The sequence below is a fragment of the Ovis canadensis genome, chromosome 1, assembly GCF_042477335.2.
Source record: "Ovis canadensis isolate MfBH-ARS-UI-01 breed Bighorn chromosome 1, ARS-UI_OviCan_v2, whole genome shotgun sequence".
Classification (NCBI taxonomy): domain Eukaryota; kingdom Metazoa; phylum Chordata; class Mammalia; order Artiodactyla; family Bovidae; genus Ovis; species Ovis canadensis.
Genome location: NC_091245.1, coordinates 140,190,926 through 140,335,104, shown reverse-complemented (window position 1 = coordinate 140,335,104; position 144,179 = coordinate 140,190,926).

Below are 144,179 nucleotides of genomic sequence, written 5' to 3'. Positions count from 1 at the left end.
TTGACAGATAAAAGGTGAGTGGTAAAAGGAGTTGCTTGTTTGGATAAAGAAGCATGTAGCATGAATAGGTCAAAGTTTTGATGTAATTATCATGAGTAAAAATGATGACTTAAAATCAATGATAGAAAATGGATACTTAGCACGAATGAAGGGTAAATGAAGTTATGCACCAGATGTGTGTGGGTGCTAATCTGACAAATTTGTCTGTGTGACAATCTACTTGCACACTAAACTTTACAGCTCTTTAAATAAAGTGTACAGGTCAGTTGTGCCCAGAGCCTCCTTAGTGGTGGTGCCTGTATCCTGGTGGCAACTACAGGCATTGAGTACAGGTGAGGTACCATTTCATCATTCACATGGGGCAGAGGCAGTACATATTGCTGGCAATAGTCTCAACACTTTCACTTGATGTTGGATAACCAGTATGAGGCTGGGAGAATCTGTGGTTCTTTAACTACAGGAGACCTGGTATTTACTCCACTCAGAGTGTCTTGGTTCCCTGGTGGCTCAGAGGTTAAAGCATCTGCCTGGAATTCAGGAGGCCCGGGTTTGATCCCTGGGTCAGGAAGATCCCCTGGAGAAGGAAATGGCAACCCACTCCAGTACTCTTGCCTGGAGAATCCCATGGAGGGAGGAGCCTGGTAGGCTACAGTCCATGGGGTCACAAAGAGTCGGACATGACTGGGTGACTTCACTTTCACTTTCAGAGTGTCTTAAAGAATGGCTGCGGCAAGCTAGACTGATATCAATAGGATCTGGGCAGTGATAACTGTAGCACAAGGAGAATTCATCATCCCATCCCTGGCTTAAAAATGGAGGCAGCCACATAAAATGGAATGTAGGTAGCCTCTAGATATTGTGGAGCTAGTCAGCTTGGCTACTTACATTTGCAACAGTCATATTAGTGATTATTTTAAAAGTTCCTCAGATCCTATCATGGGCCTCCCAGGTGGCTAAGTGGTAAAGATTCAGTCTGCCAATGCAAGAGAGGTAGGTTCAATTATTGCGTCAGGAAGATCCCCAGGAGAAGGAAATGACAACCCATTCCAGGGTTCCTTTCCTGGAAAAGACCCTGGACAGAGGATCCTGGCAGGCTACAGTCCCCTGTAAGTGCTATTTTTATTCATACTTTCTAAATGAAAGACTAAATTTTCATGGGAAAATTGAATAATTCTTAATTTGCCTTGGATCTTCAATTACTTCATTCATGTTTCAAAGGAAGAGAGAAAAGATGTCTCACAAGTTAACTGATTTAGGTTTGGTGATTTTTGAAGCATATATTGCTATTGTGTTCTTTATATTAAACTCTGTGTTAGTATCCTGCTCTGGACAGACATCTGTATAACAATGTGTTCTTTAATTGGAGCGTTTTCAGTGTCCTGTTTAAAAAGGTTTTCATTATTAAAAGACTTTGTGTGTGTGTGTGTGTGTGTGTGTGTGTGTGTGGTAAAGTTTGTAATGGACATCCCCTGGCTTGAATTCTTCTGCTAAACTTTATAGTCCAAGTAAGCACACAGATTAATTATCTAAATAGGGCCCTCGATATATTCAATGCTTCTATAATGATTGTATCATATTAGGGATTTTTTACATTAATTTTAACTAGCTCAGCTTTTATTTTTAAGGAGTGACAAGATATGCCCACTAATAGTACTTTGAGTGTCTACAATATTAAGGGAAAAATTTGTAATACTTTTGTGCCTCTAAAGGTGTCAGTTTTTACCTACCAAGTCAGCCTATGTTTTCTCAAAAAGGTGAAAAAGTACTGAATGACAATCTCTTTAATATATATGCAATTCTTAATAATCATGAAGAAAACTTAACCAGTGTCATTGAACAGCAAACTGGAGAAAATCCCCTGGAGAAAAGTAAATCTGATTTTCCTCATACAAGGAAAAATATTTGAAAGCCTAATCTGTAATTCTGCTACTAATTTGAATATCAAATGTATCTGAAAAAGATTTTCCTCATGTTGAGCAGAATTTTAAGACATTCCCCGTGACCTTTATCTCCAGGTGTTAGTCCCATGATTATGTTTTATTATATGGAAAAAAAAGGTGTTGCAGGTGTATGGAAAATTACAGTGCAGTTGATCATAAAAAAAGAGAAATTATTCAGGTGGTGCTAATCCAATTACATAGCTCTTTAAAAGAAGAGAGATTTCTCACTTGGCAGATGAGGTCAGAGACATTCAAAGCAGAAGATAGACTGCCCATGCCACTGTGGCCTTGAAAATGGAGGGGACACATGTCAAGGAATTCAGGTGACATATAGAATCAGAAAGCAGTTCCTGGCTAACAGTCAGAAAGGGAACAGGGACTTCAGTCCTATAGTGATAAAAAACTGAATTCTGCCAATAACTTGAGTAAGACTGGAATAAAATTCTTTCCCAGAGCCCCAGGTAAGATCTTGTCTTTGACCCTATGAGAAACTTTTGTCTTCACCTCTTGTCTTTGACCCTATGAGAACTAAGCAGAGACCCAGTTGAGTCCTTCTGTATTTCTCAACTACAGAAACTGTGAGTTAATAAAAAATGATGTTTCAAGCTACTAAGTTTATGGTAATTTGTTACCCATCAATAGAAAACTAAACAGTCCTCAAAACCACCACAAAAGGCAATCATCTTCAGTTTTCCCAATTTAAAACAAAAGCAATTACCTCTCACAACTATGCCATGAAGTGAATGAAATCACTCAGTCGTGTTCGACTCTTTGCGGCCCCATGGACTATAGCCTACTAATTTCCTCTGTCCATGGGATTTTCCAGGTGAGAATACTCGAGTGGGTTGCCATTTCCTTCTCCAGGGGATCTTCCTGACCCAGGGATAGAACCCGGGTCTCCTGCATTGCAGGCAGATGCTTTACCCTCTAAGCCACCAGGGAAGTCATAGTGGATCACAAACACGACCTTAGTGCATAGCTGGTTTCTATTTCTATTAGCATTTTATTACTCTAGTGATATATTAATGTTGTCTCCTTCACCAAGAACTCAGTGCACCAATGGCAATTTTAAGAATAAACAAATATTTTATCTCCTCATTGGGTAAACAAAACTTGTAAAAGGTTGAAATGCACTAGTAGACTAAACCCCTTCACTGAAGAACTTGCATTTTATTTGTTGTATGTGATAGACTATATTATTTGCCCCAGCTTATTTCTATTCTATCTAACTTCACCATGGCTTCATTGTAGTTCATCATACTTTCACACACCTCATTGACTAAGCATGAAACTTTGCCATATGGAAAGAAGAAAGAAGTAAAAGTGGGTCAGCTTGTGAAATAAAGCTGTAAGAGACACAGCCAGTTTCACTTAGTCCTTTTGGAGCTTCTACTACCTGCTATGAAAAAGCAGTCCCTGAGTTAATGTGACATTTTCCACTGATTCCACTTTCTGCCAAGGTCCCACAATGAAGATAACATGGAGGTGACTTGGTCTTGATACAAAGTTGGGTGCCCTGCCCAGCACAGATGTATCCAGCTGACCCTAGGTGAAATCAGCTTAATCTCAACCAACATGCATAACTCTGAGTATGAAGTAAGTGATTGTTTTCTAGTTACTGATATTTTGAGGAGTTTTTATAGTGCAACATTTGTTATTGCTGTTTAGTCTTAGTTGCTAAGTCGTGTCTGACTCTTTTGGACTGTAAACCCCCTTGACTGTAGCCCACCAGTCTCCTCTGACCATGGGATTTCCCAGGCAAGAATACTGGAGTTGGTTGCCATTTCCTTCTCCAGAGGATCTTCCTGACCCAGGGATCCAATTTATGTCTCCTACATTGGCAGACAGATTCTTTACCACTGTACCCACTGGGGAACCTAATGCATTATCTCAACAAAAATTTAATCAGTCCAGTCTTAGGCCAGATACAATTCATGAAGAGTACATGATATACTATATTGGGGATTTAAGAGGGCATTATTATTATTGCAACATTATAAATAATACTGTTTTTACTAACAAGTTTGAACCTGACATAATAAATGAGCTGTAATAGCCCAACATCTGAAATTTCCTTTTTATTTTCCATTTTGGTATTAATCCCCTTCAATTTAGCTTCCTCTCATTGATGTAAAACACAAGTGGAATCTTTAACATAATTACTAGCTATTACAGAATTTTCATAATATTTTTACTACATCATTCATATTTAAAACATACACTTTTTTTTCTCTTAATTGAAGTTGATGGACTAGTCATAATTGCTTCATGGGAAAAAACAAATATCTGTATTGGCTTCAAGACAATCACAGTAAACAATTATATCATTAGCAAACTATCCATAAATTTTACATGACTGAAAAATATACAACAGTGAATAAATCAATGACAGTAAATAAATCATGTTCTTGGTTATTAAATATCATCTTTGAAGATGGAACAGAAGCCTTTTACAGTTTGCTAGAGTAAAAGGGAACGTTTAAAATCCTTGTATATTCCTGGGAAGGAAAAGTTTACCCTGCTGGACTATAAAACTTTTAATCCTATTATAGAGGGAAGGGCATTCCAAAGACAGAAACAAGCCTCATCTGTTAAGAATATTAAAGACAAACATATGGGCCTTGGCAGAAACACATGACTTGTCTTCAGAATGCTTTTAGTAGAATACATCTGATTGGCTAGGCTTACTTAAAGCTGACAAATCTAAAATTTCTAAATTTACCTGCATGTTTCCATGGAAACTGTCATGTAAGCTATACAACAATCTGATTATAAGATAGAAATATCTTATAAACTAAACTGCTGCACATGCATACATGATGTACAAAGCTCATCTATTATCCTGGGCTGGGGCAGTCTGAGAAGAAAATATCTGAGAGATGAACCAAGACAGCCCAAACACCATGCTTCACCTATGCAGCCTGGTCTCTCCTAATATCTGACAACAGTATACTTTTTTTTTTTTAATTTAATTTAATTTTATTTAATTTTATTTTTTTTTAAATTTAAAAAAAATCTTTAATTCTTACATGCGTTCCCAAACATGACCCCCCCTCCCACCTCCCTCCCCACAACATCTCTCTGGGTCATCCCCATGCACCAGCCCCAAGCATGCTGCACCCTACGTCAGACATAGACTGGCGATTCAATTCTTACATGATAGTCTACATGTTAGAATTCCCATTCTCCCAAATCATCCCACCCTCTCCCTCTCCCTCTGAGTGCAAAAGTCCATTATACACATCTGTGTCTTTTTTCACATAGGCAAAACACTCTCAGACATAAATCACAGCAGGATCCTCTATGATCCACCTCCCAGAACTCTGGAAATAAAAGCAAAAATAAACAAATGGGATCTAATTAAAATTAAAAGCTTCTGCACAACAAAGGAAAATATAAGCAAGGTGAAAAGACAGCCTTCTGAATGGGAGAAAATAATAGCAAATGAAGCAACTGACAAACAACTAATCTCAAAAATATACAAGCAACTTCTGCAGCTCAATTCCAGAAAAATAAACGACCCAATCAAAAAATGGGCCAAAGAACTAAATAGACATTTCTCCAAAGAAGACATACGGATGGCTAACAAACACATGAAAAGATGCTCAACATCACTCATTATTAGAGAAATGCAAATCAAAACCACAATGAGGTACCACTTCACACCAGTCAGAATGGCTGCGATCCAAAAATCTGCAAGCAATAAATGCTGGAGGGGGTGTGGAGAAAAGGGAACCCTCCTACACTGTTGGTGGGAATGCAAACTAGTACAGCCACTATGGAGAACAGTGTGGAGATTCCTTAAAAAATTGCAAATAGAACTACCTTATGACCCAGCAATCCCACTGCTGGGCATACACACCGAGGAAACCAGAATTGAAAGAGACACATGTACCCCAATGTTCATCGCAGCACTGTTTATAATAGCCAGGACATGGAAACAAACTAGATGTCCATCAGCAGATGAATGGATAAGCAAGCTGTGGTACATATAAACAATATACTTTAAATTCAAGTGGATATATCTTTCCTTTTCTCCTTTGCTTTTTGCTTCTCTTCTTTTCACAGCTATTTGTAAGGCCTCCTCAGACAGCCACTCTGCTTTTTTGCATTTCTTTTTTTGGGGGATGGTCTTGATTCCTGTTTCCTGTACAATGTCATGTACCTCCATCCATAGTTCATCAGGCACTCTGTCTATCAGATCTAATTCCTTAAATCTATTTCTCACTTGCACTGTATAATCATAAAGGATTTGATTTAGGTCATACCCATTTCCAATCGCAAAGAAAGGCAATCCCAAAGAATGCTCAAACTACCACACAATTGCACTCATCTCATATGCTAGTAAAGTAATGCTCAAAATTCTCTAAGCCAGGCTTCAGCAATACATGAACCATGAACTTCCTGATGTTCAAGCTGGTTTTATAAAAGGCAGAGGAACCAGAGATCAAATTGCCAACATCCGCTGGATCATGGAAAAAGCAAGAGAGTTCCAGAAAAACATGTATTTCTGCTTTATTGACTATGCCAAAGCCTTTGACTGTGTGGATCACAATAAACTGTGGAAAGTTCTGAAAGAGATTAGGACTCTTTTGTTGACTGTGATGGCTACTCCATTTCTTCTTGCCCACAGTAGTAGATATAATGTCGTCTGAGTTAAATTCACCCATTCCAGTCCATCTTAGTTCACTGATTCCTAGAATGTTGATGTTCACTATGTCATCTCCTGTTTGATCACTTCCAATTTGCCTTGATTCATGGACCTGACATTGCAGGTTCCTATGAAATATTGCTCTTTACAGCATCCAATCTTGCTTCCAAACCAGTCCCATTCACAACTGGGTGTTGTTTTTGTTTTGGCTCCATCCCTTCATTCTTTCTGGAGTTATTTCTCCACTGATCTCCAGTAGCATATTGGGCACCTACAAATCTGAGGAGTTCATCTTTAAGTGTCCTATCATTTTGCCTTTTCCTACTGTTCATTGGGTTCTCAAGGCAAGAATACTGAAGTGGTTTGCCATTCCCTTCTCCAGTGGACCACATTCTCTCAGACCTCTCCAACATGACCTGACCATCTTGGGTGGCCCCACATGGTATGCCTTAGCTTCACTGAGTTAGACAAGGCTGTGGTCCATGTGATAAGATTAGCTAGTTGTCCGTGATTGTAGTTTCAGTTTGTATGCCTTCTGATCCCCTCTCTCAGTGCCTACCATCTTACTTGGGTTTCTCTTATCTTCAAAGGAGAAAAGGAAAGACATACGCATTTGAATGCAGAGTTCCAAAGAATAGCAAGGAGAGATAAGAAAGCCTTCTTCAGCGAACAGTACAAAGAAATAGAGGAAAACAATAGAATGGGAAAGAATAGAAATCTCTTCAAGAAAATTAGAGATACCAAGGGAAAATTTATGCAAAGATGAGCTTAATAAAGGAAAGAAATTGTATGGACCTAACAGAAGCAGAGGACGTTACAAAGAGGTGGCAAGAATACATAGAAGAACTGTACAAAAAAGCTCTTCATGACTGAGAAAATCACGATGGTGTGATCACTCACCTAGAGCCAAACATTCTGGAATGTGAAGTCAAGTGGGCCTTAGGAAGCATCACTATGAACAAAGCTAGTGGAGGGGATGGAATTCCAGTTGAGCTATTTCAAATCCTGAAAGGTGATGCTGTGAAAGTGCTGCACTCAATAAGCCAGCAAATTTGGAAAACTCAGCAGTGGCCACAGGACTAGAAAAGGTCAATTTTCATTCCAATCCCAAAGAAAAGCAATGCCAAAGAATACTCAAACTACTGTACAATTGCACTCATCTCCCATGCTAGTAAAGTAATGCTTAAAATTCTCCAAGCCAGGCTTCAGCAATATGTGAACTGTGAACTTCCAGATGTCCAACCTGGTTTTAGAAAAGGCAGAGGAACTAGAGAACAAATTGGGAACTTCTGCTGGATCATCAAAAAAGCAAGAGAGTTCCAGAAAAACATCCATTTTTGCTTACTGACTCTGCCAAAGCTTTTGACTGTGTAGGTCACAATAAATTGTGGAACATTCTGAAAGAGATATGAATACCAGACCATGTGACCTGCCTCTTGAGAAACCTATATGCAGGTCAAGAACAACAGTTAGAACTGGACATGGAACAACAGATGGTTCCAAACAGGGAAAGGAGTATGTCAAGGCTGTATATTGTCACCCTGCTTATTTAATTTATATGCAGAGTAAATCATGAGAAATGCTAGGCTGGATGAAGCACAAGCTGGAATCAAGATTTCAGGGAGAAATATCAATAACCTCAGATATGCAGATGACACCACCCTTATGGCAGAAATTGAAGAAGAACTAAAGAGCCTCTTGATGAAAGGGAAAGAGAATAGTGAAAACGTTGGCTTAAAGCTCAACATTCAGAAAACTAAGATCATGGCATCCATCACTTCATGGGAAATAGATGGGGAAACAGTGGAAACTTTATTTTGGGGGGCTCCAAAATCACTTCAGATGGTGATTGCAGCCATGAAATTAAAAGATACTTACTCCTTAGAAGGAAAGTTATGATCAACCTAGATAGCATATTAAAAGGCAGAGACATTACTTCGCCAACAAAGGTCCGTATAGTCAAGGCTATCATTTTTCCAGTGGTCATGTATGGATGTGAGAGTTGACAATAAAGAAATTTAAGTGTGTAAAAATTGATGCTTTTGAACTGTCGTGTTGGGGAAGACTCTTTAGAGTCCCTTGGACTGCAAAGAGATCCAACCAGTCCATCCTAAAGGAGATCAGTTCTGGGTGTTCATTGGAAGGACTGATGCTGAGGCTGAAACTCCAATACTTTGGCCATTGATGTGAAGAGCTGTGAAAGATTGGGGGCAGGAGGAGACGGGGACGACAGTGGATGAGATGGTTGGATGGCATCACCAACTCGATGGACATGGGTTTGAGTAAACCCCGGGAGTTAGTGATTGACAGGGAGGCCTGGTGTGCTGTGGTTAATGGGGTCGCAAAGAGTTGGACACAACTGAGCGATTGAACTGTACTGAACTGAACTGATACTTGAAATGATTAGTAAACCTTGACACTGAGTAACGTCTCTGATTTAAGGAAAACTGATTTGAAATTCCATACTTACCCAAAATAACTGGATTTAATTATAGCATTATGAACTGAACGGAACTGATATATTTATAAAGGGCTTCCCTGGTGATTCAGCAGGAAAGAATCTGCCTGCCGGTTCAGGAGACTCAGGTTTGATTCCTGGGTCAGGAAAGTCCCCTGGAGAAGGAAAATGGCAGCCCACTCCAGTATTCTTGCCTAGGTAATCCCATGGACAGAGGAGCCTGGTGGGCTGTAGTCAATGGGGTCACAAAGAGTTGAACATGGCTTAAAGAATAAGCAACAACAAATGTGTATAGAAAAATCTAAGACATGAGCAATGCATTGACCTTTAGCTTTCATTTTTAAATAGGCATATAAATTATGGCTAATAAGTTTTTAAAATTCCATCTTTTCACAGATGGATATGCATCTATAGACATAGAAGAGTTTGCCTGATTTTTAAACATTTTCATTATGTCAGTCAATATACTACAGATCTTTTATGTACAAAAATATATTTTTGAAAGTCCTTTAAAATTAATAAAATAGATGCCTTCTTCTAACCACCCTAATACATAATGATGATATTTTACTAATGATGCATATATTTGGATTCAAACTACAAATTATTTTCCCTATTTTGAGCATCCAGGATATAGAAAATAGAAAGTACCTTCATATAAGAGAGCTTCTTTGTGCCAGGATGAGAATTATCTTTGAATATCAAAGATTAGGTTCTGCTTCATTGCCCAGGTAATCAATTTCACAGTGCAACTATTTCATCAGCTTTACAGATTAATGTGGTACAGAGAAAGCTTTGGAAATATATTATTATATCTACTTAAGACAAATGTATTTTAGAGTACAGTACTTAAGTTAAAAACTTTTATATGCCTAATGGGAAACAAAGTACACTAAAGGCTAAGTTGAAGGAATGGCTGCTCAGTTCTGGCTCTAAGAAAAAAAATATGTAAATATATTTAAAGAAAAGTAAAAACCCAGCAAAATATGTCCTAACTATTTGATATCTAGTCCTCCACTGAAACTTTTCTAAGATTGGGAATAGATCATACTATGCTGCTGTTAAACACACAAAAAAACTAAAAACATTTTAGCATAATTATTAAGACTGTGGCACTAATTGGAAATATTTTATGTTTGAGTACAAATTGTTATTGTTATTGAGTTGCTAAGTTATGTCTTACTCTTTGCAACACCATGGACTGTAGCCTGGCAGGCTCTTCTGTCCAAGGGATTTCCCAGGGAAGAATACTGGAATGGGTTGTCATTTCTACTCCAGGGGATCTTCCTGACCCAGGGATCAAATTCATGTCTCCTGCATTGGTGGGCGAATTCTTTACTGCTGAACCAAGGGGAAACCCATTTGAGTACATACACATAGGAAAATATTAGCCTTTTCTAGATCACGAAAGACAAAACATCATGTGAAATAATGGGCTGGATGAAGCACAAGTTGAAATCAAGATTGCTGGGAGAAATATCAATAACCTCAGATATGAAGATGACACCACCCATATGGCAGAAAGTGAAAAAGAACTAAAGAGCTTCTTGATGAAAGTGAAAGAGGAGAGTGGAAAGTTGGCTTAAAACTCAACATTCAGAAAACTAAAGTCATGGCATCTGGTCCCATTATTTCATGGCAAATAGATGGGGAAACAATGGAAACCATGAGAGAATTTACTTTGGGGGGTTCCAAAATCACTGCAGATGGTGACTTCAGCCATGAAATTAAAAGACGTTTCCTCCTTGGAAGAAAAGCTATGACCAACCTAGACAGCATATTAAAAAGCAGAGGCATTACTTTGCCGATAAAGTTCCATCTAGTCAAAGCTATGGTTTTTCCAATAGTCATGTATGGATGTGAGAGTTGTACTAGAAGGAAAGCTGAGCATTGAAGAATTGATGCTTTTGAACTGTGATGTTGGAGAAGACTCTTGAGAGTCCCTTGGACTGCAAGGAGATGCACCCAGTCCATCCTAAAGGAAATCAGTCCTGAATGATCATTGGACTGATGCTGAGGCTGAAACTCCAATACTTTGGCCACCTGATGCGAAGAGCTGACTCACTGGAAAAGACCCTGATGCTGGGAAAGATTGAAGGTGCGGGGGGTGGGGGGCGGCGGGGAGAAGGAAATGACAGAGGAGGAGATGGTTGGATGGCACCACTGACTCAGTGGACTTGAATTTGAACAAGCTCCAAGAGTTGGTGATGGAAAGGGAGGCCTGGCTTGCTGCAGTCCATGGAGTTGCAGAGTTGGATACGACCAAGTAAATGAACTGAACTGAAAGACAAAACATATAAGAATGAATGAGAAGAGCTTGTAATTTTTTATAGTATATTAAGCCATAATATATGATAATGAAGCAACAAAATTTTTCTAGAGATGTGAAAGGAAATTTTAAAGTGTTATGTGGTTGATGTTAATTTTTTATTAAAATTAGATTAAGAAGAAATATTTTCTTGTGGAAAATGTGTATAAACATATTTTGAAACATTAGTTCCTACATATATGCATAAGGATGAGAAGGGATATAGATTCATTTAAATTGTACAGAAAAAATCTCCAAAGGAGGTATACCTGTCAAAATACTTATATATATATATATATATATATATATATATATATATATATATACAGATATTATCCAGTAAGTAAGTCTTTAAGCATTTTGATCAAACATTTTTCATCAATGTTGTATTTTTTCTCACATGGTTATACATTACAAAACATAGACATTTTCTTTCATATTTTTGATTTAAAAGTCTACATGGTCTTTTTTTATTGAAAAGAATGTGGGGAACTTAGGGAGACAAATAATTTGATAAGCAAACTATGATTTTTACTTATAACCTCTGCAAAAATTCTGGTCTCTTTCAGAGGTATTTTCTTGACACTTGAAATATCATTCCTTTAGAACTTCTTTTATGAGTACAGAGCAACTTTTAACCTATGCCTTCATATTTTTATTTATGCCTTTATGCATTTATTTATGCTTGCTCAGGTAATGTAGTTTAAGCTTAGCTTTCATTCTATTTACCAAGTATTTAAAGTTAAGCTATCTATAGGAAATATGAATATGAGTTAACTTGAAAATGCAATATTTGCTTCTATCCCTTTCAGGCAGATTGTACAAAACAGAAGCTAACTGAATAACCAGCATATCCTTCCATCTAATAAAATAAGCTTCAAATATCAGAAAATATGAGAGTGGTATCCCTCAGATATTTCATCATTCATGATACATCAGGAAACCTTGGATATGAACTAGGATTAGCAAACCTCTTCTGTACTTTTCCTACCAGATATAGGCAATTCTATCTGACAGGATATTTAGAGAGTATCAAAAATTATTTTCTTTCTTTGAAGAAATAGTATGATTAAATTTTTTGATCCATGTATAAAGAAACCTTATTTTTAAGGCAGGTCTAACTTTTTAAGAAGAGCAAAAATTTTGTTAAATATATCTTTAACATTTAATTGGCCCCTTCCATATAAATCATACTTGGTATTCCCTGGACATTTGTGCTCTAAATCAACAAATGTGCTAAATTTATTCTACATAAATTTTACATTCCACTGTGATAAAATGAGAATCTATTAGAAGATGCGCTCAGATGCTTGTTGTGATGAGACAAATAGACACAAGCAGCTCTAAGTGTTGTAGCAGAATAAGTTAATTTTATTCTGCATAATTAAAAGTAAATAACCTAGGGTCTTTGAACAGTCATATTTAATACTCTGTCTTAGGGCAAGACATAGCTTGGCATGTATCTGCATATATCTATACTTGAGAAGGATTCTATTTAGAAAGTCATTTGTAACTAAATTTGTTTTGAGAACTGAAAGAAAATCAATACTTCATAATATGCAAATTTGTAGTATGCACATTCCAGGAGATACAATATCGTTGTTTAAGGCTTTATTGGCATTAAGGCATTAAGTCAATGTAATATGGTAGAATAAGTAAAGAAACATTCAGTACCACAAAGTGTCAAGGGAATTAGAGGCCGTTTTAACCTAGAAAGAGTAGGAAATGTTTCACATAGGATATATAAACTGAACTACTCTTTCATAAAATGGTAGGTTTGGGGAAAATAAAGAAGATACATGGCATTGTAGATAAGAGCATGCTGCTGCTGCTGCTAAGTTGCTTCAGTCATGTCCGACTTTGTGTGACTTCATAGATGGCAGCCCACCAGGCTCCCCCATCCCTGGGATTCTCCAGGCAAGAACACTGGAGTGGGTTGCCATTTCCTTCTCCAATGCATGAAAGTGAAAAGTGAAAGTGAAATCGCTCAGTCGTGGAGAAGGGAAAAAAGCTGTATATGTGAATGAAATAACTTGAATGAAAATTTGCAAACCCCAATACCATCAAACCAAAGTAGATACACTATATTGGCTCTTAAGTTCTAGTAAAAATTAGTAGATTTGTAACCATATGTGGTTTCCATTTTTCCCTTTAATAGTAATCAAATCTCTTCCTTAATGAGGGTTAATGTATAATCTTCATCTGAGATAAGAAAGAGTAAGCAAGCTACATTGAGTCAGGGGTACTAGTGTTCCCTGGACAAAATACCTTAATCAGAGAGAGAGAAATGAATGCAAGTATGTCAGTTTGACTATCAGTATGATTTCTGATGCTGAGAAAGAGAGAACTGCTTGGTTTTCTGGAGAGAGATATGGTCTTAGAAAGATCAGTTTACCATGTGATCTGACCTTCCTTTGGCGTCTTAACTTTAATGTTTGCATCTAAATGTGTTTAAACCCAGACCGCTGCATGGAAAAGGAACTAAGATCAAGGGAAAAGAAATCCAGAGCTAAAGAAAAGAAGCAGAGAACAGACCACATCATTTTAGCATACAAATTTATCCTTGCCTGATTTTTCAAATATATGACACACACAAAAAATCACCTTCCTGCTGTGTTTTAGTTTCTTTAACATGCAACTAAATAGACTTTAAAGTTGGACAGGTTATAAATGTAGGCAAAATTTTGGGCACAGATGTGAGGTGTTTAGCATATTTAATGTCAGTAATAATAATAAATCACCTTTTTGAACATGTCCCTGTATAATAATGTAAATAGGAAATGTCTTATACTTAAATTCTGGGAGTTGCCAGGCGAGGTGTCTACTAGAATATAGAAAGTGGTCAATCAACATTTGTGGAATAAACGAGAAACTATATGGTCATGCTATGAAAAACAAATGCAACATGTCTCAATATTCTTGTTCAGTGAAGTTGTATATGTTTTCTTTTTCTTTCTTTAATCTACTTTTCATTGGTTATTTCCATCTTAGTATAGTAGGTTTAGTTAATTGAGTCATAAAATTTCAATGAAGAAATAATACACAAAAAGTTATTTTTTATGACAAGAGGCATATTACCTTAGTATGTGTGGTGGACAAAGAAACAACAGACCTAATACAATAGAAAGGTCATCCACTTTCTAGATTATTGGCAGGCAAAGAAAGAAACAACTTAATTGAGAGTTTGATATAAATGTGACTGCTTAATTATCAAACCAAAGAATAAACCTTCATTTTGTATAAAACAATGTAACTTCAGGGTAGTTAATGACAATCAAATATACAGAATAATGACATAATCAAAGAAAGATTTTAAGATAATCAATCTCACAGCCTTGCTGGAGAGTGGAGAATGGTGCATGCATGCAAGTGTTGAGAAAGGTAATATGTAGGCTTAAGGGAGAATAGCTTAGATATACTGTGTTGTTATAATTTCCCTGATAGTTCAGTCTAAGTTAAAGTTGTATTTTTCATTTTTTTCTTCTAATTTCTCTAGTACAATAACAAAGTAAGCATGTAGTCAACAAAGCTTATGCTGCTGCTGCTGCTAAATCACTTCAGTTGTGTCTGACTCTGTGCGACACCATAGATGGCAGCCCACCAGGCTCCCCCGTCTCTGGGATTCTCCAGGCAAGAACACTGGAATGGGTTGTCATTTCCTTCTCCAATGCATGAAAGTGAAAAGTGAAAGTGAAGTCGCTCAGTCGTGTCTGACTCTTCGAGACCCCATGGACTGCAGCCCACTAGGCTCCTCCATCCATGGGATTTTCCAGGCAAGAGTACTGGAGTGAGGTGCCATTGCCTTCTCCAAACAAAGCTTATAGATCTGCCTATAAGTCTTTGAAAAGTCTGTAGATGAGACTAGTCAAATTCAGCTGGACTCTCAAGCTAAGGGCCTTATAAAGTCTAAATAAGAGGTTTATTGATAGAGCTTGTATCTGAAGGCATCTACATCCAAGCTCATTCAGATTGTTGGCAGAATTCAAATCTTTGTGGCTGTAAGATTGACGTCGTGGTTTCCTTTCAGGTTGTCAGCTAAAGATGGCCCTCAGACTTTATAGGCCAACTATATTCCTGATCACATGGCCACTTTCATCTAACAGCCAGTAATGATGGACTGAATCCTTTCCATCCTTCAAATCTGACTTCTGTCACCAGTTGAGAAAACTCTCTGCCATTTAAGCATAAGATCAGATTACGCCCACTCACTCAATGTCTCTTTCTAACTATCTGAAGATTAGTAATCTTAGTTCAGTTCAGTTCACTTCAGTCGCTCAGTCGTGTCCGACTCTTTGCGACCCCAGGAACCGCAGCACGACCGGTCTCCCTGCCATCACCAACTCTCGAAGTCCACTCCCAAACCCATGTCCATTGAGTCGGTGATAACATCCAACCATCTCATCCCCTTCTCCTTCTGTCCTCAATCTATCCCAGCATCAGGATCTTTTCAAATGAGTCAACTCTTTGCATGAGGTGGCCAAAGTATTGGAGTTTCAGCTTCAACATCAGTCCTTCCAATGAAAACCCAGGATCTCCTTTAGGATGTACTGGTTGAATCTCTATGCAGTCCAAGGGACTCTCAAGAGTTTTCTCCAACACCACAGCCCCAAAGCATCAATTCTTTGTTGCTCAGCTTTCTTTATAGTCCAACTCTCATATCCATACTGGAGAAGGCAGCAAATCAGTATAGTACTCAGTACTCTTGCATGGAAAATCCCATGGATGGAGGAGCCTGGTAGGCTGCAATCCATGGGGTGGACTAAGTTGTGTCGAAGAGTCAGACACAACTGAGTGACTTCACTTTCACTTTTCACTTTAATGCATTGGAGAAGGAAATGGCAACCCACTCCGGTGTTGTTGCCTGGAGAATCCCAGGGATGGGGGAGCCTGGTGGGCGGCCATCTATCGGGTCGCACAGACTCAGACACGACCAAAACGACTTAGCAGCCACAGCAGACTACTGGAAAACCATAGCCTTGACTAGACAGACCTCTGTTGACAAAATAATGTCTCTGCTTTTTAATATGCTGTCTGCCATGGTCATAACTTTCCTTCCAAGCAGTAAACGTCTTTTTATTTCATGGCTGCAATCACCATCTGCAGTGATTTTGGAGCCCCCCAAAATAAAGTCAGCCACTGTTTCCACTAGTTTCCCACCTATTTGCCATGAAGTGATGGGACTGGATGCATGATCTTTGTTTTCTGAATGTTGAGCTTTAAGCCAACGTTTTCACTCTCCTCTTTCACTTTCATCAAGAGGCTCTTTAGTTCCTCTTCAATTTCTGCCATAAGCGTGGTGTCATCTGCATATCTAAGGTTATTGATATTTCTCCTGGCAATCTTGATTCCAGCTTGTGCTTCTTCCAGCCCAGCATTTCTCATGATGTACTCTGCATATAAGTTAAATAATCAGAGTGACAATATACAGCCTTGATGAACTCCTTTTCCTATTTGGAACGAGTCTGTTGTTCCATGTTCAGTTCTAACTGTTGCTTCCTGACCTGCATACAGGTTTCTCAAGAGGCAGGTCAGGTGGTCTGGTATTCCCATCTCTTTCAGAATTTTCCAGAGTTTATTGTGATCCACACAGTCAAAGGCTTTGGCATAGTCAATAAAGTAAAAATAGATGTTTTCCTGGAACTCTCTAGCTTTTCCATGATCCAGCAGATGTTGGCAATTTGATCTCTGGTTCTTCTGCTTTTTCTAAAACCAGGTTGAACATCTGGAAGTTCAAGGTTCATGTATTGCTGAAGCCTGGTTTGGAGAATTTTGAGCATTACTTTACTAGTGTGTGATGTGAGTGAAATTGTGCGGTAGTTTCATCATTCCTTGGCATTGCCTTTCTTTGAGATTAGAATGAAAATTGACCTTTTCCAGTCCTGTAGCCACTGCTGAGTTTTCCAAGTTTGCTGGCATATTGAGTGTAGCATTTTGACAGCATCATCATTCAGGATTTGAAATAGCTCAACTGGAATTCCACCACCTTCCCCAGCTTTGTTTGTAGTGATGCTTCCTAAGGCCACTTGACTTCATATTCCAGGATGTCTGACTGTAGGTGAGTGATCACACCATCGTGATTATCTGGGTCATGAGGATCTTTTTTGTACAGTTCTATGTATTCTTGCCACCTCTTCTTAATGTCTTCTGCTTCTGTTAGGTCCCTACCATTTCTGTCCTATATTGAGCTCATCTTTGCATAAGATATTCCCTTTGTATCTATATTTTTCTTGAAGAGATCTCTAGTCTTTCTCATCCTATTTTTTTCCTCTATTTCTTTGCATTGTTTGCTGAGGAAGGCTTTCTTATCTCTCCTTACTCTTCTTTGGAATTCTGCATTCAAATGGGTATATCTTTCCTTTTCTCCTTTGCTTTTGGCTTGTCTTATTTTCACAGCTACTAGCAAGGTCTTCTCAGACGGCCATTTTGCTATTATGGATTTCTTTTTCTTGGGAATGGTCTTGATTCCTGTCTCCTGTACAATGCCATGAATCTGTGTCCATAGTTCATCAGGCACTCTGTCTATTTATTTCTCACTTCCACTGTATAGTCATAAGGGATTTGATTTAGATCATACCAAAATGGTCTTGTAGTTTTCTCCACTGTCTTCAATTTCAGTCTGAATTTGGCAATAAGGAGGTCATGATCTGAGCCACAGTCAGCTCCTTGTTTTATTTTTGCTGAGTGTATAGAGCTTCTCCATCTTTGGCTGCAAAGAATATAATCAACCTGATTTTGGTGTTGACCATCTGGTGATGTCCATGTGTAGAGGCTTCTCTTGTGTTGTTGGAAAAGGGTGTTTGCTATGACCAGTGTGTTCTCTTGGCAGAACTCTATTAGCTTCTGCCCTGCTTCATTCTGTACTCCAAGGCCAAATTTGCCTGTCACTCTAGTTGTTTCTTGACTTCCCACTTTTGCATTCCAGTCTCTTATAATGAAAAGGACATCTTTTTTGGATGTTAGTTCTAGAAGGTCTTGTAGGTCTTCATAGAACCGTTCAACCTCAGCTTCTTCAGGATTACTGGTCTGGACATAGACTCGGATTACCATGATATTGAATGGTTTGCCTTGGAAACGAACAGAGATCATTCTCTAGCTTTGAGATTGCACCAAAGTACTGCATTTCAGACTCCTCTGTTAACTATGATGGATACCCCATTTCTTTTAAGGGATTTTTTTTTTCCACAGTAGTAGATATAATGGTCATCTGATTAAATTCACCCATTCCAGTAATCTTAACTCCATATGTAAAAACCCCCTTCACCCATCTAATATAAAATAAACACAGCAGTCACATGGGAGGCAAAGGTTACAAAGGTCATTTTATCAAATTATAGTAAGTAAACTTAACACGAAAGCTCCTATTTTAACAATTTATTTAAGGGCACAATACAGTATTATTAACTACTGGTGCAATCTAGAACATATTCATCTTGTATAACTGAAACTGTATCTTTGAATAACTTCCCAATTTCCCTGGTAGCCAACATTCTACTCTCTGCTTCTATGTGTTTGACTTTTCAAGATACTCCATATAAATGGATTGACATAGGATTTGTCCCTTTGTGACTGGATTTTTTCACTTAACATAATGTTGTCCAGGTTCATCCATGCTGTTGCATATCGCAGGATTTCCTTCTTTTTTAAAGCTAAATAATATTCCATTGTGTGCATGTACCATATTTTCTTAGCTTAGCTGGTGAGGAATCTGCCTGCAATGCAGGAGACCCCAGTTTGATTCCTGGTTAGGAAGATACCCTGGAGAAGGGAACGGCTACCCACTCCAGTAGCCTGGCCAGGAGAATACCATGGAATGTATAATCCATGAGGTTGCAGAGTCAAAAAAGGCTGAGCAACTCTCACTTTCACCACATTTTCTTAATCCATTCATCAATAGATGGATACTTAGGTTGTTTCCATACCTTGCCTATTGTGAATAATTCTGCAATGAACATAGGGATGCAGACATTTCTTTGAAATCTTAATTTCAAATGTATTATAATATCCCCAGGTATGAGATTGTTGGATTATATGATAGTTTAATTTTTAACTTTTTGAAGAAACTCCATCGGTTCGGTTCAGTTCAGTCACTCAGTCGTGTCCAACTTTTTGTGACCCTATAAATCGCAGCACGCCAGGCCTCCCTTGTCCATCACCAACTCCCGGAGTTCACTCAAACTCTCAGCCATAGAGTCAGTGATGCCATCCAGCCATCTCATCCTCTGTCTCCCCTTCTCCTCCTGTCCCCAATCCCTCCCAGCATCACAGTCTTTTCCAATGAGTCAACTCTTCATATGAGGTGGCCAAAGTACTGGAGTTTCAGCTTTAGCATCATTCCGTCCAAAGAACACCCAGGGCTGATCTCCTTCAGAATGGACTGGTTGGATCTCTTTGCAGTCCAAGGGGCTCTCAAGAGTCTTCTCCAACACCACAGTTCAAAAGCATCAATTCTTTAATGCTCAGCTTTCTTCACAGTCCAACTCTCACATCCATACATGACCACTGGAAAAACAATAGCCTTGACTAGATGGACCTTTTGATTTTCCAGAGTGGATGTACTATTTTACATTCCCATCAACAGCATACAAGGATCCCAGTTCTTCAGATCCCTGTAAATATTTATAAATTTTGATAAAATAGCACTCTTAACAGGTGTGAAATAATGTCTCATTGTGGTTTTGATTTGCATTTCCCTCATGATTAGTCGGAGAAGGCAATGGCACCCCACTCCAGTACTCTTGCCTGGAAAATACCATGGACGAAGGAGCCTGGTAGGCTGCAGTCCGTGGGGTCGCTGAGTCGGACATAACTGAGTGACTTCACTTTCACTTTTCACTTTCATGCATTGGAGAAGGAAATGGCAACCCACTCCAGTGTTCTTGCCTGGAGAATCCCAGGGACAGGGGAGCCTAGTGGGCTGCCGTCTCTGGGGTCGCACAGAGTTGGACATGACTGAAGCGACTTAGCAGCAGCAGCAGCAGCATGATTAGTAATGTTGAGTTTATTTTCATGTACTTCTCAGCCATATGTGTATTTTCTTTGGAAAAAATGTCTATTCAAATTATTTGCCCACTTTTTAAAATCAGGTTATTTTTTTTGTTGCTTTTATGCTAATGAAGTTCCTTATATATTTTGGATTTTAAACCCTTATCAGATATATAGTTTGATTTTCTCTCATTCCATAGGTTACCTTTTGATTCTGTTATTTCTTTTGCTACACAGAAACTTTTTGTTTGATTTAGTCCTACTTGTCTTTATTTTGCTACTCTTGCCTTTAATTTCTTCAAATGTATGACTTGTCTCAGTGTTCTTTGTTTTTTAATTCAGTGAAATGACCTTTGGGTCCACAGTTTATGCTACAACTGTTTCTCCATCCTTCTACCAAAAGATGACATTAAAATGATGCAACAAATTGATTTTTATACTGGTTCAAATAATTGTACATGTGCTCCCCATTTAGCCTTGAATGAAATACTGGAAGTCATTTTTATTGCTAATAAATGGAACAGAGCAAAACACACAAAAGTACTTATGGAATACCTATTTTACTATTTCTTGAAAGAGTGTGATGAATATATGATTTAGGGACTTTGATTTTTTCTTGATAAATTTCAAGTATGTCAGTATGATAGAATACATATTATGAAAATGTATTTCCACTTATGAAATAATAATACTTGGAAATGGTAAAAAAAAAAAAAACAGTGAAAAACCCTTTGGGTCATTGAAAGAATGGTGCCTCCGTTACATTGCACTTCCTCTTGAAATTAAGCATTAGGATGTACACAAAATGTCCTTTACTTAATCTCATTGCCTGTCAGCTTTGCTTTTTTCCACTTCAGTAATATAACTCAGAATATTTGTTACCCAAAGGTTTTATGTCATATCTGGGAAGCTCTCTGATTTATATAATTACAGAAATTTTCTATTTAAGGTCAGTTGTTACATGTCACATCACTTAAAAATTAAATATAGCTGTCTTTATCTTTGTGCCTCACCTGAGGAGCCAACGTGTCATTCTTATTACCCAGCACATAAATTTCTCTTTAAAATGAATTGGATTTATTTGACTTAAAAAACAACAACAACAACAACAACAACTAATATTTAAATTAAACACAACCTTAATTGAATTTGTATGTTTAGAGGAAAGACAATGATGCTTCACTACTATTAGATGGAAGGAGCTCAGTTCCCACTATTACAGAGATGATCCAATTTTATTTTCACATATTAGTAAGAAATATGTAAATATTTTAGCAACTGCCTCACAAGTTTATCTGTATATCTTTGTCAAATCTCTGTGTTATTTTTTAAATAAATACTAACTTCTATTTTTTATAATTATGAAACATCTTTATTTGGTAAAGATATTTGTGTTTGTTCCTAAATAAATTTTTAATACATTTAAGATTTTAAAACACATTTCGTTACCTAACAAAGTGAAAGTAAAAGTCGCTCAGTCATATCTGACTCTTTGGGAACACATGGACTATACAGTCCATGGAATTTTCCAGGCCAGAATACTGGAGTGGGTAGCTGGTCCCTTCTCCAGGGTATCTTCTCAACCCAGAGATCGAACTCAGGTCTCCCACATTGGAGGAGGATTATTTACTAGCTGAGCAACCAGGGAAAACTAACTTTTAAAATAAATTAAATCAAAATAAAAACTTAAACATTATATATATATATATTTCAATACCATCATGATTGCAACTTTTGGTAATGGATATTTAAATCTTATCTCCATCCCTTAGTAAATGTGTATCCAAAGGCTTGCCACTTAATATCATTTTTGATCTGAAAATAATAAAGTGCATATATAAGTTAGCAGAGCCTGGAATAGTATAATCAATCGAAACAGCATTTTGTAATTAACCTGACTTTAAATTACAAAACAGTTTACATAAAATATTCTTAAGGTGTATTTGAAAGTTCAATTCTATTGTTTTGATTGTATTTGATGTATTTTGTTTTAATTTGGCCCTAATCTCTATTTGGTATATATCTCCAATGATGATTTCTATCCCAATATTTATAATCTAGAATTTTTAGCTGTTATCTAGAATTTTTAGCTTAAAGACCATCACATCCAGCACCTTCATCAGTGAGGCAAGAAATTCACCATATAAAGCCCCAGCTAGTTATGAGAAGGCTAGTGACATTACAACAATAAATCGAGAATGACAAATTGCCCCGCAGTATATAGTAGTTTCAATCTTTCACAGATTTCCTTATAAATATCAGCATGTATGCTAGTGCTCTCAGTCATGTCCAACTCTTTGTGACCTCTTGGACTGTAGCCTTCCAGGCCCCCCTGTCCTTGGAAATTTCCAGAAGGGAGTTGCCATTTTCTTCTCCAAAATATCAGCACAGTACACATATAATTCTGATGAATGTGCATATGTGCATGCTAAGTTGTTTCAGTCATTTCTGACTGTTTACAACCCTATGCACTATAGCTTGACAGGCTCCTCTGTCCATGGGATTCTCCAGGCAAGAATACTGGAATGGGTTGCCATGCCCTCCTGCAGGGGATTGTCTATAAATTATTAAAAGATTTCATATTCTGCTAAATTGGTAGGGAATGCATATCTACCTCACCTTTTTCTTAATTCCTTATTGATTACAAAGTATGAAAAAAGTGAAAGTGAAAGTTGCATCCAACTCTTTGTGACCCCATGGACTATACAGTATATGGAATTCTCCAGGCCAGAATACTTGAGTGGGTTGTCTTTCCCTTCTCTGGGGGATCTTCCCAACTCAGTGATTGAGCCCAGGTCTCCCTAATTGCTGGTGGATTCTTTACCAGCTGAGCCACAAGGGAAGCCCACAAGGTATAAGCAAATACACACATACATGCTGCTAAGTCGCTTCAGTCATGTCCGACTCTGTGCGACCCCATAGATGGCAGCCCACAAGGCTCTCCTGTTCCTGGGATTCTCCAGGCAAGAACACTGGAGTGGGTTGCCATTTCCTTCTCCAACATACATACGTACATACATACATACATACATACATACATACATACATATATATATATATATATAATATATATATATTTGCCTAAATTTCATTATATGTGTAGTTGCTGGGAGCTCATAACTGTTGAATCTATTAGTACAGAGTTCAGAACAATGTATAAAAGTGTGTTAATTGTCAACCACTGTATAAAAAATTATACCCAAACATTGTGGCTCACAATAACAATATTTATTATCTCAGTTTTGGTGGGTCAGGAATCTAAGTCATTGCTAAGCTGGGTCTTTTGAGTCTGGTCACTCACTAAGCTGCCTTCCAGGTGCCAGTTAACAAGCAGTTTTTTGAATACTCCTAGTAAAAGAGTACTCCCAAGCTCACTCATGTCTGGAGGATTCAGTTCTTTGCACAATATTGGCCAGAATTCTCCCTTTACTCCTCACTATGTGGGCATCCTCCTAGAAGACTCCCACAGGGCCAGTAGATTCATGAGACTGAGCAAATGAGAAGACAAAAGAGAGCAAGATGGAAATGACAATCTTCTGCAACTTGATATTGGAAATAACATCTCATAACTTTTCCCACTATATATTTATTAGAAGCCAGTCACTAGTCCCTGCTTATATTCAAATGGAGGGTATTATAGAATGGTATAAATATCAGTGGGTGGGGACCATTGGGACCCATTTCAGAAGTTGCCTACCACAGAAATTACAAATGAGAAAGTGGCTTTCTCAATGTCTACATTCTTCATACAATTTTCCAAACTTCATGTAGAAGTGACTTGATTTTAAAAACTGATGTTTTAAGTACTTCATATTTTTCTTGATACATTTTCTTAATGTCTTGCTTTCTGTCACTCCCTGAAACACTTTTTTTAAAAAATTATTTTTAGACAAAATGCTTACAGAAATCAAATGATATTTAAGCAGTAATGAGCATGTAGGATTTACCTTCCAATCCAAATTATGGAGTTAGAAAATATTTATATTTTCCATCTTTCTTTGCTCCTTAATTATTTATAGCTATTCACTTCCAATTCTATAACTCACTTTATCACATTTTTTAAATGTCTGTGACAAAATATTAACTCAGCTTAGCACCATGATGTTGAAGATAATTTCTTCTGATGTCAGAAGCACAAATTAACTCTCTAATACAAAAAATCTATAAAATATTCCACAGTATAGCTTTCAACTAAAACTAAGGCCTCACTAAGCTAGAAAGATTCTTTATTATAATGCACACTAAATGGGTTGTTTTCTAGTTTCAAAGAGAAGACCCATTGATAGAATTTTGAAAATGCAGTTCACTCAGATGAGAATCTAATTGAAGAAGGAAAATAGGTTTATTAACACAGAAGCTAATAATCATAATAAGTATATGATGTGACCAAAAAAAATCAGGAAAATTGCATAATTCAAAAATATTCATAAAATCAGCAAATATGTTACAATGAGAAATCACAGTAAAATATAATCTAGGTATCTGAGTAACATACTTTGATTTAAACCAGAAACAAGTACTTCCCTCAACAAATTGCTGGGAAAGTCTCATGAATTTAAATTTTTGTTGGAAGGATAAAAATGATAATGATAATGATAATGAATAGTGCAGGTACTTTAAATCACTTGACTTTCACTTTACAATTGCTTTGGATTTTATATTTATTTTATATCACAGGGCATGTAATATGTTGACTGCATTACTGAAATAATAATTATGCAAATACTGTTAGGATTATATGAAGTGGTATAATTAAAAGACTGATAGAGAACTCTCCTCAGCAACCTCTCAACAAGATAGGATACAATATTTGAGGAATTAAAATTTCCATTTATAGATAGTTATGTTCTATTATTTTTGCTAACAATCAGATAACTCATTGATTGTCAGAAAAATTATAACATACAAAGAGAAACAAAAAAAAATTCAACTTTAAATTTATGAACAAAAGATAACCACAATTAACATTTTCTGCATATTCTCCCAAGTGACATTCAATACAAATGTGTCCTATCTACATAGATTTTGAACTAAACTTACTCTTAAATTTGCTGCTTTATGATCTCCCACTTTTAACATAGAGGGGGAAATATATATATAGTATATATATATTTATATATATATATAATGTATGTATGTATATATATATATATATATATATAAATTCCTAACCTACATATATGCCAAAGCTTAAGCTTCATATTTTCCTCTTCCTCAATGTTTTTGTAGCTAATTCTCTCTCTCTCTCTCTTTTGTTTTTTTTTTGGTTGGATCTAGCTACTTTCATTCTATTTAAAGATTATTTCCTTTTTGTTTGCCCTTAACAAAATTTGTCACATCAGCAGAGAATGTACTTGAAAACAATATTTGGTTTTCCTACCTAAATGATTTTCATTTTTAAAATTATTTTATTTTATTTATTATTATTATTTTTACTTTACAATATTGTATTGGTTTCAACATACACTGACATGAATCAGCCATGGATGTACCTGTGCTCCCCATCCTGCACCCCCCCACAACCTCCCTCCCCATCCCATCCCTCTGGGTCATCCCAATGCACCAGCCCCGAGTACCCTGTATCATGCATTGAACCTGGACTGGTGATTCGCTTCACATAAGATGTTATACATGTTTCAAAATCATTCTCCCAAATCATCACATTCTCACCCTCTCCCACAGAGTCCAAAAGACTGTTCTATACATCTGTGTCTCTTTTGCTGTCTCACATACAGGGTTATCATTACCATCTTTTTAAATTCCATATATATGTTTTAGTATACTATATTGGTGTTTTTCTTTCTGGCTTACTTCACTGTATAATTGGCTCCAGTTTCATCCACCTCATTAGAACTGATTCAAATATATTCTTTTTAATGCCTTAGTAATAATCCATTGTGTACATGTACCACAGCTTTCTTATCCATTTGTCTGCTGATGGACATCTATGTTGCTTTCATGTCCTGGCTATTATAAACAGTGTCGCAATGAACATTGGGGTACACGTGTCTCTTTCAATTCTGGTTTCCTCAGTGTGTATGCCCAGCAGTGGGATTGCTGGGTCATATGGCAGTACTATTTCCAGTGTTTTAAGGAATCTCTACACTGTTCACCCTAATGGCTGTACTAGTTTGCACTCCCACCAACAGTGTAAGAGGGTTCCCTTTTCTCCACACCCTCTCCAGCATTTATTGCTTATAGACTTTAGGATAGCAGCCATTCTGACTGGCATGAAATGGTACCTCACTGTGGTTTTTATTTGCATTTCTCTGATAATGAGTGATGTTGAGCATCTTTTCATGTGTTTGTTAGCCATCCATATGTCTTCTTTGGAGACATGTCTGTTTAGTTCTTTGGCTGGCTTTTCGATTGGGTCATTTATTTTCCTGGAATTGAGCTACAGGAGTTACTTGCATATTTTAGAGATTAATTCTTTGTCCGTTGCTTCGTTTGTTATTTTCTCCTATTCTGAAGGCTGTCTTTTCACCTTGCTTATAGTTTCCTTTGTTGTGCAGAAGCTTTTAATTTTAATTAGGTCCCATTTGTTTATTTTTGCTTTTATTTCCAATATTCTGAGAGGTGGGTCATAGAGGGTCCTGCTGTGGTTTATGTCAGAGAGTCTTTTGCCTATCTTTTCCTGTAAGAGTTTTATAGTCTCTAGTATTACATTTAGATCTTTAATCCATTTTGAGTTTATTTTTGTGTATTTTGTTAAAAAGTGTTCTAGATTTGCATTTCTCTAATAATGAGTGATGTTGAGCATCACATGGAAACAACCTAGATGTCCATCAGCAGATGAATGGATAAGAAAGCTGTGGTACATATACACAATGGAGTATTACTCAGCCGTTAAAAAGAATTCATTTGAATCAGTTCTGATGAGATGGATGAAACTGGAGCCGATTATACAGAGTGAAGTAAGCCAGAAAGAAAAACACCAATACAGTATACTAACACATATATATGGAATTTAGGAAGATGGCAATGACGACCCTGTATGCAAGACAGGGAAAGAGACACAGATGTGTATAACGGACTTTTGGACTCAGAGGGAGAGGGAGAGGGTGGGATGATTTGGGAGAATGACATTCTAACATGTATACTATCATGTGAATTGAATCGCCAGTCTATGTCTGACGCAGGATGCAGCATGCTTGGGGCTGGTGCATGGGGATGACCCAGAAAGTTGTTATGGGGAGGGAGGTGGGAGGGCGGTTCATGTTTGGGAATGCATGTAAGAATTAAAGATTTTAAAATTTAAAAAATAAAAAACTAAAATTAAAAAAAAAAAAGTGTTCTAGAGTCATTCTTTTACAAGTGGTTGACCAGTTTTCCCAGCACCACTTGTTAAAGAGATTGTGTTTTCTCCATTGTATATTCTTGCCTCCTTTGTCAAAGATAAGGTGTCTGTAAGTGCCTGGATTTATCTCTGGGCTTTCAATTTTGTTCCATTGATCTATGTTTCTGTCTCTGAGCCAGTACCATACTGTCTTGATGACTCTGGCTTTGTAGTAGAGACTTAAGTCAGGCAGGTTGATTGCTCCAGTTCCATTCTTCTTTCTCAAGATTGCTTTGTATATTCAAGTTTTTTTTCTTTTTTCCATACAAACTGAGAAATTATTTGTTCTAGTTCTCTGAAAAATACCATTGGTAGCTTGATAGGGATTACATTGAATCTACAGATTGCTTTGGGTAGTATACTCATTTTCACTATATTGATTCTTCTGATTCATGAACATGGTATATTTCTCCATCTATTTGTGTCCTCTTGATTTGCTTTACCAGTGTTTTATAATTTTCTATATATACATCTTTTGTTTCCTTAGGTAGATATATTCCTATGTATAGGATCACCCGGCTTATTTAACTTATATGCAGAGTACATCATGAGAAACGCTGGGCTGGAAGAAGCACAAGCTGGAATCAAGATTGCTGGGAGAAATATTAGTAACCTCAGATATGCAGATGACACCACCCTATGGCAGAAAGCGAAGAGGAACTCAAAAGCCTCTTGAAGAAAGTGAAAGAGGAGAGTGAAAAAGTTGTCTTCAAGCACAACATTCAGAAAACGAAGATCATGGCATCTGGTCCCATCATTCATGGCAAATAGATGGAGAAACAGTGGAAAGAGTGTCAGGCTTTATTTTGGGGGGCTCCAAAATCACTGCAGATGGTGATTGCAGCCATGAAAGTAAAAAATGCTTGCTTCTTGGAAGGAAAGTTATGACCAACCTAGATAGCATATTTAAAAGCAGAGATATTACTTTGCCAACAAAGGTCCATCTAACCAAGGCTATGGTTTTCCCAGTGGTCATGTATGGATGTGAGAGTTGGACTGTGAAGAAAGCTGAGTGCCAAATAATTGATGCTTTTGAACTGTGTTGCTGGGAAAGACTCTTGTGATGCCCTTGGACTGCAAGGAGATCCAACCAGTCCATTCTAAAGGAGATCAGTCCTGGGTGTTCTTTGGAAAGAATGATGCTAAAGCTGAAATCATTACTTTGGCCACCTCATGAGAAGAGTTGACTCACTGGAAAAGACTCTCATGCTGTGAGGGATTGGGGGCAGGAGAAGAAGGGGACGGTAGAGGATGAGATGACTGTATGGCATCACTGACTCAATGGACATGAGTCTGAGTGAACTCCGGGAGGTGTTGATGGACAGAGAGGCCTGATGTGCTTTAATTCACGGAGTTACAAAGAGTTGGACACAACTGAGCGACTGAACTGAACTGAACTGGTTCCTAAGTTTTTTATTCTTTTCGTTGCAATGGTGAATGGAATTGTTTCCTTAATTTCTGTTTCTTTTTTCCCACTGTTAGTGTATAGAAATGCAAGGGATTTCTGTGTGTTGATTTTATGTCCCACAAATTTATTATATTCATTGATTAGCTCTAGTAATTTTCTGGTGGAGTCTTTAAGGTTTTCTATGCAGAGGATCATGTCATCTGAAACAGTGAGAGTTTTACTTCTTCTTTTCCAATTTGGATTCCTTTTATTTCTTTTTTCTGCTCTGATTGGTGTGGCCAAAACTTCCAAAACTATGTTGAATCGTAGTGGTAAGAGTGGGTACCCTAGTTTTGTTCCTGACTTTAGGGGAAATGGTTTCAGTTTTTCACCATTGAGGATAATGTTTGCTATGGGTTTGTCATATATAGCTTTTATTATGTTGAGGTATGTTCCCTCTATTTCTGCTTTTTGGAGGGCTTTTTCGTAATTGGATATTGAATTTTGTCAAAGGTTTTCTCTGCATCTATTGAGATAATCATATGGTTTTTATTTTTCAATTTGTTAATGTGGTGTATTATGTTGATTGATTTGCAGATATTGAAGAATCCTTGCATCCCTGGGATAAAGCCCAATTGGTCATGATGTATGATTTTTAAATATGTTGTTGGACTCTGTTTGCTAGAATTTTGTTAAGGATTTTTGCATCTATGTGCATCAGCGATATTGGCCTGCAGTTTTCATTTTTTTGTGTGGCATCTTTGTCACTTCATGGGAAATATATGGGGAAACAGTGGAAACAGTGTCAGACTTTATTTTTTGGGGCTCCAAAATCACTGCAGATGGTGATTGCAGCCATGAAATTAAAAGACACTCACGCCTTGGAAGAAAAGTTATGACAAACCTAGATAGCATATTGAAAAGCAGAGACATTACTTTGCCAACAAAGGTCCATCTATTCAAGGCTATGGTTTTTCCAGTGGTCATGTATGGATGCTAGAGTTGGACTGTGAAGAAAACTGAGCACCAAAGTATTGATGCGTTTGAACTGTGGTGTTGGAGAAGACTCTTGAGAGGCCCTTGGACTGCAAGGAGATCCAACCAGTCCATTCTGAAGGAGATCAGCCCTGGGTGTTTTTTGGAAGAACTGACGCTAAAGCTGAAACTCCAGTACTTTGGTCACCTCATGCGAAGAGTTGACTCACTGGAAAAATCTCTGGTGCTGGGAGGGATTAGGCGCAGGGGGAAAAGGGGATGATAGAGGATGAGATGGCTGGATGGCATCACTGACTCAATGGACCTGAGTATGAGTGAACTCCGAGAGATGGTGATGGACAGGGAGGCCTGGCATGCTGCGATTCATGGAGTCGCAAATAGTTGGACACGACTGAGCGACTGAACTGAACTGAACTGTCAGGTTTTGGTATTAGGGTGATGGTGGTCTCATGGAATGGATGTTTACCTTCCTCTGTAATTTTCTGGAAGAGTTTGAGTAGGATAGGTGTTAGCTCTTCTCTAAATTTTTGGTAGAATTCAGCTGTGAAGTTCTCTGGTCCAGGGATTTTGTTTGTTGGATGATTTCTGATTACAGTTTCAATTTCTGTGCTTGTGATGGGTCTGTTAGGATTTCCTATTTGTTCCTGGTTCAGTTTGGAAAGTTGTACTTTTCTAAGTATTTGTCCATTTCTTCCAAGTTGTCCATTTTATTTGCATATAGTTGCTGACAATAGTCTCTTATGATCCTTTGGATTTCTGTGTTGTCTGTTCTGATGTCTCCATATTCACTTCTAATTTTGTTGATTTTATTTTTTTCCCTTTGTTTCTTGATAAGTCTGGCTAACGGTTTGTCAATTTTATTTATCTTCTCAAAGAACCAGCTTTTGGCTTTGTTGATTTTTGCTATGCTCTCTTTTGTTCATTTTGCATTTATTTCTGCCCTAATTTTTAAAATTTCTTTCCTTCTACTAACCCTGAGGTTCTTCATTTCTTCCTTTTCTAGTTGCTTTAGGTGTAGAGGTAGGTTATTTATTTGACTTTTTTCTTGTTTCTTGAGGTAAGCCTCTATTGCTATGAACCTTTCCCTTAGCACCACTCTTACAGTGTCCCATAGGTTTGAGGTTGTTTTGTTTTCCTCTTCATTCACTTCTATGCATATTTTTATTTATTTTTTTATTTCTTCTGTGATTTATTGGATATTCAGCAGCATGTTGTTCAGCCTTCATATGTTGGAATTTTTAATAGTTTTCTCCTGTAATTTACATCTAATCTTACCACATTGTGGTCAGAAAAAATGCTTGGAATGATTTCAACTTTTTTGAATTTACCAAGGCTAGATTTATGGCCCAGGATGTGATCTATCCTGCAGAAGGTTCTGTGTGCACATGAGAAAAATGTGAAGTTCATTGTTTTGGGGTGAAATGTCTTATAGATATCAATTAAGTCTTACTGGTCTATTGTATCATTTAAAGTTTGTGTTTCCTTATTAATTTTCTGTTTAGTTCATCTATGCATAGGTGTGAGTGGGGTATTAAAGTCTCCCACTATTATTGTGTTATTGTTAATTTCCCCTTTCATACTTGTTAACATTTGTCTTACATTTTGTGGTGCTCCTGTGTTGGGTGCATATATATTTATGACTGTTATATCTTCTTCTTGGATTGATCCTTTGATCATTATGTAGTGTCCATCTTTGTCTCTTTTCACAGCCTTTTTTTAAAGTCTATTTTATCTGAGTATTGCTACTCCTGCTTTCTTTTGGTCTCTATTTGCGTGGAATATCTTTTTCCAGCCCTTCACTTTCAGTCTGTGTATGTCCCTTGTTTCAAGATAGGTCTCTTTTAAACAACATATATATATATAAGGGTCTTGAATGGAGAAGGCAATGGCAATCCACTCCAGTACTCTTGCCTAGAAAACCCATGGATAGAGGAGCCTGGTAGGCTGCAGTCCATGGGGTCGCTAAGAGTTAGGCACGACTGAGCGACTTCACTTTCACTTTTCACTTTCATGCATTGGAGAAGGAAATGGCAACCCACTCCAGTGTTCTTGCCTGGAGAATCCCGGGGACAGGGGAGCCTGGTGGGCTGCCATCTATGGGATCACACAGAGTCGGATATGACTGAAGCGATTTAGCAGCAGCAGCGGCAGCAGCACAAGGGTCTTGTCTTGTATCCTTTCAGCCAGTCTCTGTCTTTTGGTTGGGCCATTCAACCCATTTACACTTAAGGTAATTATTGATAAATATGATCCTGTTGCCATTTAATTTATTCTTTTGAGTTAGAGTTTATACTCCCTTTCTGTGTTTCCTGTCTAGAGAATATCCTTTAGCATCTGTTGGAGTGCTGGTTTGGTGGTGCTGAATTCTCTCAGCTTTTGCTTGTCTGTAAAGCTTTTGATTTCTCTTTCATATTTGAATGAGATCCTTGCTGGGTACAGTAATCTGGGCTGTAGGTTGTTTTCTTCCAACAAGTATGTCTTACCATTCCCTTCTGGCCTGAAAAGTTTCTATTGAAAGATCAGCTGTTATCCTTATGGGAATCCCCTTGTGTGTTATTTGTTGTTTTTCCCTTGCTGCTTTTAGTATTTGTTCTTTCTGTTTCATCTTTGTTAATTTGATTAATATGTGTCTTGGGGTGTTTTGCCTTGGGTTTATCCTGTTTGGGACTCTCTGGGTTTCTTGGACTTGGGTGATTATTTCCTTCCCCATTTTAGGGAAGTTTTCAACTATTATCTCCTCAAGTATTTTCTCATGGCCTTTTCTTTTTTTGTCTTCTTCTTCTGGGACTCCTATGATTCAAATGTTGGGGCATTTAACATGGACCCAGAGGTCTCTGAAGTTGTCCTTAGTTCTTTTAATTCTTTTTTCCTCTCTGATTCATTTATTTCTACCATTCTATCTTCTACCTCACTTATCCTATCTTCTGCCTCCGTTATGCTACTGTTGGTTCCCTCCAGAGTGTTTTTGATCTCATTTATTGCATTAGTCATTATATACTGACTTTTTAAAATTTCTTCTAGGTCCTTGTTAAACCTTTCTTCATCTTCTTGATTCTTGTCTCCAGGCTATTTATCTGTAACTCCATTTTGTTTTCAAGATTTTGGATCATTTTCATTATCATTATTCAGAATTCTTTATCAGGTAGATTCCTTATCTCTTCCTCTTTTGTTTGGTTAGGGGGGCATTTATCCTGTTCCTTTACCTGCTGGGTATTTCTCTGTCTTTTCATCTTATTTATATTGCTGTGTTTGGGGTGGCCTTTCTGTATTCTAGCAGCTTGTGGTTCCTCTTTATTGTGGAGGTTCTTTGCTGTGGGTGGGGTTGGACGGGTGGCTTGTCAAGGTTTCCTGGTAGGGAAGCTTGTGTCAGTGTAATGGTGGGTAGAGTTGGATTTCTTCTCTCTGGAGTGCAGTGAAGTGTCCAGTAATGCGTTTTGAGTTGTCAGTGAGTTTGGTGTGACTTTGGGCAGCCTGTATATTGAAGCTCAGGGCTACGTTCCTGTGTTGCTGGAGAATTTGCATCGTATGTCTTGCTCAGGAGCTTGTTGGCCCTTGGGTGGTGCTTGGTTTCAGTGTAGGTATGGTGGCATTTGATGAGCTCCTATCAATTAATGTTCCCTGGATTCAGGAGTTCTCTAGTGTTCTCAGGATTTGGGCTTAAGCCTCCTGCCTCTGGTTTTCTATCCTATTCTTACAGTATCCTCAAGACTTCTCCATGTATACAGCACCAATGATAAAACATCTAGGTTAATGATGAAAAGTTTCTCCGCAGTAAGGGACACCTGGAGAGGTACACAGAGTTACATGGAGAAGAGAATAGGAAGGAGGGAGATAGAGGTGACCAGGAGGAGAAGAGGGGGAATCAAAAGGGGAGAGAGCAAGCTAGCCAGTAATCACTCCCCTATGTGTACTCCACAGTCTGGATCCTTACCCTTAGTAATGCAGCCCGTGCCTCCCTGTCCAGCCTCCACTTGCTAGTGGGGGATGCGCATGTCTGGGCTGCTGCTCCACTGGGAGTTGTTGTTAGGTAAATAACCTGTGGGTTTTATGTCTTTATTTATTTTTCCTCCTGGTTATTTTGCACTCTGAGATTCCAAGGCTCACCACAGACCCACCGGAGAGACTGTTTCCTGGTGTGTGGAAACTTCTCTCTTTTTTAAGACTCCCTTCCCGGGATGGATCTCTGTCCCTACCTCTTTTGTCTCTCTTTTTGACTTTTATATTTTGTCCTACCTCCTCTCTAAAACAGTGGGCTGCCTTTCTGGGTGCCTGATGTCCTCTGCCAGCATTCAAAAGTTGTTTTGTGGAATTTGCTCAGTGTTCAAATGTTCTTTTGATGAATTTGTGGGGGAGAAAGTGGTCTCCCTGTCCTATTCCCCCACCATCGTAGGACCTCCTCTGCTAATTCTCTCTTACTCTAATCATGATATAGATGAAAAATAGTGACATTATGAGGAAAGAAATGAGAAAATTTTGAATGCACACTAAAATCTAAAGTTAAATTTATGTAATATTAATATGTACATCTCATAGAAGGCAATAGAAACCCACTCCAGTACTCTTGCCTGGAAAATCCCATGGGCAGAGGAGCCAGGTAGGCTGCAGTCTGCAGGCTGGGTCACGAAGAGTCAGACATGACTGAGCGACTTGACTTTCTGACTTTTCAATATGTGTATATACCTAAATCAATAATTATTTATTAAATAATAAAAGTTAATGACTGCTTTTGAAAACATTTATTATAACAGATGTAACTTTCAGGGAGATATATTTTAATATACATTTATATATTAATTTTCTATATCTTTGAAGAAAAATTACTGCAAATTTAGCAACATTAAACAAAAAATAATATTACTTTAGAATTTATCTTAGTCAAGGAAACTTGGGATGATCTTAAAATTCTGTCTAGGAAAATAAAGGGCCTTTAAAGTATTAATTTAAGTCCTTAAATATTTAATATAATACTACATTATTATTATTTTGTTTACCTTAACAAAGACATACCATTTAAATAAGACATTTACTTATTTTACTGTTTACTTGAGTAAATATATTTTAATTATAGAGAAAATATCTGGAATTCTATATTTATAATATATGTGTGTGCAAATTATACATATATTTATATAGTTTATATGGAGAGTTAAATAGACACAAGACAAATTATTTTACAAATCATTTCTGCAATCTTATTTTATCCTAGTTACTTCATACTAATGGCATATGTGTCACAAAAATATAAAATTGTTATAAGCTAATTACATAGCATATCTTATTGAATATTCCCTATATTTATAAAATAAACAGATGTTTAATAAGGGATATCCAGTGTATCTTTACTTTGGTATAAATAATTTAATTCATTAATACAGTCAAAATTTTTATGAAATTAAAAAAAATACCAAGTTAAATTATAATATGGTGCTATACCTAAAGATATGAAAAAAAATTATATATATATATATATATATAAAATTCCACTATACCACTAGGGAAATTAAGCTGTGAAATATAACCTCAATTACAAAAAGGTGAAGAAACTGCTCATATCAACGTCACTCAGAACTATAATAGGTCATAAAGGAATTTTCATACTTAAATAACTATTTCAAACCTATTCTACACGTCTGAGAACTTTTATCATAGATACTTAACTTTATAGTTCATCTAATGCAATTTCCTAATTATGAAAGGTGGAAACCAGGCCATGACTTAGAAAAATTAAGTGACTTGCAAATTGTTATTTTACTAATGTAGAAATTAGAAGTATGTTAAGGCAGGGTCTCTTGACTCGAGACCCATTGCTCTTCTTCTACATTAAATTGCTTCCTCCACTTCCATTCTAATACAAAGATATTCATCCTTCTTTTGAAAAATTGCTTTAATTTTAAACACTAATAACACAGACTGTAATACTATACTAGTGCTCTATTTGAATCCATGCCATCATCATACATGTATAGTTTGGTATGAATTCTGTGATAATTTAAGCATACTCTGAGCCTGATGCCTTAAAAATGTCAAAGATCAAGTTTTGTTTTTGTTTTTTGCCAAAATTAACCTCTAGAATATAGTAAAATAATTCATCAGATATGCACAGAGTACTATTAAAACTATTGTTTAAAGAAGTACAACATGGAAATAACAGCAATGTCCTTTAAATAGATATTTGAATAATGAGAGATTTGTTGAGTAAAATATTAATTCAAATATTCCACAAGAACTTACTGAGTACCAATACACCTGGCCATCTAATAAGCTTTGAGGTAAATTCATATGCACTCTCTCTTCAGTTGATTGACAATCTAATCCCCTAACCTAAATTGACTGACTCAAAAGAGAATTCCCAGTAAAATTATTTGAGATTGAAAAGGAAAGTTTCAGTTTGATAAGAGAACAAGTGAGAAGTTTCCCAGCTAAAGAACAGGCAACTGGGAAATTTTAGTGTTTCTGTATGACACAAAGGACCTTAGGTCAACAGGTAACAAAGAGTCATAGAGCTATGGCATGAATGTTTGTGTTTCACCAAAATTTCTATGTTGAAATTTGATCTCCAATGATGATAGTAGGAGATGGACCTTTAGAAGGTACTTAGGTCATAAGGAGAGAGCCCTCATAAATGAGATTAAGGTCTTAAAAAGAGGCCTGAGACAGTTTCTTTGCCACAGTCACTGTGTGTGTGTGTGTGTGTGTGTGTGTGTGTGTGTGTTCAGTTACTAAGTCATGTCTGACTCTTTGCAATCCCATGGATTGTAGCATGCCAGACTTCCCTGTCCTTCACTGTTTCCTGGAGTTTGCTCAAATTCATGTCCATTGAGTTGGTGATGCCAAACAACCATCCCATCCTGTGTCATTCCCTTCTCCTTCTGCCTTCAGTAATTCCCAGCATCAGGGTCTTTTCCAGGGACTTGGCTCTTCACAACAAAGCTTTGCAATGGAGCTTCAGCTTGAGTATCAGTCCTTTCAATGAATATTCAGTCTTAATTTCTTTTAGAATTGACTGGTTTGATCTCCTTGCTGCCCGAAGGATTTTCAATAGTATTCTCCAGCACTACAGTTTGAAAACAAATTCTTCAGCATTTAGCCTTCTTCATGGTCCAGCTCTCACACCCAAACATAACTACTGGAAAAACAGAGCTTTGAATACAGACCTTTGTCTGCAAAGTGATGTCTTTGCTTTTTAACACACTGTCTAGGTTTGTCATAGCTTTTCTTACAATTCACCATGTGAGGATAAAAAAAAAATAGTCTGAGACCCAGAAGGGGGCCCTCACCTGATTATATTGATCTCAGATTTCCTCTAAAATTGGAAGCATAAAATTCTACTGTTTATAATTTACCTAATCCATGGTATTTTGTTAAAGTAGCCCAAATGGACTTCGACATTAATTAATAGAATCCACATTTGAGGAGTTTGAAGTTTATCTAAAATCAAAGAGGATGTTAAACAGGAAAGAGCCACAATCAGTTTTTAAATACTTTCTTATATGTGCAGGGAAGCATAAATTGGAGAGTAGTAGAAGGAACAGCAATTAAGTGGTAGTAGTAATTTCTGAGGGAACTCAGTTTTGAAAACTCTAATGCCATTGAGGGTCAAGAAAAGTAATTAAATCTATGTCTTCTCTTCATTAAAGGAGGGGGAAAGGTCAAGTTCACATTTCAGGTTTCACCACAAGCTACTACTTGGTTTATGGTAGTATTCATTAATACAATTTGCAAATCACAATGAACAGTTGAGCTACAAAGGTAAGATGAATTTTCATAGGCAACTTATACCAATTTTCCCGAATAGAAGCAATTCATGTAGATTTTATAGAAGAATGTTGAGTGAATTTCTGAGTAGTATCATTATTTAAAGAAAAATTACACACAAAATGTATAGATTTAATATAGTTAAAGATACAGTGACATAAAAATACTGCAAATCTGTATCTATGGTGTAATACATAGAAGAAAAGTGCCAGAAAAAGATACAACATATTAGCAATGTTTATGATAAGGTTATAAATTCTATTCACTTTCATTATGTTTATTCTCAGAATTTGACCCCTATATACTTTGTTAGTAAAAAATAAAGTTTAAACATTTAACATCAGACACTCTGATATGTATCAGATACCCTGTTCTTGTGTACTAAACACAATAACCAAAACACCTGCACCTTGCCATTTTGTCTTACTGTACTGTTTTTCACTAATTTTCATTTTAAAGGCATATTATTTATATTTTAGAGATCATATGATAATTTCCCAGCACATGCTGTGATGAACTGAAATGGGATAAGACTGCTTCACTCAAAAAACTGACTCAGATGCTGCATCTATGGTAGACTTAGGAAACCTCTCTATCGGGACTCAACTGACAAACACCATGGACAGAACTGACCCTTATTTGATCCACTGAGTTTTCCTACTAAACACCCAGAATTGCCAATTATCCATGCCTTGAGGCGGAGAGAGGAAGTTCGGAGTTGAGAGGGGATGCTCTGTCAAGGAGTAATGCTAACAAGAATGGACTTCCCTGATTGCTCAGCAGAAATGGCAACCCACTCCAGTATTCTTGCCTGGAGAATCCCATGGACGGAGGAGCTTGGTGGGCTAACGTCCACGGGTCGCAAAGAGTCGGACACGACTGAGCGACTTCACTTTCACTTTCAAGAGTCAGCCAGCAATGCAGGAAATGCAGGAGGTGAGAGTTCTACCCCTGGACTGCAAAGATTCCCTGGAAGAGGAAATGGCAACCCACTCCAGTATTCTTGCCTGAAAATTCCCATGGACAGAGAGCCTGGAGGGTTACAGTCCGGAGTGGCAGAGTCAGACAGGACGGAGTGTCTGAGCATGAACACAACACTACTTACTCCTCTAATAAATATTTTTAACTTCACTTCTATCTTGTGTTTTATATATTTTCATATCAGCATTTGCTTTCTTGACAGATAACATCAGGCCTACACAAGTCCTATAGGTTTTAAATATATATAACTTTCTTCTCTTTTAAATTTTTTAAATTATGAAAGTATAATAACACATTTACAGGAGACTGAAAAATACAGAACAAGGTTACATATAGCTGCACTATTACAGTTGTTTTTAAGTATATAAATTAAGATTTTTAATTGGAGTTTTAGTATCAAACTCTCAAAAATTAGTAGAATGAATATACAGAGAAATAGAAGGATACAGTAGATGTGAAATGTACAGTGAACCAATTCAACATAAGATTTATACAATTTTCACACAACAGTAGGATACAAATGCAAGTTCCCAAAGACTGTAAACTGGGAAACACTGGAACTTATCCAGAGACATAAAACAAGGTGCGAAAATTTCTTGATCTAAAGGTAAATATTAATTAAGGAGCCTTGGACTCCAAGGAAATCCCACCAGTCCATCCTAAAGGAAATCAATCCTGAATATTCATTGGAAGGACTGAAGCTGAAGCTGAAATTCCAATACTTTGACCACCTGATTCGAAGCACTGACTCCTTGGGAAAGACCCTGATGCTGGGGAAGATTGAAAGCAGGAAGAGAAGGGAACTACAGAAGATAGATGGCTGGATGGCATCACTGAGTCAATGGACATGAGTTTGAGTAAACCCCAGGAGATGGCGGTGGACAGGGAGGACTGGCATGGTGCAGGCCATGGTGTTACAGTTAGACACAACTGAGAGACTGAACTGAACTGAAAGGTAAACATATACATCTTTCTTTAGCAATGTTTAAGGTACAGACTCATTGGCAATAATTCTCAAGGATACTTATAAAATTAGATGATATTCAAAGAGAACCTACATATATTAATATTTGTGAGACAAGCTGCTCAAGGATTCTGTCATGTTCAGAAGAAAAAAAAAACTCAATTCTAACAGCTATATGTATATGTAATACATAAAAACTTGATCATTATGGTGACAAAAGCACTCACTGAAGAGCCAGAACTAATTATGAATTTTAAAGCAGGTAACAAAAAGAGATAAAGACAGACAGAGAGAGAACCCAGACATATTAAAGTAAATCTAGTTCAAGTACACAACTAACAGAAGTATTAGTTTTCTGTAGCTCATGATTATGCTTCCTATGAAGCTCATTTAGTGAAAAGTTTCAATAAGTAAGGTCCTTTGTATATGAATGCAATCATTTATGTTTCACAAGTAAAAACCTGAGGCAAGCTTTAGAGGCTAAAGCTAAAACACTATGCAGCTACTTAGTGTTATGTAAAACCAGAAAATGTAATGCCTTATAAATGGCTGCATGATAATACTGTAGAATGAAGAATGTATATCTTAAAAAACTAGAAACAGCAATACAAATAATTTCAGACATCCATCATGTGTTCATTTAAACAAAGTATTCACTAGAAACATGTAAAGCATACACTTTTATATCCCCCTCCTACAGAGTTGTATTTAATTATTTTCTTTATTTTGGCACTCTAGGGAATGCAAAGGTGAATTTAAAGTTTTACTAGTGCTACAATCATTGGAGAGATTTGTCTCAAAATAAGTCTCTTCCGATTATAAATACTGAATGAATTTTGAGGAGAGGGATGTTAATGAGAATTCAGGGGTTGAAGAAGACTTCATGGGACTGGCCAGCCAGTTTTAAAGGAAGAATGAATAAAGGTAGGTGAGGTCTTCCATGAGAAGAGATTTTGGAAAAAGTGCTGCAATTAAGCTTTACTGCAGCTATTTAATGGGAACTAAGGAGAATGCTTAAGTTAATTCAAAGTTCAAGTGGTCAGGATAACTTGAAAAAAACTTTAAATTTGACTCAGTAGCAGATAAAAATGTGATACAATAGAAATATTAGTTGGAATGTTCATTTTAATTTGTGTATTCTAATTATTATATAATATTTTAATTCATAAATAGACAATGATTTGCACATAGCTTTTGATGAATATTTCAATTGCTTCCAGTTAGGTGTATTGTGAACAAATCTGCTATAAACATAGGTTTTTGCTACACATTTGTATTAATATGACCTCCAGAGTAAGCTAGGGTATGGGTGAGTTAACAACAGAAATTGTTGCATGCCTAATAAAGTCCTTTGTGTATTTTTTAAAACATATATGCTTTTTTTTTTCTGAATAACTGGAGAGTAGATTACTTACATGATACTTCTTAGTTCTTAGCATTTATTTTCTACAACCACTGCAATTTCTGATATTGACAAAATAGTACCCAGAAATTTTCCAAATGAATATTGTATATATCTTCCAACCATGAGGATTCCCATTTATTCATATCCTCATAGTATGTGAGTGTGAGTCTGTTTATGCTTATTCTTGTTCAGTCAATCAGTTGTGTCTGATTCTTTGCAATGCCATGGGCTGCAGCACACCAGGCTTCCCTGTTTTTCACCATCTCCTGGAACTTGCTCAAATTCATGTCCACTGAGTTGGTGATCCCATTGAATCATCTTGTTTTCTGTTTATGGGTACTGCAATATATTCTGATCAGTATATTGTAGTCTCTTACAGATTTAGTTTATATCACTTTATTTTAAATAATAATAGTAAGCATATTTTAATAAGTTAATTGGATATTATGGTTTTCCATTTTGTTATGTACTTTATCAAATTTTGATTTCCAAAAAAAAAGCAGAACCTGAAATAAAGATCTGAGTTCATGTTTATTTGCAAAGTGACTCAAGGAAGGCTTGTGAAGATGGGAGAGTAAGAAGACAGGAGCAAGAAAAGATACTAAGACTGTGTCAATTAATGGGTTAATGTTATAGAAAAATAGAAATCAACACACTAGGCACTGAGAATAAAGTCCAAAAAATACACATTTAGGCTGAACTAATTTGGGGTCTAGAGTAGGTAGAATAATGTTCTCCAAAAGTTTTTGTGCTCTAATTCCAAGGATCTGTGACTATTTTTGGTTATGTGACAAGGGAGAATTAAATTTCAGATGGAATTACATTTACTAACCAACTAACCTTAATATAAGGAGATTGCTCTTAAGTATTCAGATGAACACACTGAAATGGGGATGAGTGAGGCTGAAGTGTCAGAATCAAAGATGTCATCATGACAATATGTCAAACAGCTATTGCTGCCCATGAAGATGGAAGGAGCCACACACCAAGAAACATAGGCAGTATCCAGAATCTGGAAGAGGCAAGGAAATGGATTGTCCCTCAGAATCCCAGATGGAGCATATCATGTACAACATTTTTAATCTAGTAAGATGTGTTGTATACTTCTGCTTGCAGAATTTTAAGATAATAAACTTTTATTATTTTAAGGCACTATGTTTGTGGGAGAGGATTGGATTAGTCAAAAAGTTCGTCTGGGTTTTTCTGAAAGATTTAATTGCTGCTACTGCTAAGTCGCTTCAGTCGTGTCTGACTCTGTGCGACCCCATAGACAGCAGCCCACCAGGCTCCGCCATCCCTGAGATTCTCCAGGCAAGAACACCGGAGTGGGTTGCCATTGCCTTCTCCAGTGCATGAAAGGGAAAAGTCAAAGTGAAGTCGTTCAGTCATGTCTGACTCTTACTACAGCAGCAATACAAACTAACACAAGAGCTTGTGTTAAAACCAATCTACATTAAAATTATCATATTTGATACTTTTAAGTTAAAATTTATCATTTAAACTTACAAAATAGAGTCATTATCAATGAAACATGCTGTTTAATTTAGCTTGAATTACAAATACTTCTTCAGTGAGTTCAGTTCAGTCGCTCAGTCTTGTCTGAGTCTTTGTGAGCCCATGGACCACAGGATGCCAGGCTTCCCTGTCCGTCAACAACTACCGGAGTTTGGTCAAATTCATGTCCATTGAGTCGGCGATGTCATCCAACCATCTCACCCTCTGTTGTCCCCTTCTCCTCCTGACTTTGATCTCCTTGCAGTCTAAGGGACTCTGAAGAGTCTTCTCCAACACCACAGTTCAAATGCATCAATTCTTCAGTGCTCAGCTTTCTTTATGGTCCAAATCTCACATCCATATATGACTACCAAAAACCATAGCTTTGACTAGATGGACTTATGTCAGCAAAGTAATGGCTCTGCTTTTCAATATGCTGTCTAGGTTGATCATAGCTTTTTTTCCAAGGAGCAAGCCTCTTTTAATTTCATGGCTGTAGTCACCATTTGTAGTGATTTTGTAGCCTCCAAAATTGAAATCTCACTGTTGCCATTATTTCCCCATCTACTTGCCATTAAGTGATGGGACCGGATGCCATGATCTTAATTTTCTGAATGTTGAGTTTTAAGGCAGCTTTTTCACTCTCCACTTTCAATTTCATCAGATCAGTTAAGTCGCTCAGTCGTGTCCGACTCTTTGCGACCCCACAAAGAGCAGCATGCCAGGCCTCCCTGTCCATCACCATCTCCCGGAGGTCACTCAGACTCATGGCCATTGAGTCAGTGATGCCATCCAGACATCTCATCCTCATTGTCCCCTTCTCTTCCTGCCCCCAATCCCTCCCAGCATCAGAGTCTTTTCCAATGAGTCAACTCTTCACATGAGATGGCCAAAGTACTGGAGTTTCAGCCTCAGCATCAGTCCTTCAAAAGAAATCCCAGGGCTGATCTCATTCAGAATGGACTGGTTGGATCTCCTTGCAGTTCAAGGGATTCTCAAGAGTCTTCTCCAACACCACAGTTCAAAAGCATCAATTCTTTGGTGCTCAGTCTTCTTCACAGTCCAACTCTCACATCCATACATGACCATAGGAAAAACCATAGCCTTGACTAGAAGGACCTTATTCGGCAAAGTAATGTCTCTGCTTTTGAATATATTATCTAGATTTTTCATAACTTTTCTTCCAAGGAGTAAGCCTCTTTTAATTTCATGGCTGCAATCACCATCTGCAGTGATCCTGGAGCCCAAAAAAATAAAGTCTGACACTGTTTCTTTAACAGTCTTTAACTGTTTCTTCTGAAACAGTTCTGTTTCCCCATCTATTTCCCATGAAGTGATGGGACCAGATGCCATGATCTTCGTTTTCTGAATGTTGAGCTTTAAGCCAACTTTTTCGCTCTCCTCTTTCACTTTCATCAAGAGGGTTTTTTGCTACTCTTCACTTTCTGCCATAAGGGTGGTGTCATCGGCATAGCTGAGGTTATTGATATTTCTCCCAGCAATCTTGATTCCAGCTTGTGTTTCTTCCAACCCAACGTTTCTCATGAGGTACTCTGCATAGAAGTTAAATAAGCAGGGTGACAATATACAGCCTTGACGTACTCCTTTTCCTATTTGGAACCAGTCTGTAGTTCCATGTCCAGTTCTAACTGTTGCTTCCTGACCTGCATACAGATTTCTCAAGAGGCAGGTCAGGTGGTCTGGTATTCCCATCTCTTTCAGAATGTTCCACAGTTTCTTGTGATCCACACAGTCAAAGGCTTTGGCATAGTCAATAAAGGAGAAATTGATGTTTTTCTGGAACTCTCTTGCTTTTTCCATGATCCAGCAGATGTTGGCAATTTGATCTCTGGTTCCTCTGCCTTTTCTAAAACCAGCTTGAATATCAGGAAGTTCACAGTTCACGTATTGCTGAAGCCTTCCTTGGAGAATTTTGAGCATTACTTTACTAGCATGTGAGATGAGTGCAATTGTGTGGTAGTTTGAGCATTCTTTGGCATTTCTTTTCTTTGGATTTGGAATGAAAACTGATATTTTCCAGTCCTGTGGCCACTGCTGAGTTTTCCAAATTTTCTGGCTTATTGAGTGCAGCACTTTCACAGCATCATCTTTCAGGATTTGAAATAGCTCAACTGGAATTCCATCACCTCCACTAGCTTTGTTCATAGCGATGCTTGCTAAGGCCCACTTGACTTCACATTCCAAGATGTCTGGCTCTAGATTAGTGATCACATCATCATTATTATCTTGGTCGTGAAGATACTTTTTGTATAGTTCTTCCATATATTCTTGCCACTTCTTCTTAATATCTTCTGCTTCTGTTAGGTCCAGACCATTTCTGTCCTTTATCGAGCCCATCTTTGCATGAAGAGGTGCTTTAGTTTTCTTGGGCATGGTCTTTATCACTGCCTCCTATACAATGTCATGAACCTCTGTCCATAGTTTTTCAGGCACTCTATTGGATATAATGCCTTGAAACTAATTGTCACTCCCACTGTATAATCATAAGGAATTTGATTTAAGTCATACCTGAATGGTTTGGTGGTTTTCCCTACTTTCTTGAAATTAAGTCTGAATTTGGCAATAAGGAGTTCATGATGTGCACCACAGTCAGATCCCAGTCTTGCTTTTAATTCTGTATAGAGCTTCTCCATCTTTGGCTGCAAAGGATACAATCAATCTGATTTCAGTATTGATTATCTAGTGATATCCATGTGTAGAATCATCTCTTGTGTTGTTGAAAGAGGGTGTTTGTTATGACCAGTGCATTTTCTTGGCAAAACTCTGTAAGCCTTTGCTCTGCTTCATTTTGTACTCCAAGGCCAGATTTGCCTGTTACTCCAGGTATCTCTTGACATCCTAGTTTTGCATTCCAGCCCCCTATAATGAAAAGGACATCTTTTTGGTGTGTTAGTTCTAGAAGGTCCTCTAGGTCTTCACAGAACCATTCAACTTCAGCTTATTCAGCCTTACTGGTTGGGGCATAGACTTGGATTACTGTGATATTGAATGGTTTGCCTTGGAAACAAACAGGAATCATTCTGTCATTTTTGACGATACACACAAGTACTGCACTTTGAACATTTTTATTGACTATGATGGCTACTCCATTTCTTCTAAGGGATTCTTGCCCACAGTAGTAGATATAATTGTCATCTGAATTAAGTTCACCCATTCCAGTCCATTTTCATTCATTGATTCTTAAAATGTCAATGTTCACTCTTACCGTATCCTGTTTGACCACTTCTACTTTACCTTGGTTCATGGACCTAACATTCCAGGATCCTATACAATATTGTTCTTTGCAGCATGGACTTTACTTCCATTACCAGTCACATCCACAACTGGTCATTGTTTTTGCTTTGGCTCCATCTCTTCATTCTTTCTAGAGTTATTTCTCCATTCTTCTCCAGTAGCATTTTGGGCACCTACTGATCTGGGAGTTCATATTTAGGTGTTATATCTTTTTGAGTTTTCTTACTGTTCATGGGGTTCTCAAGACAAGAAAGCTGAAGTAGTCTGCCATTTCCTTTCCAGTAGACCACATTTTATCAGAATTCTCTACTCTCCATCTGTCTTGTGTGGCCTTACATGGCATGGCTCATAGTTTCATTGAATTAGGCAAGGCTGTTGTCCATCTGATCAATTTGTTTTTCTGTGACTGGTTTTTCATTCTGTCTGCTCTCTGAGGGATAATGATAAGAGGTTTTATGAAGCTTCCTCATGGCAACGGTGGGGAAAACTGGGTCTTGTTCTGATGGGCATGGCCATGATCAGTAAATCTTTAATCAAATTATTCAATTTTCTGTTGATGGATGGGGCTGTGTTCCCTCCCTATTGTTTGACCTGAGACCAAACTATGGTAGAGATAATGAAGATAATGGCAAACTCTTTCAAAAGATCCTGTGCATGCCCTGCCACATTCAGTGCCCTTGACATTGCAGCAGGTCATTGCCAATCTACGTCTCTGCTGGAGACTCCTGGACACTCATAGGCAAGTCTGGGTCAGTCTCTTTTGGGGTCACTGTTCTTTTCTCCTGGGTGTTGGTGTGCACAAGGTTTTGTTTGTGCTCCCCAAGAGTCCATTTCCCCAGTCCTGTGTAAGTTCTGGTGGCTCTATTGTGGGGTTAATGGCAACCTTCTCCAAGAGTGCTCCAGGTCTGCAGCACCCAGAACCCCTGCCCTTGGGGCAGGCCACTTTTGACCTGCACCTCCACAGGAGACACTCAAGCACTCAAAGTCATGTCTGGCTCAGTCTATGTGGGGTCTCCTGCTGCACACAAGTTTTCATTTGAACCCTCCAAGTAGCTCTGGCAGGTATGGGATTTGATTCTAAATATGATTTTGCCCCTCCTACCATCTTTTGAGGGCTTCTCCTTTGCCTTTGGATTGGGGTATCTTTTTTTGGTGGGATCAAACATTCTCCTGGATGGTTGTTCAGCAGCAAGTTGTAATTTTGAAGTTCTTACTTGATGTCAAATGAAATACTTCTTACTTGATGTCAAATGAAAAATAATACTTTCTTAAAATATGACCATGAGTATTATCATTATTTCATGTATTTATTGATTAGTCATCTTCAGTAATCTAAGAGAACTTGTAAGTTTGAGAGTTAAAGAATGAATATTTTATTCTAGTTAACACTAACTTAAAATGTAGACCCACAGTACAGATTTAGGGCTTCTCTGGTGGCTCGGCTTGTAAAGACTATACAAAAACTGTTCCAATAGAGTAAATTCAACAGTCTTCAGTATCAAATACTTGAAAATATTAGCGGGGAAACCAACTTTTCTTTAACAAGGTCTTTGAAAATCTCAGGAAGACTTATAGAAAACTCAAGGTAGTGACACTGGGCCACAGAGTGTCCTTATAAATATTTGGAAGATTTTATTACTGAAGATTCTATATTTAAGTATAGCAATAAAAATGAAAATTATTTCATTTCTTGACAGAAACTATAAATTTTAAATAAAGACACTTTCACTTGGAGTAATCAAGTAGCATTGCAATTTGGTTATTCCTACCTAGGAATGTCTTTCCATTCTGAGCTTCCTTGAGGAATTGCATGAGGCAATTTGTTGGGTGCTCAACTTAGTTAAAAACTGATCTTTTCAATTTGAAATTTACATAAATAATTACAATATAGGCTTCTATGCTGTCAATATCATAAAGAACTTCTCTTATATTAAGCATAGAGTCTTAAGACAGCTCTATTTACTTACTCTGGAAATAATAACGTGCTTTTTCAGAAGTAAATACTATTTTTAATCCTCCTTTTTTTTGTAATTTAGCTTTAATTTAAAGAGTTTTTTTTTTAATAAATTTAAGGTAGTAATCTAACATTCTAGCATGTTACAAGTGATCAAATTTGTTGCTAATTTTTATAAGATAATTTGGTGATTAGCTAGCTATGATGTATCCTTCATTTTCTTCACCTCTCCTTTATCCTTCCCCTCTTCCTAGCTAATATATACACATTTTCCCCTTAATCTTATTTCTATTTTAAAATATAATTGTCATCATATATCCTGAGATAAGAAATATATTATCCCAAAATTCCATAAGATAGGATGATTGTTTATACAAGATAGAAGATCAAGGGATACAAATTGTAAAGGACATTGTAATGATTCAGAAATATGAATCTATTTGGATGACATGATCATAGGTAAGAGGCAAGGGATATATTTCATTCAAACAAGAATCAGAGATGTCTAGAACTTAGACACAAAGTCAAAAATACAGCTGAATGATTGTTTCATCCACAGGGTTTTTAGCATTAAGTATGAAAGAGACAGATAGGTCAAAAACCTTTTCACCATGTTGGCAACAATAACCCAAAAAGCTTACTTTTAATTTAGTACCACTGACTTAGTATGACAGGGAGTTTTATCATTAAAAGACATTTAAAATGAGACACTGCTTTTTCAAGGAGGTTGTAATTTTAAAAGAACCTGAAAGTGGAATAAAAATCAGAAAGAGAAAAATTATTGCCTTTTTTGAGAGTCCAAAGTAAAAAGTATATTAGTTTTAAGGAGAACTGCTAACGGAAGTCAAATATGAGGCAAAGTGCTACCTCTGACATACATAGTTTTGCTAATTTACTGCAAACTTCTTAGAGGAAGTGTGACACATAATATACATCATTTCTTATAATTCTGACATAAAACAATTATTATCACCATGTTTTAATAAAATATATATTTAGAGTTTGAGCACTTTACAAAAAGTCACACAGTTCACAAGTTGCAAAATAGCTAAAAACTGCATATTGAAAGTGATTAGTAATTTTCTGGTGGAGTCTTTAGGGTTTTCCATGTAGAGGATCATGTCATCTGCAAACAGTGAGAGTTTTACTTCTTCTTTTCCAATTTGGATTCCTTTTATTTCTTTTTCTGCTCTGATTGCTGTGGCCAAAACTTCCAGAACTATGTTGAATAGTAGCGGTGAAAGTGGGCACCCTTGTCTTGTTCCTGACTTTAGGGGAAATGCTTTCAATTTTTCACCATTGAGGATAATGTTTGCTGTGGGTTTGTCATATATAGCTTTTAATATGTTGAGGTATGTTCCTTCTATTCCTGCTTTCTGGAGAGTTTTTATCATAAATGGATGTTGAATTTTGTCAAAGGCTTTCTCTGCATCTATTGAGATAATCATATGGTTTTTATTTTTCAATTTGTTAATGTGGTGAATTACATTGATTGATTTGCGGATATTGAAGAATCCTTGCATCCCTGGGATAAAGCCCACTTGGTCATGGTGTATGATCTTTTTAATGTGTTGTTGGATTCTGATTGCTAGAATTTTGTTGAGGATTTTTGCATCTATGTTCATCAGTGATATTGGCCTGTAGTTTTCTTTTTTTGTGACATCTTATTAGAGAAATGCAAATCAAATCCACAATGAGGTACCACTTCACAGCAGTCAGAATGGCTGCGATCCAAAAATCTGCAAGCAATAAATGCTGGAGAGTGTGTGGAGAAAAGGGAACCCTCCTACACTGTTGGTGGGAATGCAAACTAGTACAGCCACTATGGAGAACGGTGTGGAGATTCCTTAAAAAATTGCAAATAGAACTACCTTATGACCCAGCAATCCCACCTCTGGGCATACACACCGAGGAAACCAGAATTGAAAGAGACACATGTACCCCAATGTTCATCGCAGCACTGTTTATAATAGCCAGGACATGGAAACAACCTAGATGTCCATCAGCAGATGAATGGATAAGAAAGCTGTGGTACATATACACAATGGAGTATTACTCAGCCATTAAAAAGAATTCATTTGAATCAGTTCTGATGAGATGGATGAAACTGGAGCCAATTATACAGAGTGAAGTAAGCCAGAAAGTAAAACACCAATACAGTATACTAACACATATATATGGAATTTAGGAAAACGGCAATGACGACCCTGTATGCAAGACAGGAAAAAAGACACAGATGTGTATAACGGACTTTTGGACTCAGAGGGAGAGGGAGAGGGTGGGATGATTTGGGAGAATGGCATTCTAACATGCATACTATCATGTAAGAACTGAATCGCTAGTCTATGTCTGATGCAGGGTGCAGCATGCTTGGGGCTGGTGCATGGAGATAACCCAGAGAGATGTTGTGGGGAGGGAGGTGGGAGGGGGGTTCATGTTTGGGAATGCATGTAAGAATTAAAGATTTTAAAATTTAAAAAAAAAAAAAAAAGAAAGTGATTAGTAGTAGTAGTTCAGTCTCTCAGTCGTGTCCGACTCTTTGTGACCCCATGAATCACAACACGCCAGGCCTCCCTGTCCACCATCAACTCCCGGAGTTCACTCAAACTCACGTCCATTGAGTCGGTGATGCCATCCAGCCATCTCATCCTCTGTCGTCCCCTTCTCCTCCTGCCTCCAATTCCTCCCAGCATCAGAGTCTTTTCCAATGAGTCAACTCTTTGCATGAGGTGGCCAAAGTATTGGAGTTTCAGCTTTAGCATCATTTCTTCCAAAGGACACCCAGGGCTGATCTTCAAAATGGACTGGTTGGATCTCCTTGCAGTCCAAGGAACTCTCAAGAGTCTTTTCCAAAACCACAGTTCAAAAGCATCAATTCTTTGGTGCTCAGCTTTCTTCACAGTCCAACTCTCACATCCATACATGACTATTGGAAAAACCATAGCCTTGACTAGACGGACCTTTGTTTTCAAAGTAATGTCTCTGTTTTTCAATATGCTATCTAGGTTGGTCATAACTTTCCTTCCAAGGAGTAAGCGTCTATTGAAAGTGAGTAAGTGGTTCTTATTACCTATTATAGTAATCATAAAACCCCAAATATTAAAATCATAAATTTTAACAAAACTATGATCAAAGTTTTTTTTCTAATTAAATATGCAGCAAGTGCTTTTGTAAGATTATCAAAACAATTTAAATTAATCATTTTCTTTATTTGAAAGAACTTGGGGAGTTTTTCCTTGACTATTTATCCTCTTTTAAATATACAGGTTTTATATTTATGCTGATGTAAGCAACATAACTTGGGAAGTTATAATTCATTCTTCTAAGTACAGAACTTCAACACTTGTATGGTCGTATAAAACTTAAATGTATGTAGCTTCCAACCTTTAGTGTTAGAAAGGTATCATATCTTTAAGGAAAGTCTCTTTTCAAAATAGGGATTGTCATAATGTAAAAACCACATAAAAATTCAAAATAAACCACCAAGAGCACTGTACATAATCTGTCAAACCTTCCTTTATGAGATATCATCAGAGTGACACACAAAACAAGCATGTTTCACACAAGAGAAACATTCCTGCTTGTCAGGAATGAATCATAGCATGACAGTTATCACTGAAAAGGTAAATACTTGTGAAAAGAAAATATTTATTTCCAGATATGGCCCAGAGAGATCTGTCAATTGCAAGGTTAAATTCAAGTATGTTTAAATATAAAAGCACAATGCTGACTCTACTACTCTAATAACAATTGATAGTTACAAATAAAAAATTTGCAATGACTATGTAATATTAAATATAAATATATGAGCTAAAGGGCAAGTTAACCAGCCTTTTAGAATTCTAAGATTGCTTAAATACATAGCAGATGTTCAATAGATATTTTAAATTAATTATCAATGAACTAAGGACTGTATTTTTCAATTTCTAATTCTTATGCATAAGGATTTTATATTCATATCTTCATCTATATTTAAATTTACTTTTAAATCTCTACATTTATGGATATGACTTGGTGAGGGTATTATTTTGCTTCTTTTGCTAAAAAATATTTTGCCATTGTCTTAAAGAAGCATTTTTTAAAGTAATAACAATTATTTTATTAATACACTGCCCTGTAACTGTGGCACTATCTCATTAGGTTGTCATCTCATGGATGTGAGAATTCTGTGGTTTGTAGGTGATAATTTTTGGAGGGTTCTAGTTCATTTCACTTCTGTTTTTCACTTCTGCCTTCTGACATCACATTCACAAATACAGTACTCACAGAGAAGTCTTTGCCTTGATCCCTGCTTTGAGCAAAACCCACAGTAAGCCAATCTACTCTAGGAGCATTTATTTAAAATTCACAATCTATGATTAAAATTTATGAGTTATGGAGTATGGCATAATGTAAGACTCTACCACAGAGGAAACTTTTTGCCATCACCTGAGTGTAAGGTTTTAGTAGAGATGATTTGTATTAAAAGCGTGTTTGCAATACACAAATATCCTGATGTGATGTCTTATACACATGATAAATTCTAAGTTTTATACAACCAATAAATGTGTGCTGAAATAAGTATACCAAGTGATTTATATGTTCATATTATCAGAGATTTATTATAGTAATGTTTTCTAACAAACTAAATCAAAGAGAACTTACAACAATCCAGGAAAACCCTGAAGGGGAAAAGTGTAAATGACATAATTGTTATGAAGTAAAATTTCATGTTTATTAGCTTAATTGTAAAAGGTATGTGACTGCAGCCATGAAAAAAGAGGCCTGCTCCTTGGAAGAAAAGCTATGACCAACCTAGACAGCATATTAAAAAGCAGAGACGTTACATTACCAACAAAGGCTTGTCTAGTCAAAACTTTATTTTTTCCAGTAGTCATGTATGAATGTGAGAGTTAGACTATAAAGAAAGCTGAGGACCAAAGAATTGGTGCTTTTGAACTGTGGTGTTGGAGAAGACTCTTGAGAGTGCCTTGGACTGCAAGGAGATCCAACCAGTGCATCCCAAAAAAAATCAGTCCTGAATGTTCATGGAAAGACTGATGCTGAAGTGGAAGCTCCAATATTTTGGCCACTTGATGCGAAGAACTGACTCATTTTAAAAGATCCTGATGCTGGAAAAAATTGAAGGCAGGAGGAGAATGGGACAACAGAGAATGAGATGGTTGGATGGCATCACGCTTAAAATGGACATGAGTTTGACTAGGCTCTGGGAGTTGGTGATGGACACGGAGGCCTGGAAATGCTGCAGTCCATAGGGTCACAATGACACCAATAAGCGACTGAACTGAACTGACATATTCAAAATTATGAATTTATTTAAAAAATATATTTCCATGGGAGTAGAAGAAGGCATTTTCTATTTGGTAATCACAAAAAAAAGTTGTAATAAAATTTGTAAAAAGATGAGAGTCATTTATTTTGATCAACTAACACCTTTAAATTAAGTTGTTGTTCTTTAGTCACTAAACCGTGTATAACTTTTTGCAACCCTATGGACTGCAGTATGCCAGGTTCCTCTGTTGTCTACTACCTTCTGGAGTTTGCTCAAACTCATGTCCATTAAACTGGTGATGCCATCCAGCCATTTCATCCTCCATTGACCTCTTCTCCCCATGCCCTAAACCTTTGTAGCATTAAGGGTTTTTTCCCAATGAGTTGGCTCTTCACATCAGGTGGCCAAAGTATTGGAGCTTCAGCTTCAGCATCAGTCCTTCCAAACAATATACAGGGTTGATTTCCTTTAGGATTGACTGGTTTGATCTCCTTCCAGTTCAAGAGACTCTCAAGAGTCTTCTCCAACACCACAGTTCAAAAGCAACAATTCTTCAGACAGCCTTTATTGCTGTCTAATCCTCACATCCATATATGACTACTGGAAAAATCATAGTTTTGAAAATACAGACCTTTAAGGACAAAGTAGTGTCTCTTCTTTTTAACACACTGTCTAGGTTTGTCATTGTAGCTCAGTTGGTAAATAACTTGCTTGCAATACAGGAGACCTGGGTTTGATTCCGGGTTGAGGAAGATCCCTTGGAGAAGGAAATGACAACCCACCCCATTATTCTTGCCTTGAGAATCCCATGGACAGAGGAGCCTGGCAGGCTACAGTCCATGGAGTTGCAAGAGTCAGACATGACTTAGGGGCTAAACTAACACCACCACCTAGGTTTGTTATAGTTTTCCTTCTAAGGAGCAAGCATCTTTAATTTCATGGTTGCAGTCACTACCTACAGTGATTTTGGAGCCCAAGAAAATAAAATGAGTCACTGTTTCCACTTTTTCCCCTTCCTTCTATTTGCCATGAGTTGATGGGATCAAATGCCATGGTCTTAGCTTTTTAAATGTTGAATTTCAAACTAGCATTTCCACACTACTCTTTTACCCTCATCAAGAAGCTCTATAGTAGAGCTGATGAAATGCCTATAATTTTCCTATAAAGTACTTTCATATCCTTAAAAATGTTTACCTCAAATGCTTTAAACATTGTGGATAATATTTTTTCACTTAAACAACATGATATATCTCTATTGTTATGATAATAATAACAGTGCAGTGTTGCATATCACCATAGAAAAAATAATATTCTCTATATGAAGAAGACCTAGAAAGCTATGTTTTTTTTTTCATTTACTCACTGATTATTTCTATTACTATGTGAAAATTTGTAATCTTAATTATAAAACATTACATTCAAGATATGATTTGTAGCTGATTAAAAGATTTCAATACAACCAAAAGACATTTTGTATGATTAATATGTGAAATTTCCAGGTCATCAAAATGTTAAAATGCATAATTTATTTTCTGCTACATCATGGAGCTTTCACAATTTTCAGTTTTCAACTTCTTAGTCCTCTGTAAACTAAGGTTAAAAAATACAATCTATTTAGAACTGATACCACTTTCCAATCACTATCGTTGCAGAAAGAATTCTCAGCCATCTGGAGTACTTAAAGTTTATCCCACATACTTGGTCTAGGGAAAACAAATAGCTTAAATACCAGTTTCTAGAGGTAGAGGAAGGTAAGGGCTAGTATATAAAATACAAGGTATTTGCTGGAGGTGGTAGTGAGGCAGAAAAGCTGGTAAAGAAGAATTAATTACCCATTCTCTTAATTTTCCACCTCTTATCTTAGGACAGAAACTTATACTCTAGATATTCTCAGTCATGAAGAATGTGTTTGACTGCAAGTATTACATAATGATATATGTTTGACAAATACTTGCCTGTTTCTGGACTTTTTTTTTCTTAGTTTTTAATTCTTTGCTGAGTCAATAAAAACAAAGAATAAAATTAGTTCTCAAATTTATTGCTTGAACTTGCAATTGTCTTTAGCAAGATTTTTTTTTTTTAATTTGGCAGATGTTTTCTTTCTTTTTTAAATCCCTTTTTCTTGAATGAAATATTCCTTCAATTCTATAGTTCTTTATAATTTTCAAAAGTTTAATACACACACTTTCAGATAACCATAATAACTTTTTCCCCTCCTCACCCATATAGTCCCCTCTCTTCACTCTCCCCACTAGTAAGCACTACTTCATTCGGTATATCTGTGAGTCTGTTCTTTTCCTGTTTTATTCACTAGTTTGGCATATTTTTTACATTCCATATATAAGTGGCATCACACATTATTTGTCTTTCTCTGACTTTTACATTTAGACTTTCAAGCCCATCCATGTTGCACAAATGGCAAAATGACAAAATGGCACTCTTTTTAATCAAAACCACGGTGAGATACCACATCACACCTGCAAGACTGGCAATAATCAAAGAGAACACAAATGACAAATGCTGGTGAGGATGTGAAGTAAAGGGAACCCTCCTACCCTGTAGGAATGTAGATTGGTGCAGCCAGTATGGAAAACAGTATGGAAGTTTCTCAAAAAGCTAAAAATAGAACTATTACATGTCCTAGCAATTCCATTCCTGGGTATATATCTGAGAGAAACAAAACATTAATTCAAAAAGATATACATACTCTGATGTTCATGGCAGCGTGTTTTACAATTACAAAGGTATTAAAGTTATCTAAATGTCTATTTGCAGATGAATGGGTAAGAAGAAATGGTACTTACTGTATACAGCAACAGTTTTAATTGCTGATTTGAATTGAGCTATCCCAGTCTCCCTCCACTATCTTGTGTTCTTAGGAACAAAGTTAGTTTCTCACAGGTCCCTCTTTTTGAAGACAAGTACATCATAAGCATGGGATATTAGGTGGGAGGGTAGGGCCAAGGTTTTAAGACACGTTACCTTATTTGGGAAAAGAACATTTAGGACTATTACAATTTAAAATACTTCAGTACAGTGGTACCAGTCAATAAAACTTTATTTTTACATTCACTCAATAAATATTTGCCAGTTTTCAGATATCTTGCTGAAAGCACACGTGGTACTTGCCTACCCATACAATGCTTAGAGTTGAGTGAGAACATCAGGAAATAAGCCAACTATAAATAAGGAAATAATTACAATGGAATATTAGGTTGTAAAATAAGATAGAGCATACAGTTTTGAAAATAATATGGACTATAACTTAATGGAGACATCATCTATAAAAAGTTATGTTTTTTGTTTTTTAGAAGGAAGAAAAGAATCAGAAATGTGAAGAAAATTTTAGGGAGAAGAACTGTGATGAACTCAAACTTTAAGAAAGATTGAGTAACTCGGCAGATTTGAGGAATGAAAGAAGGCTGGTATCCCTGCACTTTACCCATTGAAGGGGAAGGAGACTAGAGAGATAAACAATGATAGATTTCTTAGGGACATTGCACATTGTAGATATCATTGCAAGGATAATGGTAAGGAATTGAAAAAAAAATTAAGCTAAGAAGGGATAAATATATATTTTATTTTTAAAGAAAGCTTTGGCAGAATGCTGCTGCTGCTACTTGCTTCAGTTGTGTTCGACTCTGTGTGACCCCATAGATGGCAGCCCATGAGGTTCCCCCATCCCTGGGATTCTCCAGGCAAGAACACTGCGGTGGGTTGCCATTTCCTTCTCCAATGCATGAAAGTGAAAAGGGAAAGTGAAGTCAATCAGTCGTGTCCAACTCTTAGCGACCCCATGAACTCTAGCCCACAAGGCTCCTCCTGCCATGGGATTCTCCAGGCAACAGTACTGGAGTGAGTTGCCAGTGCCTTCTCTGTTGGCAGAATGGGTAGAGGTAAAAAGATCTGGAAGATCATGTGGAAGTTGACTGCAAGTGTAAAAAGACGGATGATATTTGCTTAGATTAGAAGAGGAATCAAAAATGATGGAGTAGGTAGATCTATTTGCAGAATGTTCTGGAGATGTGACTTGGCAAAGTATGTGAATTGGTTTGTCCTGCACATCTTTGTTAAAGCATAAAAGTGATAAATATTTAGAGCCTTGATATTTTATTTTACTAAAGTTAACCTCCTGTGCTATAAGAATATTATTAAGGAGGGCAGGGAAGACTAGATAAAAAAGAAAGAGAGCAGATGATATTAAAAGAAATAAAAAAAATCAAAAGGAGGAACTCTTCAAGAATAGGTATGAAATAATTCAAAACATTATATAAACTAAGAAGAATTTCATAAATCTACTGAAAGTAAAACAAATTTGAAAATGCAGAAAATTACTTTTGATAAATCTATTACTCACTTTCTGTGTTTCATTTAAACTTACGTAGTCATGAAAGAGTTTTGTGAGTAAATTATGCAGTACACTTATATTAAAGAGCAACATATTCCCTAACTAATCTCTAAACATAAGCATAAATCCATAACTCGCAAATATCTCTATAAATTTGTCTTATGATGATGAGTAAAGAACAACAAAATCAATGAAAAGAAATGTGGCTGACATGTAAATACTGTGTTCAATAATTCTATATTTCCCATCAGACTTCCCTGCTTACTTGGATCACAAAGAATCTGCCTGCAATGCAAGAGACCTGGGTTCAATCTCAGGGTCTAGAAGATCCCCTAGAGAAGGGAATGACTACCCACTCCAGTAATCTTGCCTGGAGAATCCTATGAACAGGGGGGCCTGGTGGCCTACACTCCATGGGACAGCAAAGAGTATGATACAACTGAGAGATTAACATTTTTTCTTATATGACTGAATGTGTTCCTCATGCTATGAACTAAAAAGAAGAGAGTAAGCAGTGACAGAGGAAACTTTGAAAAGATAATGTATGCAAAGTGAGGGGTAGAATTTTTGAGAACTGACAGTCCAAGACCAGTGGTGCTTGAGAGAAATTAAAAAACATAATGACAGACTAAGATTGGCCTGGAATGTATGGAAAGGAAACAGAGCAGTTGGAGAATATATGAGTAGTAGCACAAGAATAAATGGTGACACTGGTGGGGATGGGCAGAGGTAATATATGAAGAGAAACTCTTTTGAATGGAAAGCAGGCACAGTTAGAAACCTACCTGTCACGATTCCAGATTCTCAGAACTCCTATGTTCACAGTGTATCATTCAAGCATTTTGAATTATATTGAAAGTCCATTCATTTCTGTTTAAATATGAATACTCATGAGGTAAGTATTTTATTTAGGTCACTGCTAACTCATATACATTTCATATTTTTTTCATGACAGGTAACAAAAAGGCTTAGATAAAAAAAAAGCAAAAAAAGATGCAAATTTCTCTTAGAAAAAGCATTTGATGAAATGCCTAATGTAATTTATTTGCTATGTAAATGTCAGGTAATGTGCTTTCTGGCTCCCTCAGAAATTTCTTTGAATAGTTTTTATTATTTATTTTTCTTAACACCATATAGTCATTTCCTAATTATTGGAATTTGACAAATCAGAAACTTAATTTATTTCACTTCATAGGAAAAGATAGTCTTCAAATTTGACTTTGTAATTATAATTGTTTATAATTGTTTTCTGATTATTACACACACATGAAATCTGGCATAAAACTGTGATAAATTAATGTCATCTAATTAACAGTATTAGAAAAACACCATGACCTTATTTTTCATAACAATAGAAATATTACTATCAGGCTGTCTCTATGTTAACAAGCATTCACTTATGTAATCAGCAGTCATTACCTTCATACACACTGGAATATTGCAAAATATTTTGACCTTTTCCCAGGATGTATCAGTTTTATTATCTAATACCTGACTATTGTATGCAAAATTCTAAGATAGGCCCCAAATTTCCACACTATGGTACACATGAATTGTATAAATCCTTACTCCTTTCTGTGCATTTGACAGATTTCACAACTTTGATTAGGTTACATTATATCACAAACATAAAAGGATTTCGCTGATGTAATTAAGGTACCAAATCAGTTGACTGTGAGTTAATAGAAAGGGAATCTTCTGGGAGGGCCTGAATTGATCATGTAAGGACCTCAAAAAGCACATAGAGTATAAGAGAAATTCAACTTCATTGCTAGTAAAGAAGATGGAGAAGGACTACATGCTAAGGAGCTTAAGGTAGCCTTAGGATATTCAACAGCTAGGAACAGAACAAGCACCTAAGTGCTAGAAGCACTAAGGCAGAACTCGGTCAAAATCCATATTAGCTCTAAAAAAGACACCAAGTTCCATAAAGAAAGCATCCCAACCAAAACCTTGATTTCAAACTTGATTAGCCCTTGAGCCAGAGTCAAATTAACACAAATGCTTAGACTCCTGACTGTAAGTATTCTAAGACAATAAGTGGATGTTATTTTAAGCTTATTTGTTTGTGATAATTAGTTTCATAGCAATAAAAATTTTGTATAATGATCTCATTTATTTCCTTCTAAATTCTGAACGTTAAAACTAGACTAGAAACCCAGATCACTTAAGACCCAAATCTATCAGACATAGTTGAAACTTGTCCCACATTACTGTGTGGCTTAAAGTATTTTGAAGTGATGGCTACGTTTGTTAAAGAAAGGTATGGACATCGGGAGGAGTATATTAACAGAGTTCAGGGAGAAATGAGTTCAATTTTGTGTGGTAAAAGTTGAAGTGAATTTACTGGGATCTAGATCATAACTAGGTTATTCACTCTGATAACTGCTACATAGTTACCAAGATGGCAGGGTAGAAAAACGTGCCTCATTGATTCCTGGGAGAACACTAAAATCACAGCCATTGCCAAAAAAAAGATACTCCATCCAAGGACAAAGGAGAAACCACAAGGCAGTAGGAGGGGTGCAATCATGTTAAAATCAAATCCCATACCTGCCAGATGGGCAACCCACAAGTGGGAGAACAATAGTACCAAATGTTCCTGCATTAATATGAAGGTTCTAGGCATCACATCAGATTTCCCTACCTGGGGATCCAGCAAAGGGACTGGGAATCCCCAGGGAATGACTCTGAAGATCTTTCAAAGGACTGGGGGAAACAGAGACTTTTGGAGGGCACACACAAAACCTTGTGCATATCAGGACTCAGGGGAAATGGAGCAGTGACCTCAAAGGAGACTGAACCAGACCTGCCTGTGAGTGTTTGACAGTCTCCTGCAGAGGTTTGGGTTGGCAGTGGCCTGCTGTGGGGATGGAGGCATGATGGCGCCAGTGCTGGGAGGCACATGTTGGCTTTAGTCTTCTTGGAGGTTGCCATTAACCCTACCATTGAGCCTGTAGATTCCAGGACTGGGTCACCTTGGGGGAAAAAAAAAAAAAAAAAAAAACCTAACAGTGAGGGAGCACAGGCTCACCCATCAGCAGACAATTGGATTAAAGACTTACAGAGAGTGGCTCTGCCCACCAGAGAAAGACCTATTTTCCCCACAGCAAGTCCACCTCCTACCAGGAAGCTTGCACAAGCCTCTTACCCTCATCATCAGAGGGAAAAAGAAGAAGCAAGAATTACAATCTTAGAGCCTCCAGGATGGAAACCACAATCACAGAAAGCTAACCAAAATAAGCACATGGATCAAAGCTTTGTGTAACTCAATAAAGGTATGATCCATGCTATGCAGGGCCATGCAGAACAGATGGGTCATGGTGGAGAGTGCTGATAAAATGTGATCTGCTGGAGATGAGAATGACACACAACTTAAGTGTTCTTGCCTAGAGAACACCAAGAACAGTATGAAAAAGCAAGAAGATAGGACACCAGAAGATGAGTCCCCACTTCAGTAGGTATCCAATATGCTACTGGAGAAAAGCAGAGAAATAGCTGCAAAAAGAATTAAAAAGTTGAATCAAAGCAGAAATGATGCTCAATTTTAGATGTATCTGGTGGTGAAAGTCAAGTCCAATCCTGTTAAGAATAATATTGCATTGGAACCTGAAATGTTAGGTCCATGAATCAAAGTAAATTAGATATGGTCAAACAGGAGATCACAAGAGAGAACATCAACATGTTAGGAATCAGTGAATGGGAATGGGAAAATTTAATTCAAAGGACCATTTTATCTTTATCCCATGGGCAGGATCCCTTAGAATAAATGGAGTAACCCTCACAATCAACAGAAGAGTACAAAATGTGGTACTTCTGTGCAGTCTTAAAGATGACAGAATGATCTCAGTTCATTTCCAAGGCAAACTTTTCACCATCACAGTAAACCCAAGTCTATGCTCCAACCACTAATGCTGAAGAACCTGAAGTTGAATGGTCCTATGAAGACCTCCAAGACCTTCTAGAACTAAAACCAAAGTCAGAGTTCTTTTTCATCATAGGGGGTATTGGAATAAAATCTAGGAAGTCAAGAGATACTAGAGTAACAGGCAACTTTGTCCTTGGAGTACAATATAAAGCAGGGGCAAGGCTAACAGTGTTTTTTCAAGAAAACACATTGTTCATAGCAAAAATCCTCTTCCAAGAACACAAGAGATGACTCTACAGATGGGTGTCACCAGATGGTCTATAACAAAACCAGATTGATTATATTATTTGCAGCTGAAGATGGGGAAGCTCAGTGCAATCAGCAAAAACAAGAGTGGGGGCTGACTATAGCTTAGATAGTGAGCTCCTTATTGCAAAATTCAGGTTTAAATTGAAGAAAGTAGAGAAAACCACTAGACCATTCAGGTAATGACCTAAATCAAATGCCTTATGATTATGCAGTTGAGGTGAAAAACAGATTCAAGGGATTAGATCTGGTAGTTTTTACAATGCCTGGAGAATAATGGACAGAAGTTCCTAACATTGAACAGGAGTCAGTGATGAAAGTCAATTCCAAGAAAAAGAAATGTGAGAAGGCAAGTGATTATCTGAGGAGGCCTTACTAATAGCAGAGAAAAGAAGATAAATGAAAGGCAAAAGAGAAAGGGAAAGATAGCTATATCCAACTGAATGCAGAGTTCCAGAGAATAGCAAGGAGAGATAAAGTAAGCCTTCTTAAGTGAACAATGCAAAGAAATAGAGTAAAAGTAGAAGGAGAAAGACTATAGATCTCTTTAGGAAAATAGGAAAAACCAAGGGAATATTTTATGCAAAGATGGGCACAATAAAGGACAGAAGTGGCAAGGACATACTAGTAGCAGAAAAGATTAAGAGGTGGCAAGATTGCACAGAGGAACTATATTAAAAAAAAGATCTTAATGACCCAGATAACCTCGATGTTATGGTCACTTACCAAGAGTCAGACATCCTGAAGTGTAAAGTCAGGTGGGCCTTAGGAAGCATTACTGCAAACAAAGGTAGTGGAGATGATGGAATTCCAGCTGAGCTATTTGAAATTCTAAAACTTGAGGCTGGTCAAGAGTTGCACTCAACGTCAAAAATTTGGAAAACGCAACAATGGTCAAAGGACTTGAAAAGGTCAGTTTTGATTTTAATCTCAAAGAAGGGAAATGCCAAAGAATGTTCACATTACCATAAAATTGCACTCATTTTACATACTAGCAAGGTAACGCTCAAAATCCTCCAAGCTAGTCTTTAGCAGTGTATGAACCAAGAACTGCTATATATACAAGCTGAATTGCAAAAGGCAGAGGAACCAGAGATTAAATTGCCAACACCTGCAGGATCATCGAAAAGGCAAGAGAGTTCCAGAAAAAACGTATATTTCTGCTTTATTGACTATGCCAAAGCCTTTGACTGTGTGAATCACAATAAACTGTGGAGAATTCTGAAAGAGAATGGAATACCAGACCACCTGACTTGCCTCTTGAGAAACCTATATGCAGGTCAGGAAGCAACAGTTAGAACTGGACATGGAACAACAGATTGGTTCCAAATAGAAAAAGGAGTATGTCAAGGCTGTATATTGTCACCCTGCTTATTTAACTTCTATGCAGAGTACATCATGAGAAATGCTGGGCTGGAAGAAGCAAAAGCTGGAATCAAGACTGCCAGCAGAAATATCAATAACTTCAGCTATGCAGCTGACACAGAAAGTGAAGACAGAAAGTGAAGAGGAACTAAAAAACCTCTTGATGAAAGTGAAAGAGGAGAGTGAAAATGTTGGCTTCAAGTTCAACATTCAGGAAACCAAGATCATGGCATCTGGTCCCATCACTTCATGGCAAATAGATGAGGAAACAGTTGAGACTCTGTCAGACTTTATTTTTTGGGGGCTCCAAATTCACTGCAAATGGTGATTGCAGCCATGAAATTAAAAGACGTTTACTCCTTGGAAGGAAAGTTATGACCAACCTACACAGCATATTAAAAAGCAGAGACATTACTTTGCCAACAAAGGTCCCTCTAGTCAAGGCTGCGGTTTTTCCAGTGGTCATGTATGGATGTGAGAGTTGGACTGTGAAGAAAGCTGAGTGCCAAAGAATTGATGCTTTTGAACTGTGGTGTTGAAGAAGACTCCTGAGAGTCCCTTGGACTGCAAGGAGATCCAACCAGTCCGTCCTAAAGGAGGTCAGTCCTGGGTGTTCATTGGAAGGAATGATGCTAAAGCTGAAACTCCAGTACTTTGGCCACCTCATGTGAAGAGTTGACTCGTTGGAAAAGACCCTGATGCTGGGAGGGATTGGGGTCAGGAGGAGAAGGGGATGACAGAGGATGAGATGGCTGGATGGCATCACCAACTCAATGGCCATGAGTTTGAGTAAACTGTGGGAGTTGGTGATGGACAGGGAGGCCTGGTGTGCTGTGATTCATGGGGTCGCAAAGAGTCAGACACGACTGAGCAACTGAACTTATCTGAACTGAATTTGGAAATCTATATTACAAAAGTATTAGTAAAGAATGTGAGTGGAATTTAATCTTAAGAAACAATTTTATATGTTCAGTTAAAGTATGGTTATGGTATTTAAGGTATATAATTCTAAGTGAGCTTTTTATGGATTATTACGATAGCTCATTTTTAACACAAGATTAAAGCATAGACTAAATAGAATATATTAATAAAAGGCAGGAGGCAGAAGACTTGTACACTGAAAACTAGAAAATGTTGCTGAAGGAAATTAAAGAAGATTCACACAATAAGAAATGTTAGGGGGAGCACACTGATTGAAACCACCCACCTTGGCCAGGCACCATAGTAACCATTTGCATGAGTTGTTTTGTGACAGGAGGTCCTGGTAAGGAACAGGGAACTAATGAACCTCCACCAACCAGAAGAGTTCGGGAAACGTCAAAAGGAGACACCACCTGTCCGACCACCTCCCAGAATCCTTCTCTCTGGCATCCATCTTGGCTGAACAAGGCCAGCACCACCAGGAAGGACTCTGAGTCAGAATGATTGACTAAGGATAACCAAGAAGCTAATCCCATCACCATAAAACCTGAGACTGCAAGCTATGTGATAGAGCTGTTCTCCCGGGTTCCCTTACCCTACTTCTCTCCAGCCAGGTGCCCTTTCCCAATAAAAATCTCTTGCTCTTTTAGCACCTGTGTCTCTTGGGACAATTCATTTTTGAGTGTTAGGCAAGAGCCCAGTTTCGGGCCCTGGAAGGGGTTCCCCTTCCTGCAACAAATGGCAACTCTTGTGGGGACTTTTCTTTACTGAGACTGACATCTTGACCTCTCAGGGTACTCAGGGGCCAGCTTGCCTGCCAATAGACCAGACCCAGCAGCCACAACTGGGATCCTTTTGTCCCAGGTCTCCTCCTGACATGGACAACTGGACTGATAAGGAACAAGAGACTTTATTGACTTCTCCCCTTACCTCTCTCTTTCCTCTCCTTAACCCTTCCTATTCTTCCCCTTTGTTCTAGTCCCCCATTCCTGGATGCAGGAATCTGGTCAAAGGTCCTCAGCCTGAGCTGAGGATTGGAGACTGATCACCTCCTCTTGGCAGGAAACTCAAATTCTGGTTCTGTTCTGGTATGGCCGAGTTCCAGTCCTCCCTTCTCTGGAGGCCAGGGTAAAGTCTCATAACGCCTGGGTATCTGCAGGTGGCAGGAGATGTCTGTAAGGCCACTCCTTTCTCCCCCTTCTCCCGCCTTCTCCCCCTTCTTCTTTCAACCTGACTTCGTTTCCTCCCTTTGAGACTATATTCTTGTATTTAAAGGAGTGTCTGATGAGGACTGCCAGGTTTATATGTGTGTGTTTTAACTTTGTGTTCTGTGTTGTGATTTTAGTTGGCCATTTTGCTTTGTCTTGCCACCATTTGGTTTAGACCTGCCACCATTTTGTTAGAACTTGATTTTCTTTCCCTGTGCCTTGAGACCAGGGCTCTCAGGAACACTTATCTATACCATCTCTAACTCCTGAGACTGAGGGAAAAGGGGAAAAGGCCTTTAAAAATTTTATTTATTTCAACTGTTCTTTTTAATAAACTAGTAAATTTTATATTGTAGTATCTAATTCATGACTAAACTTAAAAAATGAAGCTAGATCTTGCACTGTGTCTGTCTAAATATGTCTTGGTATGTCTTTGTCTCTAGGTAATATTTTTAAGGTTAATTTGTAAATGAGCTCTATTTAATTGGCTTAAAGAAAGGTAAGCACTTATAAATCAAATAATTCTGAATTAAACAATAAATTCCAGGTTCATGTGAACTGGGAAATATTCAGTATTAAATACCTGATATTAATGTTTGTTTGTTGATCTATCTAATATAGACATGTCTTAGAGTAATTAACATTAAGTAGAATATTTTTACTATATCTAGGTTTAATATAAGTTAAATATTATCATATCAGTTACAAGTTTGTCAACAAGGACATCACCTCGAGTGAAGAAACTTCTAAAAAATGTAAATGAGATATGAACTTTTAGATAAGCTCTATTAAGAATAATTATTCTTTAGGAATATCTGTCTAAAATAGTCTCTTCATATTGGCATAACTGGAATTTCTAAGGGTTGTGCTAAGTGTTAGAAGTCTATTGAATAGTTAGGTCAGTTCCAAATAAAATAAGGTTTTGAAATATTTACTACTAAACACTAACTTCCTTTTACAGAGAAACAAAGAGATTTGAGACTATAAGTGAATAATAGTTGGCACCATCCTAAAATGTTCTAAGAAAGCAAGGGTTTTAGAAATTATCACTGGAATTTATGCTCACCAATTGATAAAATGCTAATATAAAAGTTAGTTCTTGGTTGCTAAAGGAAAGTAGGAAGTGTGTTTTCAGTTTAAAAAAAAAGTATGAAAAATACTAAAAAGAGTTATGCATGATCAGGATTTTCTAAAATTTGATTACAATTAGTTAGATAAATGGATTTTGTTAGGAATGACACAGCCATAAGAAAACTGGTTAGAGACAATTGGGTCCAAGATGGCAGAGCTGACTTTCACTAGATCTTGAGCCTTGGTATTTAGGCCCATTGTGACATATCAACAACCTGAATGATACACCCATCAACTAAATCTGACCAAATGTTCTAAACCCTTTTAATTGATCTTTTCAATAAAACTTCCTAAATCGAATTCTTTTGAAGTTCTTTTGACCTCTAGCTAACTTTGGGGTGGTTCAGAGGGCCCTTGCAACATCTCAAAGAGAGATATTAAACTATGTTTATTTGGTTGGTTAAATTACATGAAAAAGATTATCAAATGAGTAAAAAATCTGCTCATGTTATAATTTATGGTAAAATTACTAATACAGATATCTTAGAAATTATATGGAGTTCTTAACATTCTGATATGTCCTGGTATTCTAATGGAAAACGTGATGACTTCACAAAAGTTACCAAAAGGACTGAATTAACCAGCAAATATGCTTATAACTTTTATGGTTTCTGTCTGAAAAATTACAGGTTTGAATCTTACGTTTTCCGGGAGTAGGGAAAATCTTCCTCTCAACCTAATTATGACAATATTTCGGTAAAATTATACATTATAAACAAAACAATTACATTTTCTCTCTGACTCCAGAAATTGGAAACCTTAGGTTTCCAGTAAGTTTATCAAATGAATTAGGAAGGTTATCTCACTAACAGGTACAAAAATCTCAAGGAATTTTTGAGACCTTAATAAGGGAAGAATTCACCTAGAGTTGTTAGGAAAAATCTTTGATAAGACTTTGGTGTGAGTTTCCCAGCCCTGTTTTATTTTGAAAGTTCAGTCTGAGATTCAATAAATGTTTCAGCAACATAAAAATCTATGATCAATTAGGGTTATATAAATCATCAGACCAAAATTAGTGAGAACAGACCTATTTTGCAAACAAGCTAGACTTAATTTGGTTATATTTGATATAAATGTGGGTAATTTTAGGGAGAAAAAGATGTTTCAATAAATGTTAAATACCAGTTTGTTAATGGAGGTCTACCAATGGAAGTAGTAAGACTCATTTCTTGGATAGCTCCTTGCTGTTATGGGATATTAAATGTAAACTTTAATTGAATTCTGAAAGAACACCCTAAGTTTGTTTCTGAAGCTTATCTCAGTAATCTATCTTTGGATGGAAATCAGATGCCTCATGACCTGCAACCAGGACTGGGAAAAGACATAATTTAAGGAACTGTCTCCAACCTGGATAGAAGGAATTTTTCATCGGGTACTCTTAACTAGCTCATGTACAATGAAACTGAAGAGAAATTAACTCTTACATTAATTCCCACTTCCAAAGGCCCCTTCACTGGACTGGTCTATAGAGAAGACAACTGACCTGATCTCACCTTAAAATGATGCTCAAGCAGGAGAAACTACATTACACCAGGATGAGAAGATGACAACATCAGAGGTAGACAGCTTGCCCAAGATGCTGGGCCTGATTCATATGATCATTTATAATGTTTTCTTGACTTCTTAGACCTTTGCATATAAATCAAATGCTTTTCTATCATAGGCCTGATCCTATGCTAGTTTTAGAAATCAATCCAATTGTTGGGTTTGTGGCCAATTACCTGCGTCTAGTTCTGAGTTACTTTGGTAAATTTCTCTACTACAAGACTCTGGTTGGCCCTGAAAAAATTTACTTAAAAAAATTAGTGTCATATTCAGGTCACTGTGATATTACTAGATGAGATCCCCTCACCAGAACAATTAATAATGTCTGCTCTGACTGTGACCATAAAATTGAGCTTTTTTTCTATTACTCAAGCTCAATTACAGCAACAAGAAAAGTTTGAACAAAGAAGGAAAAATCTCCCACAATTATGAGATGGATTTATATAGATAATACCAAAGGTCTGTCTAGTCAAGGCTACGGTTTTTCCAATGGTCATGTATGGATGTGAGAGTTGGACTGTGAAGAAAGCTGAGCATCGAAGAAGTGATGGTTTTGAACTGTGGTGTTGGAGAAGACTCTTGAGAGTCCCTTGGACTGCAAGGAGATCCAATCAGTCCATTCTAAAAGAAATCAGCCCTGGGTGTTCTTTGGAAGGAATGATGCTAAAGCTGAAACTCCAGTACTTTGGCCCCCTCATGCAAAGAGTTGAACATTGGAAAAGACTCTGATGCTGGGAGGGATTGGGGGCAGGAGGAAAAGGGGAAGACAGAGGATGAGATGCCTGGATGGCCTCACCGACTTGATGGACATGAGTTTGAGTGAACTCCGGGAGTTGGTGATGGACAGAGAGGCCTGGCGTGCTGCGATTCATGGGGTTGCAAAGAGTCGGACATGACTGAGTGACTGAACTGAACTGAACTGGACTGAACTGAACTGAACTGAACTGAACTGAACTGAAGCTATGGTAATTTAGGTGTAAAGTCTCCTCTGTGTTGGAAACAATTAAATCATACTAGGGATAATCAGTCTAGTAATACTAGAAAACTGGGCTATGTGCCTTATAGATGATGGTGCCAATATATAATTTCCCTGAAAGATAAAGATTCTACAGAGTAGACTAAGTCAGATGACCTGCAATAAACTGGGCTACATCTAATGAAAGTTCTTAAGTCCTATTTGTGACTTTACTAATACTGCTGGCTATGCTATTTGTATTTTACCTGTTTTACAAAATTGCTGTTTCTTACATTGCTAAATGTGTGTCTGAGGCCTCTAATAAAATAATATATAGTCCCATATGAGATCGATGATGGTAATAGTTAACTCTAGATAGGGGAAGAAGCAACAAGAGGAAATATTTTCCTGGACCAAGAGGCTAGTAAGACAGGTGGTCCAGAGAATTTTGGATACTGTTTTATGGCTTAGTCTAGTAACAGCACATTGAGTGGCCTATCAACAAAATCTTTGCCAAACCTGAGAATGGACATTCTCAGCACCATGGGATAAAATGGTCGTGAAATGCCCCCCTCAAAATCATAGTGAAGTTTATGAACAAAAAGGGGCTCTGCCAACTGAAAACTGACACTTGCCATCTGCGTCTACAAAGATTAAATCATGGCCGCTGCAACTGCTGACTTTCAATGCCCCTGAAAGGAGTTCAGGGTGAAAATCAGGAATGAGGCATTCTGTTCTCTGGAAAAAACTGGCAGAACAGGCCTTTAGATAGTTAGATCTTTTCAGGAGAAGATTTTATGAGTTTCAATGCTTGCATCTTCTCATACCTAGAGAAACACTGATGTCATTAATGGTGACATCTGCTTTGGCTATTAAGAAAAATTTTACAATTAAAAGTCAAAATAGAGTAGCTATGGTTCAGACATCCTGGGAAATAACTAGGTGATATATGGGTGTAATATCAGATTAGACGTTGTATTGCTAAATACTTGCATTTTCTGAGTCGTGTTAGACTTAGATGCCACCATTCTCAAAACAATGTCTGCCAGAAGCTAGTAACTGCAATCTTACTTTTTATAAAACTAGGCAACTGGCTACCTGGCTACAAGTCTACCCAAAGTACAAGGTCCAGACTGGGTTTTGGGCCTGTTCTTCTAAAAAGAAATGAGATTTATTCTGTCTATTAAAATTCCAGTTTTCCCTTCTGCAGCTACTTCTAACTGGGTCTGTTACAACAAAACGGCAGACCAAGGGATTGAGATTTTAAACATACAAGGCTCGGGTCTCGGACTTGGAACTCAGAAATACTTCCAATTCAGAGTCTATTCTCCAAGCTGAGGAAGTCCTATGCCCCATTTTGACAGGAAGCTATCACAGTCATAGTTGCCCTGTTCCCTAAATTAAAACTGAGCAGACTCTGTGGGGCTCTGGAGTACAGATTTGTTGTGTGGTCTCCATTTCTTATCTGTAGGATATAGGCTTTATTCAGCCTCCTCGACCTTCCCTGAGTTCCAAAGAGTTCCAAACAATTGCTAATCAGGGAAGGGAGGGGATACAGAAACAGAGGAGAAACAATCAAATGGTGGTAAAGCCTTGAGACAGGGTCCTGGTTCCTACTCAAAGAAATATGCATAACAATATCTTTGAGTTCTACAGAACTGGAGCCACCACCCAGGTGGAGGATAGTAACTTCAGACTAAACACAAGATCCCCGGAGCACAGCTCTGTTGCTTTACCACCAACCAATCAAACCAACAACAACAAAAAGTCACAAACCCTGCAGCCCTCACCCCAAATGTTGCCTCCTGTTTCTGGGGACCAGTGATGACCATCCTGTTAGGTCTCCTTTTTGGTCCCTTTCTATATCAACTCTGAGAGGAGCCAACAGTTTCTAACTAAATTGCTGTTATCACAAGGGTGAATGCTGAAAAAAAAAAAAAATTCCTTGACTTAGATCAGGTAGAGAGACACTTCTGCTCTGCTAGGCAGGCCTACGCCCATGCACAGCAAGAAGAAGTTACAGAAGAAAGAGGCATCTTCCCCAATTCCCAAGAATTATCTTGAGTATGAAGTCTCTCAGGGGGGAGTTGTTAGGGGAAGCACAGTGATTGAAACCATCCACCCTGGCCAGGCACCATAGTAACCATTTGCACGAGTTGTTTTGTGGCAGGAGGTCCTGGTAAGGAACAGGGAACTAATGAACCTCCACCAACCAGAAGAGTTCGGGAAACGTCAAAAGGAGACACCACCTGTCTGACCACCTCCCAGAATCCTTCTCTCTGGCATCCATCTTGGCTGAACAAGGCCTGCACCACCAGGAAGGACTCTGAGTCAGAATGTTTGACTAAGGACAACCCAGAAGCTAATCCCATCACCATAAAACCCGAGACTGCAAGCCATGTGATAGAGCTGTTCTCCTGGGTTCCCTTACCCTACTGCTCTCCACTCAGGTGCCCTTTCCCGGTAAAATCTCTTGCTTTTTTAGCACCTGTGTCTCTTGGGACAATTCATTTTTGAGTGTTAGACAAGAGTCCAGTTTTGGTCCCCCTTCCTGCAACAGAAAGACACCTAGTGTTCACAGATTAGAAGACTTTATATTGGTTAGATAAACATAAAACTCAAAGTGATGGATTCCATACATTCTCCATCAATATTTAAAAGAGTTTTTTGCCGAAATAGAAAAATATACCATGATATGATAAGGAATCTCATCAGACCCCAAATAACCAAAACAATACTGAAAAAAAAATAAATTGTAGGTCTCACACTTCCTGATTTCAAAATTATTGTAAAGATATAGTAATCAAATTAGTCTGATAACTGGCATAAAAATATACAAGTAGATCAACAGAATTAAATAGAATCTAGATATATATAGACAGTGTATATATAGACAATTAATTCTCACCACTTACTAGGGATAGGACAATATTTACAACAAATAGTGCTTGTAAAAATGGATAATCAGATGCAAAATAATAAACCTTGATCTTTACCTTATCAGTTCAGTTCAGTCACTCAGTAATGTCCGACTCTGCAACCACATGGACTGTAGCAAGCCCGGCCTCCCTGTCCATTACCAACTCCTGGAGCTTACTCAAACTCATGTCCATTGAGTCAGTGATGCCATCCAACCATCTCATCCTCTGTCGTCCTCTTCTTCTCCCACCTTCAATCTTTCCCAGCATCATGGTCTTTGCCAATGAGTCTGTTCTTAGAATCAGATAGCCAAAGTATTGGAGTTTCAGCTTCAGCATCAGTCCTTCCAATGAATAGTCAAGACTGATTTCCTTTAGGATGGACTTGTTGGATCTCCTTGTAGTCCAAGGGACTCTCAAGAGTCTTCTCCAACACTATAGTTCAAAAGCATCAATTCTTCAGCACTCAGCTTTCTTCACAGTCCAACTCTAACATCCATACATGACCACTGGAAAAACTATAGCTTTGACTAGACAGACCTTTGTTGGCAAAGTAATGTCTTTGTTTTTAAATATGCTGTCTAGTTTGTTCACAACCCTTCTTCCAAGGAGCAAGCATCTTTGAATTTCATAGCTGCTGTCACCATCTGCAGTGATTCTGGAGCCCCCCCCCCCCCCAAAATAAAATCTGCCACTGTTTCCACATCTATTTGCCATGAAGTGATGGGACCAGATGCCATGATCTTAGTTTTCTGAATGTTGAGTTTTAAGCCAAATTTTTCACTCTCCTCTTTCACTCTTGTGAAGATGCTCTTTAGTTCTTTGCTTTCTGCCATACCTGTGGTGCCATCTGCATGTCTGAGGCTACCAATATTTCTCCCAGCAATCTAAATAACAGCTTTTGCTTCATCCAACCCAGCAATTCTCATGATGTATTCTGCATATAAGTTAAATAAGCAGGGAGACAATATACAGCCTTGACATACTCCTTTCCTTATTTGGAACCAGTCTGTTGTTCCATGTCCAGTACTAATTGTTTCCTCTTGACCTGCATACAGATTTTTCAGGAGGCAGGTCAAGGTGGTCCGGTATTCCCATCTCCTGAAGAATTTTCCACATTTCATTGTGATCCACACAGTCAAAGGCTTTGGGGTAGTTAATAAAGCAGAAGTAGACGCTTTTTTTCTAGAACTCTTTTGCTTTTTTGATGATCCAACTGATGTTGGCAATTTGATCTCTGGTTCCTCTGCCTATTCTAAATCCAACTTGAACATCTAGGAATTCATGGTTCACGTGCTGCTGAGGCCTGGCTTGGAGAATTTTGAGTTTTACTTTGCTAGCATGTGAGATGAGTGGAACTGTGAGGTAGTTTTAGCATTCTTTGTCATTGTCTTTCTGTGCGATTGGAATGAAAACTGAACTTTTCCAGTCCAGTGGCCACTGCTGAGTTTTCCAAATTTGTTAGCATATTGAGTGCATCAATATGCACTTCACAACATCATTTTTTTAGGATTTAAAAAGCTCAACTGGAATTCCATCATCCCACTAGCTTTATTTGTAATGATGCTTCTGAAGGACCACTTGACTTTTCATTCCAGGATGTCTGGCTCTAGGTGAGTGATCACACCATCATGATTATCTGGGTTGTGAGGATCTTTTTTGTATAGTTCTTCTGTGTATTCTTGTCACCTCTTCTTAATATCTTCTGCTTCTCTCAGTTCCATATCATTTCTGTCCTTTATTGTGGCTATCTTTGCATGAAAATTTCCTTGGTATCTCTAATTTTCTTGAAGAGATCTCTAGCCTTTCCCATTTTATTGTTTTCCTTTATTTCTTTGCGTTCATCACTGAGAAGGGCTTTCTTATCTCTCTTTGCTATTCTTTGGAACTCTGCATTCAAATGGGTGCATCTTTCTTTTTCTCCTTTGTCTTCACTTCTCTACTTTTCATAGCTATTTGTAAGGCCTTCTCAGATAACCATTTTGCCTTTTTGCGTTTCTTTTTCTTGGGGATGTTCTTGATCACTGCCTCCTGTATAATGTCATGAACTTCCGTCCATAGTTTTTCAGGCACTCTATCAGATCTAACCCCTTGAATCTATTTCTCACTTCCACTGTATAATCATAAGGGATTTGATTTAGGTCATACATGAATGGTCTAGTGGTTTTCCCTACTTTTTCAATTTAAGTCTGAATTTGGCAATAAATTTATACTACATACAAAAATTAACTCAAATTGGTCACAAACTTAAATGTAAGAGTTAAAATTATAAAACACAGAAAAAAACACAGTGAGTATGCTTTATGATATTGGATATGATGCTGATTTATTGAAAATTACAACCAAAGCACAGGCAACAAAAGAAAAAATAAATTGAATTAATCAAAATTAAAAATACATGCATCATAGAATACTATCAGGAAAAATGGCAGTCCACAGAATGGTAGACAGTATTTGAAAATCATTTATCTGACAAAAGACGAGTATGTAAAATACATAAAGAACTTCAACAGCTGAAAAACAACAAAATCATCTGATTTAAGATGGACAAATGACTTGAACAGATGTTTCTCCCTAGAGATATACAAACAGCCAATAAGTATGTGAAAATATGCACAACATCATTAAATTTAGGGAATTGGAAAGTAAAATCACAATAAAATAATACTTTTAGATGAGTATTTAAAAATTTGGAAGTCAACACATTTTGGAGAGAATGTGAGGAAATCAGAATCTTTCTGCATTGTTAATAGGATTGTGAAGTAATGTAGCCTCTGTGGCAAATAGTACAGCATTTCTTCAAAAAAATATAACCATAGAATTACCATATTTTCTAGGAATTCAAGTTCTGATAAAAGAACCAACAGAATTGAAGGCAAGAAGCTGAACAGATATGAACTGTTATGAACACCCATGTTCATAACATCATTATTATTCACAACAGTCAAAAGGCAGAAGTAACCCAAGACTGAACCACTGATCATGCATACAATTTACCATAATTCTTTATTTCTCCATTTCATAAATACAAATTTTTAAAAAGGCAGTGTGATTCCATAGTAAGGGTTAAAATATAAGACTATCTGTTACAATTAATTCTAAATTTGATTATGCAATCCTTTGATTATGAAACATGCCAAAACAATAACAAAGAGATAAATGGAAAAACACACAGAGAAAGAAGTGGAAATTAGGAACCATCAGATTGCATTGATTGACATGACTAATCAAAATGAAAGCATGATTGCTTATATATACAGTAAGAAAAACAAGAAGACATTGTAAACTCCTTGTTTTGAATCAAAATACCTTATATTCCTCTGTATAGACGTACCTTTCTTTTATTTTACTTTTAAGACAGTATTTAAACATAATTCTTCAATAGTTTCTTGCCTAGGACATTGTGCTCAAGGTTAAACCTCTGTGTTAAAACCTTTATTAACAGCAGTGATTACTTCCATCTTAGGTGATAGAATTAATATTGAGTTCAACATATTGAGTTCCATAATTAGTCTTTATAATAGTGAAATAAATGAAGTCAACTAACAGTAATCTTCTAATATTAGCTTAAATAAAAGTGAGTGCATTGGTTTTCAAAAGGAAAAAAAAAAACAACTATCTCCTTTGCTGAGCAGTCATAGCTAAATTCATTTACATTGGTTAATGGTTAAAAATGAGCACTCCTGTAAAAAATTATGTATGGACCACATTGTACCATTGTTCTTACATACCATTAAACAGCACTTTGTAACTGTGGTTATTTTAATATATTTCAAAATTCTGTAATGTTATAGGAGTTTTAAATACTAAAACATTTATATTATACTATTAACTCAGAATGTATAGCATTCAGTTCAGTTCAGTTCAGTCGCTCAGTCATGTCCAACTCTTTGCAACCCCATGAATCACGGCACACCAGGCCTCCCTGTCCATCACCAACTCCCGGAGTTCACTCAGACTCACGTCCATCGAGTCAGTGATGCCATCCAGCCATCTCATCCTCGGTCGTCCTCTTCTCCTCCTGCCCCCAATCTCTCCCAGCATCAGAGTCTTTTCCAATAAGTCATTAATTTGAATTGAAAGCTATAGGGAGAATTAATCCAAGTTTTAAAATGTATACTTCTTTGGAATTTCAAGACATTTAGTAGAAAAAGCACAGATTGTAAATAAATTAATCAAAAGATATATACACAGGTAAATAAATATATTCTAGGAAATTAATGTTAACTATTTTAAGTAAATTTCCTAAATGAAACATCTTTTTGCATTTCTTCAAAAATACTATTTAGCTTAAAAGTTTTCTCCATTTCATTTAAATTTTATTTAATTACTACTAAAGATCTACAGCTCAATAAAATTATAGCTTTGAAAACAATGATTAACTTTTTTCTGGGCAATTACTGTAATTATGGGGAGCATTAACCACTTTAATTCAAAGTATTTTTAGAATAAAATTACTATATATCAATACTTTTTTAAAGATAAAGCTGTATCTAAATTCTTATATTGATGGCAGTTTTTAAATAAACTGAACACTAAACTTTACATTTCACCATTTTTTACAGAATTTTTTTTTTCCTTCTCTGAGATGCAATGTAGAATACCCATTGCATTTAGTTGTCCTGTCTTATTAGTCCCCTCCAGTCTGTGAATTTCTTGCATTTTCCTTGTTTTTCATGATCTTGATAATTTTGATGAGTGATGAGCATATATTTTATAGTATATTACTCAAGTTGTTTTTCTTAATGTTTTCCTCCTGACTGCAGTGCAATTAGGTGTTCTCCCAAGAATTCCACAGAGGCAAAGTAACCTTCTTATCCATCACTGTACGACTTATGAGATATCCATATCACATGACTAGTGAGGTTCAGCTTCATCACTTGGTTAAAACAGTGTTTGCCAGATCTTTCCAGGTTTTCCTTATAATCATTATTTTTCCTTTATAAATTCTCATGATTTGGAAGTGAGTCACTAAATCTCAACAACACATTAAAGGGGGAAATATTAAATTCCATCTGGAGAAGAATTATCTACATGTATTATTTGGGATTTACCTGTGATAACTGTTTCCTCCTTGTTGTTTGTTTATTAACTTACTTAGATCAATGCTGCTGCTGCTGCTGCTAAGTCACTTCAGTCGTGTCCGACTCTATGCGACCCCATAGATGGCAGCCCACCAGGCTTCCCTGTCCCTGGGATTCTACAGGCAATAACACTGGATTGGGTTGCCATTTCCTTCTCCAATGCATGAAAGTGAAAGTGAAAGTGAATCGTTCAGTCGTGTCTGACTCTTAGTGACCTCATGGACTGCAGCCTACCAGGCTCCTCCGTCCATGGGATTTTCCAGGCAAGAGTACTGGAGTGGGGTGCCATTGCCTTCTCCACTTATATTAATATATATTCATTATATCAATTCAATTCAGTTTAGTCGCTCAGTCGTGTCCAACTCTTTGAGACCACATGAATTGCAGCACACCAGGCCTCCCTGTTAATCACCAACTCCCGGAGTTCACTCAAACTCACATCCTCCAGTCAGTGATGCCATCCAGCCATCTCATCCTCTGTCATCCCCTTCTCCTCCTGCCCCCAATCCCTCCCAGCATCAGAGTCTTTTCGGGTGAATCAACTCTTTGCATGAGGTTGCCAAAGTATTGGAGTTTCAACTTTAGCATCATTCCTTCCAAAGAACACCAGGGCTGATATCTTTTAGAATGGACTGGTTGGATCTCCTTGCATTCCAAGGGACTCTCAAGAGTCTTCTCCAACACCACAGTTCAAAACCATCAATTCTTTGATGCTCAGCTTTCTTCACAGTCCAACTTTCACAACCATACATGATTACTGGAAAAACCATATATACTTGAGATTAAAATGGAAGAACATGTGATTTAATTGTCCCAGATTTGGGGCATTGGGAGCTATTTCAGTTTGGGTCTTATGTCTTTGTTGTTATTGCTCAGTTGTTAAGTTGTGTCCGACTCTGCAATCCAATGGAATGAAGCACACCAGGCTTCCCTGTCCTTCACTATATCTTGGAGTTTGCTCAAATTCATGTCCATTGAGTCAGTAATGCCAACCAACCATCTTCTTTTGTCCCCTTCTCTTCTTGCCTTCAATCTTTCCCAGCATCAAGGTCTTTTGCAATGAGTCGGCTCTTCTCATTAGGTGGCCAAAGTATTGGAGTTTCAGCTTCAACATCAGTCCTTCCAATGAATATTCAGGACTGATTTCTTTTAGGACTGATGGGTTTGATATTCTTGTAGTCCCAGGGACTCTCAAGAGTCTTCTCCAATATCACAGTTCAAATTCTTTGGTACTCAGCTTTCTTTATGGTCCAACTCTCACATCTATACTTGACTACTGCAAAAACCACAGCTTTGACTATACGGACCTTTGTTGGCAAAGTGATGTCTCTGCTTTTTAATATGCTGTCTAGGTTGGCCATGGTTTTTCTTCCAAGAAGCAAGTATCATTTAATTTTGTGGCTGCTGTCAGTGTCTGCAATGATTTTGGAGTCCAAGAGCATAAAATCTTCATTGTTTCCACTGTTTCCCCATCTATTTGCCATGAAGTGATGGGACTGGATGCCATGATCTTAGTGTTTTGAATGTTGAGTTTTAAGCCAACTTTTTTATTTTCTTATATCTTTCACGTCCTCATCCTTTCGCTTTTTGAGTAGTTCCTTATATTTTAGTACTGCAAGATGCTATGGATCTATCTCATGTTTGCCCTGTCCCTGCTCTAGAACCAGTCATTTCTTATAAAAGCCTTGGTTCTATTAATTGGGGAATAGTATTTAGTACCAAGGTCTGGGAGAAGCATATGCTGCCTGTTTTTAGTGAAATGTCATTAAATTTAAGCCCTTTCAACAGAGTTATGAACATATTTATGTAAAATCTGCCTTGTATACATGCAGATCTATAATTGTTTCTGCATTTATGCCCATGTATTTATAGTAAACTCAACATAATTCATATTGTCTTCAATTTAACCTGCCAGCTTGTTCTAGGCTTCCCCTTCTTGCTTATCTGCAACTTCTATGCCAACAGTGAGAATAGTTATTTCATCATAAACTATATTTTTACATATTCATTCAGCCAAGTATACATTTGAAAGCAGTTTCAGAATGCTAAAACTGTGTGCCTATAAGAAGCTAACTTACCAACTTGAGTACGGTGTTTATTATGTACAATTCATTTCATTCTTAGCTTTACAGATTCTTGTCAAAATGTTATTTTCCAATAATACTTAGGCCAGTTCTTTTTTTTTTTTTTTTTCCCTCTTGAAGATATTCAATGTGGTTATGTCATGGGTTTTTAATACAGTTAGATTTGTCTCCACTGTGATATAATTCCTATAACCATACACTTTGTTGAAGAGTACAACTAGGCAATTTTAATATATTCACAAGGTTGTGCACTGCTACTAATGCAGAACATTGTCATTATGACTTAAAAAAAAAACCCATAGTAGCAGTCATTTCATAGTCTTCCCCACATACAGCCACTGGCAATCATACATTAACTTTATGTCCCTAAGGATTTGCTTATTTCAAACATTTATTATAAATGAAATAACATAATATATAACTTTATTCCCTCTGGTCTGGCTTCTTTCATTGAACATATTTTCAAGATATCTCCATTTTGGAACATGTATCAGTACTATGTTGACTATTTATGACAATAAAATTTCATCGTATGGATAGACTCATTTTGTTTATCCATTAATCACTCATAGACATTTTTCTTTTTTTTACTTTTAGGCTGTTTTGTATAATGATATTAAGAAGATTGATAAACAACTTTTTTTGTGTCAACGTGTGTTTCCAATGCCCTTGAGTATTTATGTAGAGCAGAATTGCTAGGAGGAAGTATAAAATAGTTCCACCTTCTCCATACCATTAGGAACATTCATGATGTTAAGTGACTGAATCAAAGGAGCAGAGTGAAATTTTGGGGGATGATAGACCCTTCTTTACTTTTGAATGTGGTAGGGGTTACAGAATAAATGTATGTATTTATCAATACTTATAAAATTTTACTCTAAAAAGGGTTAAAAAACTTTATGTAAATTATATACTAATAAATAATACAAACTTTTAAAAATATTAATTGAAAAGACCTGATAATTCTGAAACACAAAGGTATCACTAGGACAAGATTTGATATAATTAGATATTCAAGGTTGGATAAGTTTATTCACTTTTCATGATAGATATAAATTTAAAAGCTGATAATTTTATTTAAAATTTAAGGATAACTATCAAAAGTTATCTAAATATCTACATTTGCTTAATCTAAGTTTATCCAATGGCACATAAAACAAATTGAGCAAATATCTCTATGAGTGTAATTAACAGTGCTCATCACATTTATCATCGCATTTCCATAGATATAATATATAGCTTACTTTATCATTGTATGCATTATAAAACTAGTTTTCTCTTTGGAATAAGCATAAGGCACTTCTAGATTTACATGTATAACACCCAGAAGAAAAGGAAAGTTCTTTGGAGGTTGTGACATAAATATTACTGACATTTTCAGAACAATGTGAAAATTTTCTGTTGTGAATAGTATGTTAAGAATATAGAATAGGCATCAACGGGGCTGAAAATGTTCTTCTGTGTGTTCTTTCTTGCAAGTGTGTGTGTGTGTGTGTGTGTGTGTGTGTGTGTGAAAGAGATAGAGACGACATTTAAAATGCTTCTTTGAGAACAAAATGGTAGGAGTACAAAAGGACAGTTATTAATATTTAATGTATAATCTAAATCTAGGCACATCCATTCCTGTAGAACTGCCAGACAGGGAAAGTTTTAATACTCTTAAACTGGTCTTCTTCCTTTATTGTTTTAAAAAATAAATATATTGGAAGTCTTCTATGACAGACTCAGCACTAGTTATAGGGTGTTATGATGAATAAATCAAGTCCTTGCCATAGGAGCATTTATAGTACATGAAAAAAGAAAAGCTTGTTATCAGATAAACTCACTAAAACTCATGAGTGCAATGAAAATGGCAAAGGTGAAACTGGAGAAGGCAGAATAATCATGTTGCATCCATTCTTTCATTGAATTCTCTCATTTTCCATATTCTATTCATTTTAATATTATTCATGACACTGTATACTGGTGACTACATGAGTTTAGAGATTATTTAGCTGCGTAAAAGTATTCATCAAGAAACTCGTAGTTAAGTACACTAACTTCTATTCAATCATGAATAGACTATATTTACATATAAATCAACTTCTCTGAATACAATTTTACTCTTAGGGAGATATCTAGCTGGATGATGATAACCTTTTTCTTGATATGGGACTACTCCCTACAACCTTTTAAATAAAACTAAAAAGGAAGAGTAAGAAAAACACATTAGGAACAGAGTATTATTAGCTATGTTTCTTGAATAAATAAATGTATACAAGTGATCCTATTTACTGATTAAATGCTTTCAAAAAAAAGAAAAAAAGATGTGTGATTCACTGAATAGATATTGAAAACTACTGAATGTTAAAGGACATCCCTCTAGGTGATCTGATTTCAGTCTCCCTTTGCCTTTGATCTACTTCATAACTCTTCAGAGGTAAGGTAATCGATAAGCAAGTCAATGATTCCTTATAGAGGTTCCAATTCTGGCATGTTCAGTAGAATTTCAACTAATAAACTGCCCCTCCACTAAAGAAAAAAAATATTCTGCCTTTATTTGCATAATCATTTCAACATTCTTGATCTATATATGTGATTCTTCTTTATATTCTTTTTTGAATCAGTTACATCATCAGTTACATTGCCTCAAGAGTTAATAAAATCTCTAACTCAGTTTCAATTTTAGATCAGTATGAAAGTCATGATTGTATTTATTTTTCAAAAAATACCTTTTAGCACTATTAATAACACTCTAAGTGCCTCTTTTTTTTCTTGAAAATCTTAAGTGACCTGGATACTTAAGACAGATTCACTAAAAGCAGAGTCTTAGGGGTTAAGATATGCCTGAATTGGGGAGTAATCTTTTGGGAGAGCTCTTCAGGAAAAAAAGAAAACAAAAAATGAAGCAGTATAGCAAAGGGAAAGAGAAAACCAAACAAGATTGTCTTTTATTTTAGGTTAGGAGTGAGGCTTTTAAACCCACGCATAGTTAATCATGGACAGAAGGACATCCCCTGAGGGAGGGACAATGTCCTAGTGAGGTGGCTCCCATTAGCTAATTAGGGTAATTCTCTGTAGATACCTGGAAACTCTGAACTATTTCCAGACAACTTCACAGTTGCCAGGAGCTGTACCTAACAGGGGTCTAGATTGGACAGTTTTACATCTACCATAGTAATTTTCATCTACTGTGAAGCATGAAAGTCACTCAGTCATGTCCCACTCTTTGTGACCCCATGGACTACTGTACAGTCCCCGGAATTCTCCAAGCCAGAATACTGGAGTGGGAAATCACTCCCTTCTCCAGCAGATCTTCCCAATCCAGGGATCAAACCCAGGTCTCCTGCATTGCAGATGGACTCTTTACCATCTGAGACACTAGGGAAGTCCTTATATATACAACTGTTAATAAAGATGCTTTGTGTCTAGGCCTTCATACAGCAAAACCTAGATACTGTAAACATTTATATTCAGTAAGTTTTATTTATTTACCAAATAATTATTTTGGCAAAGTATTTTGCTAATCCTGCATACAAAGTCAGGGACTTATGCATAAAACTACTTCAGAACTTGAACTTTTTTGAAAACCTATCACCATTCTTCCTAAAAAACCAGAAACAGACTGTTCAGGTCAGAGAATACACGTGGCTGACCTCAGTACAGAAATGGGCAGAGGAAACTCACAAAAGAAGAAGTGCAAATCATCAATTAAAATGTCACTCACTATTTAACCTCAACAGCAATAAAAGTATTTCACTAAGATGTGAAGTATTTTTCCCATCTAATGTGCTAAAATTTTACTCTCTTGGCTTAATGAAGGTGGCAGTTAAGTAAACGGGTTCACTTGAAATTGTGAAGCTTTTACATCAGTATAAACTTTTAGAGCAAATTTTAGAGTAAACAAGAGGATATGTTTGAAATATCAATTTCACTGGTGAAAACAATCCATAGGAAACAAATCAGAGCTATATGAAACTTAAAGTTATTCTTGGATAGGCAAAGGTTAAAGAAAGATACTCTCTAAGAAACTTTCTGAAAATATACATCACAAATGTCTACAGAAGCTGAGTTCTCTACTCTGTATAAAATAAGTTCTTTCATGTCAGGGATGGGAGATTTATATGACAAAATTATTAACCCTAAAAAATGGTTCATATGTAAAATAATGAAGAGAAAGGAGGGAAGGGAGGAAGGAAGGGACATAGGAAGGAAGAAAGGGAAAACACGTACATTCATAGATGTAGGACTATAGAAGTCAAGTTCTTCTTGAGGAAATAGAATCAAGATAATCAAAAATCTTCAGTTTTGGTTCCACTTCCTTATTTTTTTTTTTTGTTTTTCCTCCTCTTAATAACAAAATAGTACATTTGATAAGATGTTTTCAGGTCCCTTAAGCCTGTATTAATACAATTTAATGCAGCTCTTTAGAAACCTATGCATCTGATTGTACAAGACATACAACTGAAAAACCCAAGTTAAATTGGTTCTTATTTCTTTCACCAGCTAGAATTATATTTAGCTTCCTTGGTAAAATGAATTGTAATACCAGGCTGTAATATGAGCAGCACAGGAAATGTATTTAAAATATCAACCCTCAGCCTTAAATTTTTGGCTACTTTAAACATTTAATAATAATCTTTTCATCATAATGTCAATTTCTTGTCCCCACAGAAAAATGCCCAAAGAGGTACAAATGAAGGAATATTTCATCAGAAGCTACAGCATGGCTGGTCTTACATGTGTCAAAAAATGACATTCAAATTTTAGTTATTCCAAGCCCAAGTCTTGAATGCACAGATTTTCCAAGGCTTCAAAGATCCCAAGGAGAGAATAGGACCAGCACAATAACTGAATGTCCATTGTTTTTGTTCTAATCACTTAAAAGCCTTTAAAACCTTGTCTTTTCCCTCAGGCCCAAAGGGTTTGAACCCTCAGTAGCTCTGATAAATAACTCAAGACTCATACTTTTGTCAGAACCTTCTTGATCAAGTGTGGTATATACAGTTTCTACAATGATACCCTATATTCACATAGTACTAGTTATCCTAATTAGGAATTGCAGGCCAGATAAGTCCTACTGTCTCTTTAGGAATTATTCTAATCACAAATTCTTTAGTCAATCACTTCTTTTTTTTTTTTTTTTTTACATGATAGTATAAATGTTAGAATGTCATTCTCCCAAATCATCTCACCCTCTCCCTCTCCCTCTGAGTCCAAAAGTCCGTTATACACATCTGTGTCTCTTTCCCTGTCTTGCATACAAGGTCGTCATTGCCATCTTCCTAAATTCCATATATATGTGTTTGTATACTGTATTGGTGTTTTTCTTTCTGGCTTACTTCACTCTGTATAATCGGCTCCAGATTCATCCATCTCATCAGAACTGATTCAAATGAATTCTTTTTTACGGCTGAGTAATACTCCATTGTGTATATGTACCACAGCTTTCTTATCCATTCATCTGCTGATGGACATCTAGGTTGTTTCCATGTCCTGGCTATTATAAACAGTGCTGCGATGAACATTGGTGTACATGTGTCTCTTTCAATTCTGGTTTCCTCGGTGTGTATGCCCAGAAGTGGGATTGCTGGGTCATAAGGTAGTTCTATTTGCAATTTTTTAAGGAATCTCCACACTGTTCTCCATAGTGGCTGTACTAGTTTGCATTCCCACCAACAGTGTAGGAGGGTTCCCTTTTCTCCACACCCTCTCCAGCATGTATTGCTTGCAGATTTTTGGATCGCAGCCATTCTGACTGGTGTGAAGTGGTACCTCATTGTGGTTTTGATTTGCATTTCTCTGATAATTAGTGATGTTGAGCATCTTTTCATGTGTTTGTTAGCCATCCGTATGTCTTCTTTGGAGAAATGTCTATTTAGTTCTTTGGCCCATTTTTTGATTGGGTCGTTTATTTTTCTGGAGTTGAGCTGCATAAGTTGCTTGTATATTTTTGAGATTAGTTGTTTGTCAGTTGCTTCATTTGCTATTATTTTCTCCCATTCAGAAGGCTGTCTTTTCACCTTGCTTATATTTTCCTTTGTTGTGCAGAAGCTTTTAATTTTAATTAGATCCCATTTGTTTATTTTTGCTTTTATTTCCAGAATTCTGGGAGGTGGATCATAGAGGATCCTGCTGTGATTTATGTCTGAGAGTGTTTTGCCTATGTTCTCCTCTAGGAGTTTTATAGTTTCTGGTCTTACATTTAGATCTTTAATCCATTTTGAGTTTATTTTTGTGTACGGTGTTAGAAAGTGATCTACTTTCATTCTTTTACAAGTGGTTGACCAGTTTTCCCAGCACCACTTGTTAAAGAGATTGTCTTTACTCCATTGTATATTCTTGCCTCCTTTGTCAAAGATATGGTGTCCATATGTGTGTGGATTTATCTCTGGGCTTTCTATTTTGTTCCGTTGATCTATATGTCTGTCTTTGTGCCAGTACCATACTGTCTTGATGACTGTGGCTTTGTAGTAGAGCCTGAAGTCAGGCAAGTTGATTCCTCCAGTTCCATTCTTCTTTCTCAAGATTGCTTTGGCTATTCGAGGTTTTTTGTATTTCCATACAAATCTTAAAATTATTTGTTCTAGTTCTGTGAAAAATGTGGCTGATAGCTTGATAGGGATTGCATTGAATTTGTAAATTGCTTTGGGTAGTATACTCATTTTCACTATATTGATTCTTCCGATCCATGAACATGGTATATTTCTCCATCTATTAGTGTCCTCTTTGATTTCTTTCATCAGTGTTTTATAGTTTTCTATATATAGGTCTTTAGTTTCTTTAGGTAGATATATTCCTAAGTATTTTATTCTTTTCGTTGCAATGGTGAATGGAATTGTTTCCTTAATTTCTTTTTCTACTTTCTCATTATTCGTGTATAGGAATGCAAGGGATTTCTATGTGTTGATTTTATGTCCTGCAACTTTACTATATTCATTGATTAGCTCTAGTAATTTTCTGGTGGAGTCTTTAGGGTTTTCCATGTAGAGGATCATGTCATCTGCAAACAGTGAGAGTTTTACTTCTTCTTTTCCAATTTGGATTCCTTTTATTTCTTTTTCTGCTCTGATTGCTGTGGCCAAAACTTCCAGAAATATGTTGAGTAGTAGCGGTGAAAGTGGGCACCCTTGTCTTGGTCCTGACTTTAGGGGAAATGCTTTCAATTTTTCACCATTGAGGATAATGTTTGCTGTGGGTTTGTCATAGATAGCTTTTATTATGTTGAGGTATGTTCCTTCTATTCCTGCTTTCTGGAGAGTTTTTATCATAAATGGATGTTGAATTTTGTCAAAGGCCTTCTCTGCATCTATTGAGATAATCATATGGTTTTTATTTTTCAATTTGTTAATGTGGTGAATTACATTGATTGATTTGCGGATATTGAAGAATCCTTGCATCCCTGGGATAAAGCCCACTTGGTCATGGTGTATGATCTTTTTAATGTGTTGTTGGATTCTGATTGCTAGAATTTTGTTGAGGATTTTTGCATCTATGTTCATCAGTGATATTGGCCTGCAGTTTTCTTTTTTTGTGACATCTTTGTCAGGTTTTGGTATTAGGGTGATGGTGGCCTCGTAGAATGAGTTTGGAAGTTTACCTTCCTCTGCAATTTTCTGGAAGAGTTTGAGTAGGATAGGTGTTAGCTCTTCTCGAAATTTTTGGTAGAATTCAACTGTGAAGCCATCTGGACCTGGGCTTTTGTTTGCTGGAAGATTTCTGATTACAGTTTCAATTTCTGTGCTTGTGATGGGTCTGTTAAGATTTTCTATTTCTTCCTGGTTCAGTTTTGGAAAACTGTACTTTTCTAAGAATTTGTCCATTTCTTCCACGTTGTCCATTTTATTGGCATACAACTGCTGATAGTAGTCTCTTATGATCCTTTGTATTTCTGTGTTGTCTGTTGTGATCTCTCCATTTTCATTTCTAATTTTATTGATTTGATTTTTCTCTCTCTGCTTCTTGATGAGTCTGGCTAATGGTTTGTCAATTTTATTTATCCTTTCAAAGAACTAGGTTTTGGCTTTGTCGATTTTTGCTATGGTCTCTTTTGTTTCTTTTGCATTTATTTCTGCCCTAATTTTTAAGATTTATTTCCTTCTACTAACTCTGGGGTTCTCCAATTCTTCCTTCTCTAGTTGCTTTAGTTGTAGAGTTAGGTTGTTTATTTGACTTTTTTCTTGTTTCTTGAGGTATGCCTGTATTGCTATGAACTTTCCTCTTAGCACTGCTTTTATAGTGTCCCACAGGTTTTGGGTTGTTGTGTTTTCATTTTCATTCGTTTCTATGCATATTTTGATTTCTTTTTTGATTTCTTCTGTGATTTGTTGGTTATTCAGAAGTGTGTTTTTCATCCTCCATATGTTGGAATTTTTAATAGTTTTTCTCCTGTAATTGAGATCTAATCTTAATGCATTATGGTCAGAAAAGATGCTTGGAATGATTTCGATTTTTTTGGATTTATCAAGTTTAGATTTATGGCCCAGGATGTGATCTATCCTGGAGAAGGTTCCATGAGCACTTGAAAAAAAGGTGAAAGTCATTGTTTTGGGGTGAAATGTCCTATAGATATCAATTAGGTCTAACTGATCTAATGTATCATTTAAAGTTTGCATTTCTTTGTTAATTTTCTGTTTAGTTGATCTGTCCATAGGTGTGAGTGGGGTATTAAAGTCTCCCACTATTATTGTGTTATTGTTGATTTCCCCTTTCATACTTGTTAGCATTTGTCTTACATATTGCGGTGCTCCTATATTGGGTGCATATACATTTATAATTGTTATATCTTCTTCTTGGATTGTTCCTTTGATCATTATGTAGTGGCCTTCTTTGTCTCTTTTCACAGCCTTTGTTTTAAAGTCTATTTTATCAGATATGAGTATTGCCACTCCTGCTTTCTTTTGGTCTCTATTTGTGTGGTATATCTTTCTCCAGCCCTTCACTTTCAGTCTGTATGTGTCCCTTGTTTTGAGGTGGGTCTCTTCTAAGCAGAATATAGAGGGGTCTTGTTTTTGTATCCATTCGGCCAGTCTTTGTCTTTTGGTTGGGGCGTTCAACCCATTTACGTTTAAGGTAATTATTGATAAGTATGATCCCGTTACCATTTACTTTACTGTTTTGGGTTCGGGTTTATACACCCTTTTCGTGTTTCCTGTCTAGAGGATATCCTTTAGAATTTGTTGGAGAGCTGGTGTGGTGGTGCTGAATTCTCTCAGCTTTTGCTTGTCTGTAAAGCTTTTGATTTCTCCTTCGTATTTGAATGAGATCCTTGCTGGGTACAGTAATCTGGGCTGTAGGTTATTGTCTTTCATCACTTTAAGTATGTCTTGCCATTCCCTCCTGGCCTGAAGAGTTTCTATTGAAAGACCAGCTGTTATCCTTATGGGAATCCCCTTGTGTGTTATTTGTTGTTTTTCCCTTGCTGCTTTTAATATTTGTTCTTTGTGTTTGATCTTTGTTAATTTGATTAATATGTGTCTTGGGGTGTTTCACCTTGGGTTTATCCTATTTGGAACTCTCTGTGTTTCTTGGACTTGGGTGATTATTTCCTTCCCCATTTTAGGGAAGTTTTCAACTATTATCTCCTCAAGGATTTTCTCATGATCTTTCTTTCTGTCTTCTTCTTCTGGGACTCCTATAATTCGAATGTTGGAGCATTTCATATTGTCCTGGAGGTCTCTGAGATTGTCCTTGTTTCTTTTAATTCGTTTTTCTTGTTTCCTCTCTGATTCATTTATTTCTACCATTCTATCTTCTATTTCACTAATCCTATCTTCTGCCTCCGTTATTCTACTATTTGTTGCCTCCAGAGTGTTTCTGATCTCATTTATTGCATTATTCATTATATTTTGACTCTTTTTTATTTCTTCTAGGTCCTTGTTAAACCTTTCTTGCATCTTCTCAATCTTTGTCTCTAGGCTATTAATCTGTGTTTCCATTTTGATTTCAAGATTTTGGATCATTTTCACTATCAATATTCGGAATTCCTTCTCCAGTAGATTCCCTACTTCTTCCTCTTTTGTTTGGTTTGGTGGGCAACTCTCCTGTTCCTTTACCTGCTGTGTATTCCTCTGTCTCTTCATCTTGGTTATATTGCTGCGTTTGGGGTGGCCTTTTTATATTCTGGTAATTTGTGGAGTTCTCTTTATTATGGAGCTTCCTCACTTTGGGTGGGGTTCTATCAGTGGCTTGTCAAGGTTTCCTGGTTAGGGAGGCTTGTGTTGGAGTTTTGGTGGGTAGAGCTGGGTTTCTTCTCTCTGGAGTGCAGTGGAGTGACCCGTAGTCAATCACTTCTATCCCACTCCTCTGCTAATTAAACTTCCCTCATTCGACGAAATGAAAGGAATTCAAGATACATGTTTGTTTCTTCATAGGACACTGCCAAAGCAAGTTTTAAAAATTAACAGCATTAATATTTTGGATTCTCTTCAATCACTGATTTCCCAGGTGGCTCAGATGGTAAAACATTTGCCTTACAATGTGGGAGACCTGGGTTCAACCCTTGGGTCGAGAAGATCCTCTGGAGAAATGACAACCCACTCTAGTAGAAAAAAAAAAAAAATGTTTTTTTTCCTGGAAAGTCCCACGGATGGAGGAGGTGGTAGGTTACAGTCCATGCGGTCGCAAATAATCGGACACAACTGAGCAACTTCACTTTCACTCTTCAATCATTAATGGGAAGTTTTCTCTATGTAAAATGTATTATAAAAGAATTCTAGAACTTAAAAAAAATCTCTTTAATTGTGAGCCACTGATTTCTCTATTAAAAAAAAATCAGGGCAATAGGAACAGTAATGCAAATCAAGTTCATAACCTACCATTTTTGTATCTCTTTTCCTACTGTTATATGTGACAGAAATACCTGTTTTGAAATAACTAAAGCCAGACCTATTGTACACAATCATAATTTTATCTATTTGAATATCTTTAAACAACCTCACAAAGGGGTCATGGTCTCTAACAAAGCCTAGTCTCCACAAAAAAATACCTATGAGCACTGGAAAAATACTCAGGCATTTTCACTCCCTTTCAAACACAAAGAGAAAAAAGGTTTCTTGAAAGTCTGATAATAATTAAATGGAGATCTAAAGACCAGTTTGCTACAGGCTTTTTAAAAAGGCAAATTCATTGTGCTGAACTGAACTTATAATTGTTCATGGAATCTGTATTCTTTAAAACAGTGGGATAAAATTGGAATTCTCCTCTTTTCAATATATTTGAACGCATCTACATGAGCATAGTAAATTGGAGAAACATGGTTATTATATTGAATAACTTTTACTGCTTTCTGAAATGTTTGAATATAGAGGTAAATGGTACTTAAAAATGGAATTATCTTTTGCTGTAATTCAGTGTTTCTATTTTAATTTTTAAGCTCAAATTATATATGGTTCAGCAACTATAACTGAGTGTAGATACACCAAATAGGCAGATCATCTGACTCTTTTAGTTAGAACAGTGATGGGTAATTCATGTCTTCAGTGTCACAGATCCTTGCTCATGTGTTATTTTTATAGAAACCCTGAAGTTTCAGTTCTATTTATTCCAAAATGGTTAAATAAACACAACTCTGAAAAAGGATCTAAATATATTTATAAATACTTTTTTATGGCATTCTTTCAGAAATTTCATTATTTTTATGTATAAATTGAAAATTGAATATGACAAAGTTATTGAATAAAAATTAAAAAATAAAATACCTTCCATAATTTTCTGCTTTAAACACTTATTTAATATGTTTTTACATCAAAAACAATCCTCTTTCTTGTCTGCAAGTGTGATGGTTAACTTTCTATATTAATCTGACTGGGCTGAAGGATGCCTAGGTTGCTGGTAAACCATTATATCTGCATGTGTCTGTGAGGGTGTTTAAGAGATTAATATCAATGTCTATAGACTAAGTAATGAAGACGGCACTAACCAGTACAGACAGGCATCATCCAATCTGTCTAAAGTCTGAATAGAACAAAAACTGGAAGACAGGCAAATCTACCCTCTCAGCTGGAGCTTAGACATCTGTCTTCTCCTGCCGTCCACGTTCATGCTTCTGGGTCTCAGGCCTTCAGGGTCAGACTCAATTATATTACATGCTTACCTGGGTTTCTACGTGGAGTTTTCTCCCCAGGACCTCATGATCCAATCTCTGCAATAAATCTCTCACTCTCTCTCTCACTCCATATGAGTTAACTATGTTAATCTGATAGGTTGGGCTATATTTAATGTTTGATACAGCTATAAGTGATAGTGAGGCTTCAGCTTCCCATACATTCTCACTTGTTTTTCTCCCATTTCCTTCGGAGTACTCCTGCATTTTTAGTGTGAGATTTGTAGATTTAATGAACCAAGAGCTTATATTTGACCCCATCATTTCAATACATAAAGATCTATCCCACTTCTGCAGCTGTAATATGACTTATACACTCAACAATGTTTACAGCATGCCCTGTTTTTTGTGTTCTTTACCTGCAATTTTTCTTCCTTTACTCAAAGCAGAATCACTTCTCTCAAATTAGGTTTTTATTACTCAGACACATGAATAAAACTGGACCATAAATGGAAAAACATATAAAATATATATACTCAATATGCTGGGCCCCCCACCATTAATAATTCTTTATAAGATGATACAGGATTATTCCTTGGTGGCTCAGATAGTAAAGAATTTGCCTGCATCCTGGGGGACCGGGGTTTGACCCCTGGGTTGGGAAGATCCCCTGGAGAAGGGCATGGCAACACAGTCCAGTATTCTTGCCTGGAGAATCCCCATGGACAGAGAAGCCTGGAGGGCTAAAGTCCCTGGGGTCACAAAGAGTCAGACATGACTGTGTCTATGCACATACACACATAAGATGATACAGTGTTTATTAGATGAGAAAAAGAAGAATATGAGTTATAACTATAGTTGTTTTGGTTCTTTTGGTATGACATTCAAGTTCATACCTTATGTTCACTTCCTCTTAAACAAAAAATACCCTACTATAAACTAACTAAATTCTAGATTCAGACATGGGTTTTTATGTTTTGTAACATCCTGTATTGATACTTGTGAAATGTGGTGCTGGAGAAGACTCTTGAGAGTCCCTTGGACTGTAAGGAGATCCAGCCAGTCCATTCTAACAGAGATCAGTCCTGGGTGTTCTTTGGAAGGAGTGATGCTAGAGCTGAAACTCCAATACTTTGGCCACCTCATGCAAAGAGTTGGCTCATTGGAAAAGACTCTGATGCTGGGAGGGATTGGGGGCAGTAGGAGAAGGGGACGACAGAAGACAAGATAGCTAGATGGCATCACTGACTCGATGGATGTGAGTTTGAGTGAACTCTGGGAGTTGGTGATGGACCGAGAGGCCTGGCATGCTGCAATTCATGGGGTCGCAAAGAGTCGGACACGACTGAGCAACTGAACTGAACTGAACTAAACATCCTGTATCCACCCAAAACACTCCTCTCTGAGGAGACAGTAAAAGAACATGAAAAGTCTAACACATTAAGGATCATATGTATTTATGTTAGTGTTAGGTATGGTAATGTTTGTCCCATAACAGACGTTTTACAGAGGAAAACAATGACCTAAAAGGAGAAAGGTTTCTGGATTAAGCCCTGAGCTGGGAATTTCAGGGTTGAGTTGCCTCTGCTATTAGCCCACTACACAACCAACATTTGTCCATGACTGAATTCCTCTAAAAGTGTGTGTTCAAGGGTTAAGCGTTCAAGGGACTTGGGGGTTGTTAAGGAAAAATGTATGACAAGAGGCAGTAACTCACAGTAAGCTTTATGGGGCAGTGCTTCGACAGGATTGCATGAGAGAGGAAATCCCTGAGATCATGAGACCACAGAAAGACTTAAAGGGTGAGGGCCACCAACCAAAAGGAGAGACAGGTAGGGGAACTCTCAAGGAAGAAGGGGCTCAGAAAGGGTGCTTACAGGCTGCGCTGCTCAGCAAAGCATGGTAGAAAGCCTGTATCAGAGAGCTGCAAAGGGTCACAGGAGCCTGGAGCCTTACAACTACAAGGCCCTATCATATCAAAAGACAGCACATGCAAACTGAAGTTTTACAGCTATGCCAAACAGGTAGGCTCTAAATGGCTAAAAATTTGCTTGGGGTTGCTATTTTTGAAATAATTGGATGTGTAAATTTTGAGTTTGGTGCTGGTGGGTTTTCAAATTAATGTGAATTAGCTTGCTGTGAGTAAATAAACAACCTAGGGACCATTACACAGAGGCCATCTTTAGCTCATTTGAATAACAAAGTAGAGTAATCATTGTTGCCACATACCTGCCACATTAGTGCTAAGGGATTAATGGAATAATATTTGCAAAGCCTTTTGGGGTTCTTGTCAATGAAGTACTTTATTAATACAAAACACACTATTATGGTAAGAAGCCTTTTCTCAAAGTAGCTTACACACCATCACTCCTGGCATATTCATTGCAACTGAAAGGGCTGTTCATGGATATTATAAACATTAAAATGATTCCTCCAGGTTTTATTGAGAGGGTACTGGTTTTTGTATTAAAGTATTTCAAGAATTTTTAAAAATTAATTTAAAGCATTATTTAAACAAAATTATAAAATGAGCATTTGGCTTTGAGTACAAATATTTAAACAGTTTTCCAAGAATTATTTATATTTAAATAAGACTTGCTATGTATAAACTGAGGAAAACATTATTAACATTATTAAATATAAAAAAAAATCTTGGGTTTACAACTATGTTTTAATATGTATCTAAATCACAATTTAACATATATCTAAATATGCATCTATGACCCCTTTAGGGTAATATATTTTTAGAATAAATGAATTCACTCTGCATATGCTGCTGCTGGTGGTAAGTCGCTTCAGTCGTGTCTGACTCTGTGCGACCCCAGAGAGGGCAGCCCACCAGGCTCCCCCGACCCTGGGATTCTCCAGGCAAGAACACGGGAGTGGGTTGCCATTTTCTTCTACAGCGCATGGAAATGAAAAGTGAAAGTGAAGTCGCTCAGTCGTGTCCAGCTCTTCGAGACCCCATGGACTGCAGCCTACCAGGCTCATCCGTTCATGGGATTTTCCAGGCAAGAGTACTGGAGTGGGTTGCCATTGCCTTCTCCTGTAAATGTCACACTTTAGAACATATGTGTGCATGTTTCTGACAAATTTTTCTGTACTTCTTGTGTTTTTTTTTTTTTTTGACATAAAACATTGCAGTATTTAATTATTTAATTATTTTAAATCAGAAGAAAATTCTCTCTTTGACATTCTTTGGCTCTCTTTTCTCTGTGTGTGTGTGCATACATACATTCATACATATATGTTAAGTGAGAATATATGCACTCGCTTAAAAGTTAAAAGAAATTGTTTTGCATACCATGAGAGCAAATATATCATGGTTAATGAATGGTTTTTTGTATGATTTATTTGCATTTATATAGTTAATGTAAGCATAGCACAGGTGAATGAAAAGATAACTGAAATAATCTCACATATTCTCATTGGCAAATTGAATATATTTTTCACCACTAACCTTTTATCAAATAAAGAGCAAACATATAATAAAAATGGCAACTGATGCTTATACTTCCTCTTATTTTTAATATTTCTCCTGTAAAATTTGTGGGTTTATGAAAAGACGAGCAAAGAAAATCTAGCTGGAGAAAGATAAAATCTGCACAATCTAACTGATCATTGTTAAGGTACTATTTATTATTTACCCTAAGTGTTAATTTTCCATTTTCTCTCTTCCATTGATCAGTAAACTCCTTCTACATTACCATGCTTCAAACTCCTCAGAAATGTTAACTGGCAAATGGATACTATTTTTGTTTGAAGTCCTGGCCCTTAATCTATGCTTAATCCCTAGTGATCAGGCCTGAACAGTAATTGACATCAAAACCGTCTATTGCAGTAAATACAGCTATTAAAATAGGCAATTTAAGAAAAGGAACTTTTAAAAAGAAACCTCAGAGAATATTTTTTTTAAATTTTCTACCAAGCAAAAAAACACATAGGCCAGTAATTTAAATAATCAGACATTAACAGGATAAAAACATCCAAAATAATTTAATATATTCAATTTAGTGATTGATGATCTACACAACAATGGAGAGAGATGGAATACTTTTGCCTTTTTATGTGCTTAAACCATAAAATTGATTTATAATGAGAAAATCCATTTGTGATCAGTTGCCCCAGTGGAATCTAGGATGTAACAAATGATCAAGCGCCAAAAAGAGATTCAAGGTGTTCTGAGGTAATACCCAAAAGATCTCACACAGCCTTGGTAGTTCATTCGCATCCATTTGTGTCCTTATTACCAAGCTGCCCTCTAACACTATGAGCTTTCAAATTTTGTAAGAATAATATGCTTTCAACGTCTTATCTGAAACGGCAGACATGCAAATCCAAAGAATCACAGAATTTCCTTCAACCTGGTGACCAGCCACAATATCTGAAAAGACAAAGTGAGAGAATTTTACTGAGAGAAATCTACAGTCCCCAGTGCTACAGCTCTTCCCTAGGCATGATATATAGCACTTTTATTTCCACAACCCATTCAATATTTTCTTCATTTTTAGCCAGAATTTTTACTGGTCTGGTTGCTTTGACTCCAACCAGTGGAGTCTCCAAACATTCATTCCTGAGAGGTCTGCACTCACAGTTATTTTCCTTGTTATTCTGTGTATCCTTTCTTTTCTTGATTCACTGATGTGAGGAAGCCAACATGGCAAGAACTATTCTGTTTCTAGTTTAGCATAACTCATAATATTTTTCTTAAGGGAACTATTCTTTTCCTAGGAGCAAAGACTTTAAACTTAGTAATATCTAAGATTATAATGGAGAAGGCAGTGGCACCCTATTCCAGTACTCTTGCCTGGAAAATCCCATGGATGGAGGAGCCTGGTAGGCTACAGTCCATGGGGTCACGAAGAGTTGGACACGACTGAGCGACTTCCCTTTCACTTTTCACTTTCATGCATTGGAGAAGGAAATGGCAACCCACTCCAGTGTTCTTGCCTGGAGAATCCCAGGGACGGCGGAGCCTGGTGGGCTGCCGTCTATGGGGTCGCACAGAGTCGGACATGACTGAAGTGACTTAGCAGCAAGATTATAAAGATGTGAAGCTCACATTGGATATGATGCAGCTAGCGACTGATGACACTTCTACTCCTTGGTCCTAGATCTACTGCTGCTGAGACACTCTGCCATATGTCTGCTCTTGGAACAATGCCTCACACATCCTAGAGACCATGTACAAATCCTATAGGGTGTTTGGTTGATGTGGATTCTTTAGAAGAAATCATAAGCATTACAGACAAGCAAAAGCCAAAAGAACTCAGCACTAATAGATCAGTTTTACAACCAAACCTAAAGGAACTTCTCTAGGCAGGAAAGAAAAGGCCACAACTAAAAACAAGAGAATTACAAAATGGAAAATTACAGGCACACGAGTAAAGGCAAACAGAGTAAAACTGGGAAATCATTCATGCACAAAGGTAGCAGGGAAGTTAAAAGACAAAAGTAGCAAAACCATTTGTATCTGCAATACAGTTAAGGGATCGAAAAGCCTTTAAATTTCATTCAGTTCACTTCAGTTGCTCAGTCGTGTCTGACTCTTTGCAACCCCATGAATCGCAGCACGCCAGGCCTCCTTATCCATCACCAACTCCCGGAGTTCACTCAGATTCACGTTCATTGAGTCAGTGATGCCATTCAGCCATCTCATCCTCTGTTGTCCCCTTCTCTTCCTGGCTCCAATCCCTCCCAGCATCAAAGTCTTTTCCAATAAGTCAACTCTTTGCATGAGGTGGCCAAAGTACTGGAGTTTCAGCTTTAGCATCATTCCTTTCAAAGAAATCCCAGGGCTGATCTCCTTCAGAAAGGACTGGTCGGATCTCCTTGCAGTCCAAGGGACTCTCAACAGTTTTACAACACCACTACAATTCAAAAGCATCAATTCTTTGGCGCTCAGCTTTCTTTTCACTCCAACTCTCACATCCATACATGGTTACTGGAAAAACCATATCCTTGACTAGACGGACCTTAGTTGGCAAAGTAATGTCTCTACTTTTGAATATGCTACTTAGGTTGGTCATAATTTTTCTTCCAAGGAGTAAGCATCAATTTCATGGCTGCAGTCACCATCTACAGTGATTTTGGAGCCCAAAAATATAAAGTCTGACACTGTTTCCACCGTTTCCCCAATATTTTCCCATGAAGTGATGGGACCGGATGCCATGATCTTCGTTTTCTGAATGTTGAGCTTTAAGCCAACTTTTTCCCTCTCCTCTTTCACTTTCATCAAGAGGCTTTTTAGTTCCTCTTCACTTTCTGCCATAAGGGTGGTGTCATCTGCATATCTGAGATTATTGGTATTTCTCCCGGCAATCTTGATTCCAGATTCTGTTTCTTCCAGTCATTAACTGGCCTAACTGCCATATTTGTGTGTGTCTGCATGTGTGTGTAAAGGTCATCATTGTTATTATGCCATTTCTCTATTGCCATAAATGTATCCTCTTGTCTGAGGTAGTATTGTTTGTGAGATACTGCATAAATAAACCACCCTTGAGCCTTCAGATGCTTGGCATCTTAGACAATTCAAGAAATGCTACAGTTCATTGTGTGTATACCATGCCCCTAAAAAGACAATAATATATTAGCTTAAGGTATCAGATCACTGACAGTCAAATATCCTGATTTTTACTCTGGCCTTCCTTTCTTCTATAGCAATCATTTCCATCTTGCTTTTGACAGTTAAATGCTGGCACTCAGAGCTCTCCAGGATCAGCAATTCTATAGATTCTACTTTCATGGGAACCATGCCCACCAAGTCTTGCTTGTAGAGAAGAGGTACCACGGGGTCTCTCAAAGATACCAGGTTACCTCACTGGGGCATTCCCTATTTCCTCAGTGAAGGGACTACCTATGACGCTTATCCAGAAACATAACTCTTAGTACATGAAAAATATAGTCTTGACCAGCTTATCCTTTCCTCAGTACTCCAACAAACTGGTTCAGTTATTTTAACCTCACTTATTCAAGGCCATTTTCAACTTTTAAGGGGACATTTCAGAAAACTATAAGGCCTAGGTCCAATTGTATTTCCAGTACATAATATCTTGAGCAAATGTGGTCCCATAAATAAATTCTCTCCAAGATTATATCCTTCTTATCTTATTGCTACGCTCTTTAAGTCTACTCACAGTTTTCCACCAGTTTCTGCTGGACCTATTTACCAGATTTTGTATTTTCTTCAGAAAATAAAGACTATTTCATTTTGCTGGGTGAGCCACACAGCCCTTTGGATGCTTTTCTGAGAAGTGAGCCTGATTAATTGCCTGAAGGCAACGAAGGGTGAAACTGAGAAAAAGCATTCTCTTATGAGGAGCTTACCTCCCATGAGGTCATCCCACATGTTTAGACACAAGGACATTTTTCATCTCTAAGACTGGAAAGAGGGCTCTGTTTATCTTAGCCCAGAAGGTTTAGGAGACTGTAAGGGTTCAATATTTCCAGTTTTGAAATACTGAACCTAAATTTTTGAATTCCCTTGAAATTGAGGTTCAATTTCCTCAGTTTCCTTGTCAGATTGCAAGTCCAGCATATGGACTCATCGGAGCCTTGCTATAAAGTAAGAACATTGTCAAGACTCACCATTAATTTTAATTGTCAGCCTTGTTACTTTTACAATTAGATCTGTGGCTTAATTTTCAAACAAAAGCTGCCCTAAGCTTATAAGAGATGAGAGTCTACTCAAAAGCTGCCACAGAAGCTCTTTGTTTTTACAGTTTTACAGGACACCTTCCATTTCCAGTTGGCTGCCCTGAGCCTATAATTTTCCTTATGTGGGCTTTCCAATGTCATTAATGGAAGCCAGCCCATTCTTCAGTCATTATCATTATCACTGCCCTTGTACCATTCAAGTGCCACAGCCCCCATATATTCAACAGCTCTCCATCCACTTATACCTCATCCCAATTAATCAAGGGTGAAATCCTTAATACTTACAATGTGACTACATGCCACATTTTATCATCAGTTCTTTTCTGGTATCACCTATTTTACTGTGGGCTTTACAGAAAGCCAGACCATGAGGCAAACATTCATAGTCTACTACCGTATTAGGAAGTACAATCCTACAGAAACCAGAGGTGGGGGAAATGTGAGTGAGACAGGGAATGTCAGAGAGAAAAAAAAAAAAAAACAAACATGTAGTTACCAGGAACTTTGTATCAAGTAAAGCCATTTATTTGAGAAGCCCAGTCCAGCAATCTGTGATGACCTAGAAAGGCATGTTGAGGGATAGAGGAAGGAGGTTCAAGAGGGTGGGCCATGTGTGTTCACTCAGTAGTTCCTGACTCTTTGTGACCCCATGGACTGTAGACTGCCAGGCTCCTCTGTTCACGGCAAAATTCTCCAGCGATTCTCCAAGCAAGAATACTGGAGTGGGTTGCCATTTCCCCCTCCAAGAGGGAAGGAAATGTGTATAATTATGGCTGATTCCAATTGTATGGCAGAAAACAACACACCATTGTAAAAATTTTAAAAAAGAGAGAAAGAGAACTAATATATGTTACTTTGTCTAACAACAATCCAGCTTTAGAGTGGAAGGAGGCCTTATCTTCTGGCTTCTGTCTCTCATGGGTTTAAACTTTTTAAGTCTCTCCTGTGTGGACAAGTGAGGGTAATATGCACGTCCTATGGGTTTGCATGTCTTGGGGTCACAGGGGAAAACTGAGGGGGAGGTGAGGGACACTTGGTTTGGACATGAGGTAAAGTGACCTTGGGCTGTGCCTGCTGTTTGGGCTGCAACTTGGTTGAGCCAAGGGTTAGTTGATGTGAAACTAGTTGGCAAGAGCTCCAACATACGCAGATTAAAAATTGATGAAATCATAAAAATGAAATGGCTCATCCCAACATAACAAAATCAGAAGCCAAACCAAACAGCACTTCTCTTCTCCACACTCTTGCTGTTTGTTTGTTTTAACCTCCCAAAGGTAAAACTTTCAACTCTTCTTAGCTCTTTCTCCTGGTATTTAGCAATATATATATATTGCTAAATATATTGTCTTTAGTTTCTTTAGTTAGATATATTCCTAAGTATTTTATTCTTTTCGTTGCAATGGTAAATGGAATTGTTTCCTTAATTTCTTTTTCTACTTTCTCATTATTCGTGTATAGGAATGCAAGGGATTTCTGTGTGTTGATTTTATATCCTGCAACTTTACTATATTCATTGATGATCTCTAGTAATTTTCTGGTGGAGTCTTTAGGGTTTTCCATGTAGAGGATCATGTCATCTGCAAACAGTGAGAGTTTTACTTCTTCTTTTCCAATTTGGATTCCTTTTATTTCTTTTTCTGCTCTGATTGCTGTGGCCAAAACTTCCAGAACTATGTTGAATAGTAGCGGTGAAAGTGGACACCCTTGTCTTGTTCCTGACTTTAGGGGAAATGCTTTCAATTTTTCACCATTGAGGATAATGTTTGCTGTGGGTTTGTCATATATAGCTTTTATTATGTTGAGGTATGTTCCTTCTATTCCTGCTTTCTGGAGAGTTTTTATCATAAATGGATGTTGAATTTTGTCAAAGGCCAAGCATCTTTTCTGACCATAATGCATTAAGATTATATCTCAATTACAGGAGAAAAACTATTAAAAATTCCAACATATGGAGGTTGAACAACACACTTCTGAATAACCAACAGATCACAGAAGAAATCAAAAAAGAAATCAAAATATGCATAGAAACGAATGAAAATGAAAACACAACAACCCAAAACCTGTGGGACACTATAAAAGCAGTGCTAAGAGGAAAGTTCATAGCAATACAGGCATACCTCAAGAAACAAGAAAAAAGTCAAATAAACAACCTAACTCTACAACTAAAGCAACTAGAAAAGGAAGAGTTGGAGAACCCCAGAGTGAGTAGAAGGAAAGAAATCTTAAAAATTAGGGCAGAAATAAATGCAAAAGGAACAAAAGAGACCATAGCAAAAATCAACAAAGCCAAAAGCTTGTTCTTTGAAAGGATAAATAAAATTGACAAACCATTAGCCAGACTCATCAAGAAGCAAAGAGAGAAAAATCAAATCAATAAAATTAGAAATGAAAATGGAGAGATCACAACAGACAACACAGAAATACAAAGGATCATAAGAGACTATCAGCAGTTGTATGCCAATAAAATGGACAACGTGGAAGAAATGGACAAATTCTTAGAAAAGTATAATTTTCCAAAACTGAACCAGGAAGAAATAGAAAATCTTAACAGACCCATCACAAGCACGGAAATTGAAATGGTAATCAGAAGTCTTCCAGCAAACAAAAGCCCAGGTCCAGACGGCTTCACAGCTGAATTCTACCAAAAATTTCGAGAAGAGCTAACACCTATCCTACTCAAACTCTTCCAGAAAATTGCAGAGGAAGGTAAACTTCCAAACTCATTCTATGAGGCCACCATCACCCTAATACCAAAACCTGACAAAGATGTCACAAAAAAGAAAACTACAGGCCAATATCACTGATGAACATAGATGCAAAAATCCTCAACAAAATTCTAGCAATCAGAATCCAACAACACATTAAAAAGATCATACACCATGACCAAGTGGGCTTTATCCCAGGGATGCAAGGATTCTTCAATATCCGCAAATCAATCAATGTAATTCACCACATTAACAAATTGAAAAATAAAAACCATATGATTATCTCAATAGATGCAGAGAAGGCCTTTGTTTTACTTCATTTTTTATTATGGAGTATATCTGCTGAGAAAGAAGAAATGTAATATAACATATTAATACTTTACATTTCTTAAAGCTTGCATTTCTTTCATAATTGACTGTTTTTCTGAACATGTCTGCCAAGTTTTTAGCACACTGCAATCTCAATACTTCCCATTTTCCCAAACTTTTTTGTCTAACATTGATCAGATCTTTTCATTAGTCTGTTTTGTACATACAATGTTCATTCTCTAATATATTTAAAGTGAGAAATTACAGGGAATAGATGTACACATGTGCATCAATAAACAATGCTTAATTGTAAGGATATATCTTATATCTTTTCATTTTCCTAAATTGTGGAGAAAGAAAAGCTATTGAAAAAATTACATGAATCTTGTGATACCATCACTTATATTATGTACCATCTTTTTTCCCAGTGGGACATTCACTTTTTTTCTGAAAATATTACTCCCCTAAATACGATATATAAACAATTTGCCAGATGACAATATTCAAGTCCAGAAAAATGCAAGAATTTCCACAATTCAGTTGGGTGAATCACTTCTGAATCACTCTTATATGTAAAAATAAAATTGTGTGATAGTTTCTTCAATAAATATGTCAGAATGCAAGTGTAAATCTTGTGATCAAGAGCATTCTACATATTGACATTTTCTGAAGATGCAAATTTAAATTGGACCACACAAAATTCCTATTTTCTCTCAAACTCTCTTGTAAAAAGTATTATATTTAACTACATTAGGCAGGCTAAGCATGACTTCTTTGATGGAAAACAGTTATAAGTCATTGTGTAGTCAGAAAACATAACAAGGAAATACAGCTTTTAAAGCACATATTATTACAAACATCATTTATGAATGTGAGGTAAAAATACAATATACACCACCTCACTTATACAAACAGACATACAAACGTTGACATCAGTTGATAAGATTTTTTTTCCTGAATTGTCACAGGTAGAGATTGATTTGCTGCTTTCAAATATACAAAGGTTATTATTAAATTCATTTTATACATAACTTCAATGCTATGGAAGTAAGATCATTTTATAAGAAAGTGTATGCTAGGTTTGTTAAAGTAAGACTGTTATGGCATTCCAGAAATTAACAGTCACTTGTATATATCAGGTTAATCAAAGACACTAACCTTTTTCAACTTTTTTAGAATATTATCTTCTTAAATATTTATAAGCAGGTACAAGGAGAGATTTACAAGCAGGTGACCAGTCAATCCTAAACGAAATCAGTCCTGAATATTCACTGGAAGGACTGATGCTGAAGCTGAAACTCCAATATTTTGGCCACCTGAAGCGATGAACTGACTCATTGGAGAAGACCCTGATGCTGGGAAAGATTGAAGGCAGGGGGAGAAGGGGATGACACAGGATGAGATGGTTGGATGGCATCACAAACTCGATGGATATGAGTTTGAGCAAGCTCTGGGAGTTGATGAGGTACAGGGAAGACTGGCGTGCTGCAGTCCATGGAGTTGCAAAAAGTCAGACACAACTGAGTGACTGAACTGAACTGAACTGAACCAGGAGAGAAGTATTTAAAATAGTATTGATTCAAAATTCTGGGAAAATAATATCTCAATAGTAGCAGGGTGAAAGAAACAATACAACCTGCAGCAGAGCAATGGGAAGATCAGTTATACCTTTTTTTTCTTTCTGAATTTATTGTTAAGAAAATTCAGGGATTTAAAAAGAGTGACAATGTTTTACACACAATATTATGATGTGACAGAGATTTAAAAAATTGATGTTTTCTCTCTTCCTGAAATTTAGTTTTAGGAAACCAAAATTTTAAATGTGACATTATAACAACGTTACTTTGTCAACAAAGGTCTGTCTAGTCAAGGCTATGGTTTTTGCAGTGGTCATGTATGGATGTGAGAGTTGGACTATAAAGAAAGCTGAACACTGAAGAATTGATGCTTTTGAACTATGGTGTTGGAGAAGACTCTTGAGAGGCCCTTGGACTGCAAGGAGATTCAACCAGTCCATTAAAGGAAATCAGTCCTGGGTGTTCATTAGAAGGACTGATACTGAAGCTGAAACTCCAATATTTTGGCCACCTGATACAAAGAGCTAATTCATTTGCAAAGACCCTGATGCTGTGAAAGATTGAGGGCAGGAGGAGAAGGAGACAACAGAGGACAAGATGGTTGGATGGCATCACCAACTCAATGGACATGGGTTTGGGTGCACTCGGGGTGTTGGTGATGGACAGGGAGACCTGGTATGCTGAGGTTCATGGGGTCACAAAGAGTCAGACCCGACTGAGCAACTGAGCTGAACTGAACTGAACTATAACAAAGTTATGTTGAGTTTTGGGCCTGTTGTTGTTCAGTTGCTGTCGTGTCTCATTCTTTGCAAGCCCATGGACTGCAGCACAACAGGCTCCTCTATCCTCCACTATTTCCCAGAGTTTTTTCAAATTCATGTCCATTGAGTCTGTGATGCTATCTATCCACCTCATCCTCTGCCACCCACTTCTACTTTTGCCTTCAATCTTGCCTAATTTCAGGGTCTTTCCAATGAGTTGGCCCTTTATCAGGTGGCCAAAGTATTGGAGTTTCAGCTTCAGCATCAATCCGTCCAATGAATATTCAGGGTTGATTTCCTTGATAACTGACTGCTTTGATTTCCTCTTGCCTGTATATTTTGCAATATATTTTAAAACAGTTTATCAGCTTTTGGCTTCAGATTTTAGTGGATATGAATTATTATAAGTGTCATATACATGGAAAAGAGTTAAATGTTCCATTGCTAAGGCCATAATTATAAATGTGAGACATTTTTACATTCAAATCTCCTTTTAGAGAAGTGAAAGCATAATGAAGAGCTTTTTGCCTAAAATGGAACAAATATTTAGTAATTGAAAGAAGTGCTTGAATGTGTTTAATTGACTTGAAGAAAATTAGTCTTGGCCCTGCAGGAAAGTGAAATTGTCAATTTTATTTATGTTAATTTTTTTATATTGTCAATTTGGAACATGATTGTTCCAAAGAAATTTAATAAGAAATAGCTGAAATTTTTTGATATCCTTAATCAAATCTTGTTTTCAAGTGTATCATCTAATAATTTCCTCCAGTATATTCTGTATAACCTGAAATCTTAAACTGATTTTCTTCACATTTTTAATTAACTTTAATCCCTAAACTTTTTCATGATAAATGAATACTCAGTTATACAAGTTAAACTTTGACCCAATTATACAGGCCAGTTAAATTTGAAGTTTCAGGAGTGCATTTCTGTATACACACAGTCTATGAATTATTACATTACAATAAAACTAGGAACAATAATAATGGATCGAAAGGTCTATGGCCTTTTAAAAAATCTATGAAAGCCTCCTGGGTGAATGATTAATACAAAGTACGTACAAAGACAGATGGTGTAAGATCTTTGACATTATACCATGTTAGTATTTCAGACCAGTTTGTTATAGAAAAAGGTCATTCAATATTAGAGACAAGCTGTAAGAGAAATCGTAGCTTGGAAGACTGAGAAATACAAGTTGAAAATAATAGTAGGACTTTTCTGAATGTTACTTGTATTAATGATTGTAGATATAAACAAATGTGTTAAAAAGCCCTCAACAGATATAAAGAAGTAAAAATACTCTACCACTGATGCAACTACTAGAGCATTTTCACTTCCAGTTAATTCAATACATAAGTATACATGATTTAAAAAAAACGAATTTGATCCATATCTATCTGCCTTTTTTTCTCTAAATTCACATCACCTTTGACTATATTTTCTCCTGAATGTAAATATTATACATCCTGTTGACACCCAGATCTATGGTTTTCAACACCATGATCTACAAGGATCTTCAGAATTTCATGTACAATTTCTTTGACATTTCCCTTTGAAAATCTAAAATAACTTAATGTTAACATGGACACAAAGTAGAATTATTGAATCCTGCCTTCCCCCATGCTATCTGTGTTTCCTCTGTTTTTCCTGAATCTTACATAACATCACATCTACACAACATAAAAATCAAGGATATATTTCTAGTTCTTCCCTTTCCCTAAATGTCTATATCATTCATCATCAAATTCTTCAATCATTATCTTTAAAATGTATACTAAATCCCCAAATATTTCATCTCAACTACCACCATCTATATCACCAATATCTCTCCCCAGATGTGAAGAGCTGACTCACTGGAAAAGAGCCTGTTGCTGGGAAAGACGGAAGGCAGGAGGCAAAGAGGGTGACAGAGGATGAGATGGTTGGATGGTATCACTGGCTCAATGGACATGAGTTTGAGCAAGCTCCTGGAGATAGTGAAGGACAGGGGAACCTGGTGTGCTGCAGTCCATAGGGTTGCAAAGAGTCCGACACAACTTAGCAACTGAACAACCACAAAAATGTACTGTGTTGTGCTTAGTTGCTCAATCATGTCCGACTCTTGTGACCCCATAGACTATAGCCTGCCAGGCTCCTCTATTCATGGGATTCTCCAAGTAAGAATACTGGAGTGGGTTGCCATTTCCTCCTCCATTCCAACTCTTTAGGACCCCATAGACTGTAGCCCTCCAGGCTGCTCTGTCCATGGAATTTTCTAGGGAAGAAGACTGGAGTGGTTTCCCATTCCCTTCTCCAACAACAAAAATAGGCTGCTGTAATACACACTTAGCAGTCTCTCTGTTTCTAATCCTGGCCCTTACAATCCATTTTCCATATAGCCAGTTACCATAAATTTTTCCAAACAAAATTATTTATGTAATTTCCTTCTTAAATTGTTTCAGTCATTTCCCAAAACAGTAAGAATAAAACCACAACACTTTAGACTTCCCTGATAGCTCAGTTGGTAAAGAACCCACCTGCAATGCAGGAGACCCTGGCGCAATGCCTGGGTCAGGACGATCCGCTGGAGAAGGGATAGGCTACCCTCTCCAGTATTCTGGCCTGGAGAATTCCATGGACTGTATAGTCCATGGGGTCACAAAGAGTCGGACACGACTGAGCAACTTTCACTTTCACTTTGTTTCTTTCAACTGAATTACAAACATGGCAGGACCTGCTCCTATCACATCATTTAACTACCTACTCTGCTACATTCCCATTGTTTTCCAGTGATACTGACTTTTGAAATGCTACAGATCATTCCTGCCCTAGGACACTGGTGATTATTGGCTGCTCTTCTTGGGATATACTTTCCTTTAGTCTTCATGGACCTGAATTCGTACCTTCTTGTTGCTGTTGTTAATTACTAAGTTGTACCTGACTTTTGGTGACCCTATGGCCTATAGCCCACCAGGCTCTTCTGTCCATGGGATTTCCCATGCAGGAATACTGGAGTGGGTTGCCATTTCCCTCTTCAAGGCATCCTTCTGACCCAGGAACTGAACCCACATCTCCTACATTGGCAGGTGGGTTCTTTACTACTGAGCCAACAGGGAAGCCCTCTTACCTTCTTACATGCCCCCAAATGGCATGCATAAAAATGAAACTACAACAACAACAAAAAAGAAAATAAGGAACCCTGACTTATGCAGTGAAAAAAAAGGGGAGACCCGTGGAGTAACAGTAAATAAAATACCCAAAAGATTATCACAGAAGACTAGATATTAGATTTATGTTTGTGATTCTAAATTCACTTGAATGTTTTAAAATGAATTAGTGATCTTCTCACACCACCTCCAATATGTTGCATATCCCCATACCAGTTGATGGCTAATACATCATTGCTGATCACACAAAATCCCCTTAGGATTGACTTTGACACCTCTCTCTTTTTAATAAATGGGTATCTGTTCTGTCTGAATTTTATGTTTACACATAATATATCCTGAATTTGATTATTTATCAACATCCATTACTCTACCTTGGATTAAATTTCCATTCCATATGGCTATCAGCAATAGCCTCCATAGAGATCCTAGTGAAAATAAGTTGTATCATGTTTCTCTTTTGCTGAAAAACCATCCATGGACTTACAAGCTCACTCAAGGTAGAAAGAATGGTTATTTAAATGGATAACAAGAGTGACCTGGCTTCCAATTCATCTACTGTCATCTCCCACTTGTCTTCTTTGACCTTGTCAAAAAGGCTTCACTGATCTTTTAAATCCGACCAAGCCTTCACGGGCAGGATTTGCCACTTCCTTGGTTCTTTGCCTTAAACGCTCTCTCCTCTGGCATTTACCTGGCTTTTTCACTCCTCAGCTTCAAGTCTGTTTTCAAATGCTAACTTCTCAGCGGGAGATACCTAAATACTGTTTAAAAATACATTCTCTTTCTTTCCTCACACTTTTTCTCTCTTCCTTGTTATTTTTTAAATATTTTTATGGTACTAGCAACCATCTAATATTCTATAAACTATAATTTGTTTACACTTCTCTCTCTTCTAAATGAATATAAATTATATAATTGTAGGAATTTTTACCTGTTTTGTTCAATATTATCCATATGCTTAGTAGATAGGATGGCAATGCTGGATTTTAAATAAATAACTATAAAAATAAATGAATACACAAATGACCAATTAGTTAATGAGCCTGAAATACAATATGAAAACTTTAAAGGAGAAAAATTTAAACTTTCTGGTAAGACTTTAAAGGATATATATGTCAATAGCATTTACTCCATTTTACAGATAAGAATGATCATTACAAACTAATCAATCTCTTCAAATAGTTATTGATGCAATGAAATGTAAACAAAATTGACAATAGAAATTTAACTTTTTGAAAACTTGATAAGCCTATTAACATTATATAAAACAAATGGGTTCTAAGAATATTCAAGGTATTGCCAAGAAAGATATATTGGTTGCACTTGTTTTATCAGATAGACATTCTAATTATAAATGCGTTGTGTGGTAGGCATCCTCTAAGACAGTGTTCAGTAATTTCTATTTCTTTTTTTCTTCACCCTTTGAAATCCACTCTGCTCAAGTGTCTCCTGAATTTAATGACTTGTATGTAATACATGTGCTCAGTCATTAAGTCATGTCTGACTCTTTGTGACCCCATGGGTCCATGGGATTTCCCAGGCAAGAATACTGGAATGGGTTGTCGTTTCCTTCTCCAGGGAAGCTTCCTGACTCAGGGATCCAACCCTTGTCGTCTGCATTGTCAAGCGGGTTCTACACCACTGAGCCATCAGGGAAGCCCATGTAATAAACAGAATAGGGCAGCTATAACGTGATGCTACTTTAGAGACTGCTTCATACAAAGACTATGGCTTTTGTCTTCAGTATGCTCTCTTTCTCTCTTCTTCAGCATGCTTTCTCTGTGAGATGAAAATACAGCTGCCATGTCATGAGACAGCTCTGTGCGGAACCTCAGGTGAAGGACAACCAAGTTTGGACACAGATCCTCCCCCAAGTTGAGAAATCAGCTTACACTTGCTCAAGAGAGACCTTGACCCAGAGGTACATAATAAAGTCATGTTTGTATTGTGGGCACAAAGAAGTATAAAAGTGTGTTTGGTTATTAGCTTATGACTTTGGGTATAATTTATAATGCATTATAGCAGCACATATGCAGCAAAATCAGAGTCATTAGGAAATTTATGTATTGGAAAGAAGATATATAAATGTTGAGAGCAGAGATCAGAGAGTCCAGAAACATACATATGCATACATAAAATCTTGATACAAAACAAATATGGACTTGCAGATTTAAAAAAAGGGTGCCACTTCTTGCTGATTTGTCTAATGAAATTTAAAATGTGATTTTTTTTCCTTGTAAAGTTGCAGAAGTGAAATTGAAAAAATACTAAGCAATCAAAAATACTACTTATTTCCTTAGAATTGAAACACTGAAGCTTTATTTTGAGCTTGTGGAAGAACATATTATTATAGCAAAATTTTTATTGGTACTAGAATATCAAGTGCTATAAAAAACTGGTACTGACAGAAGAATTTGATTGAATTATCAAATGCTTTTAGTCAAGATTCTAATACAACAAAATCAATCGGATTTCTGTTCTTTTGTCATTTAAGCTCATTTGTCTTGGATGGGGAAATAAATGGGAAAAAAAACACGGGAAACATTTTACTCATTCACTAAAATATTCCTACTATTTTTTTTCTGAAATAAATATTTTATAAATTATCCAAGGTTAATACTAGCAATAGTCTGAGTAGCTTACTGAAATAAACAAGAGAAGAAGATCTCTAATTATTATCTAATACCTTAACAAGTGTATATATCTACTAATGTGGCTAAATAACTATCAAATGTCACTGGAAGAGAGACTGGCAACCAGGAGCAATCAACAAGCATTACACACAGAAAGATATCTGAATGACACAGGTTAACTGCCTGGTTAAAAGTCACACAATGATTTGTTAAAAAACAAAAACCTGTCTCATCTCTCATCAAGAAGACAAATTACTATTACCATTTTACAAATACTTCCTAAATAAATTGACAGTTATGTTTAACCAGTGATCGCTTTGGTTACTACCCTTTGCATTAATGTCAATAAAATATGTACTTGAAGTATTTTTTCTGCATCTGATCTAATTTTTTAGGCTCTAAGCTTTCATAAAATAGAATTTAAGCATTGAGATGATCTTCAACAGTAATTTCTCCATTTTTATCACTAAATTTACGGGCTATAAAAAGAAGAGATTAAACTCTGGCTATGTCAGATCATAAAGAGAAAGTCTCAAGGTATTTGACCTTATAGACTTTGTATGAATTAGTGTCTGTCAAGGATGATAAAAAGCTATTAACTGAAAATCCTGAATATATCATAGAATTTGTAATAGAAGTTTGGGGTTCCCATCATTCATTGATAATATATAATTTTAGGAATTGTTTTGGCAAATTATCAGATTTAATTGTGTGATAGAGATATTGATATACATGTTATGATCTTAACAATATATTTAGTAATTAAATATACAGTGAATTTAATGTTTCTGGTTCCTTCCAGTAAACTAGCTTAGCTGTGTGTGTGTATAATACACTTAATTTTCATGTTTCATATATGTATGAAAAATATATGATGTGTGATAGAGCTTCAGTGTTCTATCATTTGAAATCACCACATTAGGTGTAAATACTCTCTACCCTGCCCTTAAAAGATAGTCTGGCCACCAATCATTGGTGGAAATTATAGGAATTAATGATTGTTATAACAGGTTATTTAAAATGAATTATTTTAATTTTACATATGCTATAAGCTCCAAGATAATAAAACATCAACTTCTCATATATCAAGGTGAAATATAAGTTCACTCAGCAGAAAGCAAGAAAAAAGTTTTCTGAAAATAAGTCTGGGACACTTTTAACATTACCCATTTTCAGGACACACAGTGGTCAAGATCGGAAATTAAAATATACATAGGTCGGAGAAAGAAAAATCAATAAAAGGCACATTATGCAAATTAGAAACATCTACTCTGCAAAAGACTTTATTAATTAGATGAAAAGAAAAGTCAAGGAATAGGAGAAAATATTCACAAATCATATATCAAAGGAGTTTTATTCAGAATATATAAAGAGCTCTCCACACTCAACAGTAGTAAACAAGTCAATTAGAAGATATGCAAAGGAGCTAAACAGAAACTTTCATTAAAAAGGAGAACAGATGGAAAATAAACACATGGAAAGATATTTAATTCATTAGCTATTAGGAAAATGCAAAGTAAATCTATGCTGTGACAGTACTACATACCTATTAGAATGGCTGGGATAAAAAAAATAAAGAGAAAAAGTACTGATTGTTGCAAGCTCTAGTGAGAATGTGAGAAATTGCATCTCTCAAACATTTCTGGAAGACAATTTGGCAATTTCTTAAGAAATATAACATATATCTGCCATACAACCTAGCTATCACACAGATGGATATTTATCCTAGAACAATGAAAATGTATATTCATAGAGAAACCTTTTTATCCATGTTCATAGCAGATCTGGGCTTATATGAGCCCACAACTAGAAACAACCCAAATGTTCTTTAATAGGTGATGCAAGAACAAATGGTGGTACACCTATGAAATTGAGTATTACTCAGCATAAAAAGGAATTGACTATTGATTTACACAACCATTTTGATGAATTTTGAGGTCATTATACTGAATGAAAAGCCAGTCTCAAAGGTTATATACTATAAGAATTAATTTCTATAATTCAAGTTACACAATCACTGCAGTAGAGAAAAGATGAGTGTTTCTTATGGACAGGGTTTGGAGGAGGCCGGAACACCTCCTCTAAAAGAAAAAGGGAGTTTCTTTTTTTGTGATGGAAGAGTTTTTGTTTTCTGATAGTGATGATGCTTACAAAAATCCATACATGTGATAAAATTACATAACACTAACACCCAAAAAATGCGCATGGAAAAACTAGTGAATCTGAATAAGATCTGTAACTATGTTGTATTGTACATTTCCTGTTTTTAGCACCATAATATGGTTATATAAGGGAATCTCTGTCATTGACAGAATCTGGATAAAGAATACACAAGAGCTTTCTGCATTAATTTTACAACTTCTTAGAAGTCATTTTCAAAATAAAAACTTCAAAAGATGCTTTACCATAAAATTCAGTTGAATTTCATGATGGGAGTATTTATGGTATCATTGATTCTACTTATTATTGTCTTTATTTCTCTGAAAAGTTTGTAGTAAGAAATGCTGAATTGCCTAGTTGTGTACAATGCTTTGCGACCCTATGGACTATAGCCTGCCAGGGTCCTCTGTCCGTGGAATTCTCCAAGCAAGAATACTGAAATGGGCTTGCCGTGCCCACCTCTAGGAGATCTTCCAAACAGAGGGATAAAATTTGCATCTCTTAACATCTCCTGCATTGGCAGTTGGGTTCTTTACCATTAGCGCCAACTGGGAAGTCCTTGTAGTAATAAAATATAAACACTTATTGAGGCTGCATCCCAATTTCATTCCTCTCAACTCTAACAATAAAGGTTAGGAGGTGCTCATACCTCACCTCAAGCCTAGGGAATGAAGCTTCACCAGGAATACACAGAAAGCACTTGCAATTTTTTTTGTGTATGTTTCTGAGAACTCAGTAGACTTTTATCAGACTCACTCTGAAACATGTTTAAGAACAGAGAAGGTAGATGAATGAGTATTCTCACACAAGGGAAAAGGAACACCAGATGTGCTGTGATTGTTCTGTACTCTGAGTATGGATCCAGATAACAGTCTTGTGTGATATAGAGGATATAGAAGACTGGGATTGAAGCCAAAAATAATTCATCGAAAAGGAAGTTCTAAGACTCCCAAAGGCACTGCATCTTTGAAATTATGTTTGGCATATAAAGCTGAAACTGCCATAGTTCATTTAAGAAGTAGTGCTATCTTTTTTTCCTTTTTTTAATTGTGGCTGCAATAGAAATTTCAGTCAATAATATTCTCTTCACAAAAGTTAAAAGGTTACAAGGACATGTACTGTGAGTCTGCTGGAAATTTCCTTTGCCCCCAACTCTGGTACTCAGAAACTCCTGGGCACCTTGCTCTTGCCTGTTCTTCTGATACACTTAAGCCTAGAAATACAGAGCTTCTTTTCTGACCACTTGTTTTGACTTCTCACTAACTGTCATCCTTTCTTTTCCTAATAAAGAGAAATGAAAAAACAGCTCAGTTGTGATGCCCAAATGACCTAATCAGGAAAAAAGCTATGAATATCCACAGATGGATATTTTCAGCCTCTTACTATTCTTTGTTAGCTGGTCCAACTCAGAGAACTTTAAAAAAAGTGATAATTTTATTTGGGAAATGGGGCCTTGATATGTGTTACTTTTCTCATGCCACTCTTGATTCAACAGTAAATATAAAAGTATATGAGCTATTTTTGAAATACTAAAACAGTGTTGCTGTTCTTCAGTCACTAAGTCAAGACAGACTCTTTGGGACCTCATGGATGGCAACAATTCAGGCTCCTCTGTCCTCCACTGTCTCTTGGAGTTTGTTCAGATTCATGTCCACTGAATTGGTAATACTATCCAATCATCTAATCTTCTGCTACCCCCTTTTCTTTTGCCTTCAGTCTTTCCCAGCATCAGGGTCTTTTCAAATGAGTCAGTTCTTCACATCAGGTGGCCAAAGTATTGGAGTTTCAACTTCACTATCAGTCTTTCCAAAGGATATGCAGGTGGGTTTCCTTTAGGACCGACTGGTTTAATCTCCTTGATGTCCAAGGGACTCTCAAGTGTCTTATCCAGCATCACAATTCAAAAACATCATGTCTTCAGTGCTCAGGCTTCTTTATGGCCCAATTCTCATATCTGTTCATGACTACTGGAAAAACTTAGCTTTGACTATATGGACCTTTGTCAGAAAAGTTACATCTCTGCTTTTTAATACACTATCTAGTTTGTCATAAGTGAAAGTGAAAGTCACTCAGTCATGTCAGGCTCTTTGCCACCCCATGGACTATACAGTTAAAGGAATTCTCCAGGCCAGGATACTGGAGTGGGTAGATTTTCCTTTCTCCAGGGGATCTTCCTAACCCAGGGATCAAACCCAGATCTCCCAAGTTGCAGAAAGATTCTTTACCAGCTGCACCACAAGGTAAACTCAAGAATACTGAAGTGGGTAGTCTATCCCTTCTCCATCAGATTGTCCCAAAGCAGGAATTGAACAATGGTGTCCTGCATTGCAGGCAGATTCTTTACAAACTGAGCTATAAGGCAAGCTTGCTCCTTGTATGATAAGCTATGACCAACCTAGACAGCCTATTAAAAAGAAGAGACATTACTTTGCTGACAATTATCCATCTAGTCAAAGCTATGGTTTCTCCAGTAGTCATGTATGGATGTGAGAGTTGGACTGTGAAGAAAGCTGAGCACTGAATAACTGATCCTTTTGAACTGTGGTATTGGAGAAGACTCTTGAGAGTCCCTTGGACTGGAAGGAGATCAAACCAGTCAATCCTAAAGGAAATCAGTCCTGAGTATTCATTGGAAGGACTGATGCTGAAGCTGAAACTCCAATATTTTGGCCACCTGATGTGAAGAGCTAACTAATTAGAAAAGACCCTGATGCTGGGAAAGATTGAGGCAGGAGGAGAAATGGACAGCAGAGGATGAGATGGTTGGATCGCATCACTGACTCGATGGACATGAATTTGAACAAGTTCTGGGAATTGCTGATGGACAGGGAGGCCTGGAATGCTGTAGTCCATGGGGTCCCAATGAGTCAGACATGAATGAGCAACTGAACTAGAGCTAGGTTTGTCAAATCTTTCCTTCCAAGGAGCAGTATCTTTTAATTTTATGTCTGCAGTCACCATCTGTAGTGATTTGGGAGCACAAGAAAATAAAATTTGTCATTGCTTCCACTTTTCCCCCTTCTATTTGCCATGATGGACCAGATGCCATGATCTTAGTTTTCTGACTGCTAAGTTTCAAGCCAGCTTTTTCATTCATCAAGAGACTCTTTAGTTCCTCTTTGCTTTCAGACATTATAGTAGTATCACTGCATATCTAAGGTTGCTGATATTTCTCCAGGCAACTTTGATTCCAGCTTGGGTTCATCCATCCTGGCATTTCCCACAATGCACTCTGTGTAGAAGTTAAATAAGCAGGGTAAAAATATATGATCTTGTTGTATTCCTTTCCCAATTGTGAACCAGTAAGCTCTTCCATGTTCAGTTCTAACTACCTTCTTGTCCTGTATACACATTTCTCAGAAGACAGGTAAGTTGGTGTGGTACTCTGGTCTCTTTAAGAATTTTCCAGTTTGTGTGATCCACACAGTCAAAGGCTTTAGCATAGTTAATGAAGCAGAAGTGCAGTTTTAATGGAACTTCTTTACTTTCTCCATGATCCAGCGAATGTTGGCAATTTGATCTCTGGTTCCTCTGCCCCTTTGAAATTGAACTTGCACATTTGGATGTTCTTGGTTCCTGAACTTTTGAAGCCTAGCATGAAGGATTTTGTGCATACCCAATTATATGGTAGTTTGAATATTCTTTGGCATTGTCCTTCCCTGAGATTGGAATGAAAACTGACCTTGTCCAGTCCCATGGCCACTGCTGAGTTTTCCAAATTTGCTGACATATTGAGTGTAACACTTAAACAGAAACATCTTTTAAGATGTGAAATAGTACAAGTGGAATTCCATCACATCCACTAGCTTGGCAGTAATGCTTCTGAAGGCCCACTTGACTTCATACTGCAGGATGTCTGGCTCTACATGAGTAACCACACCATCGCTGTTATCTGGGTCATTAAGATCTTTATTGTATTGTTCTTCTCTGTATTCTTGCTGCTACTTCTCAATTTCTTCTGGTTCTTTTAGGTCCTTACCATTTCTGTCCTTTATTGTGCCCATCTGCATGAAATGTTCCCTTGGTATTGAGAGAGTTAAATGAACTAAAGTAGTTCAGGCTCCTTTAAGGATGAGGTGAGCATTCTTATTCATGCTTTCCTTAAGCCTTGTGTAACAAGGTATATTACCTGAGATCTGGCCTTTCTTTAGGAGTTAATAATCACACAGTACAATGCCTGACTCATGGAAATGATTTTATTAGACTCTATGATAATAATTAGAATTGTAATAAATCTTGCCTGGGAAACCTGTTTCTCAAGACTTGTACCTCTGATGACACAGCAACAGTATATCTCCCCCAGAGACACTGGTGCATAGAATCCATTCTCCGTGGCTAATCTTGCACCAAAATTGTCTCAGGATGTATGTCTTGGGAAAGGGTCTGGGAGAACTCTTACAACTTTGAGGTATTCTTTTTATCTATTCTCAACACTCAGTTGAGAAGTATATAAGACCCTGCTTAAGCTAGTGAGAGTAGGTACTATTTCTACCTGCTTCTAATGCCTATGTCAGAAGACTTTTCTATCCTTTTTTGTTCAGTTCAGTCACTCAGTCATGTCCGAATCTTTGTGACCCCATGAATCGCAGCACACCAGGCCTCCCTGTCCATCACCAACTACCGGAGTTCACTCAGACTTATATCCATCGAGTCAGTGATGCCATCCAGCCATCTCATCCTCTGTCGTTCCCTTCTCCTCCTGCCCCTAATCCCTCCCAGCATCAGAGTCTTTTCCAATGAGTCAATTCTTCACATGAGGTGGCCAAAGTACTGGAGTTTCAGCTTTAGCATCATTCCTTCCAAAGAAATCCCAGATTGATCTCCTTCAGAATGGACTGGTTGGATCTCCTTGCAGTCCAAGGGACTCTCAAGAGTCTTCTCCAACACCACAGTTCAAAAGCATCAATTCTTCTGTGCTCAGCCTTCTTCATAGTCCAACTCTCACATCCATATATGACCACAGGAAAAACTATAGCCTTGACTAGACAGACCTTAGTCGGCAAAGTTATATCTCTTCCTTTGAATATGCTATCTAGGTTGGTCAAAACTTTTCTTCCAAGGAGTAAGCGTCTTTTAATTTCATGGCTGCAATCACCATCTGAAGTGATTTTGGAGCCCCCTCAGAATAAAGTTTATCCTTTTACACTCTAATAATAATTTGTTACACGAAGCTCTGAGTGACTGAGCCTGCATCTTTTGGTCCCAGAGTGAAATTACCTCCTTTGGAGATCAAGAAACTGTTCACCGCTGCATCATAACCTATCAGTATCTCCAATTTTCTTGAAGAGATCTCTAGTCTTTCCTATTCTATCATTTTCCTCTATTTCTTCAATATGTTCATTTAAGAAGGAGTTCTTATCTCTCTGCTATTCTCTGGAACTCGACACTGGGTATATATTGCCCTTTCTCCCTTGCTTTTTGCTTCTCTTCTTCCTCAGACAACTACTTTGCTTTGTATTTCTTTTTCTTTGGGATGGTTTTGGACACTGCCTCTTGTACGATGTTAGGAACCTCCATCCATACTTCTTCAGGCACTCTATCACCAGACCTAATTCCTTGAATCTATCCATCATCTCCACTGTATAATAGTAAGGAATTTTATTTAGGTCATACCTGATGGCCGAGTGGTTGCCCTACTTTCAGCCTGTATTTTGTGATAAGGAAGTGATGATCTGAGCCACAGTCAGCTCTAGGTATTGTTTTTGCTAACTGTATAGAGCTTCTCCATCTCTGGCTGAAAAGAACACAATATGATTTGGGTATTGACCACCTGGGTACTGACCACCCGGTGATGTCCATGTGTAGAGGCATCTCTTGTGTTGTTGGAAGAGGGTGTTTGCATGACCACTGTGTTCTGTTGGCAAAACTCTTAATTACCCTGCTTCATTTTGTTTTCTAAGGCCAAACTTGCCTGTTACTCCAGGTATCTCCTGACTTCCTACTTCTGCATTCCGAAACACTATGATGAAAATACATGTTTCTTTTGGTGTTAGTTCTAGAAGTTGTTGAAGGCCTGCATAGACATGATTAACTTTAGCTTCTTCTGCGTAAGTGCTTGGGACATACACTTGGATTACTGTGATGTTGAATGGTTTCTCTTGAACACAAACTGAGATCAGTCAATTTTGAAACCATGCAAGTACTGCTGCATTTCACACTCTTCTGTTGACTAGGAGAGCTACTCTAGTTCTTCTAAGGTATTTTTGCCCATATTCATAGATATAATGGTCATCTGAATTAATTTTGCCCATTACCCTCCATCTTAGTTCACTGATTCCTAAGATGTCAATCTTCACTCTTGCTATTATCTGCTTGATCACATACAATTTACCTTGATTCATGGATCTAACATTCCAGGTTCCTATTGTAGTATTATTCTTTACAGCATAGACTATACTTTTACTACCAGGCACATCCATAACTGAGCTTCATTTCCTCTTTGGCCCAACCGCTTCATTCTTTCTGGAGATATTAATAATTGTCCTCCATTCTTCCCCAGTCACATACTGGACACCTTCTGACCTGGGGGGCTCCTCTTTCAGCATCATGTCTTCTGCTATTTCATACTGTTCATGGAGTTCTCTAGGCAAGAATACTGGAGTGGGTTGCCATTTTCTTCTCCAGTGGATCAGGTCTTGTCAAAATTCTTCACTGTGACTCGTTAGTCTTGGGTGGCCCTGCAAGGCATGGTTCATAGTTTCATTGAGTTACAAAAGCCCCTTTGCCATGACAAGACTATGATCCATGAAGGGGATGTTTTTTTACATCACAACATTGTTTATTATATGAACTTTTTACAATATGAACCAAAAAAAATACAGAAATGAAATACATGAATACAGCCTAATGCAGAATAGTGATATTTTTTTCAAAAGCTGCATAAAAGAAAAAGAAAAAAAAAAGACTGCACATAGGTAGACATACATTGATCATTAGATTCACCATTTTGCCTAGAAATAATTAGGGAAATTGGGGTTTGACAAGTTCTATTTTTACCATTTTCCACTGAATCTTTTCTTTAACATAAAAGAAGTTTTTAAGTCATACCTATTTTTTCACTGTTGGAAAATGGCTTATTTATAAGTATGATTCATAGTAACAGCATTGTCTTTTGTCTTTTCTAAAGAAATTTAAAATTTCCCACTTCATTTAACAGACATGATTTTTAAAGTCTTGCTAAACCTACCATTTGTCACTGGATCTTGTCCATGTTACAATGGTATATACCTGCTATATTGAAGAAATACTTATGCTACATAACTGCAATTAGTTAAGTTACAGTAATAATATGCACTAACAATAAGCACAATATTAATCATAATGTTAGGTACTAGTGTGAACATAGAGTAATATAAAAATTGTACTTAGAGAAGCACTAAAGGAAAATACAACAATATATAGAACTGACAGAAATAATTTAATGTATTAAAAAATACTTACTTTTCTAATTATATAAACACTTACTAGATAAGGGGCTTCCCTGGTGGCTCAGACAGTAAAGAATTGGCTTACAATGGGGAAACCCAGGTTAGATCCCTGGGATGGGAAGATCCCCTGGAAAAGGAAATGGCAACCCACTCTGGTATTCTTGCCCAGAAAATCCCATGGACAGAAGAGCTTGGTAAGCTACAGTCAATGGGATCACAGAGTCAGACATGACTGAGAGACTAATTCATATACACACCTACTAGATAAATAACTGAGCTGCTAACATTTTATCTTTCTGTTTCCAACTTAACAGAATACAAATACTTTTTAAAATTACCTTAAGTGTATTACCTTGTTTTGTTTTTAAATGTAGAGTTTGTTGATGTCCAAGAAATGGTTGAAAAATAACTATTTCCAAGAGCTATTAATTTTTAGCCACATTACACAATGTGTGTGTGAGTCACTCAGTCGTTTCTGACTCTTTGTGATCCCCTGGACTGTAGCCTGCCAGATTCCTCTGTCCATGAAATTCTCCAGGCAAGAATACTGTAGTTGGTTGCCATTTCCTCCTCCAGGGATATTACACAATAGCAATGTGCAAATAGAATTATATCTAAACGCCTCACTGGGGAATATTCTATAGCTGATATTCAGTTTTAGTGTGCAGTAGCAGTCTGATTACATAAAACTATTAATATAAACCAAAATTTTTGATCTTGAATGTCAGTTTAGAATTTATAAAAATATGTTTCACTCCTTCTTATATCTTACTTCTTTCTTTACATAAGTTTAAATAAATGAGTGAAAGCCATATGGCAAAACCAATACAGTATTGTAAAGCAAAATAAAGTAAAAATAAAAATTAAAAAAAAGAATTAAAGCATTAGAATATTAAGTTTAAATGTTAGAAAAAAAAAAAGAAACAACCAAAATTATGGTTGATATTTCTCATCAACAAAAATTAGCAAAGTGGCTCTTCCAGAATAAATGGAATCCAACCAGTCATGGAGCTATGACTTATGGGTTCTCATCCACCAATCTGCTTCAAACCAAGCAGTTGTTTTGATCTCTATTACATATTGGCAGCAACACACAATTCTATTTGGAGAAAGAGCTCTGTTGCTGAAAATGAAGAAAATACCACCAAAATCTCCCACTGCCTTCAGGGTTAACCTACACCATTTCTGGAATGGGCTCCTAGATTCTATGTAAAATCTGGAGTGACCGAGTTTTATATTACCTTAATCCCATTCTTCACCTTGTTTCACAGATACCATGGTCTCTTAATAATCTTCTTGTTGAATTTTCTCCTCTCCCTAACCTCTCTGATTGCTGGAGTGCTGAGATAATGTATTCACATATTATGAATTATCTGTCTATCTTTTATCTGAATGGCCTCATCTAGGTGTATAGCTTTAAATATCATGCATGTGTTTAAATATTATGCATGAGCTTCCCTGGTGGCTCAGACAGTAAAGTCTGTCTGCAATGTGGGAGACCCAGGTTGGATCCCTGGGTTGGGAAGATCTCCTAGAGAAGGAAATGGCAACCCACTCTACTAGTCTTGCCTGGAAAATCCTGTGAAGGAAAGAACATGGAGTCCATGGGGTCGAAAAGAGTCGGACATGACTGAGAGACTAGCACAAATACACGTGCTTCCAAATGTCCAGATAGCTCTCTCAAGTCCTGAACTGACTCCTGAACTCTGAACTCGCTTTCCAACTGCTTGGATGAGTAATGAGAATAATGTAAAATTAAGACGATTCCCTCCCCAAATCTATGATAAAAAAGAGGACTATACTCTGATTCTAAGCCTTCTATCCTGGGCAAACACTTATCACAACGAAGAACTTGATTCCTTTTTGCCCAGGATAAAAGACTTAGAAACAGAGTATAGTTCCTCTTTTATCATTCATTCCATCACCAAATCTCAGTGTCTCTATCCTGCAGCTGAATTACAAATCAGATCACTTTTCACCAACTTTATCCCTTGGGCCTCAGTCCCACTTTATTTTTTTTTTTTTCCATACCTGGTCTGCCTTAGTAATCCTCCTACTAATCTCATCTTCTGGTTTTACATTTTTAGTCAGTTCTCTACAAAGACATCAGTGAAGGGTCTGAACAATGCAAAATTGGGTGATCAAACTAAGCAATAGGAACAAAACTTTTACAGGTTAGTTAATAAAAGTACATGTCCTGAAGGTGTATTTGTGTAACTGTTACATACTAGACATACATAAATTTTTGTCTGCAGAGTCACTGGCAGATTATATGTAATAAATTAGATAAGTGATGCCTATTTACACCTAGCCTAAGTCACAAATATTTCTATTATTCTTCTTTCTAACTGAATATTTATTATATATTTAAATGTTTGTTTTCACTATTAAATATGTATTTATGTCTATTTTTGATGTTTTGACTCATTTGGTTGATACACTGTGACATGTGGTTAAGCAAATTTCTCATGTTTTATATTGTAAAAAATAAAAGCATTTTTGAACTAACAAAATTAGACCAACTTTGAACTCTGTAATACTTTTCTTGGCTTTTGCATTTTTTCCATTCAGTGACAACATTCTCATTCAACAAGAAAGCACAAACAAGTTGCTTTCTTCTCTATTTGCTACTGAAAGCGGTTGACTACGATTGAATTGAATCCAGAAATTCTAATATATACTAAACTCAGAGAAGTTTTCATTTTGAGCATTTTCATCCAAAATAAAATTCACTTTGAGACTATGAAGAATTTAAAGATACTGTAAATTTGCATATTTCACTTATCTGTCCACATTCAGTGATTTATCTTTAATACATGTTTTGAAATATTTTATTTCTTTTAAAATATTATCACTTACAAGCAACATATTAAACGCTGGACAAGAATGCATGTCAAATTAACACCACGTAATTTAAATAAAAGCTTCAAATTAATTAAATAAATAATACTTTATACTTCATATATCTAAGCTCACTATTAAGCTCACTGTACTTTAAGAAGGGATAGGATAATGAGTGACAGAAAATCGATGTTTTCCTGTATAAAACACAGTGCAATGGATTATTTTTCTGAATGTTAGTGAGACTTGATCAAAACATATTGTCATCCATAAGAAATAAATATATATTTACACAGTGAACAATTCCATTGTTAGCAATCTACTTATTGGTTATATAACTTCTATGTAAAGTTGCCTTTTATTTAGCGATGCAAACTTTAATATTTTCAAAGCATGCCTCCTAAATATAGGTCTGAACCACAAAACTCCTAGAAAAAAACATAGGCAGGGTAATGACAAAAATCATTTCTCCTCAGGCAAAGAATACAAAAGAAAAATAAACAAATTGGACCTAATTAAATTTATTTTTTTTTCCACAGCAAAAGAAACCATTGACAAAATGAAAGAACAATTTATTAAATGGGAGAAAATACTCACAAATGAAATGACTGACAAACACTTCATATCAAAAATATACAAATGGCTCACCCAAGTAAACATTAAAGAAAAATTTAAAATGAGCAGAAGACCTGAACAGACATTTTTTTCCAAAGAACACATATAGAAGGCCAGCAAATACATGAAAAAATGCTCAACATCTGCCGGGGTCCAGCCTCAGTGGATCCAGGGAATTCAAAGTGGGGACGGAGTCATCGAAGAGAGATTAATTAGAAATTTAAAGAGAGATTAGAAGAGAATAATATAGTGAAAAATTAGAGGAGAAAAGAGGCTGATATAACTTGGTTTACATGAAAAGCTAATAAAGTCTCAAGAGAATTGCTCTGTTCACGTAGGCCACTGGTGCCTGCTTGAATAGTGGAAAGTGCTCCGCCTTGGGCTCCCTCTTGCATGGGTCTTAGAAGCCCGGGCAGAAAAGTGAAGGCAGAGAGCCTCTGTATTCCAAGGGATCAGCCTGAAAAAGAGAGGGAGGGAGGGGGAGAAAGAGAGAGAGAGAGTCGACATGGGCGAGGCCATGGAAGCTTGTGCAAAAACCCCATAACTTTATTTTCAAAAGGTGCTTATATACCCTAAGTTTTACATTATGCAGGGGCAGCAGTCCTGACCCTTATCGATACCAGGCTTTCTTTCTACATATCTTTCCATATAAAAAAGATCTCAGGTGATTTACGCTATCTTCTGGCCAAGAGGCCTGTTAACACTTTATGGCTCTCTTCCTTAATGAATGTTAATCTCATTTTCCCTGAAGTGTTTTTCTTTAATCGTATCACCCTCAAAGCACTAAATAAAGTTACATCCCTATAGAACAAAGGTGCAGTGGGTTATAACAAAGAAGGTACTTAACTCAAAGAGCTAATGTTGCTAATACCAGGGCTACTACCTGTTTTTTCTACATGCCAACTATATCAACAAATAAAGATATGAAAACTTGGAAGCAAGTATTGGCTCAACAATGAAACCCTTAATCAGTCCTATTCTAATGAGTTTGACTCTTCAGAAGTCCCTACATTCTTAGGAAGTTTTAAGCTTCCTGTGCCTCTCATGGTCAGGAGGCTGTCGCAGCTGTAAAAGTCCAGACAAACCTGTCAGGCAGGCTAGAAAGCCATCAGAGGGGTTTTTGGATTGAAACACTCTTATTATGCCCAGGAGACTTATTATCTAAAAGCTCTAAATTAACTTTTTCCAGAAAAAGGTGGTGGAGGGACAGCCCCCTGTTAATGTCAGAGGAGTTGGTGAAAGGAATAATATAGTAAAGCATACAGATTTTGGTTCTGGGCATAGATGCTCGAGAAAATCCAGGGGGGACCCCTGAGGCCTGATCCCGCCTTTGCATTTTGTCAGGCCCCCTTCCTCATGACCTTTGCCACGGACGAGATTCCCCATGCTGGCTCCCGGCAAACATCTGTAATCATCAGAGGAATGCAAATCACAATCACAATGAGTTATCACTTCACATCTGTGAGAATGGCTAACATAAAAAAAAAATCCACATATAACAAATGTTGGTGAGGATGTGGTAAAAAAGGAACCTATTACAATGTTGGTAAGACTATAAATTAGTGAACCTACTATGGAAAACAGTATGGAGGTTCATCAAAAAACTAAAAATAGAACTACCACATGATCCAGCAATTCTATTCTTGGGCATATATCTGAAGAAGACAAACACTCATTAGAAAAAATAAAATGCATCCCACAATTTATAGCAGCACTATTGACAAAAGCCAAGATAAAGAAGCAACATAAACATCCATCAACAGATAAATGGATATAGAAGATGTGGTATATATACAATGGAATACCACTCAGCAACATAAAATAATGAAATTTTGCCACTTGCAAAAACATGGATGGATATGGAGGATATTGTATTAATACTCAGTGAAATAAGTCAGGCAGAAGGACTAATGATATCACTCTATAGTGAAAAAGTGTGAGAGTCATTCAGTCATATCCAAGTCTTTGAGACCCCCATGGCCTGTAGCCTGCCAGGCTCCTCTGTCCGTGGAATTCTCCAGTCAAGAATATTCAAGTGGGTAGCTGTTCCCTTTTCCAGGGGGTCTTCCCAACCCAGGGATCAAACCCAGGTCTCCCTCACTGCAGGTGGATTCTTTTGTTGTTATACTCACTAGTTTGTTATGCTTTTTAGATACCACATATAGACTGATTCTTTACAGACTGATTCAGATGGTAACAAATCAGTCTATACATAGGACCTAAAAAATACAACAAACTAGAGAATATAACAGCAAAAGAATCAGATATACAGATACAGATTAAAAAAAAAAAAAAAAAAAACAGTAGTTACCAGTGGGCAGAAGAAAAGGGGAAGCGGCAATTTGGGTTAGAAAAGTAAGAGACAAAAACTACTATGTATAAAATAAATGTTACAAGGATATATTCTACAGCACAGGGAATATAGCCAATATTTAAAAATGTGAATAACTATGCTGTACAACTGAAACTTATATATTACTTTATGTAAAGTATACCTTAGAAAATAAAATAAAATGAACTTTATTTTTGACCAGTGCAGTGGTATAGACTGGATCCATACAGTAAACCAACTGAAGCCTGAACATATTCAAACTCCTCCCTATATTAAAGGATGCAAAGATCTTTATCTTTGTCACTTAATTTTTCTTCAACTTCCTTGGTTTCTTTTTCTACTGTATTTCCCGAGCTGTCCAATTTATGGTGCAAATCCAAAAAATGTATCAAGTACTATGACTGATGTCACCACTCACACATTTTAACTGACATTTACTGAAAGGATGACAAGCTGAAGAATATATTCTATGTAGCAACATGACTTTTATTGGCACATAAACATCACTCTTCCAACTGCAACAAACATTATGCTTATCCAACATCCCAGTTGACACCTCTGAAAGATTATAAACATATATTCACACAGTGATATAAAATCACACTGAACACTGTTGGTAAGGTTCTGCTAGCAGAAAGACTTTGTTATTGTCTATGTCAGTGAAGTCAACACATGAAAAGTACTTTAGCTAATTGCCTACATTATTGAATTAAATGTAGTAACTCTTGTGAGAACTTTCTCATCTGTTAAATTTGCCTCTAGTTGAAATTTTACTAACTTAGTCCTTCTAAATTGATCACTTAGAAAATGCATGTGCACATCATCTTTCATGTTTCTTTTGGTTTAGCAATTTTCTGGGTGATGATTACACTCTTCCATATTTTGTCATCACATATGCTTTTTGGGGTCAGAAAAACACCAGCACCATTTCTACATTTCTGAGGTCATGTTAAGATGAAGACAAAATGAAGCAGGCATGCATTTTTAAGGAGATGGATGGAAGGTATCAGAAATATCTAATGTATATGATTCCTCTGAATAAATATTCAATGCTTCAATATCACGGCCCCATGTATTTGTAACCAGAGAAGCCTGAGACAGTAGAGAATTCATGTCAGGCTACAGTTAAGCCAACATATGAAAGCACTATTTGGACCAAACTTTCAGGAGACTCAAAGTTCTGGCTACACTGAGAAATGCTTCAGCAACAACAACAGCTACTAATTTTGTGTGTTTATTAAATGTTTAATCACATTTATAACATTCATGTGGATAAAGTGGTTTAATTGAAATATTTCCTTATTTACTTATAGATAGACAATATGAAACTAAATTGGTTTGACTCCTGCTTCAAATCATTTAATAAAAGTTAAAACTCACATTCTTATTTTTTCCTTAGTATGCTCTAAATTACCAGCAAAAAGGTCTCTAGGTATCTGGATCCCAAGTGATAACCAGCAATGACATTATTAAGTACATCAACACCACAAACTGTGGACTATCAGCCTGGTATCCTGGCCCTGGAATCCCTAGTGCTCAATGCTATGCCTCAACCAGCTCAATATACCCTTTGCAGCTGTGTTCTGAAATTCCTCCCTACTTTTCTTGGTTACTTTTGCTTTTCTGACTCTGAGGAACAAAGACCACGGTATGGAAAGTGAAATGCTATTGTTACCATAAGCCTGGGTATTAATCGAAATCAGAAAACTGCCAGACATTGAGTTACTATGGCCAGTTTGACTATTTACTCATTTTTACCAACTGGAAATGTGCATTATTCTGCATGTTTATTCAATTTGTTCACACTATAACTGTTAGCTCCCTTGGTAATCCAATTACTGTAGTTAGTCTTCTTACAAGATATAAAATGTCAGTTTAGGATTCACCCTTCCCTAGAATTAGCAATAATTATTCTTCATTCCCAAAACTGCATCTTAAAAGTAAGAAAATTGCCAACATTTAAATAAATATTACACATATCAAGTAAAGATGAATACTGTATGAGTTATATAGGATACCAAAATGATTAAAATACAGACATTATTCATGTTTTGTTTGGAGACTAGAGACATATATAATGCTATCTGAGGTTATTATTCATTATATGCTTCTTTCCCCCTTCCACTACTGTCACTTACAGAAAAAAAAGAAAATAGAGTACTGTAGAATAAGTGATGGAAAACAGATATGGGTCATGAGGTAGTAGCTGGAAGAGGGAGAGACAAAGAGAGACCTTTGGCAATGTTCACAAATGATTAGAGTTAAAAGTAAAGAAAACACAATCAGAGCTGAAACAGGGAATTAAAAACACAGATTCATGCGACAAAATCTCTTTGTTCATTTGAGTTGCTTTTAAAAAAGCAGACCGAGTGACTTAAACAACAAATACTCATTTCTCACATCTGGGAAAAGCAAGCTGAAGGATCTGTTGGATTTGGTGTCTGATAACAGCCTGTTTCCTGGTTCTTAAGCTGCTGTGCCCTTACTTGGCAGACGGGATGAGGCAACTATGTGGGGTATCTTTTATAAGGGCCCCAATCCCATTCATGTGGACTCTGTTCTCATGACCTGATCATTTCCAAAGGTCCCGCCTGCAAATACACTGATAATTAAGTGTCAAATTGTGAGTGGAGGAGTAATGAAAATTCAACCTAACTCAAGATACAAAAATAAGCAAAGATCAATAAGAACACACATGGTTTTTTGGGAATCGAAGAGACTAGTAAGCTGGGAACTATAGGAAGAGGGAGCCACCAGCTCCCTGGTGGCTCAGACAATGAAGAATCCACTTATAATGCAGGAGACCTGGGTTTCATCCCTGGGTCAGGAAGATCCCCTGAAGAAGGGAATGGCTACCCACTCCAATATTTTGCCTGGATAATTCCAAGGACAGGGGAGATAAGTGGGCTATAGTCCACTGGGTCGCAAAGAGCTGGAGACAACTGAGTTGAGCAGCTAACACATAAGGATTTTTTTATCCAACTTAGTTATCCTTCTAATACAAAGGCGATAGAAGCATATAGAATACTATAAAATGCAACACGTTTTAAAGTCCAACATTCAGGGAATACACTGGCCTACAATTCTTTCTTGAAAATCTACAAAAGGATGACTTGCATCCAAATAAGAGACAATGGAGGAAACACAAGCAAAATGAATGATGGCTAACATTTCATATAGCTAAAATTAGTTCTAATTGTTTTAAAGTAGATACATGTATAAAAGAAAAATATATAGATACTATAAATTCTGTTAAAAGAGAATTAATGTAACAGCAAAGGGAGATGAGAGAAAGAAAAGCAGGTTATGTCTCTGGTCTGACACACAGGAAATAAGTATGAGTCAAAAATACCCAACAACACAGTGCTATCAGCTGTACTTACACTGTCATACACTAGATCCTCACACCTTACTTATTGTATAACTGGAATATGTATGTTTTTACTAACCTCTCCTTATTTTCTCCAGACACTAATCAGTCCCTGGCAACCACTTTCCTGCTGTTTTTTTTTTTTTTAATAACTTCAATTTTTTTTTTTCACATATAAGTGATAACAAACATTATTTGCATTCCTCTGTTTGGTGTTAAATCTGATTAGCCAGATAGCCAAAGAATAAATAAGATAATAGGAGTCTAAAGACAAGTTATAAGAATAGAGGAGAAAATTAAAACAAAAATAAACAGTCTTAACTATCAAAATTGTTTTAATTTTAATTTATTTTGTCTGATAATTGCTTTATTTTATTTTAATATTTTATTTCTTTACTTTACAATACTGTATTGTTTTTGCCATACATTGACATGAATCCACCACGGGTGTACATGAGCTCCCAATCCTGAACCCCCCTCCCACCACCATCCCCATATCATCTCTCTTTGTAAGAAGTCACATTGTACAGAGAAAAAAAAATTATATAAAAAATAATGTAAGTATAATATAAAATAATGTAAAACTTGAGAGCCAATATCTTTATCCATAAATGTTTATGGACTCAACTAATCTTTGAAAGGATAAAGAATTCTAATTGTAAAATAAATAAATAGATGGATATAAATTTAAAAGAAAATGAAGCATTCATATCATGGAAGAATTTCTCTCTAACATGAGTTATGGGAAAGAAACTAAATGTGACTCAAAATCCAGATGTCATTAAAAATATTAATAAATCCAACATGAATTATTTGAAAATGATTTAAAAAAATCTTGCACGTCCTAAATAAATATAGAAAACAAATGACAAAAAGTAGAAGAAGTTTGCAATATATATGAGATAAGGAGTTAATATGTGTTTTAACTGTATAAAACACTCTTAAAATTGATGGAATCAAGACCAACAACCATGTAGGAAATGTGCAAAATATATGAACAGGGATTTCACAAAATGGTACAATGACCTTTAAACATATATGAAGTTCCCATTCACTCATTATAAATGAATGGAAATAAAACCTACACTGAAATACTACTTTTCATCTATCATATTTTGAGAAATGGAAAGCTGGATAAAATATTTTATTGGTAAGGCTGTGAGAAAACAATCATTCTTACAGACACACACAATATGAAAGAAAATGTGGCTATATTGATTGTATACGTTTGTGCTAAGTTGCTTCAGTCATGCTCAGTTGTTTGCAAGCCTATAGACTGTAGCCCTCCAGGCTCTTCTGTCCATGGGATTCTCCAAGCAAGAATACTGGAGTGGGTTACCATATCCTCCTTCAAGGTATCTTCCTAATGCAAGGATTGAACCCATATCTCTTGTGTCTCCTGCATTGGCAGACAGGTTCTTTACCACTAGCACCATCTGGGAAGCCCATATTGATTGCATTTGATTTTTGTTCAGTCTTTCAGTCATGTCTGACTCTCTGTGACCCCATGGACTGCATCATCCCAGGCTTCCCTGTCCATCACCATCTTCTGGAGCTTGCTCAAACTGATGTCCATTGAGTCGGTGATGCCGTCCAACCATCTCATCCTCTGTTGTCCCCTCCTCCTCCTGTCTTCAATCTTTCCCAGCATCAGGGTCTTTTCAGTGAGTCAGCTCGTTCCATCAAGTGGTCAAAGAATTGGAGCTTAAGCTCAAGCATGACTCCCTCCAATGAATATTCAGGATTGATTTCCTTTAGGATGGACTGGTTTGATGTCCTTGTTGTCCAAGGAACGCTTAAGAGTCTTCTCCAATACCACAGTTTGAACAGCAACAATTCTTCAGCACTCAGCCTTTTTAAAATAGTCCAACTCTCGCATCCATACATGACTACTGGAAAAACCATAGCTTTGTCTAAACAGACATTTGCTGGCAAAGCATTATCTCTGCTTTTTAATACACTCTCAGGTTTGTCATAGCTTTTCTTCCAAGAAGCAAGCATCTTTTAATTTCATGGCTGCAGTCACCATCTGCAGTAATTCTGGAGCCCAAGAAAATAAAGTCTGTTAAGGACTCCATTGTTTCCCCATCTATTTGCCAGGAAGTGATGGGACCAGACGCCATGATCTTCACTATTTGAATGTTGAGTTTTAAGTCAACGTCTTTCACTCTTCTCTTGAAGAGGCTTTTTGGCTCCTCTTCACTTTCTGCCATAGGGTGCTGTCATCTGCATTTGTGAGATTATTGATATTTCTCCTTGCAATCTTGATTCCAGCTTCATCCAGCCTGGTGTTCTGCATGACATAAACGCTGCATATAAGTTAAATAAACACGGTACAATATACAGCCTTAACGTACTCCTTTCCCAATTTTGAACAAGTTCATTGTACCATGTCTGGTTCTAATTGTTACTTCCTGACTTGATACAGGTTTCACAGGAGACAGGTAAGGTGGTTTGGTATTTCCATCTCTTGAAGAATTTTCCACAGTTTGTTTTGATCCACACAATCAAAGTCTTTAGCATAGTCAATGAGGGAGAAATAGACGTCTTTCTGGAATTCTCTCTCTCTCTCTCTCTTTTTTTTTTTTTTTTTTTTTTTTTATGATCCAACAAATGTTGGCAATTTGACCTCTGGTTCCTCTACCTTTTCTAAACCCAGCTTGAACATCTGGAAGTTCTTGGTTCACATACTGTTGAAGCCTAGCTTGAAGAATTTTGAGCATTACTTTGCTAGCATTTGAAATGAGTGCAATTGTATGGTAGTCTGAACATTCTTTGCAATTGTCCTTCTTTGGGACTTGAACGAAAAGTGACCTTTTCCAGTCTTGTGGACACTGCTGAGTTTTCCAAATTTGCTGGCATACTGAATGCAGCATTTTAACAGCATTATATATGTATAATTCAACATATTGCATATGTTTACATTTTGATCCAGAAACTTCACTCATGGCAGCCTTCTATTAATAATAATATGAAAATATGTATGATAGCATTCTTTATAATTACAAAATTTTGGAAAAAACTAGGTGCCCTCACACATAGGGAGATTAAGAAATCTGCAGCAAATACTCAGATAGGAGTAATACACAGCACCAAAAAAGAACACATAACATTTCTATTAACTAATTGAGTGATTCTAGGATATATTGTTACATAGGAACAAACTATAAAGAAAGTACATGTTTTACATTTTTCTGTAAGATAAAATATTCATATATTTGTGTAGTTTTGCAAACTGAAATCCATCAGATATGAGCTAGACAATATTTTAATTATTTATAGTGAGTGGGTTGAAAATGTTTAGAACTATTAAATCTCATGGTTTGAAACTTCTTTAAATATAGCTCTAACATATTTTTTACTTTTAGAACACACCACACAAAATTAAAATAAAATCTATTAGAATGTAAAAAAATTTGTTTTTCAAATGACTATTATGATTACAGTAAAGAGGAGAAAAGAACTACCTGGAGTAATTTAAAAAGAAGAATTTTAATGATAATATATAGTCTACAAAAAAAAAAAAAGAAAACCAGACAAAACATAAATTATAATGAACTGGTTTCAGTCTGGGGGCACTGATATTAGAAAAAACTATACTGATTTTTTTGTTTCATTCTTTGATTAATTTGAGTAGAATAATTTTATTATTAGTAAAGGGAACCAGCTTGAGGATAAAATAACACTGGTAGTGTTTTCTTGGGATTGGGGTACCAGTGTGAACATATGATCTAAGTCTCCTTGAATAACTGGTTGATTACAGGACTAAAGAATAAGTACAAAATGAGTTTTGAATTTTTTATTCTTTTTATATTTTATTGGTCAGAAAGTAAAGACATACTCAAAGAAAATTCAGTGAAGTTCAGTTCAGTTGCTCAGTTGTGTCCGATTCTTTGCAACCCCATGAACCACAGCACGCCAGGCCTCCCTGTCCATCACCAACTCTCGGAGTTCACCTAAACTCATGTCCATCGAGTCAGTGATGCCAGCCAACCATCTCATCCTCTGTCATCCCCTTCTCCTCCTGCCCTTAATCCCTTCAAGAATCAGGGTCTTTTCAAATGAATCAGCTCTTCACATCAGGTGGCCAAAGTACTGGAGTTTCAGCTTTAGCATCAGTCCTTTCAATGAACATGCAGGACTGATCTCCTTTAGGATGGACTGGGTGGATCTCCTTGCAGTCCAAGGGACTCTCAAGAGTTTTCTCCAACACCACAGTTCAAAAGCATCCATTCTTGAGTGCTCAGCTTTCTTCACAGACCAACTCTCAGATCCATACATGACCACTGGAAAAACCATAGCCTTGACTAGATGGACCTTTGTTGGCAAAGTAATGTCTCTGCTTTTTAATATGCTGTCTAGATTGGTCATAACTTTCCTTCCAAGGAGTAAGCGTCTTTTAATTTCATGACTACAATCACCATCTGCAGTGATTTTGGAGCCCCTCCAAAAAATAAAGTCTAACACTGTTTCCACTGTTTCCCCATTTATTTCCCATGAAGTGATAGAGCACATCAAAAAAAAAAAAAAAAAAAAGACATTAAAGGACACTGGATCCTGTCTGAAAGGACTCCCCACTGGATAAATCTGGGACACTTCGACTATCAAAGTCAATAACAATACCTAATACAACCAAATAAAGTGGGAAACCATGTATTTACATTTAAATGACTAAATCGGTGATTACATAAAGTGAGAGAAGGAAAATATTCATTTAGATTTGAATTCCACTTAAAAAATGTATGGGAATGATGGAGGTTCTTTAAAAATGTCATTTAGAGACTCTGACATTAATAACTGTTTTAGGTAAGATTCAGTAATAGTTGTCAAGACTCATTGGGAAAAGACCAAAACTCCAAGTATATATAGTACATATTATATACCTATATACTACACTTTTTGTCTCAGAATGACATAGAGAGAAGGAGAGAGAGTGAAAAATCAATTATGATGAATTTTTTAAAGTAAAAAGTATAAGGAAATATTTTCCAGTATTCTTGCAACTTTGTGAAAATAAAAAGTTACCAAAATGTTCAACTTTTCAACACTTGTGAGTACTATTTTATTCAGTACAAAATGGGATATATAGTATAGTTCTGACTGCAAAAATGATGTGGGTAACTCTACTCAGCTGAACCATTAGATTCTAAGCACTTAATCGTCCTCAAAGGCATCAATATGGTTAAAAAGGTGTTGACTTGTGAACGAGACATCATTTTACGTCTTACAGTGATACTATTACAACACTAAATATAACATACCAACACTTCTCTGCTTAAAAGTGGGGGCTATCAGAAGTACATTTACACAATGACACAAGGTACATGGCAGAAAAATAAGAACTAGGGTCTGGAAGCAGGCAGACATGAGCTTAGATTCCAGCTCAGCTGCTTTGGGCCCCTTGATATTAGAAAAGTGACTTAGAATCTTTTGTTTCCTCACCAATAGCATGAGAATAATTAGTAACAGTCCCTTCACAGAACTGTCATAGGGTCCAAAGGAGAAAATTCAAGAAAACACCTAGTACAAAGCTGCATCATAGTTCATTTTTCATATATGTCAGCTACTGTAACTAATAACTAATAAGGATTTCACATAATAGAGGTAACTTGGTACTGGTTCTTCTCAAACCCTACATGAGAAACCCTTCCATAGACTTGAAATCTTAACTAATTCATTATCTAAAATTAAGTTGGTGATTTATTTCACTCACACATTAAACAGAATGCACTTAGATTTCTTTTTCAGTACCTTTCTTGTAGAAGAAAAAAGAAAAAAAAACAACGAAAAAAAAAAAAGGAAAACTGTATCTAAAGTTAGTTCCTCAAAGTGACACTTCAAATGATTTCTGCTGCTTTCCATTTCTACTTTCATTAGATATGCTCTGACAACATTTCACTGCCTCCACAAGCAACCACTTGAGAGTTATATAAGATTTATATATATATACATTAGTTGCAGGACAGAGACATACTGTGTCATTGAAAATTTCAAAGTATTTGACATTTCTTTTACTTGGCACTCTGCAATTTTCTAAATGTCAATTTTAAAATGTTTTTATTGTTATTAATTGAGCTTTACTCTGGAATCTCAAATGCTTATTTTATTATTGTTTCACTTTGCTAAATAAAGCCAGTAATGCAAGAAAAGCAGAGAAAATCAGTTTTCTTCTCAATTTTTCAGTTTTACATGATTGAAGTGCTTCTCTGCCTCTGGACACTGCACACTTTGATGAATACTGACTTCAGAAGTTTCAGAACAAAACTAAGTTTAGTCAAAAATAAGACTGGAAAAGAAACATTATTTTAGAAACATTGAAACTGCACAAAGTGAAGAGACAATACATACAGATTTTATTATTAAGTTAGTAGCTATGAAACTAACAAACTACTATAGTGCTTGGTTAATTTGTTGATTTAATTATTCAACATCTAATTATAGGAAGAGGACAATGCTATTCAAGTGATTTTAAAAATGTAGTACCATCTAATATGCTCCCATTTCTGATAATAAAAATAATGAATATCTTTATTGTTTTATTTATGTCAGGGACACTGTCTACTATTTCCCATCTACTGGCCATGAAGTGATGATTGTTTACCAACAACACACAATATTTGAGAATATACAAATCCAGCATTAAATGAAGTTAAAAGTTGCATTACAAAAGCTAAGCTCTTTTATTTAATAAAATGTACATTTCTTTGAAAGACAAATGGCATCATTTAACAGACTATCTTCCAAGGATCTATCATTTTCTTAAATATAGCTGTAATCACAGATTTAGCATTATCAAGGTATTTTATAGTAATTTATAAATACAACCTTTAAGGAAACTTCCAGTATGCAACTCCACTTATTTGCCTATGAAGCATAGTCTGAACAATTGGTGACAGTTTAAAGTCTGCACTGTTCCACTTCTTAGATTTTTATAGATTGTTATAGAAGTCTTTATCCTTTAGCCACTGAATTCATTTGGGCTAGCATGTGCCCTGAGAAATATATCTTTAGGCCTGTGTATAGCAATAATTTAAAATCAAAGGGTGAAGCAGTATCAACAATTAAGTTCTTAAAACGTGTTTTTTAATTAGAAAAGGATGTTAAAATAGGGCAACACTTTAAAGTAGTAAAATGAAACACATTTGTAACATACTGGCAATTAAACTTATTTCTTTTTTATTATTCCTTAGAAACTCTGTGTTGTACTTACAAGGCAATCTTAATTCTTTAGTGCTAGTTTTGAATCATGGAGAAGGAAATGGCAACCCACTCCAGGGTTCTTTCCTGGAGAATCCCAGGGACGGGGGAGCCTGGTGGGCTGCCGTCTATGGGGTCACACAGAGTTGGACACGACTGAAGTGACTTAGCAGCAGCAGCAGCAGCAGTTTTGAATCAAGTATAAGCTGACATTTGCTAGGTTTCCTATTTCAGGTTTATAAGTTCTCTTGTGCAACTTTTCAAAACTGAAAAACCATTTCTGTCTTTAGGTCTTATGTAGTTCTTGAAAAAATGTTTATTTTTGTTTTTCTGGATTTATAACAACCCATTTTACACATTATACCAAGTATGCTTAAAATAAAATAAGGTGTTAACTGAACTTTATATTCAGAAGTCTGGTATTATTGAGGGTCTGAAGAATTTTACACATTACATTTAATATATTTAAGTGGACTAGAAATTTCTCTAGAGGTGGAATATGTAACCTAAAAATTTCTGACAAAATGATGATTTTAACCACTTTCTTGGGATTACATTTCATATATTTAACTACAGTTTAATCAGTGCCTATTATTTGGCATTACTGAGAATGGAGATAAGGTCATACTATAATATTCTTTTCAAACAAAACTTTCTCTGCAGGGGAAAACCATTTACTTACCTTGCATTTTTAGAAAACACATCAACACTTCCATTTTTAAAAGGTAAATGGAATTTGTGCAGTATACCACTTGTACCACTAATTAATACAGAGATCTGACCATACTTACAGCTTCAAGGCAGGGTTGGGTTTTTATCCAGAACATCAATTATATAAGAAAATATGTCTGTATTTAGCAGGAGAATGATTGATCTAAAAAAATCCCCAAGAGTAGCAGGAGTGAAAATTCTGTAGAAGGCACAGTAGTCTTTCCCACACATAAGCTAATAAGAATTAGAGTTCTACTTCTCAATAACTCAATCTTCCTGTCTTTAATTTATCAGAGCATTCTTAAGGCTATTCATATGTAAGGTTGATTAACAAATGTCAAGGATTTATAAATCTATCATTTCTTTATTTGACTAATATTTAATGGGATCAATTATGCCCCAAGCATTTAGTTACATTTGCGTGCACTTTTCTCATGTTTCAGATTTACTTTCATACCTCTGGGCCTTCACACGTGCCATTCCTCTTGTCTGTAATGACCTTTTCCTTATTCTTTACTTGGATTATTAATTTGCTTTCAGGTTTTAGGCAAAGTTTGACCTCATGGAAGCCGTCCCAATTTTTCCATCCAGTACAGTGTGATTCAAAATGTTCCTCTTCTCCATTCATAGATGATTCTCTGATATATCTATAAATATATTTATTCCAATATACTATTATGCTTTTACTTAGCTAACCTCTGGTCAGATTCTCAACACAAAGAGTTTTATAAAACAGTTAAGATTTTTAATTGTTACTCATTTAAGAGAATCCACTCCATATTTCAGGCAGTTCTCAAAAGTACCCACAGATTTATTATTTTTCATGGTGGCAAGAATACACAAAACTGTACAAAAAAGGTCTTAATGACCTGGATAACCACAATGGCATGGTCACTCACCTAGAGCCAGACATCCTGGAGTGTGAAATCAAGTGGGCCTTAGGAAGCATTACTAGGAACAAAGCTAGTAGAGGTGATGGAATTCCAGCTGAGCTATTTCAAATCCTAAAAGATGATGCTGTTAAAGTACTGCATGAAAAGGCCAGCAAATTTGGAGAACTCTGGAGTGGTCACAGGACTGGAAAAGGTCAGTTTTCATTCTGATCCCAAAGAAGGGCAATGCCAAAGAATGTTCAAACTACCACACAATGATACTCATTTCACATGCTAGCAAGATAATGCTCAAAATCCTTCAAATTAGGCTTCAGCAGTATATGAACTGAGAATTTCCAGATGTGTAAGGTGGATTTAGGGAGAAGGAAATGGCATCCCACTCCAGTACTCTTGCCTGGAAAATCCCATGGACGGAGGGGCCTGGTAGGCTGCAGTCCATGGGGTCACAAAGAGTCAGACATGACTGAGTGACTTCACTTTCATGCATTGGAGAAGGAAATGGCAACCCACTCCAGTGTTCTTGCTTGGAGAATCCCAGGGACGGGGGAGCCTCATTGGCTGCTGTCTATGAGGTAGCACAGAGTCAGACACGACTGAAGGGACTTAGCAGCAGTAGCAGCAAGGTGGATTTAGAAACGGCAGAGGAACCAGAGATCAAATTGACAACATCTGTTGGATCATAGAAAAAAGCAAGAGAATTCCAGAAAAAACATCTACTTATGCTTCACTGACTACAATGAAGACTTTGACTGTGTGGATCACAACAAACAGTGGAAAATTCTTAAAGAGATGGGAATACCAGGACACCTTATCTGCCTCCTGAGAAACCTGTATTCAAGTCAAGAAGCAACAGTCAGAACTAGACATGGAACAATGGACTGGTTCCAAATTGGGAAAGGGGTACATCAAATTGTATACTGTCACCCTGCTTATTTAATTTCTATGCAGAGTACAACATTTAAAATGCCAGACTGGATGCAGTGCAAGCTGGATCCAAGACTGCTGGGAGAAAAATCAATAACCTGCCATATGCAGATGAAACCACCATTATGCGAGAAAGAGAAGAGGAACTGAAGAGCCAGTTGATGAAGGTGAAACAGCTGAGTGAAAAAGCTGGCTTAAAACTCAGCATTCAAAAATCTAAGATCATGGCATCTGGTCCAATCACTTTATAGCAAATAGGTAGTGAAAAAGTGGCAACAGTCTCAGACTTTATGTTCTTGGACTTCAAAATCACTGCTGACAGTGACTGCAGCCATGAAATTAAAAGAGACTTCCTCCTTGGAATAAAAGCTATGACCAACCTAGACAGCATATTAAAAAGCAGAAACATCACTTTGCTGACAAAGGTCCATATAGTCAAAGTATGGTTTGTCCAGTATTCATGTATGGATCTGAGATTTGTGCCATAAAGAGGCTGAATGCCAAAGAATTGATGCTTTTAAACTATGGTGCTGGAGGAGACTCTTGACAGTCGCTTGGACAGCAAGGAGATCAAAATAGTCAATCATAAAGGAAATCAACCCTGAATATTCATTGGTAGAACTAATGTTGAAGCTGAATCTCCAATACTTTGGACACATGACGTGAAGAGTCGACCCTTTCAAAAAGACCTTGATGGTAGAAAAGACAGAGGGCAGGAGGAGAAGGGTGTAATAGAGGAGGAGATGTTTGGATGGCATCAGAGACTCAATGGGCATGAATGTGAGCAAATTCAGGGAGATAGTGATGGACAGGGAAGCTTGATGTGCTGCAGTCCATGGGGTCACAAAGAGTTGGACATGACTTAGCGACTGAACAACAACAAAGCACGTAAGAAGACAATACACAATGATTAAGTTTACATCATTATAAGATGGAATTCATGTTGAAAAATAAACTTGGATGTTTACAGCAGGTGTCTTCCTAATTGCTACAAGCTTAAAACAACCAAAATGTAAGTGAATGGATAAATAAAACACAGTATATCCACACAATGGAATACTATTGGGCAATAAAAAGAAATCCATGGAGGGATCTTACATGTATTTTATTAGTCTCAATAGTTTTTATATGTCAATGCCCCAAACTGACATACTGATTTAAATTAATTAGAGCTGTGTGTGTAAGTTAACACTCTGATTAAACTGGTATACACAAAAATGTTAAGACCAGAAATAGAAACAGTATCCTTAAAGGAGAACAAAGCTAGTAACTGGCATTATCAGATACACAGACTCACTTTAAAGATACACTTCACATCATCACGGAAAAATACTTGTTAAGAGCTATGGTGATATGAGTGGTTAAGCAGGACATTTTTTTTTAACAAAGAGTTTTGGAGCATTTGCATAGGTCAAAGGCATAATTCATTGAAAAATAGAAGAAATATTTGTCAGACACTTTGACATCAAAAACAAAATATGCCCTTCTGTTTGTCTCTTAGAAATTCTACTCCTAAAGCCTGGATTTTTTTTTTTTTCCTAAGTGTAACACCTCCCATTTTTCCCAATCACCCTCTCTCTTCCTCTCTTCTTGTGCTGTACAGAGTAACCTTCAGAAGGGGCTATGTTAAGATTGGATGGTAAAATCCCTTTAAACTCTGAGTTTATGACATATACTTTATTGTATCTGAGACATGGTTTAATAAGGGCACACAGGGATAATGATGGTTCTATTGGTCTTCATTTAGAGACTTCTAGGAACATGAGGGTTCTGTGCGGCAGATGGTTTTCTTTTTCTCAACCCACCTCTAGGCCAGCCTGTTTCAGCTTGCCAACTCCCCTCCATAGGCCACAGTTTTCTGCTTTCTGCCACAGGTTCTTTACTGAAACCACAGACAAGTGCAGTTGGGAACTGAGTAGAGTGAGGAGAGGTGCATAGTGATAATTGTCCTAGACAACCTTCCTTTGAACAGACATTTCTGGGAGGCATCTGTGGTTTTCAGATGTTCGGGATGAATGGGAGTCCTTAAAATCTGCACGAGAAAGTCATTGTAGAGCTCTTTTTCCCTTGTCTCTCTGCGATTTTTCCTTTTCTCACACCTATTCACCCAAAACACACCTACTACCCATGCTCTAGTCCTGTTTCATGCTGTGCTTTTAAGGTAACATAAAATAAAAACCATGCTTTGGAACAAAGCAAGAGGAAGTGGCCTTTGATTTATTATGTAAAAGGCAGAGAAAGTTGAAAGTCACTCAGAGGTTTATATTTTAGGACAGCAGAGAATAACCAAGACGCTATCACAAGAAACGGAAGCACGCCCACTCTCTTTTCCTTCAAAACGTTAATGAAAATACAGGTCACACCCTTTGCCATTTTGCAGATAATGAAATGCAAGTTGAAAAGTAGAATTCTTCCCGAGTCGGACATAGAATTCAGAAATCCTTAATCCTTGTGTGGTCTTACAGAAATACTTCTTGTGAACCACACTGCTTAAGTCTCTGATAAATGCTGTCATGTATTTGGAAAATAAAACAACTATTTTATAACAGAATTCAATGTTTTAGTGCCATTGACAGTAAATGCCTCTATCTGAAACTCACTGTGATTTGTGGGCAGTCGTCAAGTTTGATTTTTGAAAAAGTTTCACCATTTATTTATCTCTTCTATTCCCCTACAGTATTGTTATGAGATTTATATGCACAGACCAATGAGTTTAAAAGTAAAATGTTCTTAGTGAAAAAATGAAGCTTTCTCATGGATGCTTTTCAATATATTACTACTGCAAGTGCATATTTATCTGATACTTTTGTTTTATTCCTGTTACATAAAGCAGAAAATATTATATACAAATCAATGGACCATCATTTATATTTTCTTCCAAATTATAATATTTAGAGAGCCTTACAAACTTTTATTGTACTGCCTAGCTAATGTGCTCATAGTAATCATTTTATTACAGTGTTACTTAAGCTACTGCTGCTTTAGGTGTTAACAGCCATATTATTTAATCAATGACATCAAACTGCGGTGTTGAGAATATAACTATACTTCTTCATAAACTGGTAGGTTGTAGTGCTGTGTTAAGTAAAACAAAGTACAATTTATGCCTGTTTATACCACATATTTTCACTGCTCATTTTCTCCTAAAGTCTTTTCTGTTAAATCAATGGCAGAAGAGTATTTCATAATAATTTTTGTTTTTCACTCCTTAAATTGAATTAATGGCATTTCCTGGTTTCCCTATTGAGTATCCTGAAATGGAAATTTGACAGTTAAGTGTAATATATTGTTATTTCAGCTCAAAAATAAAGTGAATATCTGTATATTTACAATAGAACAATAATGGATTTATTCTAATTGCTAAGGAGTTTTGATCCAAAGCATTTAAAATATTGAGAAAAGCTGAACATATATTGGCATAAATATTTGTTTTTTAGGTTGCAGACCTTCTTAACCAAAATGAGTTTTGTATGAGAGCAAAGTGAGTCAGGTGAGTCAAGATTCCTGAAGATGAGCAGTTTCCTCCTGTAAGGTAAATGTTTCAGGATAAGAAAGAAAGAAAGTGAAGTCACTCAGTCATGTCCAGTTCCTCGGAACCCCATGGACTATAGCCTACCAGGCTCCTCCATCCGTGGGATTTTCCAGGCAAGAATACTGGAGTGGGTTGCCATTCCCTTCTCCAGGAGATCCTCCTGACCCAGGGATCACACCTGGGTCTCCTGCATTGCAGGCAGACGTTTTTACTGTCTGAGCCACTGGGGAACCCATGTTTCAGGAGAGTAGGGCACTGTGTATGAAGGTAGAAAAGATGATTAAATTATTTATTGTCCTGGGGAAATTAATATTCTTTGCTGGGAAGGCCATTTATTCTAGGATTATTGTACTTATTTAGATTCATAATTGGGACATATGCTTATCTTCTGGCTCATGAGTCAACCTTACATTAAAGTGTTTATGGAAGTTAAAAATAAATTTACTCATTGTGGTTTTGATTTGCATTTCTCTAATAATGAGTGATGTTGAGCATCTTTTCATGTGTTTGTTAGCCATCCGTATGTCTTCTTTGGAGAAATGTCTATTTAGTTCTTTGGCCCATTTTTTGATTGGGTCGTTTATTTTTCTGGAGTTGAGCTGCAGAAGTTGCTTGTATATTTTTGAGATTAGTTGTTTGTCAGTTGCTTCATTTGCTATTATTTTCTCCCATTCAGAAGGCTGTCTTTTCACCTTGCTTATATTTTCCTTTGTTGTGCAGAAGCTTTTAATTTTAATTAGATCCCATTTGTTTATTTTTGCTTTTATTTCCAGCATTCTGGGAGGTGGATCATAGAGGATCCTGCTGTGATTTATGTCTGAGAGTGTTTTGCCTATGTTCTCCTCTAGGAGTTTTATAGTTTCTGATCTTACATTTAGATCTTTAATCCATTTTGAATTTATTTTTGTGTGCGGTGTTAGAAAGTGATCTAGTTTCATTCTTTTACAAGTGGTTGACCAGTTTTCCCAGCACCACTTGTTAAAGAGATTGTCTTTACTCCATTGTATATTCTTGCCTCCTTTGTCAAAGATAAGGTGTCCATATGTGTGTGGATTTATCTCTGGGCTTTCTATTTTGTTCCATTGATCTATGTGTCTGTCTTTGTGCCAGTACCATACTGTCTTGATGACTGTGGCTTTGTAGTAGAGCCTGAAGTCAGGCAAGTTGATTCCTCCAGTTCCATTCTTCTTTCTCAAGATTGCTTTGGCTATTCGAGGTTTTTTGTATTTCCATACAAAGCTTGAAATTATTTGTTCTAGTTCTGTGAAAAATGTGGCTGGTAGCTTGATAGGGATTGCATTGAATTTGTAAATTGCTTTGGGTAGTATACTCATTTTCACTATATTGATTCTTCCAATCCATGAACATGGTATATTTCTCCATCTATGAGAAATGCAAATCAAAACCACAATGAGGTACCACTTCACACCAGTCAGAATGGCTGCGATCCAAAAATCTGCAAGCAATAAATGCTGGAGAGGGTGTGGAGAAAAGGGAACCCTCCTACACTGTTGGTGGGAATGCAAACTAGTACAGCCACTATGGAGAACAGTGTGGAGATTCCTTAAAAAATTGCAAATAGAACTACCTTATGACCCAGCAATCCCACTTCTGGGCATACACACCGAGGAAACCAGAATTGAAAGAGACACATGTACCCCAATGTTCATCGCAGCACTGTTTATAATAGCCAGGACATGGAAACAACCTAGATGTCCATCAGCAGATGAATGGATAAGAAAGCCGTGGTACATATACACAATGGAGTATTACTCAGCCGTTAAAAAGAATTCATTTGAATCAGTTCTGATGAGATGGATGAAACTGGAGCTGATTATACAGAGTGAAGTAAGCCAGAAAGAAAAACACCAATACAGTATACTAACACATATATATGGAATTTAGGAAGATGGCAATGACGACCCTGTATGTAAGACAGGGAAAGAGACACAGATGTGTATAACGGACTTTTGGACTCAGAGGGAGAGGGAGAGGGTGGGATGATTTGGGAGAATGACATTCTAACATGTATACTATCATGTGAATTGAATCGCCAGTCTATGTCTGACGCAGGATGCAGCATGCTTGGGGCTGGTGCATGGGGATGACCCAGAAAGATGTTATGGGGAGGGAGGTGGGAGGGGGGTTCATGTTTGGGAATGCATGTAAGAATTAAAGATTTTAAAATTTAAAAAAAATAAAAATAAAAATAAATAAAATTTAAAAAAAAATAAATTTACTATTCTTCAATTCTTTTGAAGTTAGCAAATAGATTAAACTGAGAACATGGAAGAGTTTAGGCTTCAGAAGAAAATGTTACATGCTTTTTAATGTTTAAATGTATAACTTTAATCAAAACCTTTATTCAATTTAATGATATTTCCAATTTTAGGTATTTCAATGGCTGCTGTCAAAATATACATGCAATACATGTATCCTCATAACACAAAAACTGGGCCTTATAGTTCTATTATTGCTGCTAACGCTGTTC